The sequence below is a fragment of the Zonotrichia leucophrys genome, chromosome Z (genome assembly GCF_028769735.1).
Source record: "Zonotrichia leucophrys gambelii isolate GWCS_2022_RI chromosome Z, RI_Zleu_2.0, whole genome shotgun sequence".
In the NCBI taxonomy this organism is placed as follows: Eukaryota; Metazoa; Chordata; class Aves; order Passeriformes; family Passerellidae; genus Zonotrichia; species Zonotrichia leucophrys.
Genome location: NC_088200.1, coordinates 53,930,766 through 54,074,944, shown reverse-complemented (window position 1 = coordinate 54,074,944; position 144,179 = coordinate 53,930,766). Strand labels below are relative to the sequence as shown.

Here is a 144,179-nt window from a genome sequence, read left to right as displayed (position 1 = left end):
ATTACTAAAAAATGTCTACCCCTGCACCCTATGTTTAGTACTTAAAGCAGTTCACCATATTCTATCCCAAATGCTGTTACTATGAGATGGACAACTTGAGCTTCAAATATAGGAATATAATTCTACCCTCTTGTTGTTCCCATCTTCCTTTGCAAAATATTACCCTGATCCTCATGTTAGTGTTCAACACATCTAGACCAGAGTGATAGTATTTTCCACATTTCTCCAAGCTAAGCTTCACTGAATATAAATAAGCATTCTAACTACTGGATACAGTCCAATGGATCTTGTTTGGCCATGAAGCTGAAATTCCATTCTGCTTGTGCAGAAATAACAGAGGAAGGCCCTAGGCTAGCTTATGACTTAAAGATAAGTGGAGTCTCCAGGGAGACCAAGATGAAATCAACAAGGTGCCTCAGAGCGGAAAGTGAACTGTACCATGACTCTCACTTACTTCACATCTCCTGATTCAAAACTTGAATGTTGTCATGTCACAGCTGGAAAAGCAAATGCATGTTTTTTCTCTACTGTGAATAAAAACAGAAGTAATTTTGTGGATGCTGCTGTGCTGCTAAATGACAGAAAATCCCACAATATTAAGAATCAAATGAGGTTTTTCTAACTACAAAAAAGGCAGTAATGAGCTGATTAATCCCATCAAGCATAAACCAAACTGTACTAAGACGCAAACACAACTTACAGGATATAGCTTTAGGACTAAAAACTAAATCAAGTTAAATCTTTTTCCAGAAAATATTATGAAAAGAAATAATATTACTAAAAGTAGCAGTACAACTTGCAACTTAATCACTGAATGCATTCCAAGTATTGTGATGTTAGGTTTGTCATCATAGCTCACTGGTTATAGACAGGTGGATAAGTTTTGATGCAAATCAAGGCACTGAGCTTCTCTTGACTTGCCAAAAAAGTTATCTGACAGGGGGACACTCTACCTAGCATGGAGCTATACCATGAAAGAGCAAACATTCACAGGAGCTTCACTTCCAGATTCCTACACCTGAGCACTTAGCAAAGTACCCAGAGAGAAAAAATAGAAATATACCATGCCATGCAATAAAATAAAGAGGATTTTTCCTATAACCTCTCCTTCTCCTTTTCCCCACAGATATTTTCTTCCTGAAATTGTGCTTCTGGAATTGCTATTCTATATATGGAACACACTGTAGTTTAGATCTTACTCTAAGAATAAAACAGAAGCATAGGGATATAAAGCAGTATCTCCACTCTGCAAGGATAAATGACTTTGTAAGAGACTAAAGCCTGTGCGTCCAACTCAGAAAGCACCAACTGACACTGTCTAAAATACTGATCATACCTCCTTACACAAAACAGCACTTAAAGACTGGCACCCTCAGAGAAGAAAAATAAAGTACCTGAAGCAGATGCGTATTTCATGAATGAACTGACAGACCTGTTCCTATTTTGCAAGAGGATACAACTCTGGGGGCCTTTAGAGCTTTCTACAAAATACAGGCCACAAAGCAAGGCAGTATGCTCTCCTTCTCATCTATGACCCAAAAGGATGGGAATTTTCCACATATAGCATGGATCTTTCAAACATCAGTATGATGTTTCATTAAGTTTCTAGAAAATTTACTATCTTCTTCACAATAACAAAATTTTTACACTGACAAAATTCAATAGGCCTACTTCTCTTCAACATCTACATAAATGTCTTGGACAGAGGACTCAAAGGAATATTAAGTCACTTGGCCAACAACACTAAATTGGGAGGAGCTGACAAGTCCCTCAAGTACAGAGAGGGAGGCACTGCAGAGACTTTGACAAATCAGAGGGCTGGGCAATCAGTAACCCCAGCCCTATGAAGTTTTACAAGGGCAAGTTCCATATTCTGCCCCTGGGATGGGCCAACCCTGGGTGTATGGACAAACCTCAGAACAAGAGGCTGGAGTGCAGTGCTGCACAAAGGGTCCTGGGGGTCCTGGTTGAGGGTGAGTTAAACACAAGCCAGCAGTGCCCCAGCAGCCAGGAGAGCCAACTCTGTCCTGAGGTGCATCAGGCACAGCATCACAGCTGGGCAAGGGAGGGAATTGTCCCACTCTGCTCTGCACTGGGGCCGCCTCACCTGGAGTGCTGGGGGCAGTTTTAAGTGCCACGATATGAAAAAGACATGAAGCTGCTGGAAAGCATCCAAAGCAGGGCCACAAGGATGGTGAAGGGTCTGGAGGGGAAGCAGTGTGAGGAGGAGCTGAGGTAACTTGGTCTGTTCAGCCTGGAGAAGACTGAGGGGAGACTTCAATGAGGTCTTCAACATCCAACAGGGCGAAACAGAGGGGCAGGGACCAATCTCTTCGCTCTCATGACCAGCGACTGGTCCTGAGGATATGGCATGAAGCTGAGTCAGAAAAGATTTAGGTTGCCTATCAGGAAAAGGTCCTTCACCAAGTGGGTGGCTTGGCACTGGTAAAGTAGTCGCAGCACCAAGCCTGTCTAGTTCAGGAAGTGTTTTGAGAATGTTCTCAGGCACAGGGGGTGATTCTTGGGTGTCCTGCACAGCACCACGAGTCCATGATCCTGATGGGTCCTTTGAAACTCAGGATATGCTATGATTCTGCTCTATGAAAATCTGACAGAAGTACACATACCATGACAACAAAGTAAAAATACCTGATTGTTTTGGAGCACAATTATTCTCAACTGTCTTCTCTGATACTGAAATCTGTTGTAAGAGACTGACCAGTCCTTGATCTTCAAACAAACCAACACTACAAATCCTTCACAGAAAAGAGGTCAGCAACTACAGCTCCAGCCTGTTTTTGTCCCTTTATCCTTCACATCCTAAGAGCATTCTCTCCAGTGAGACTGTGTTTTGAGCAAGTTTAGCAAGACTAAATTAACCATGTTCACATCTACTCTGTAAGACATCAGAATCACAGAATCAAGATTGGAAATGACCTCCAATACCACCATGTACAACAAACTTCATGGATGGTGCTGGGTTTCCAACATACAGAACACGTGCACAGGCCAATACTTACGGTTTTTATCCCTTGCACACAGAATTGCAGGTTCTTTTTCACTTTTACCACAAATAGAGAAGGGGTGGTCTCTTTCTTCTGGAATCTCTACATATTTTTTCTCTCAAGATCTTCTGTTTCTCAGGACAATTTGCAGTCTTGAAGCTTCCCAATCAAAAAGAGTATTTCTCAACTTCTCCTCAAATCATCATCCCTCCTCAACTTCTACACAAAAGACTGAATTTTAGTTCAGACTCAAGTTTTTTCTCCCACCTGTCAGCCCTGTAATTACCTAAATGTTGTGTGTAACAACATCACAGTCCAATGAAAAACCACATTTCCTCTTCAAATCCCTGATGACTGACAGGTATAGGGCACATAGCTAATGGCCAAAACAGACAAACAGCTCTGCACAACACCATTAGCCTAGATTTTGATTTTCCCCCAGTTCTTTCAAGCTCAGCTGTGAACTAGCTAGAGTACCCATCGTTTCTCAAAAGGAAAGAAATTATTAACTGGAAGACAAAATTTTGCCAGTTTACCAGACATTTCCTAACTGTTAAGAAGTTAAAATTGCAATGCTGGTTTTCCCCCCCAGTAACTGGAGCAGAAAATAAATCAAGACAGAACTTTGTATTCAAATCCACAGCAAACATAAACACAATCAACTAAAATATCAACACACCGCTCCTGAGAGAAATGCCATAAAAATTGAGTGTGGTCCACAAAAATGAGTTCTAACACACAAGAAAACACCAAACAGAAAAGCAAAACTAAGACAAATAGCCTCAGTCAGGATGACTTTCCAAACCTGCAATTGTTACTGTCATGGGATTTTCAAGAACTCCGTGGGTCCATGTGGACAGCTTGGCACAAGAAGACTGGACAGTTCAATACCTAAGGGAAAACAAATTTTCATACCAAGGAAGTGTTACTTCAAACTCAGTATCTGACATTTTAAAAACTGACATAAATTTCACATATGCAGTGTAGCTCCCAGATAGTCAGGTTGTCTCTGATTAACAGTGATGTAACAGATTATCTGGAAGATTAGACACAAATTCCACCAGAAACCACCACACCTTACAGTAATACTGCAGTCTTCCTGAAACAACAAGCCACATTAAAACTCCCTGTTGCTTCCAAACACATTCTCTACTGCATTCCTATCTCTGATAAACCAGAACAATCCCCTGATACATCAGGGAGTTTACAGAGATTAAGGTTACATGTTGCCTAGCTCAATCATTCCATTAAATGGACACAGATTATCCATCAGCCTGTACTTAATGCAGGTAAATTGTTTCTACCTTCAGCCCATGAATATTATACACAGGTGAAATCCTTGGATTGCTCACAGGCTTTTGTCATTCAATAACATTTGACTACTTGAGAGATCAAGATCTTCCACTGGGTGTTTCAGATGTAGAGTAAAAGGACATGTAGTTTAACTACTTTCTTATGCCCATTGCCCTGGTTTTTCCTAAGATGAAGTTTGCTGTCTCCCTGTGATGCAGTTAACACATCTCTTTGTTAAGTGCCCTTAGAAATCACAGACTAGTGGTACTAGAGTCATCACCTTGCCACAAAAGTAAAAGTAATGCAAGCAGAAGAAAATTGATGACAAAGAGGTTGGTCTGCATTTCAGCAAGTGGTTTTGAGGCAAAAAAGGTTTCAGCTAATTCCCAGTTTTCCCACCTCCTACATGGACAAATTAGGGAAGAGTTTTCCTTTGATTTTATTTTTCCTACATGAGTACACCATGGTCTGAACTCAGAATCATTTGAGTATCAATCCAGAAGGTACTCATCTGAAACTTAAGCACAATTAAATTGGTTAGCAAGCTGGCCTAATGGCTATCTTTGCAAGATTCCTGGTTCTGCCCTCACTTCAAAGTCTTCTTACTTTCCCAAAGCACATATCTGCATAGATCTGCAAACACATCTCCCAAGATTCCAAGTAAAGCAACAGAAGTTTACAGAGTTACTTTCATACAGCTGCGAAAACTTCACCAGTCACTCTTCAAATCACATATGCCAGTGTTGGTAAAAAGGACACATACAACAGAAATCAGGGAAGTCAAAGCAGTACACATATGTCACATGCCCTTTCCCATATGTGGATGCCAACAGTTCATCTCACCATCTTTAAGGGCCTTCCATGAGCTCATTCTGATAGCCTGTTTTCCAGCCACAAACCTTTACTGCACCCCCACTGTGTCTGCTTGTGATACTTCATTCTTGTGGTATGCATTCAGCTTCTACTCAGGGATGCTGTACCGCTGGGGTTTGGGTGGTTTTCTTCTTTACTTCTATGCAAGTTAAACAATTATGCTGCCACTACAGAACCACGTGTTTATTCCTAACCCAACTATAGACCAACATCCTTCAGAAGCACCAGCTGATTTTCCTGTTTAAGTCACATCTTAGGGTAAAACTCTGAAAGCTGAAAGCATTCTGAAGTACTCAAGAGTATTTTCTGGTTGAATGAACTCAAATGGCTTTACCAAACTTTCAAGTTATATCTGAAAAGAAAATAAAATTCACTGCTTTTACCTCTACAGTCTTTACACACATTCCCACATTTCTTTAACACTTTAGATGCTCACAAGCAACCAGCTTTTATCAAGGCATCTGAGGCTTTTAGGTGTCTTGAGCATAAAAACTAGTCAGTTGTGACTTAATTTTATCAGAAAGAACAGGTGTCCTGTTTTTACACTGGCAGACACATCTGTACCCCTAACTTCAATAAAATTTATTGTCTTGGAGATCTGATGACCATGTTGCATGAACAACTGTATCAGCAACAGAGAAAGTACTACTAACTGAAAGATTTGCTCACTAAAATCTGCAATCTAGAAGATACACATACACATTTTATTTCATGCTGCTTACATGCCAAGAAATGCCTTGAACATCTTATAACAGTTCAGTATTTTAATTTCAAGTCCTCAATTTGATCAAAATCACCCATGCGCTACAGAACTATAGCAGCTGCTATAAAGACTATCATTTTATCCATTCTCAGTGGAAAAATGGAGCTTTAGAATGTCTGTTCCCAATATACTGTACTGACAGCATGTTTGGAATTTCACTTTTTAGAAGTTTCAGCAGCAGCCTACACTGGCTTTACAAATATTTACATACCGCATTCTAAAAGCTTAGATTTCTTCCCAGAAGACATGAAAGTCTGATAAGTGTTTGCACCTTTAGATTTTGATTTGCCTTGGCAAATCAGTACCTACAGAAGACTTGTTAGCAGACTGAAACATGTTTTGTGCTTTAAACTTCAGAGATCATAATTTCAACTTCAGAAGTGTTTCCATCAGTAAGGCACACCAGACAGAGATAACTCCCACATGCTTAATCTTTATTGTGCGAATGTTGTTCAGAGCATTTATTACCCTGTGTAGACACACATTAAAAAAAAAACCAATACACTAACAGTGGCTAGATTGATGGACAACATATTAAATCTATTTGGTGGTAACTTGTATGCATGCAGTGAACTCCAGTGGTGTAGAAATCTTAGCCAGGAGGCCAGCCCAACTGGCGACCACCCAGAACATGGAGATGTACGTGATAGACAGACTGCCCACCCTCAGGCCCTTCATTCACAACCATCCGGAATCCATTGGTCAGGCCCAGGTTAGCAGCACACTTCTTGCCAACAATCATTAAATGTCCGAGAAGCTGGAGAAGAAAGAAAAAAAAAAGAAAAAAACAACCAACAGAAAACACACAAAAAGGGGGAAAGGGTAGGAAGGGAAGGAATGAGAGCAGAGAACCAATAAGCCAGTAAGTTAATTCTCAGAAATTCAGCCACTGCTCTTCAAATTGTTGCCTGCCTGCAACTAACACTTTCCAAGAAAAACTATGAGGACTGCCTATGCATAATATAGGGGGAAAATAGAACAATTGATCTTTCTCAAGCCAGGCAGTAACAGACAACAAAAGTGTCATAGAAGCTACATTTACTTAATGGTTAAAGCCCCCACTACTTCTTCTGAACACTATATATAATTCTGGTGGAAAAGAAACTTTATCTTACCATATAAAGCTTACAAAATCTTTGGGCTTGATGTTTTTAGTTACAAATGAAATATTCAGCACCTCTCAGCTAACCTTCCTTTTCTTCACCTCTGACCTGCTAAAAACCCCCAAGCCCATATTAGAGTAAATACTGTTGCATGCAAACAATGAAAACAGACATCAGGATTGTTAAATAACAAATACCAATTCATTTTGCATGGAAAATACATGCACAGATATATTTTGCTTTCTCTGGCTAATTTTACTGAAAAACCTTAACTCCATTATCTTTTAAGCTACAAGACAAGCATTAGAGTATCAGAAAACTACTTTGCCTCTTCGAAATGTCAAGAGGAAAAGGGGGACAGCCTACTACATTATGAAGTAATCAGAAGCACGGTTTGGTGTACAGAAAACCTTTAGAGTACTTACAGATTCATCAGAATCTTCTGCTTCAGACAATCTGACAATTGGCTTCTTAGGAATCACTAAGAAATGTGTTGGAGCTTGGGGTGAAATATCATGGAACGCGAGGCACTGGAGGAACAGAAAGCAAATAAAATAAAGTTTGTTTTAGAGAAAGGTAAGAGTTTCAGGAAATTAATATGCCCCACTAAATACATACTTCAGCCAGATATCCCGAACATAAGCAGCAATGTTAAATTTTCTTGAGTGATATATTATTCTACATCCTTTAACTTCTAAACACAAAACACTACTTACCAAGACCCACTGAAAAAAAAAATCACTGCTTTGTAAAGTACTGTTTAAAAGCTACAGCCTTCTCAGTAAAGCAATACGCAATCAGGTTCAAGATTTGCTACTGAAACACATGTATAACAACTAGTAAAGCTGTTGGCACGCATGCCTATAAAAAGTACATTCATGTTTTTTTAAATGTTATTTTATATTTTATGTTAAATAAAATAAACGGCAAAGAGTTGCTAATCAACTTCTAGTTATGCCTGAATATTTCCTTGGTCAAAGACAACAAGGCAATTCCAAAGATCCTGAAGTTATGTGAATGAGACCATATTAGACTTCTGTTCTGAACAGCACCAAGTATTCCAGAGTAATGCATTAAAACCAGCTTTGCTTCAGACATGCTTAAATCAAAAGAAAGGCATCACTTTTGAAATACAAAGATCTGTCTGTAGTGACTAGCTGAATCTTGACTAAATACCAAAACTACAATCAATCATACACAGCATGCATCACCTAAATATCACATTAGGAACTGCCAATAGGCAAGAGAAAATTCAGCTGTGTCTCCTAGTACAAATGGTCAACCACAGAACTGGGACTTCCAACTGGAACCTCAACAAATGCGCAGATGCACAGGAGGTACTCTGCCAGCATTAGTCCAAGATATCTCTAAATTTCCCATCCCGTTCAACAGTGTAACACCTGGCAGCAATTGGTTATGTCACAGACAGTGGATACTTAAAAACACATATACCTACATTCCTCAAAATGCTTATTTCCTAGATACTTTTCTTTGTGAATCAATAAAGTTAATTTTCTGTGCAAATATACTTCTTTTTTATTCTGAAAAGAAATGTGTCAAGAGTAAAGTTGGTGAAAAGCCAAACTCAACTTGCATCAATCTTTTATGCAAGTCATCTTCTACATCAAATCTATGTGGTTTTAGGATCTGTTTAAGAAGATAATGCCCAGCTTGAATTTCTGATGAACTACTCCTTTCTTCCAAATAGGGAAGGGCAGTAAGGATATAACTGATGAATAAAACTGTTTGCACCAAATTAAATAAATCATACTTAGAGCTGACCATTTTGTAATCAGCTTTTCTATTATATGTAGTCTCATCGAGGCAGAATGCAAATGGCCAAACTGCCTCAAAAGAATTAAAAGAGCAAAAGATTGGAAGTAAATAGCTTTCTATTATACAGAAAGCCAAAGCAGCATTAAGGGAAAAACGCAATCACAGAAATTCGTGAGTATATGGGAAACCAAATTTCATTTCAGGAAGTTTAGATTCAACTGGAAAACCAGTGATAAGGCATAATTCCACAGACACTTTGTACTTCTCAGTAGTTCCCTTTCTCTGAAGGTCAATTATTGATTAAAGACTTTCCTTACCTTTCTCCTTTAACACTTCCAGCTACCTCTAAAAAGACCTCCATAAAGCCAACAAAAGTAATTCAAGATCATCCACCAGTCAACTGAAATCTAGAAGTTCTACACTCCTGCACACTTTGAAGTAAAAACCAAATGGTGCACTGCAGGCAATGACACTTCCAGAAAATACTCCACACAAATGGCTGTCAAAGTAGTTTATACTCTCAGTGAAGTCAATGGCCTGATTCCTAATCATGCAGTGCGCACCTTTCTCTGCTGCAACCACCGCAGCTGATGAAAAAGCTCACACAGGTTTGACCCGGGCTAAGGAAAGAACACACACCTTCACATAAACACAGAGCAGTAACATAAGCACTATTTTCAGAAAGCACTGAACATTTCTAATATTCTTCAGAGCATAAGGCAACTGCAACAATTCTGCCATCTATTAAGAAAACTCCTTTTTAAGCTATGCGTGATTTTTAAGCACATAAATCTGACAAACCGCATCCTTAGCGAGTCTCTACTGAACACTGAGAATAACCCCTTTATTTCAAAAGCAAAAGGGGCTTAATGGGGCTCAGTATTTCAATCTGAAGGGCGGGGAAAACAAAGAGCTTACACCAAATACCAGCTGGATTTTGGGAATAACCGCTGCATTTCTTCTAAAGCTAATTATTTAATTTCAGCCCTAACGTGCTGCGATGCACCAGCAATCCCTCTCGGAGGTTCTCTGCCAAAGCCCAGCAGGCAGAGCTGCATAACCTCTGCGAGACTATTGAGAGGCACATCGGGACCTGCACAAGCAGACAGCTGGGGTGCTCTGCTCCGAACCCGCACGAAGGCTGCCTGCAAGTGGTAAAGGTTTCACCACTACCCTCCCACACCAGCTGCGAGAACCCTCGACCCTTGGCAAGACGCCCAATGCAGCTCCGGGGAGGGCGCAGGGAAGAGCGGGGGCGCACGGCCCGCCCTGTCGCTCTCCCGGATGCCTCCGCGACGCCCCCGGCCCCTGCACAGCGCGCACCTGCTCGTCCTCGTAGATGATGTTGGCGGGGATCTCCTTGCGGATGATCTTCCCGAAGATGGTGTCCCCGCCGGGACGCGCCGCCTGCGCCTTGCTGATCTCGTCAGCCATGGCGGCGGCTCCCGCGCGGCTCCCGCCGGCCTTCAGACCCGCCTTCCCCCACAGCCACGCCCCCTCCGCACTCATTGGGCCAACGCCGTCCCCTGGCCGTGTTCGCCCGTCTGATTGGCGGTTTCTCCCGTCATTGTCCCGCTGGTCCCCGCCCACCGCACTGCCGCGCCCTCGCTGACCCGGGAATCGCGGAGGGATCCGGCGGAAAGAACTATTGCAGACTCCGCGCAGGGATCAACGCTGCGAAGAGAAAGGCGGGGCGGATGTACAAAAGTAGTGCAGTCCCGGGAGAGGCTGTTGTGGGCAGAAGTGTTACTCATCAAATCTAACCCAAACATCTGTGTGATTTCTTGGGACAAGCTCCTGCAGACTGCACCAGGCTGGGCTGGGTTAGCTTTTCCACCAAAGTTTGCAGGTGTTTGGTGTCCTGGAATCAGGGTCCTGCAGAAGGGCAGTTTCATGTGCCAGCCCTTCGGCACATAAGTAATTTCGTAACTATGAAACAAACTAATCAGTATAGCCAAGCAGTAATTCAGAGGGCAACACAAAGTTACGCAGCTGTACATCTAGTTGTAAATGGTTTTTTATATATATCTATAACACCAGTCATTAAATGGGAGCAATGAAAAAGCAGGGGGGGAAAAGCCAACATAAACCTTAAGGAGTATCAACCAAGCTTCATTTTCAAGGCCAAGTACGAGGTCCTGCACCTGGGTCGGGGCCACCCCTGCTATCAACACAGGCTGGGAGATTGAGAGCAGCCCTGTGAGAAGGACTTGGGGGTGCTGGTGGGTGAGAGGCTGGACATGAGCCAGCCATGGGCACTCCCAGCCCAGAGAGCCAAACGTGGCCTGGGCTGCATCCAGAGCAGCGTGGGCAGCAGGGCAGGGAGGGGATTCTGCCCCTCTGCTCTGCTCTGGGGAGAGCCCACCTGGAACCTGCATCCAGCTCTGGGCTCCCAGCACAGGGAGGACATGGAGGTGTTGGAAAGAGTCCAGAGGAGGCCACAAAAATAATCAGAGTGACAGAGCACCTTTTGTATGAGGACAGGCTGAGAGAATTGGAATTGTTCACCCTTGAAAAGAAAAAACTTCAGAGTGACCTAACTTCAGCTTTGCAGTACCTGAAGGCAGAGAAGTTGTGGGTGCCTAGTCCCTGGAAGTGTTCAAGGCCATGCTGGATGGAGCTCTGAGCAACCCAGTCTAGTGAAAGGTGTCCCTGCCCATCACAGGGGCATTGGAACTAGATGACCTCTAATGTCCCTTCCGACCCAGACAATTTTAGATTCTATTATTTTCTAAACTTCACCAAAAAAAATAGATTGATTTCTCTGAAGATTTGTCTAGGTGCCTATTAATAGAGATATTTATATATATTTGTCTCTAGACAAAAGTGTTACAGGAAAGCATTTTGGAGGGAGGCAGAGAATAAATATTGCTAAGTGGCTTAAACCTAATATGGTTCCACTGCTGGTTACACAAACATGTTACAAAAAGAGCAGAATTTGTCATATATTTCTGGTAGTAACTCTGAAATAATTTATCATGAAAATCCCTGCATGAAATACCCTGAAAAAAAACTCTGATAAAGTACATAATCAATGAAATTTTATTCTCTTCCTTAGATGATGTTCTGGGATTAAGGTATTTTGACTTGTATGTGTCCTACAGATGGTATTGGAGCTTTATGACAATTAAAAGAAGTGCTTCAGGGACAAACTTCTTTGAATTATATTATTGTCCAACCAAGGTTATTCAGCAAATATATGAACAATTCAGGTGAACACTGCTGTGGATTTAATTAAAAAGTATATTTCTTTGTTAAGAGAAGACGTAAAGAGACAAGTTTAGAAGTTTCTCCAAAAAAGCAAAACCATTTTTTTCATATAGTTGACTTCAGCATATATTTTTGTCTCACCATGAAAACAGCAAATTTCATTATTTTGAATAAAACAATGAATGAATTAGACCCTCTTTTCAAAGATCTAATTCATTCATATCTGCAATAATTATTCATGGAAATAAATTATGAATAAACATCACTTCTGCTAACATATCAAGTTTCTTTATGAGTTACATAGTAAAAAAAAGTATTTAATAGATGCTTACAAGTACTATTAATAATAAAATTATTAAAATTATTGAGTAATAATTTAGTGTTCCCATATTTTAATTAGCTTACAATGTAACTGCTGTTAAATGATCAAATAGACTGTGTATTGAAGCTAGAGGTCTAGTGAGTAGTAAAGATGATTGCACAAAAAATCCTTATGCTGCCTTTAGCTAATGCTGAATGAAGTGTTAGTGAACTAAAAGCTTGTTTGTTTTCCAAGAGAATGGCAATTCAGTTTTATAGATGTACCCGGCGTGGCCATGATGTGCCCAGGCCCAGGCTTGGGTTGGTCAGGGTGTGAGCAAGGCAAGCTGTGGGGAGCTTGATGTGAGCAGCCGAGAAAGTGACCTGACTAGAGAGGGGAAATGACTGAACAGAAGAATATGCCTGTTGGATAATACCAGCAGAAAAAAAGCCTGCCAGCTTGGCAGCTGTGATCCTGAGAACCAAGAGTGTCCTTGAAAAGTGCAACTGGACTCTTCTAAGTACAGCTGGATACCTAGAAATTGGAGACATCCTGAGATACTACTGATAAGCACAGAAACAAGGAATTATAATCACAGCTTTTCTTCTGAAATGGTGAAAAAATAGACTGGAAAAGAAGATATCACTCCATTTAAGGAAGGATTCCGAACTGGTGTTGGTTGTTCTAACTGCAAGAGCAAGGAAACAGTTTTGGCAAAATAAAAACTGGGCACACCGAGGATCGGCACTGTCTGGATAGCCCATAAGGCCAATGGGACCCTGGGGTGCATTCGGGAGAGCACTGCCAGCAGTTCAAGGGAGGCGATTCTGGCCCTCTGCCATGCCCTGGTGGGGCACATCTGGAGTGCTGTGTGCAGTTCTGGGCTCCTCAGGACAAGAGAGACAAGGGGGTCCTGGAGGGGGTCTAGGGAAAGTCAGTGAAGATGGGACTGGAGTGTCTCTCTTTTGAGGAAAGGCTGTGGGAGCTGGGCCCGATCAGCTTCGAGACAGCTGAGAGGGACCTCATCAATGTCTGTGAGTATTTGAAGGAAAGGGGTCAGAGGAGGATCCAGGCTGTTCTGAGCCGTGCCCACCAACAGATCAAGGGACAGTGGACAGAAATGGATGTTTCTGAAACAGGAAGCTTCTCTGAACACGAGGAAGAACTTCTTTACTCTGCAGGTGAGCCGGTACAGGAGCAGATTGTCCAGATAATTTGCAGAGTCTTCCCCAGTGGTGATGGAACTGTCTTGATACAATCGTGTGCCATGTGCTCTAGGCTGTCTCTGCCTGAGCAGGGACGTTGGACCCGATGGGCCCGTGTGGTCCGTTCCAGGCTGGGCTGGAAGTCCCTTCTGTGAGTCCGTGAAGGCCGCCTCAACCCCGCCGGCCATGGCAGCGCCGCGGGGCCACAAGGGCGGCTCGGAACGGCGGCGGCGGCGGGCGGCCCCCGGGGGACAGCATTGGCGGCGGCACCGGCGCAGCGCGAGAGGGTGCGGCTCGTCCCTGACGGGCACTTCCGGCGGCGGGCACTTCCGGCGCGGGACGGTGCTGGCGGCGGGCGCCATGGGGAGCCGGGGGCAGGCGAGTGACACACACACAAACACACACACGTACTCTGTCTGTGCTGGGAGGCTGCAGCTTTGTAGCTTTAGTCGAGCCAAAAAACATAGACTTTCAGGACAAGAAAGATAAAAAACTAGGTAAAGGAATGTAGCGGTTTGCGCGCAAAGGCCATTGCGGGAAAAGAAAGCGAGAAGTGTGATAAACAGAGGGGAAAATACATCAGAAGCACGTGAGAGTAAGCCAGGGAAAACCAGGGACCTAAGAATTAATAAGCGCTTTCATTACTGCGGTGTAATTTCCTGTCAGTGCCTCTTTCGGGAGTGTCTTGAAGCCTAGTTTTGGGGGTGCAGTCGACAGGTATTGGCGGAGCTCTCTGTTAATGCAGGTGGCTGTAGAGGTCGGAGGCGTCTGCATTAATACATCCTGATCAAGACCATCTAATTCAGCTTTTCACCATTGTGGCTGCCGTGGTGAAAAGTTTCCAGGAGGGGTTTGGAGAAGTTGAACCAGAGAATGTCCTTGTTTGGAAGGGAGGCACAGAAATGATGGAGTCCAGCCCCTGGTCTTGCACGGGGCCATCTCCAGGGTGGTGCACACACCGTGTGCCTGGGGAAGCTGTGCAAAAGCCTCCTGAACTCTTGTCAGGCTGGTGCTCTGACCACTGACCTGGGGAGCTTGTTCTGTGCCCAGCCACCTTTTGGCTGAAGAACCTTCTCCTGATATCCAGCCTGAGTGTTCCCTGACACAACTTCAGGCTGTTCCCTTGAATCCTGTCACAGGATACCAGAGAGGAGATTGGTGCCTGCCCCTCCTTCTTCCCTTGTGAAGAACCTATAGACTTCTCTGTGGGTAGGAAGAGACCTGAAAATGGCTTGCAAATTCTTGAAAATAACCATAAAAAATTTTAGGTTTTGCCATACATGTGTTCAACATAAAACCACATGTAATATTAATCTGCTGTTTGAAAAGATAGCAAATATACAGTGGGGAATAGAAATTTTAGGATATTAGAATATCTGCAAAACAAGAAGTTTATTTGTTGAGTTTTAGTTCTGTGGGTTTACCTTCCACAGATTCATCCATCTAGGGAATGGTGCAGTTAAAGGCAACATGGCTCTGTTCATTTGCTGGGTTTTTTCTGAGTTACAGCCCTGTGTTTCTTCTATTTCCTTCTACAAAATACTTGGAATACTAATTGTGAGAGAAGTATTATGAAGTACTTGGAATTGTGCCCTCTAGAAATGCCACAACATGATAGGAAGTACTAGAAGGAGCTTCAAAAGGCATATTGTTTTCAAGATTATTTTTTTCTGGTGCTTGTCAGAGATTCTTTTCAGTCTGTGACAGACACCAAAAAAGTCTCATAACGACTTGAGAGTTTCTGTGATTCATTGCAGTCTGTGTGAATGATCTACCAAAACCACATGGCTGTGAGCTGTGATTCTCTGAGGGTTTTATTTTCATACGTATTTACATACATATTTCAAACATATGTGTCTGCTCTACACTGTAAATCCCAACTTTCTGAGTGTTTGCTTTTACTGAAGTGTTCGTTTGCTGACCTGGAGTTGTATTTAGGGGAAGGACTTTGCTTTGGTTTTGCCACACCACTTGTAGAAGAATTTTATGTGAGAATACTTCAGCCATTTCTTTTTCTATCTTTTTCAATAGCTAGAGAATATGCACTGATGTAACCTTGATAATTCCTTCAAGTAATTTGACCTTTACAGTTATTCCAGTTCTGTTGGGTTTGTTTGACATTGGCACAATTACTAATGCTTATGTCCATGTATTTTCAGGATTTTAATTCCATCATGCCAAATAATTATTTAGGAGGTGGTGCCAGCATTTTAGGGTAATTTGAAATATCTAGACCTCTCTAAGATTTTCATGACATCACATCAGCTTTGGCTGCAAGTGTTTTAATCAGGAATTTAAGTAAAACCTCTTAGATATTGATTCTTTATCAAATTCTGTACTGAATGGAAAGAACATGAAATTTATACCAAAACATTTTGAATTGTAACATGTTCATTTTAACTAACAATCCTGCTACTAAATAAGTTAATTCTATTGATGTTGTATTGGCAGGTTTTGAAGCTTTTTAAGTTGTTACACAGAACACGGCAAGAAGTTTTTAAAAATGATACCAAAGCCCTTGAAGGTGAGATAGTTCTTTTGTGTGGTGTGTGCTTATCTGTATTTCATGGAACTTTCTTCTTGGAATACAGAGAAAGATAATTCTTAACATAATCTTTCTTCAAATTACTCCCATAATTTCCAAGTAATAATTGGGAAAACTTTTGTGTCCATAACGAGATATCCTTTATTTTGAAACAAAAACATAGTCCTTATATTCAATCAACTAACACCAACAACCAATATTTTGGAAGGGAAACATTTCTTTTTAAAGTGTTCCTGATCTTCTTGGGAGATATTTTTCTTTCATTTGTTTTTTTTTAACTTCTCTTCAGTCCAGCCAGAGCATAGTTAGCTGTACTAATTAATTCTCTATGTGTGGTTTTTCCTCAAGGGATTAATCCTGCTTTTTTAGTACCTTGTGTATGCAATACAAAATGCTAAATTGAGAATCTTATTTTATTTGTGTACCAGTCAACTTGAAATATGACATCATGTGAATTATATGGAGGTCTTTCATTGACATACTTTGATCAGAGTGTCCCAGGACTGTGCCATAAAGGACTTAAGATGCTTAACTTTGGGGCAGTGACAAATTCAAAATACAATTTTTGTTCACTCTTTAGTTTTTTGTTTGCTTTATTTAGCTGCAAGACAAAAGATAAATGAAGAATTCAGAAATAACCGAGATGAGACATCTGAAGAGAAGATTAATGAGGTATTTTATTGCTTTCTGTTGTTTGGGGTTTTTTCCCACTTCACATATGAATATTTAGAAATTAGTCTTTTGCTTAAAGGATCTGCAAACCACTGTAAACAGATTGAGACATCATGAAAGCCAGGTAAATATATAGATACCGCAATAGTATTAATACTGTGTTATAGAATCTTGTACATACAAAAGTACATAAGTAGAAAGTGTGTTCTGATAGTTCAATATGATTATTTCGAAGTTTATAATAAAATTTTATGAGATAATGTATGAAGTAGCGATTTTCATGTAAATATTTTATACTTTGCTCATGATACCTACCTGTACTGTGGTCTGTACACCTAACTGTACAGGTTAAATGTACCTGCTCACTGTTGTTTAGGCAAACAGAAACAAACAGACAAATTAAACAACCTGCTGAGTTACTATCACAAATGACTCAGCATCTTTGTGGAAGGCAAAAACCAGCAAAATTATTATGATTTATTGCAGTATAGTATAGATGTAGTATATCTTAATTATATTACAGGGATTTTTTTACTTCTTCTTTCCTTACCATGCATTAAAAGTGGAGCATTCTGTTAATTCATTAAGTTAGTTACCTTTGCCTTAAAACTTTTTGCTGAGCCACTTTTTTCTGACAATTACTCTGAACTGAAAGGGAACTAATGTGTTTTAGATAATTTTAGCGATTAACATCCTGCAGTCTGAGTAACTTAGTCCTTGTCCTTCAGCCTTTATCAGACTGTCCTTACATTGTTACTGGGCACTGGTTGGAAGAAAGTGCCATCTGTCCCTTGAAGAAATAAAATGAAAACCTTTTCCTCATGCCAGACACAAAACAGTAATGTAAATAGTTCTGACCTTTTAGTTAGGAGTTCCTGAATTTCAGCCTCCTGTAATAATACTCAGTGTTTGTGTTACCACTGTCTGATTAGCTAAGTTACGTGTTCAGGGTTGGTTTTTTTTATAGATGTACAGGAAAAAGATTTGCTGCAATTCTGAAATCTGTATTTGTTTTTTAGGCAACCTACAAATTACACATATGTGACTTTTTAATATGGAATAGTTGATATTTGATTAACTGTGTCAGTGAAAGAAATACCAGACTTCCATCGCAGCTACACACTCCTAGAATATCACAATAGCTGTCATATTTATTACACGTACACACTGAAAAGACTTAGTTGCAGAGGAACTGAACCAAGTTTTATACAGGACTTGAGAATGTTTGAGCACTTGCTTGCATGAATGTGATGCTGCTAATGTTCTGCTTTGGACAGCAACTAAAAAATGGAGTATTGACCAGCCAGAATAGAAAACTACATATATATTCTAATGTGACAACAGGTACTTGTATCTGTATGTACTTGTACATGTCAAGCTTGCGGTGACTTAAGAAGATCGAGGTAACTGTCTACAGTATCAGAATGAAAAATGTGGTAGCTGAATCTAATGCACCAGTTTTTGTTCAGATCAGGAGTGCACTTAGAAAGTTACCTTTGTTAGTTCCACTTCCTGTGACTTTTCTTGTTACGTAAAGTGTCAGACCAACTAGCAGAATTCCCTAAAGGTGAATCTGAAGAGGAAGCTGCGCTTCAGGAGCATGCAGCCTGGCTGCTAATGGGGTCTCAGCAGGGGGAACTGAAGGGTACTTGCTCCAAGCCCTTAAAAGGGAAGAGCATGAGAAGTGCAGTGTGGATGGCAAGTATTGAGCCCTAGCCTTTGGAAAGGTCCACTTCTGTTGATACATGCTGCTTCCTAGTGTGAGCATGTCTCCTGAAGTGTCTCACTTGAGCAATTTCCTTACTTCTGACACAGATATCAGGCAAACAAGTGTTAGGCTTCTCTTAATGGTGCAGCAAAGCTAGCAAGGGTGCTGCAGCTTATCCTCTTAGTGAGAGAAGGAATTCTAGGCCTTTTGCCGAATACTAATACCTCAGGTAGTCTTTAGGTAGTGCCTTGTTTCTGCACAGTTCTACTGTGAAAACTCAGAATTCTTAATTCTTGTCATGTTTCGCCCTTGTTTTTGTCTCCTTATGTCAGGAGCAGTAGCGTTGAAAGAATGAGATTGCCCTTTCACTATGGAACGTTGAATGTTATTGAGGCGTGAGTGAGCGTCTTTGATCATTGGAAACTAGTTAATTGGTTTTGTAGTTGCATTTCACCTTATTCGTTTGCAGTTTTAATTGGATACGTAGTCATATGTACTGGTGTATGTTACTGAGCCAGAGTTTCCCTCGCTGTATGCTCCATGTCAAACACATCAACATGTAAGTTATTCCAGGATCTCCAAGGCAAAAGCAATGTATACATTGTACATAAGAGCAATGTATACATTGTACATAAGTAACTGAGTAGTAAAACCGAATTATTTTATTATTTGAATAGCTGTCTGGTATTGAAAATATCTTCAGAAACAGTCACATGTAATTCAAATTACTCTCTTGTTCCTCTCTTCTTATTACTAGCTTCTTAAAATTGCTTCAGATGTTGAAGTGATTCTCAGAACTTCTGTTATTCAGGCGGTTCACACAGATTCTGACAAAATCGGTGAGTAAGCCTGCATGCTAAAAAGATACTTAAATATGTTACAGTTTAGAAAATAAATATAGAATGTGAAACTAAGGAAAGGGATAGTGAGGCAAATAGCCTGTTTGTTATTCTCTGGCAAAATTCTTAATGTAAGCTATTCATCAATGTCACTACCTAGGACAGGTGAAGGTTTCAAAGGTACAAAGTTTCCATACGAATATTTTGAGGTATGGAGGCTGGTAGAAAAGAGGCAGTGATTATTTTTAATGTCCCTTAACTAACTGTAACTATTAGGAGGGTCAGCAGTTAGCTAGCCTAGTCAGCATGCATGTACAGGCTGGTCAGTCAGCATACATCCAAAGGCAATAGCCTCAGTACCTGTCTGTAGGTGCTTGCTCTACCAGACAGGGAGGAGCTGCCTGAGGAGCATTAACAAGTGCAGTATATACACTGACCATAGAAAAGCTTTTTCTTTGAGGATTGAGTGTTCATTTCCAAAACTTTTTTCCAACAATTTCACTTTCGGGTTATACTGTGTAAGGTGTGTGACATAGCAATTATCTCAGTGCAAAGTCTATCAAATTTTGAAATCCTGATTCCTGGTTTAAAAGTTCTTTAATGTTGCAGTCAAAAAGAGAAGTAGTAGGCAGGGTCAGCATACAGCTGTGTGGTAAGAGAATACAAAAAATCTTCAGCTGTGTACATAGTTTCCTTTTACTTCTGTTTAGTGTTGTCTGGAAAGTTTTGTACCAATTTTCAGTTTTAGGTTTGGTAAAACATTTAACTTTAAAACAGCGGTTATAATCAAGGCCAAAGATAAGTCTGGACCAATGTCAAGTCTTCCATGATGATTCCAGGCAGATAATAGTTGAAGAATAGGAACAGACAAAGTGAATTTGCACCTCTTTCAGCTGTTCACACCTGGCAGCTCTTCCTGAGTCAGGGATGTTTTCTGGTTTAATTATCTTCAATGGGCTTCTCTTCAATTGCTTTTCATTTTCATCAAGCTATTCATGAATTTTTAAGCCCTTTATTGCCTCCTTTTTGTTCCCTTCCCCCATGAAACAGCTCTCAGAAACAACAGGTGAAAGCCTGTGATTATTCTTGCTATTCACTGCACACTGTGGGCAAGGAGGCATTTTATACACACAACAATGACGCAATAATGTTTTCTCTTTTGTTTTCAACTGGATTCCTGCTAATAGTCACTGCTAATTCTAAATTTAATTTTTGGCTGCCAAGCATACATATTATGTACTTATTTTTACAAAATTGTACTCATTAAACTCATTAGAGTGGTCATAATTGTTAGAAACAATGGGGATGTCCCCGATGTTCCAGATGAAGCGGCACCAGTTCAGTGGGTCACATGCCCCCTTTTGTCCTGATTTTTGTCCCTTTGGATTGGTTTCTTTTTGTATCCTTCATTTGCATGAAGGTTAAGGCACCTGATTGGCCCATTACAGTTCTGTCCAGGCTGGCTTGTTTTGCCTGGGGAGTGATGCTCTTTACATAGGTGTGTTATGGTACCGTTGAGTACTGTATTTCTTATAACTACCCTTTTAACCCATAACCAAACTAACAGTACATGCTTAACAATTATGGCTTCTTAATATCAAAATTTTCAATGCTTATAAAAGAAGATGGGAAAACATTATTGTAGCCAGCTGAAAGTAAAATCTTAGTATGATTTTGTCTTAGATATCTAGATGCTAGATAGATGCTACTTACCACAAGTTCAGATCCTCATTTTAGTAACTGAATATTTTGTTTGTAAATGTAAAAACACCTTTAGAATTTGAAATAGTATTTTACCAGTATTTTCCAGAAGATTATAGTCTTACTGTTTTGTTTGGGTTTTTTCTATTTCAGTACTCATACCCAGGAAAGATCTGCTACAGGACAACACTCCCTACTTAGATATACCAACAAAAAAGCAAGAATCCTGAGGAAGTACTTGTTGCGGTGTGTTGCAATGTCCTGTTTTAAACTTCCGGGTCCCTTCCCAGGTGTGCCTATGCCTCTCTCCCTGCCCCCTCGCCCCCTTGCTGAGTGAGCCCTGTCAATCAGGTTTAACATACCAGCAAGGCGTCATGTGGTTGGTCGATTTCAAAGGATGCTCCTCAGGCCTGGGGGACATTGGCCTGTATAGGTGTCCCTAGTCCCTTGAGACCCTGCCCCTTTCACCTGGTTGGTAGCTCACCTGTCCCCTCCCCTTCCCCTGTCCCTGAGCTTATAAGGTTAATCAGACCATGCGGCCTCTATTCTGTTGGAGGAGTTGCTCCGGTTCAGACCTCTGTAACCATGGAATAAACATCTGGCAACCCTCCAGCAGAATCCTCTCCTTCTCTTCACCATCGCCAGAAGCTCTCTCTCCTGAGGTAAACGGAGTTCCTGACAAGCCTGGACTTGCACCAGTGCCCCGCTGCAATCTCCAGCAGCCAAGGTATCTCTGGGGTAAAGCACTACAGAAGCCACCTTTGGCTCAGCAGCGAGGGTCACACTGACCCAGGCACAATCTAACTGGTTATATTGGGATTCCTATTCCAATATACTCTTACCAGGAAAAAAGAGACTGAAATCAACTCAGTGATTTTATTGAGTTCTGGGATATCATCATGCACTTGTTCTGTGGAAGATAGTAATACTTTCACAGAACTTAAAAGTACGCTCATGAATTGTGTTACTTCAGCCAGGAATGTTTCTGATTACAGCAGCTCTCAGACAGAGATTGTTTCCCAGCAATCCAGAGTTTTTCAAAGCTATATAAAAATTAAATTGAGTGCTGAATACTAATAATACTTATTTTTGAGTTTATTGTCAATCATAAGTTTCTTTGAAGTAATGAAAAATCATCTTGTGGTATTTAATGTTAAATTTATGCTTTGTACGTAAGGCATGATTTCTGAAGTTGTCATTAATTGTACACTAGTATACTGTGATGCTTGAGAGCATTCGTAAAGGTTTATCTGAATAAATTATTTGTGTTTTACAGACAGGAGAGCATGTTTAGTGTATTTTTTCTCTCAGACACTTTGGAATGAGCCAGAATGTTAGGGGTTGAGTTCTCAGGTGACAGCAGAAGAGAACCTAGATACAACATAACCTAAGGATGTTGGTTTATGAATTTGTGGTTTGTGTTTTAACTGGTAATCATTGAGTGACTGAGGCATTTTCCAAAGAAAACGGCCTTGCTGTTTAGTTGCAAGCGAACTCGCCTAGAGTGAATATACGAAAAGTGTAATTAGTAAGCCCTAATAATTTGTATTTTTTAAAGGATACTTCCTTGTTTCTTGTGGAATTCACTGCAATGATCCATTCACTTCCATTTTAATTGGAAGGAGGTACAACTGCAGTGATACATAGAATCTTTTCTTCATGAAATTGATAACAGGCACGACCCTAGGATCTAAGTACCTCACACAGGGGTGAGGCAGTCTGACAGTACATCGCACCTCATGAGTCCTGCTGTACCTGTTAATCTCAGTCTCCAAGATGTCAGAATTGCCAATGTGCATGTGTGCTGTTTAGGCTTGACTGGCTGATTAAATCAGAAAACTAGTGCCTTCATCCAGTCTCTTTTTCTCACAAAGCATGTCAATATGACAAGTACTCCTTTCTTTAAAACTGTTGCCTCTGGCTGCGATGGCCAGGGCAGCCAGCAGGAAATACAGCTGTCAGTAACGCTCTTTGAATTGCACTGATACTCCCTGCACTGTAGCTAAAAGGCACTAGGCATGTGATGGGAGATAGAATTAAATGGCTGAAGTTCTTGCCATTTGTTGTATTCTAGTGGCTATCACTACAAAACAAATGTCTGTCTGTGGGGGGTGTCCTGTTCTAGGCCCCTGGTATTGTTTACTTCCTAAGGACTATGTTCTATGTCTGGTTTCCTATCCTTCTGCAGCCTGCCTACAATGACTTTTTTTTTTTTTCCTGTAAGGGGCATGAGAGAGTCATATGCCAGAAAGAGAAAATACAAGGTAGTTGCAACTGTAAAGAGAAAGGAGAGCATTGCCTCAGGTGAAATGACTAACTTTTAAGCAGAAGTAATTAAACAGGGGTTTGGTAAGACTGGGAAATTATATAACCATTAAGGTTGACATCCCATGGCATGTTGGATTGGGGGCAATTCACTTCTTATAGCCACTTCCTTAGGTTGTGGGTGTAGTCTTGGAGATTTTATCCTTCAGATTGATTTTATAGAACTGATGCCTGGTAAGTCTTCACTCTTTCACTACAAATGCAGAACCGTATTGCCCATTACCCGTGCAAAATAGGTAGTAAAAGACTTCACTGATATCAGTGGTAGATGGTAGTCTTCTATATGCTCTTCAAAGAAGCCATAAGTGGAGAAATTTGTCATGTGACTATTGTTTTGATATCGTTCTGCTGTCATGTGTTCCAGGGTTTTATTTTTAGTAAGAATACATCAGTAGAAATAAAGTAGGGAAGTGTCAACTTACAGGATCAGGCTTGCGATTCAACAGGCATTTGTGTCCCTCATCTTACATATATCTTGAATACTCAAAAATACAGAATGAGTCACTTGAATAACATACACAACTGGTGAAAAAAGTACCTTGTAAAAATAGGTGGTACAGTTAATTGGTCTTCAGAATTAATGTTTTTACACTCCTGTGCAGTATCTTTATGGTGTGTGCATTAACATTCCATGTTTCTGCTGTCCTTGTGCATTCCTGGCAGCAAAGACAAACCAAATTCTGCAGTGTTGAGATGAGAAAAATCAAGATAATACAAAAAAGACTATTAACATAAGAGGCTGACAGGCCTATTCCTTGCTCTTATTCAATGTGATCTTAAATAGGAATCCAGGGGATATCTAAACCAGGGTAAATTGGAATCCAAATATGTTACTGAGCCTAAAAGTGTCTCATATTTGGTTGCTGTCGAGGCCCGGTAGGTGTTCACTTTCTTCAGATTTAACTTTTCAGTCTTGAAAAAATCTCACAAACCTGCATAATGAGCTGCTGCTTATTAGGGTAGTTAAAGGCTTCTTCATGCTAGTTGGTCATAGTGACTATTCCTCTTCCCCTTATTTCATGCTTACCTGCTGATTTGCATTCCAGAATCCAGCCATCACTCCAGTTTTCATTTCCCTTTTTAATTTCACTCTGGGTAGGAATCTGTTCTTGATATTGCTAGGATTGTGTTTATATATATATATATTTATTCTTTTTAAATTAATACAAATAATAAAAAATGAAAAGGAACTATTGTTGCAATCTCTCTTTGCAAAGGTTGAAGTCTTAGCTGAAACTTTTCAAGTTATTATAGGGGTTTTCACTTAATGGCTTAGGAGGGGAAAAGGGTTTTCTGTTTACAACAGAAACTAGTTGAATAGGTTCACAATAACACAATTCCATCACACTTAAGTTTTTTAGGTTTACTGGAATTATAATACTAGCAGAATTTTTAAAGCAAATGCATGTGCCTTTCCTTCTAGAGTATGTATAATGAATCATAAAAGATATGCCTTAAAGGTAAACAGTTCTTTAAACTCTAGTTTTATTATGTCTGTATAAAAAAAACAACATAGAGCTCTTCTGCAGGCAGACAGGAGGTGCTCTTGGAAAAGCCTCGGTGCTTGTTCAGATCTGCTAGAGCCCAGCTGCCAGAGCCAAGAGGTCAGTGTGGTCTGACCAGCAACTGTTCAGACACTGTTGCTGTGCAGGGTGTGTCCATGACCTGCACAGAGACACCGGCAGTGCTGCTTAGCAAGAACTGGGCTTGTGCAGGCGAGTTTCATGTCTGCTCAAGGTAGTCACATGTGTGCAGAATTTGGCAGAACAGATGCCACCTTGGTGATTCCATGTAGCAGATTCTTTTGTGCTTCAGCTTTTGGCTTCCGCTACTGGAGATGCAGCTGTTGGAGCCTTCTGCCTTGGAATTCTCTTTTACAAAGTGTTGACTTCATATACACTGTAGCTTTACTGAGGGCATGAAATACATCTGAAGAGTATTTCCAATTTAAACACTAAGTTCTGGTCTTGTGCTAACCACCTTTCTCTCTTCTTTATTTAAGAGTTTCAAAATAAAAGGTTTCTTCAGTCATGTTTTTCTGCAAGGTTAGGATAGGGATCAATCATGGTGTAAGTATGTTTTCTATAGCCTGATGTTCATAAAACACAGGTGATAGATTTAATGTATTAATTGCTTTGGTTTGTGTGGGTAGGATTTTTGTTGAACTCTTAACAGTTTCAGGTGAAACAAGGTGTTTGTTCTAATGTATCAAGGGAAAATTAATCCCCTTCTCTGCTCCTGTGCACTTTGGTAAAGGAAGCATTTAGTTGCTAATTTTACAAGGGAGTGCTTTTAAACCACAATGCGATTTTACAAAGAATTGATCTGGAAGTAGCATTAAAAGTTTAATATGGAAAGGTGGCTTGTACCTTCCCTAAGGAGCTGAGTTCTCAGTTTTTCAGCTAACATGGTATCAGCAAACCTGTGGCAACTTCAGTGACATAAGCATTTATTCTTTTTCTTAGAGGTCCTGCCAGCTGAAGGAGCTGAAGTAATCTGAATGCTGCATAAAATTATGAGCCCGGTTTGTATCACACTGGACTTGTAAATACAGTTTCAAGTACTGGCAGTACTTTAAACTTCCTTTACAAAAGGAAAAGAAATATTGACAATTGAAAACTAAAAATAAAGGCTGACCAGCTTACAGGAAGAGCAGAGACCTAATACTTCCCAGCTTCAGATAACTCTTTCCAAACTACTTGCAAAATTCAGTCCTTACATTTGAAGTTTGGCAGGCTGTCAAATATTTGATCTTTAGTTTTATGGGAAGATAATTATTTAAAACAAAGCACAAAGAGGAACACAAATTGAGTATTAAGGTTGGTATTTGGTGTTAAGGATATTGAGGTGCTGGAGTGTGGCCGGTGCAGGGCAGCAAGGCTTGTGAAGGGTCTAGGACACTTAACTTATGAGGAGTTGCTGAGGTAGCTGGGTTTGTTTAGTCATGAGGGGACCCAGGGGAGACCACGTTGCTCTCCACGAAAGGAGAGCAGGAATCCTGAAAGGAGGCTGTGGAGGCTGGTCACTTCTACTGTCCCTGCAGTGAAAGAACCTGAGGAAATGGCCTTCAGCTGAGACAGAAGAATCAGATTAGATATTAGGAAAAAAAAAATTCACTGTTAGGACATGTCAGGCATTGGAATAGGTTGCCCTGGGAGTTACCATTCCAGGTGGAGTCACCATCTCTGGAGGTGTTTAAGAGGCATCTGGATTTGGTGCTGGGTGATATGGGTTAGTGCTTTAGGGGTTACAATGGAAGTGCTGGGTTGATGGTTGGACTTGGCAATCCTAGAGGTTTCTTACAACCTAGATGATTCCATGATTTTACAGTTATACATGTTTGATATTTTGATAGTCCAAATCTAGTCATCTTTGAGGGTAAAGTATATTTAGCTTCTTTGAGGACAAATCTGTGGCATAGATATCTAAATACCTAATTCTGTTGAAAGACTTCACTAGTGAAGTTTGTGTGTCTTGGCTTTTTTTTTTTCTGCCAGTGAGAATAAGTCTGCAGAGAGGAAAAGAAAGGAAGGTCATGTCTTTATACTTTGAAAAATAGCAATAAGTTTAAATAATTTGCTCTTTTTAGAAACAAATATTTCCATTTAGTTAGAGCTTCAGTAATCTGGTTTGCCTCAAGATGTTGGTGTAAAAGCACCTACTTTTCAAGTTATGCTTTCCTTTTGTTTGTGGTGTGTCCTTCAGGTTTTTCATCTCATCTACACAAAAGGCCATGGCTTGAGTCCAGGATTAGTCAGGATTAAATAAACAGCTGGTGAAATGATGGCCTCTTGAGCCTGGGGGAGAGGATGGCATGCTTTGTGTTGGGCCATAAAAGTGGGAAGATTCCTGCTGTCACAGCTGCTGCTGTAACAGTGGCTGCCCTGCTCTCTGAGGCCAGTGGCTGTGGGTGAAGGCTGACTCAGCTGCCCTGAAACCACCCTTTCCAGCTGAAAGTCATCTCCGTAACTAAGCACAGGGATTTTGTCACTCTGCTCACTGTGCACCAGAACTGTGCTAGTCAAAACAAGCAGTGACCTGTACAGTACTCTACACTTCCCCCTGCGAGCTTGTAAAGGAAAAAAACAAAAAGGTCATTGCAATGCTTCCTTACTGTTCCAAGTGTGCATTTCTTAAGTGTTCTGTTGCTGCCCACCTGCACATGAGCCAGCACTGCTGTTGCCTTGTGGATTTTTTATCTGTCCATTTGTGTGTTTTGTCCTTGGGAAGGCCACTATCCTTTGCTTCAGATTTACTCCTGATGCTCAGAGATACATTCTGAAGTCAGTTTCTTGGAGGGTTTTTGGCAACTCAGCACAAACTACCCATGAAATAAAAGGTTTTTTAAGGACAAGGGAGGAACAAACCTGCATTTTTCTCACATAGCTGCGTCTATCCGTGTCACAAGGGGAAGAGCGTGGCTTTCAGGCTGTAATGCCCTTGGATAATATTTCAAAGGCTACATAATATATATAGTAACCTTTGTAGCAGTTTGCATTGTTATTCTGTAACATATTACACTGTATCAGCGGAAGAGATCTCCGATATAGTACTGAGAACTGAGAACGAATGAAGAAGGAATTCTTACCTACCTGAACACAGCCCCTGAAGGAATTTCCCTTTAATATTAAGAATATGCCAGATTTTAAATTTTTTGGTCCCTATTATTTGATTATGCGTGTAGTTTCCTCAGTAATTTTTCCTCCAAACATGCTTTGTGGAAATGCAAGCAGTCAATTGGTCTCACTGGACCCTGCACTATTGTCCTATAGCAGCTGAGGTAAGTCTGGCTTTTGTCAAACCAATAAATAAAGTCCAAAATGAGTGATCACAGGAATGAGAGCAAGAGCATTAAAATGCATAGAAGGAAGAGTAAATGGAATAAAGGAATACTAAGGACTAATTCTGCATGAGTGAAAAAAAAAAATCCATGTACTAAGTGGTTTTTTAAACAATTTCCCTCTATAGATAAATGTCATATTTTCATTGTTTAATTATAGTCTGCAGTGCAGGCTGGAGATGGAAAGAAGACTGATTATGTTCGGATTAAAGAGGAACACAGGACTGAATATAGAAATAGTAAAGGCAAAGAGTATATTAATTTGTGCCTGGTCTTATGACTTCATTGCAGTCATAATTAGAACTGCAGCATGTTCAGAAAGTAATTTCTTTGAGCAGAAAGGTTTAGGGCCAATTACCTTTTTTGCAGTCAATTCTTCTGTGTAATATTGCCTATTTCTTCTTTATTTCAGGTGCATTCAGTGGGACTTAGATAGACAATTACTTAGTTGCAAAGACTTGTGGAGATTTCTGGCTGTATATTTTATTCCTTCTGGAGAATGAAGGAAGAAAATTTCCCCTTTAAGAGAAAGAGGACTGTAAACCTCTCATATGTTACAATGAGGAAGATCATATCAAATCTTTACCCATATTACTTTCTGATAATATTGTAGATGTCCACACATTAGGTAGGAAGCTCTCAGCTTCTCACAATTTAATCAAAATATGGAATTAAATCATTGTAAGCTTGTTAGGTGTGAGAAAATGAAACATGTTAACTTATGTCAGACTAACAGTACAAACAAAAAAAAAAGGAAAAACGAAGACTCTAGAAATTGTGAAGTTTCTTTTGCAACGCCTTTAATGTGTGTTCAGAGGAAAAGCTATGTAGCATCTCGGGTGGGCAGAACTGTGACAGGTGTGCTTCTCAGCACTGCTTTGCTTTAGCTGCTGTGCAAAATGCAAAATTGAGGGAACCTGTGGCTCCAGTGACAAAACACTTGATACACAGCTGTGAAGGGTGCATTGCCCGCCTTTGTCAGATGGGAAACATGTAATGATGCATCGGCTATATCAAATGATGACTCATACTTTAAAGCATGCTGTTTGATGTACTTCCCATTGCCCTAAGAGAGATTTGTTTGAAATTCTGTTTTAAGATGCAAGTTGCAATTTCTTTCAGTATTTTCTAAACCATATTTCAATGAGTATTTCAAACTACAAACACTTAAAATCGAGAACAAACATGCAAACGTCGGCACATGGTTTTTATCCATTTCAGGGCAGATCACCAAATATGCAGGAGAAAAGGAGTGCAAAAAAAGCCCCCAAAATCTGGGGAAAGAGTAAACAACGCTGTGTCTGTGATCAAGATATCCAGTAAAGCTTGAAGCATTTTGTTCTTGTATAATTCCATTAATTTAAAACTCACTTTTCTAAAGGTGAAGTAATTTATCAGATATGCAGTAATGAAACCCACAAAAGTTAAGTCATATGATCTCTCAGGGATTTCTCCTTCTGCTGTGTCCTCGACTTCATGTTAAAGAAGGAAAATAACTAGAGAAATAGAAAAGTTTAAAGATTCAAAAAAACCCTGCAATAGCACTTGAACTGGATAGCCTTGGACCAGATGTAATATCTGGAAGAGATTTGAAACTAAAATCACATTGAATCCTAAAAAAACCACCTTTTTGGAAGTAATGGGGCTCTGCAAATTCTAGCAACAAGAAAAAAAATTAAGAACTTTTGTGTTTATTTTATTTATGTATTTATTTTTGTTTTATTTAGAGGACTGTTTCATATATAGAAATTGCTAAGAGCTGCTAAATAGAGGTGGAAAAGCTATCTTAAAAATTATTAAACAGGTGAAGAAATAATGTTTTGTGTTCATTCCAATCTGAATTTAGGAATAAACTAAGATAAACTAAAGAGTTTAAATAAATCTCCAAGACAGCGTATACATAAGGAAATTAAGAAGTATGAGCTGTAGTGCTGGCTGGTGTAAAATAGCACACTTATGTGCCATGATTACTCTGCAAATATATGCCCTCAGAAGGTAAGGTGAGGCTGGGACAATTTAACAACTATAACCAGAGGAAAAGAGGAAAATACAGACAGAATATCAAGAAGAGCATGAAATGCAGCTCTCACTGATGTCAATTAGACTGTGATCAGTGACTTCTCATAGTGAAGTATTGTCTCCTGTAAAGCAGACAGCCTTTTTGTTAGGATGTTTGAAATCTTAACACCCACAGTATCAGAGCATGTTCAATAGAAACATTAGAATGAGTAGGAATGAGGATTCAGCTGGAGGCTTGGAAAATAATGAGTTACACCAGATATATACTTGTTAAGGTAATTTAAAAGCAATGGGTTCAACCGCACTGAGAGCAGCAGAAGATGAAAGGGAAGAAGATTCCTACATCTCCACCACTGCTTACAAGAAAATGAGGAGACAAGGAGAAAGAGAGAACAAAAAGAGATGTTGTGCTGCACTTGGTGGGAGTATATCTATACCCCTCTTGTCCATGATCTCTACAGTAAGAAGTTTTCCTGCCAGGTGGAAAAGGTGAAAATCCTGTGAGATGCTGGTCTTCTTTTCTTTTTTTGTCTTAATGGTTTTTATATGAACATTGCACATTCGACCTCTACGTGTGTGGGGTGGGTTGGCACTGGTTAGATGCCAGGTACCCACCAAAGCTGCTCTACCCATCCCATCCTCAGATGGACAGGGGAGAGAAAATATAACAAAAGGCTTGTAGGATAAGGACAGGGAGGGACCACTCACCTGTTACCATCCTGAGTAAAACAGGATCCATGTCGAGAAAGCAGCTGAATTTATTATAAATAAGATCAGATTAAGATAATGAGAAAACAAACCCATATCTTAAAATACCTTCCCCACACCCTTCCCTTCTTTCCAGACTGGTCTCTTGGTTTTCTTGGCCCCTTGCCCATGGTGCAGAGGGGCAGAGAATAGGTTCCGTTCATGCTTTACTGCTCACACTCTTCCCTAGCTCCAGTGTGGGATCCCTCCTACAGAACACAGCCCTCCACAAACTTCTCCAACATGAGTTTTTCTCACAGACTTCACAAATTACTCCAGCATGAATCCCTTCCACAGCGTACCATCCTTCAGGATCAGGGTGCTCTGCAGTGGGTCTCCTGTGGGGTCACAAGTCCTGCCAGCAAAGCTGCTCCCGTCTGGGCTCCTCTCTTTGCGGGTCCTGCCAAGAGCCGGCTCCAGCACAGGTTTCCCACAGGGCCACGGTCTCCTTCAGGCACGTTTATCTTCTCCAGAGGGGGGTCCTCCATGTGCTGCAGGTGGATCTCTGCTCTGCTGTGGAACCACACGGGCTGCAGGGGCACAGCTGCTTCGCCCTGGTCTGCACCAGGGGCTGCAGGGGAATGCCAGCTCCAGCCCCTGGAGCGCCTCCTGCCCTCCTGCTCACAGGCCTTGGTGTCTGCAAGGCTCTTGCTGTCATGTGTGCTCACTCACTCCTCTGTTCTCTGGCTGTGACCGCTGCTGCACACGCTTTTCCCCCTTCGTAAGTGCATTGTTCCAGAGGCACTGCAAACATTGCTGAGGGGCTTGACCTTGGCCACAGGTTGGACCATCCTGGAGCCAACTGGCATTGCATCTTCTTTTCACAGAAGCCCCCCAGCCACCAAATTCTTACTGTGCTAAAGAAATGCAGCACACTCTTTATGAACTCCATGCAGAGCCAGTTTCACAGACATTGTAGAGTTACTGGCTGTTAACACTGTATTAGCATGAGTTATTTAATCCTTACCCAGCAGATGGACTCTGAGCATACTACTCCTGAAATGATAATGGCTCAAAATTATTTGCAGGGACTTTCCTGGTATTTCCATGAATTTAAACATGAGAAAACTCAATTTACATGAAACAGTGGGATCCCACTGCTCCCATTCCACGTTTCAGGTTCATTCAAAAGCTATTTGGGAATGTGAGAGGAATTTCTTGTTAGTATGAAGTTCTAGTTCTGTTTACCTATGTAATGTTGTCCACAGCAGACTCTGATTTGGGTATAAGAGTCAGAACAGACTTAGACTATGTACAGAATGGAGTGATTTTTCTCTGTCTTTTCTGTCTGTTGGCCACTATCTGTCTTGTCTCTTTTCCATCATGATTTTTATCATTTCTTGCTGAGAACCAAAATTATTCTTTTTTTCAAAATATAGGGACTGATGCTAACCATGTACCAAATACTTCAGATGATGCTTTTTGAGTGATTAATGTTTCTGCTACCCCTGAATTAGAAGAGGAGTTAAGAGCAGCCTACTCCATGTCAGATAGCTGTATATGCAACATATACAACATGTAAAGCACTGTGGATATCCTGAGTCCATTAAAACCAGTAAGGCTGGTGCTTCTTGTCGCCTTATCTTTGCTCATCAATCTCACAAGGAAGAAGAAAGGTGCTGTATGGAAATACAATTTTAAAGCCCCCAGTTGTGTGGCCCTCACCCACACCATTACTGCCACAGCAGAGGGAGAGGGCTTTAGTAAGGAGTATTTTATTTTCTTAAAGGATGCCTTCATACAAAAATTTCGGCTGTGGCATGGAATTTGAACTGGGCAGCATTTGAACAAATACATGCTTCTGCTTATATAAACAGCCTAATTAAATCCACTGCTTAAAAGCTTGCAGAACTGGCAGCATGCTTTATAAGGACAGTTTGCCAAGGAAATGAGTAACTTTGGAATAATTTTTCTGTGTCTTTTGTACAGGAGCAATATCATTGATTTCACCTTCTTGCATAAAGCAAGCAGAATTTGGCATAATCTTCAAAGCATGCCAAGCTCCTATGTTCACCGTGTGCCTTTGGGTATGCAGTGGTCTAAAGGCAATACAGAAATCAATAGAAAGAATGCATAACCTCTCATTTTATTTCTGAAGCTATTTTAAATTTTACCGTGGAAAATATCTGTATTGATCTTCAACATGGTGATTGATTTACTTTCAGAGAAAGTAGCTCTGTGCTTCATGTCTTGTGTGTTTTATTTCTACGGACAATGTGGCTGTTACCTAAGAAGTATATCTAGTACAGTTAAATATATACATATGTGTGTGTAATATATCAGTCCAAAAAGATAAGTCATAGAACCAACTGCAGAGAGCACCAACAAAGACTTTTTCAGGCCTTCTAACCTGTGTTTGCACATGGCATTTCAGTATGGAGCAAGAAAATTGTCCAAGAAACTTGACAAAGTTTCACACTACAGAATGCTTCCATAGCTGCACAGCTGTGGACATGCTGCTTCAAAGGCAAGTTAGACACTGTAACTTCCCTCATTTGTTATGCTCATCTTTATGCCTTTACATATTGCATATTAATGCTTCAACAGGTAGCACCTGACTGAAAGGGTATTTTGAACAATGTGTTTGATTTTATGAACTGTACATTTGACACAATAAAGTATTCTAGTTTTCTGCCCATCTGTGTCCCTAAACAGCCTTAGATGGACACAAGCACTTACACAGTTGTTTTATGGCTTTCACCTTTGCTCTTGGCTCCTTTATTAAATGTAATAAATGTGTCCTTGCAGAAAAAGCAGGAAAGCTAGAGATGTGAATGGATAACTGATGGTTGGCATTTTAGGTAAAAGCCTGATTCCATAAGAAGTGCCTTCTCAGAGTTCCAAATGGCAGACAGTGCTCTGGCCTATTTCCAGCTGACCCTAAGGAGCCCAGTGAATGAAACCAGGTGAGGGACAGCTGGGGCAGTCCCCATGGCACTGCTCAGGGAAGTGCAGGGCATGGGAGCAGGGAGGGATAGCTGTACCCACACTCACCCCGCAGCTGCTGTGACTGGCGCTTGGGAGTGGGTTGTGCAGACTTGGGAGCGCTGCACTTTTCAGAGTCCTAACCTCCTCACACAGTCATCCCCAGACTTTCAGTATCCCCAACAGTGCTGCTGTCATGATGGCCTGTCTCACAGTGCCATGGGCAGGACTGGACCCTGCCAGTGCCACCCAGCACCTGGGTCAGTAGCTGGCCCCAGCTCTGTCAGGCAGGGGTGGTTGGCAGTGACCAGCCCCAGGGTCACGGGCCATTCCTGGTGGCTCAGCTACTGGGGAAGGCATGGGAGCTGACTGGTGTTGTGTGGAAGATGGACATCGCCCCAATGCAAAGAGCTGGGTACGACAACATTGCAGAGGATTTCTGAAAAGATCATGATGCTTCTCAACAGCAGCCTCCAGACCCTTGGAAATCCACAGGGGTGTTTTAGTTCCTTTCAGCAGCATAACAGCTTCCTGCCTGGGATTTCCTTATCTGCTAGGCTATGAATGAAACAACCAGAGGAGAGCTAGGAAAAGCAATTTATATTGGCCACAGAAACTCTTCCCTTTGGCTAAAATTTTTCTTCCTTTAGCCAAAGAATTCAACGTGATCCAACAGCTTCTGGGCCTACAGAGCCCTCCTCTTGTTGAACAATCTGTCAGCAGCAGGTATTGCCTGTAGCTGGACTGTTTGCAAGCCACAATCAGCTCAGAAGCCCAGATTTGTCCCTGTTATTTCATTAGGTGTAGACATGTATCGGTTTTAGGTTGCAAATACTTTATAACAATGCAGATTACATTTGCATTTTGATGCCAGTATAGAGGCTGAGGACTAGTTGCAGTTCTAGAATACTGAAAATTTCTTCATTCTTCCATCTTGCTAGGAGCAGTACTCTAAGATAGACAATTTTTTTGGTTTATCTTTTTCCTTTCCTTTCCTTTCCTTTCCTTTCCTTTCCTTTCCTTTCCTTTCCTTTCCTTTCCTTTCCTTTCCTTTCCTTTCCTTTCCTTTCCTTTCCTTTCCTTTCCTTTCCTTTCCTTTCCTTTCCTTTCCTTTCCTTTCCTTTCCTTTCCTTTCCTTTCCTTTCCTTTCCTTTCCTTTCCTTTCCTTTCCTTTCCTTTCCTTTCCTTCCCTTCCCTTCCCCCTTCCCTTCCCCTTCCCCTTCCCCTTCCCCTTCCCCTTCCCCTTCCCCTTCCCCTTCCCCTTCCCCTTCCCCTTCCCCTTCCCCTTCCCCTTCCCCTTCCCCTTCCCCTTCCCCTTCCCCTTCCCCTTCCCCTTCCCCTTCCCCTTCCCCTTCCCCTTCCCCTTCCCCTTCCCCTTCCCCTTCCCCTTCCCCTTCCCCTTCTTTTCTTCTTTCCCTTTTCCTTTTTCCTCATCTCTTCTTTCCGGTTCCCAGGGACAGAACCCAAGGGAATGGCCTGAAGTTGAGTCAGGGGAGGTTTAGGTTGGATATTAGAAAAAGGTTCTTCACCCACAGGGTGGCTGGGCACTGGAACTGGCTCCCCAGGGACGTGGTCACAGCACCAGCCTGACAGAGCTCAGGAAGCATTTGAATAATGCTCTTGGGCACATGGTGTAATTCTTGGGAACATCCTGTGCAAGACAAGCAGTTGATCCTTGTGGTCCCTTCCAACTCCATATACTCTGTGATTCTGTGTAATTCCATGATTTTCATAAAGAAAAGAACCCAGAGATGTTCAGAAAGGGACTGAGGGCACCTCCAGAGAGAGAAAACCATGATGTGAGGGTAGCAGCCTGTTTGTGTAGAGGGTGAGATGCACCAGAGGCTGAATTCCTAGAGGGAAATTCTCAAGGGTTCTCACTTGACTGGGAGATCAGAGCAGAGCCTTGAGCTAAAGGTAATGAAGAAGGTTGACAAGGCCAGGTTTATACAAGTTGAACAGTTCTAAGATCTGCTTTATAGATTAAATGGCAATGGGGAGCCAAAGAGAAAGAAGTTTTAATAATCATGGTGGTAGGTTGTGGGAATACTCACAGCTGGGTTACCAGAACAGCAGAAAGAGAGCAGGTCAAAATCTTTTGTAGAAAAAAATATTTTGTGTGTTGTTATTTCTTCATATTCTGATCATAGCAATCAGTAGTGTTTAGTATAAAAGCTCCCTGATCTAGCAAGGATAGAAATACTGCTCTGGTTGTAACATAGGACTGTTCTGAACAGAAAACAGGAAATTAAGCTCTGATTGAGATCTGTTTCTTATCACTCTTGTCCTACTTTGAAGTTCCCGTGTCCAAAGCATTTTCCCTGCAAGCACAATATTGTTTTCACAGTAATAACTCCCCTCCTTTCCTCCCCTCATGAAATTAGCTGTTGATTCCTTTACTTACACATCCTGTCTGAAGAAAACATCTGGAGCCAAGGCAGGAGTGAGGGATCCAGGTCAGGGTCTGGAGTGTCCATCTGTGTGGCAACATAAAGGCAGCAGGGAGTGTAATGAAACCTGCCCACGCTGCCTGGTCCAGAGTGAAGAAGAGGTCAAATGCCACTGAGCTCCAGATGTCTGGCTGAGTGAGCGGATAAATGTTGGCTGTGTATCCACAGTGCATTAATGGCTCATGCATTAAAGGCAGCTGAGGGTAAAAAACAAGATGTTGTCAGCAGAAAGGACTAGAGCAGGTTATAGCTCCCAAAGGCAGAGAAAGCTAGAGAGCCACAGTCAGGTTCTGCTGTCTGCATGACACCACAGTTGCTTTTCAGAGTGACTGTGCCTCTCTTTTGTCTTCTGCATTTAGCTGCAGAAACAGGGCCACTGCAAAATTCAGCAGCGTTGGGTATGCACATCACAGAAGCAGCAGGGTGATGAGTGTGCACCACAGTGACTGCACAGAATAACCAGAGATCGCTCTGGTTTTCACCCAAATACCCTGTACAATATCAGGGCACAAGGGCAGGATTGGGTGAGAGATAGTCCCAGGAAAAGTGAGTATGAGTGATCAGCATCTATGCACATAATCACAACAAAGAGGACACTCCTTCAACTGGAACAGAATATGCAGCATGAATAGCACCACCTTGCAGCTGGCCACAAGCAGACCTGTGAAAGGGGGCTAGGAAAAAGAGAAATATTATAGTGGCATTGCAGAATTTCCTTAGGGGGAAATGTCTCCTCCATATTAATGGAATCAAGAGCTAGGTCCTCCAGGGCACCAGAATAAGGGTATCTATTTAAAAGTGCTGGTTTTCATTATGCAATCCAGGACCTGCTCATGCACCTGGGTGGCCTTCTCTGCACAGCTTTGTGAAGACATATCAGCAGAGGCAGTTCTCATTTCTCATCTTTAAATGAATTTGCCCCCAAAGAGGCAGGTGTGTGAAACAACATGGAGAGGTTTCACTAGTTTGGCAAGAAGAAAACACCTGCCTTTGCCTCTTTAACCTGGTATTCCATGACATGTCAGCAGACCTAAAGCTAGCATAAAAAGGCCTGGAGGAGAGGCAAAGGTCTGTGACTTTGGGTACTGTTGTGGAGGTCAACTCCTTTTTTTCACAGTGCGTGTCCCAGATGAATGTAACAATACTGTTGGGGGAGAAAGGGCCTGCTTGTACAGGTTATGTCTGTGTTATTTTAGTCTACTTACTGTACAAGTAATTGTGCTTTGTCTTATTCATCTTGTAGTGCCCAGTTTTAGAACCCTCCTCCCTTATATGAGGAGACTGATACCTATGTATGTGATTTGCATGTTTCTGTATGCACTCACAAACACATACATGAAAAGATTTGATAGCCCTTATTGTCATCTTGTCATAGGTCAGGCTTGATAGGGTTGAGAAGTTACTTTCTACTTGTTTTTACAGTGAAACAGTAGTAGTTTTTAGGCTTTGTACCTGGAATGGGAAATCTGGGATCTGAAGAATACATCTGCAGGGACCAATACTGCTCCAATTTTTATGCTTCTCACAGCAGGAATTTTCATCAGAAATCACTCCTTAAAGTCAATCCCAGGAGATACGGTGCAATGCTACAATTCTCTGATGAATTACATACAGCATCACTGGCTACAAAATATTTCACATGGAATGTATTTTCTGAGCAATAATTATCTGTCAGACATGCACTATCCAGAACAAAGTTGGGGAAAATTTGCTGGTGCCCTCAACAAGATAGGAAAGAGTATAGAAAATTGCTGGAAGTTTATAAATCACTGTAATAATTGTTGTGTGTGCTTGTGTTTGATATTGTACACTTCTACAACATAAAGAAAAAAGACAGCCCGATTGCCTTTAGCTTGTCCTAGAAGAAGCTCTGAAAAGTATGATTACGTGATTAATAAAATGCCTGGATTATGGTGCATGATCTTGTGTGCTGGCATGTTTACATACAGGTAATACTTGAATGTTTTGAGCCATCAGGTGAGACTTAGGTCTTGAGGCTCTGACACTGGGCAGCTTGTCAGTGCTGAACTCAGCTGAAAGTGTGAGCTATGTCTGTGGGTTTCCTGCTCCACAGCACAAACTGGACACTGCCTAAGTGTAGGGCTAGTGCTCTTGCAGGGGCACAAGGACAAAGCCAAACACCTCCTGCTGCCACATGCGGGTTTCTCATGCAACTGTAATGATTGTGTTTGAAGCTGGCTTAACCAGATGCTGACACTGGCAGGCTGTGTTTGATAAAATTACACTTCAACACCCAAAACGCTAAAGGAATTTGCATAATGAAACACAGAAGACAAAACCAATCAGTTCTGGTCATGCAAAATGTGTTCAAGACACTTTCTTAGCTTGAGTTAAGCTTCTGATGGAATTGCACTGAAAAGGGGGATTGTGCCTTGGTCTCAGGAACATGTTCTCTTTCCTATCAAAATTAGAAAAATTTTGGTAAATGAGATAAGCTTGTTGATCTGGTTGAAAACTGTGCCTTCAAGAAAGAAATATTGGCCTTCAGTAAGATCAGAGAGTTGATGTCTCATGGCTGAGGGACCCCTACAAACGTGCAAACATATAGCAAGCTTGAGCAGCTGGATAGCACAGGAGAAACAGATTTGCTTCTTTTAACAGCAACAGGGTGTAAAACAGATTTGGATTGAAAAGGTAAGATCTGGTTTGAAAAAGGTCTTAAAGAAGCCACAGACATTTATACCTCTGCATTTCCTTGAGAATTTCCAATTGGATGTGACTGTCATTAATTAAATGCTTTTTGGTTTGGGCTGTTTTTACTTTCAGTTATAGCTGGGGACATTTGCAGACTGGCTTCAAGTCCTCTAAGGTACCAGTAGTCTTTATGGAAATTTTCACTAACTGGTACTGCTGCATGCTCATTATTGAAGGAAAACAAAGGAGGAAAAACAAATGAAAATTAGATCAAGGCCCTCTCAGCAGCTGTCACAGCTCACACTCCCATTTAAAATTATCTGAGCATATATTTTTGTGCAGCTGATGTCTTGCTTTATGACCTTTGCCTGCCTGGTCCCAGAGAGTTATTATGGATATCTATCAAATAAAATTTCTTCATTTACCTTGTGGTGAACAGCATTGAACAAAAATAACCTTGTCTCTGCCTTAGTAACAATATGAACCAGTTTTTCTTTTTTTCACTGTAGACAAGCTTGTTAAAAACATTAAGTTTTATATTATTAGCACATTTTTGGTACCTAAAATGCCTTGGGAAAGGAAGGATTTCATGGCTTTCTAAAAGCTGTACTCAGAACAGTTGTCAAAAGTAAACTGATTCATAATCAATGTTGGCATGCTTGAGGCAAAGGAAGTATGTGGGCAGAGGAGTAAAATAAGCACATTAAAGGAAATAACAGCTGCCTCCATATATAGAAGTTGCTGGTAATATATACCAATAATATGAAATTTAGATCAATTATAAAAATGAAATGTATTACTCTGACGACTGATACATTATTCTTTTTTTCCTCCTTTTCTCCCTTCCCAGCATAAGGTACCCAAATAAGGCCTAGATTGTGCTATGGAGATATTCCAGCTATTGCCACTTGTGAAAAAAACTAGAGGCATCTAGACAGAAGGACAAAGCCTTTGCACCTCTGAATCTTGTATCCCTTATGTTTTTGGTGTCTAATTTAGTGGTGGAATTGAGTTTGTACCCTGGGATTTCTTATCACTGCTTCAGATAAACTATGAGCTAAGAAGTGGGGCTCATAAAGTCCATCGTTAATAAGCTCTCAGCACAGAATTACATAAGGAGAAATCTAGTGCCAAGGTGAGCCTATTCCTTTCAGCTAGGTGACTTTCTCTCTTTTACTGGCCCTCCAAGGAACTAGCTATCTCTCCTGACTCCTTTCCATAAAACAGCCCTCTTGTGAACCATTGGTTTTTTGGTTTAAAAGACTGGTGAAATTTAGATGTATCCTTTATTCAACAGCTGTTACTCCCCTAGTGTTTCAGCACAATGTTATAACATAGCTCACAACAGCTGAAACTAATTGCTAGTGTCAGGAAGACTGGCAGTGTTTTAGCAAAAGGGAACTGTACCATCAGTTAAACAGCTCTTGAGAAAGAGCCTTGGGAGGAAAAGGGAGAGGAAAAGAAGAAGGAAAAGGAAAAGGAAAAGGAAAAGGAAAAGGAAAAGGAAAAGGAAAAGGAAAAGGAAAAAGAAAAGGAAAAGGGAAGAGTCAGGAAAACAAGTCAGATTGGCAGAGTGACAACTACCCCTTTTCAAGATCATTTTCCACTTTTCCCAAATTCTCCATACATTTATTGACTTCAGAAAATCTTCAAATTGAGAGTAATATTGTATACATACTAAAAATTATGTTAATTTTCAAGATGCCCAAAAAACAAAAAGGCTGGACAATTGTAATAGATTAAAACCCTTGGGAGGGGGAAAAATTGCTAATGTTTTTACTTTGGAGTTTCTAAATGATTCTCTGTCAGATTAGTATAGGAATAGGACTCTGCTAACAAATTTACCTGTCAAATAACCCCTAGACCTACAAACCTATGAGGTAAATTCTGCAATAAAGTGATTGTAGGCCTCCACTATAGTATTGACCTGCAAAGTAGCCATGGTCAGCCAGCTGCACAAACCCCCAGCTCTGACCAGGGTTATGTGTGTCCCCCCTACTGTGCCAAGCCCATCAAGGCCTGGGCAGTAACACCTGGCTCTTGAGAGATGTTCTGTATTCACGAGTTGCAAAAATTCCTCCGTAGTAAAATGTAGCTGGCAAGCTTGGAAAGTGTTGCCATTCTCCTTTGACAGGTGGAATAACAGGTGTGGAGAGGCTAAGTGGTTTATTGAAGATGTCAGATAAAGTTGGTGGCAGAGTTGAGAGTATTTCAAGAAGACTAATTCTCATGACCTCGATCTAAGTGACTGTCTTTGGAAGGCATCTCATTATTCACACATGGTTTTTTTGCATAATAGAGATGCTTAATTACAGGAAAGGAGAACTATAAGCAATGGTGAATTATGAGAACAAGGCTAAAAACATTAATAAAACAGAGGAGGACATTGAGCGCTGAGAGACTGCTATAGTGAATAAACTGGGAGCATGAACACTACTAGTTCTGGCTTCTGCAAATAGAATTTGTTAAATTAAAAACTTGCACAAGTGATCTTTTGCTGCATTTCCAGATATGGGCCTAATTTCCCCAGGGCTGTCCTCCATGTATTCATGTTTTAAATCATATAAACTATGACTTCCTGAAAATAAAAATAGCTTTGTTAAACTTAGACTTTTAATAAAGTACGCCAGCTTACATGAGGCAGGAAAACTATTTCTTTGCATAATAAAAGCTTCTGGCTAGTAACAAGACATTTTAAGACTTAAAACATTTGCAACATCCTGAGCCTCCTCTCATGTTCACCAGTTCATCTCTGAATGGAGTGAATGCTTCTTCTCTCCACAATTAATTTTCTCCTCATACTGAAGTCCAAAACAAAAATAAAACCCTAAACTCTTAATCTGAATTGTTCTATCAGACAGAGAAGTGAAAAAGCATAGAGCAATATCAACATTTTGTATTTTCTTCTCCATGCACAGCAGTACATCAATTTACATTCAAATTTGTGAACAGTCTTACTGAAGGCTATTCCCATACTATTCCCATACTAGGGGATAAAGAAGAAAAATATGCATTTTTAGTTTGTGAGGCAGATTTCCATTCTGGAGTTATCCACTAGGCAATCTGTAAGGCAAAACTGCAGCTTCTGGAGGTGGACTACCAGGTCATGTCATGTCAGCAGCATTTAACTGCTGGGCTGCCTGCACTCCCTTCAGAGCAGGCACAAAGTGGGTGAGTGCGAGCAGCACAAAGCTAGAGGAGCACAGCGACAGGCAGTGTCAGACACGAGCGGCTTAGCACTTTCAGACGTGTTAAATGAATGAGACAACTTGTCTGTATGAAGTTTGACATGGATGTGTGAAGGGCCAAGGCCTTAGCAATGTATTAGAGCTATCACAATTATATTTTCAGGGAAAATCTAAAAGAGAAAGCTAAATCCTACAAATATCTCCTGAGAGTCAAAGATAAGCAATGTACTATACCATCTTTCTGAGTTTGTTTGCAGGCCTGAATCACAGAGACTTGCTTGCATTGCATTTTGTCTGTTTACAGTATGTGTTTCAAGCAAGTTAGGGAATTTGGTTTTTATTCTTTTTCTCTGGTTAACAGATATGGGGACCCTTTGCATCATCAAAGAATGGATGTTCATGCAGTCTAACACAGTAAAAATCACAAGCCAAGGAGATTATTCCCTTGCTGAAGAGGATCCTGAGGAAAGGGTCCTTCTTCCATGGGCACTTTCATTCCTCCCGGCCAGTAGCTCTCTTTCTTTCATTTCTGCATTGCTGCAAGAGGTTTATAACTGTTGGCAATTGCAAACCCACTTCACCAAAGACAGCAGAGAGAAGTGACAACTGGGAAAGATGTGTAGGAGAAGCAGCAGCTAAGAACACAGCTTTCTATAGCACCCTGCTGCCAGCCTGAGGAGACATTACAGAGCTATTCACAACATTTTCTGCAGTAGTTATTTTATCCGGGATAATAGAAGCACAAAATGATAAAAAGAAAGCTTACAGAATTAGCAGCCTTGCAGTATCGGCATATTGTGACTATATAAAGACAGCAATCACTGAAGTTGCTTCAGTTTTTTCTCTCCAGATAGCAGCATTGGCAGTGACTCAAAAAATACAATATGAATTGCAGCAGAACCACTGATCCAAAAGGGAATAAACAAGAACAATGGGGATGCTTTTAATCAACCACTTGCTCTTTTACAGGCAGTTTTAAAAGGTTATTTTTATGATTACTTTGTATTTCTACACTGTTATTTGCAAATGTGCTCCTGCTAGTACACACTCAGTTTGGAAGGAACATCTCTATTTTTTTATATCCTCACAGCAGTATGGGGTTGTTGAAGCCTCATGGAAATGGTTCTTTCCTCTGTCAACCATGCATGCTTGCACGTAGATTTGATCTAAATATTTATTAATTCCCCATAGAGAATATAAATACAACAATCAAACAGTCCTTGTATGGCCAGAGTCTGACAGACTAAAATTTCTGAGCAATATTGAAGTGAAATGTTCTATAGCATAGCTGTTCAATTTACATCTTTTATTGTACATCAGTGAATTCAAGTGGCCTAAGTCAGTTTTTAGGGCACTCTACCATATTTTAAGATCTCTGTATCATAACAGGTTTATCTGAAACTTAAACAAGTATATTAAAATAGGTTTATTTTTGTACTGACAAATGAGGATCCAGCACTAGTTGTCTTTTTCAAACATTTTTGGAAACTGATTCTGTCTTGTTCCTGGATTATAAACTTACATGTTTAATGCAGAGGTAGTTTTGGGAAGGGAGGGATGAATTTTATAGCTTCAAGAGGAGGGTTTGGGGTTGTGTGTGTGTATGTGTTTGTATTCTTTTTAAGTCTCATCTGAGAGAACTGGTAGTAGGAAATTGGTAAAGGAAGACCAGAGCATATTTAGTTATTGTGTTCCTGCACCAGATTGTCTGGGCATAGTAAATGGACAATAAAATAAATATAACCCCATGTCTCTTAATTTGATACTTTGAAAGTCCCCCACTCTCTTTTTGCCTAAGGTAGATCACTATTCTGCTAATAAAGTTCCTTTAATACTACTTAAGCTTAACCCAGGTCCCACTGAAGTAAATGGGAATTATTAAATTTATTTCACTGGGGACAGAAAGAGGCCTTTAGGATATATCCTTCCATTGCTACTTATTTCCTTTTATTTCATCACATTATGTCATCATAAGTACATCTGCCTTCTTGAAGAAGTGGCATGGGAGATAAAGAATTTCATTTCTCAGGAAAGGTCATATTATTTTCCAAATCTAGAATGAGCTGGGGGAAAAAACTTGGAGGAGCCCTCCAAATCTGTCCTGTAACCCAAATTACAAATTAGTACTTGTTTTTGTTTGAACATCCATTAACACATGCCTAGATATTAAATGTGATTTGCCCTTGCAAATATCTTATAAAGTCTCTTGCAATACCAATCTGTAAACTTTTGCTAGAGGTTAGAAATATTTTTTTGTCAAAAAATTCCAACCTTTTCTGAGTGGTGTGAATCTGCTGGTATAACATTACATGGAAAGCTCTGGCAACTATGTGGAACAGGTTTGAGCAGCACTGGTTGCCAGCAACATGTCTTTGCTGTTGCTCCCACTCGTTTTCCACATTACTGAAGTTGCGCTAGCACTGGCAGCATTCCGGGTAAAAAACATCTTTAAACAAAAGCTCAGTGCCTGAGAGGATTTAAATAGTTTTTAAACATGATCCTACTCAGCATGGGTAAATTGGGCTATTTTCCAGCAAGACTGGGATTTAAACAGAGATCTGGCTATCCGCACTTGAAGTGCCATGGGGACAGGGCCTCAAAATGAAACTACAATATATAACAGGCTGCTGATAAATCTGTGAACACTGGGGGTGGCAGTTATGAAGCAGAATATCATTCCCAATCTTACTCCCACAACTCCCTTGCTTTTGGTGTCCTACACATTCTCTTCTACCCAATAAAGTCCATAACAGCCATAACAGTGTGATACTGCTTGATGTTTTGAATTCCTTGCTCCTGGACAGGGCAATGCACTGTGCCAACAACGAGGATGGCACAGCCAGTTCTGGTTTTGTCCCACGGGTGGGCTGCAACACCCTTGGTGAAGCAAGTGGTGATTAACTTGTTTCCAAGTGTGTATTTGGGTTAGAGACACAAAAACCAACAGGGAAGCAATCACATGGCGGAGACAAAGCCCCAGAGTACATACCTGCCAAAACAACACATCCTTATATCCTCCAGGACACAGTCCTATTTAGATATCATTGCCACGGGCAGCTCAGCTGTGGCTGATTGAGGAAAAGACCTTTTCCACTTTCAGTCTTGTATTCAGCACAGAAATCTTTGGAATGCTTTCCTAAATATATAAATGAGTGGGATATATTATATAGTTGTTCTCTGCTGCTGTCCTGAACATTTTCATTATAACTCTTCTTATTTATTTTTGTTTGGTTTTGATTTCATATGTGCACTCTAATCAGTCTCTCTGTCAGGGATTTTTAAACTGGAACACAATTCATCAAGAATTTGCTCAGACTGGTTTTGGGAGATTTAAAAAAGTATCATTTGTGCTATTTAGCAGCGGATAGCCTGTCAAACTGTTGAACCTGGTTTGATAGAATACCTAACTGGTTCATACACTAGTGTGCTTTGTTTACAAAATGAACCATATAGGATTGAATAGCTGAAATCTACTCAGACACAATAAAAATTCTATTGCTTTTTAATATGAGATGTTCCTGAAGTTGCTGTAAATTTCAATGGGAGTTCAATATCTGGAGAACATCCAGATCTAATTTAGAACCTGAATTATATTTACTATTGATTTAAAGCATAGTTTTTAAATTTGTTCATCCAATCTTATCATGCTGTGCCTGTTTTTCCTTTGCAGTTACTCAGAGTCGACCAAGCTCTACTCAAATTGCTAATTAGCAGGAGCTGAATGCTTCTATTTAAAGGAGAAAATCAGGTGTGCATTCCTTCACTTTTTTTTCCCACAGAAACTTAATTGTATGAGTTAGTGTGGTTGTTTCATTACTTTCACCTCAAATATTTTCTTTAAATAGTTCCAGAACAAGATGGAGGTAAGACCTCTGTGAGACAAGTTGTGAAGTCTGAATGTTCCAAGATTTCTGTGAGTGAATGGAAGGGAAGATGTTTCTCAGCACTGCAATCACTTCCTGCTGCGCTTCTGTTGACGTCCCACATAAAAAGGAGGTTCTGAGAGTACTTGCAATACAACAAAGAGCAATAAATATCAGTTAAAATAATTTTTGTGCCATCTGAAGTGTTTGTTATCATAATAAAATTTATTTAAAGTCTTGTCTCACTGAAGGCACACCTGATACGAATACCATGGCAGCAGGAAGGAAGCTTTGCTCATATCACTCTCATTACACCAGCACCAGTTTACTGCACTGCACCTGCTGCTGCTGCCAGGGAGGGAGAGCCCTGAAGGCACAGCAGCAAACTGCTGCCACTGAGTGCTCACACTGCTGAAACCCACTTCCTCTGACACTTCTCAGGAAGGCATAATTGATTATCTTTTAGTTTGCAATGTACCATTTAACTCAAACAGCTGAACTGTTTTTCTTCCAGCCCAATTTCCGAGGCATTACATCCCCTTAGTTTAGAAATATGTTTGTATTTTCTTTTGTTCTTCAAAATAGTAAGATGGTACTTAATTCAGGTTAAATGTCATGATGCTCTGATATGTTAGACAGAAATGTTGCTATTGAGAAATCAGCAGTTACATCTGAGAAAAGCTTCCCACATTTTGCATGGTTTTTTGACAAAAGGAAATAAATTAACTATATAGTAATGGGAAAGAAAACAGTTGATTAAATGATGCTTTCTTAACTTTGTGCCACAGGGGAGAAAAGGCAGTTGCTCAACACACAGAGGAAATAGAGTTTAACAGAATGTTTGGATTACAGTATGATTAGATGGCAGATCTTATTGCCACTATATATTGCTACAGGTATAAAGTTAGAAAAAATGTATTCCAGCTGCCTATGGCAGGTGTGATTTTCATCCTATCAGTTGAGCATTTGGATAGACCCATTTTCTAGGCCAATTCTCCCAAATGCATAAATGTGAAAATAGAGATTTCTCTATAGCTATTTTCCTCTTATTTTATTTGCTCTCTTTCCTCTCTTTCTCATTTTTCTCATTTTTGTGCTAGAGTTCTTCTTTTTTTTTTTTTTTTTTTTTTTTGTGTCTGCATAAATAAGGCTCTTATTACCTTAGTTCAAATTGTACATGCTGTACCTATCTGTGCATTTACCATAAACAGGTAAATTCCCAGATTTGTAGACTACAAGTTGAGCAAAAGAGGTAGCCCAAAATATAAGAGAAATACTGTCCAGGAGATGGAAACCAACACAATCTTGTTTCCCTTTTCTATGCTATGCAGAAATTACATAGTAGGGACTTACTGGATGTCTCCTCTGCAAGAAATACTTGTCATTCAACATTTTACCACACACTGGGGAATCAATTGCATGATAGACAGTCTAAGAAATTAGAATACATGTGTTATAAAATTAATGGAAGTACTGTTCTCTTATTGATAGTCCATCTCAGTCATATTTCAACCTACATGCATACTTTTGTCTTCTTTTGTAATTTTGGCACAGACCAAGATATCTCTTCCCTTTGCAAATTGGAGACTAGCATTCAGAATGCATACTAACATCCATTTCATCTTCAGGAAAATGTTCTCTTACACCATTGTCAATGTTATTTGCTATCAGTGGGCTTGTTTGGTTTAGGAATGAAAAGGCAGGTGTTTGGGTGCAGGCCTGTGCAGACACCCATGCCCTGTTGTGGCAAATTCTGTCTGGCAGTGCAGCTGGACATGCAGAACTGCACCTTCCCCAAGAATGAATCAGGTAGGCTGATGGCAAATGATAAAAAAACCTCTGTAACTTCACACACACTTTTTTTGAGGCATGAATAGCAGCTGAATTTAATTTTTGAGGTGACTGCTCTGGCTTGACATGAGATTTTCTGAAAGACTCACAATTCTGCTCGCAGTTAGTAGGATTCTTGTTATAGGAAAATCTAAGCAGTTATCCAAGCACATCAACCATTTCTGTTGTGAGCCCCACCTCTTTTGACCTGTACTGTGGACATTAAATAAACACCTCTACTCATCACTGTCTGACAACTCAGTTGCAAGTTCAAAGCATATGCTTCAGGCTTATAGTCCCTGTTCATATGCTGAGGGCGGTTGTTTTCTTCTCATGAATATGAATATCCTGTTCAAAATAAATGTTGGCAATCTGTGGCGGACTAGGACTGAAAACAATTCCAAATTAATCTAGCAGGTTGTCAAGAGATCAAAAATACCATCAGTGTATGAGCTGATGCAACTTACTGCAAGTTACATAAACCAGGAAGGCATTTTAATGGTGTGATTGATGGCACAGCAAATACTACAGCAAGAGGCTTTTAGAGTTCACCCATCATTTAGGTTACCTTTACATGAGCTGAGTAAGATTCTATTCACCTGCCTAACATTAAATAATTAAACTTAACTAGCGACTATAAACAGCGTAGGAGAAGAAAAACAAAATCAAAGTTAAAGATACACTGTATTTTGTAAGGTGGGATTGAACATGAAAGCCCCTAGTATAAAGAAACTGTACCCAAACGTATACAGCCCTCTGTTAAGACCTGAAATTTTTTACAAGGCAAAAAAAACTGTTCTCACTAAAGAAAGTGGTATGTCTTCCACTAAGTCATTCAAGTTTTAAGGTCATGATCAGACTGAGGTAATTCCCTGTGTTTAAGAACCAGGGAACATTTAATGGATATGACAGAAATAATGAAAGAAGCATAAAATAACCTTGACACTGGATACACCATCCCATTTTACTTCTTAGAAGTCAGAAATAGAATTATTCTGAATGTACAGGGAATGATGGTTTCGTTTTGATGTTCCTTTCATTTTGGTGATGGGGCAGAATGGGTTCAAACAGCTAGAAGTACGAAAAAGCAATGGAGGTTTATATTGTTATTAGATGAAGGCTTCACAACTTGTCGTTAATCCTCAGTTACACTAAGCTGGTTTATTGCAGGGACAGGTAGATTTCATAGTGATTGGAATGCGAGTACACCTGGTTTGCAGTACAGAACAGGGCTGGTGCAGTTGCATTGGAAAAAAACCACAAATGAGTGAAAACTCAGCATTCATGAAAATGGCAATTAAAAAAGAAAAAAAAATGTAGCAGGAAAATTAACTCAAAGAACTTAATCCATGTCAGCTTTCAAGAAAAAAAAGTGCTGGCTGGATGCAAAAAAGTTAGAGGAGTTTTTCCCAGACAAATACGTTTCCTTGGAAAATACTTGAACCTAGCAAGCAGCACTAATGAGATAAGTCTGTAAAACTCTCTGCACCATTAGCAAGGCACTAGGAATATTAACAGCAAGAAAAAGTAGATGTCACAAAGGACTCCAGAGTGTTTCCTCCTATTCCCAGACTATCCTACCTGTTTTTATGGTAGCATATGTAAAATGCAAAGACTGCTCTCTACTGTGCCTAATGGAATGCCCAATCTATGGTTAACCCAGCAAAACTGTACTTTCATAAGCCGGAAACCGAAGTTAATCCCTAGAGCTTCAGAAATAATAATGATTTTTAAAAGTGTGGAAATATTTATAATTTGTATCACAATAGCAAGTAGAGAAGCCAAAGAAATTGTGAGTTGCTTAATACTGGGCAATGGGCAAACATAGCACAAACACCACAGAAATATGCAACCTAAACAAACCAGACAGCCAGAGGGTAAGAAAGGAAACAAAGATGCATGCTAAATAATTACAAATTTCCAAAGCCAGAATAAAAACCAAAGGAAGTTACCAAAGAAAACATATTAGAAACCTAATTACCATCAGGGTTCTTGCAAGTGTAAAAAATGCTATTGTTCCTGGAGTTTCATTTCTGTCAGAAAAAGAGGACAATGAACGAAGGTATGCAGATATTTCATTGCACACTCACAATGAAGCAACTATATCACTGCAGCTACTTAGCAAAGCTCCTTTCTGATAGAAACAGTACTATTATCTGAGAAAATCCCATTGGATTTCCATGTGGTGAGTTTCTTTTGTTTAAGGATCTTCATTTTATTATGCAGAAAAGCTCTGAGCCACTTTGCCAAGTTCAAGTCTTTACATGTTGAGTGAGAAGTTACTGAGTCAAGAAGACACACATTCTTTTCCATTCTCCCCACAATTTTGTTGTCAGTAGTAAATCTGCCTCACACTACTTGGTGAAAGAGCACCTCAGGTGGTGTTTCAGTTGTCTGGATCTAATTCAGAAAAATACATATACTAGCTATAAAGCCTTAAGGGAGCACACATGGTGCACCAGCTTCCACATGGGTAGTTATCAAGCCACATACAGGGACTTGGATGCAAAGCACATACAGATTAAGAGATTTTGTTGGGACTTCTAGAGGAAACTTCTGCCTCTTCTGGAAAAAAAGCCCAAGTTTTTTCCTTACCCTGGCTTGTTCATAGAGAACCAATTAGAGGAAACAGTGGAAAGTGAATATCCTCAGCAGCTCCCTCTTTTACCCTAAAAGGAGGCAAGCAAGGAGTTAGCCTTTCTGCTCCAGCCCCACCACCTCCATTAACTGGGCTGAGCTGCCCTTAAGACTGGGAGCTGTGACTGCAGACTCCTCCTGCAAGGGCCACGAACAGTCCCATGCAATAGACTGAGCAGTCAGTGCACAACACATTGCCTCTTGAGCGGCATTAACAGACTGCACTTCTGGGTCCTTGCCTCTGGCAGCTGCAGAACAATGCAAGTTTGCCTAGGCTGCCATCACGAATCACAGAATCAGCAATCATTTAGTTCAGAAAAGACCTCCAACATCACGGAGTCCAGCCTTTGGACTGATCACCACCTTGCCAACTAGATCATGGTACTGAGTGCCATTCCCAGTGGTTTCCTCAACATCTCCAGGAATGGTGATGCCACTACCTGCCCGAGCAGTACATTCCAATGTTTAACAACCCTTTCCATTAAAAAAATCCTTATGAAGGTATGAGGGTAGACAGTTGCCACAGGTGAGAAATGCAGCTATGGTCAGCTAATGGAACTCAGTGAGTAGCTATCTTGATGACTTTTAACTGCTGATACAGACCTTCACTGACCTGTACATGGCTACATCAGAAATGGAGGAATCCTGTTGTGTTCATGAGTGTTATACCCACACACTACTATTTAGTCATAATTAGTGTGTACATTTTATTGCTCATTCAAAAAAGGAGACAACACATTTTTAAATTCGGAATTATAAGATTATTTTTCCCTTTTAAAATCAATCTTTTATTTTTTCACACATATCATCAATCCCAGCAATGATAGATGTTTCTATCTGGTTGTTTTTGGTGTGTTAACTAGCAAGCATTCTGGACCACAGAGTAGGAAAAATATAATTTACCAGGAAGGGTTCATATAAATGTTGAATTATTTCTGCCTGATCATTTCTTTCAGGCTTTGGCATGAGGCACTGAGGACAGCAGGAGAGGAAGAGGATTCTGAAAGATAAATCTTGTCTATCTTTGGATATCTTTGGATATGGGAGAAGTAATTAGTAAAAGTAGTCAGTAATACAGGTAAGACTGTCACTGAAGAAAGAAATCACTGAAGGAGAATTGTCAGTGTTTAGTCAGAAGGACATGACATACTTGGAAAGTGGTAAAGGCACCCTGACTGCACTTTTGAGGAACTAACCATAATAAAACAGAATTAAAAACTGTTGGTGAGAGCACATTTGTCCAACAGAGTTCAATCTTCTGAAGGCTTGAGTTCACTTGCAAGCACGGCTGGCTCTGTGCACAGTTCATTCTCACACACACCATGATTAGCACCTTGTCAGCAATGATGGCAGCTGAACACGTACCACTACTGCCAGAAGAAGCCTGGCACACGACTGTCCTCTGACAAATTTGGCATATGCTCTCACAATGCAGATGAATCTCCTGACTCTGCTGCTAGACCTGATCTGAAGGGGCTGGCATCTTACAGGTTTGTGCTGCTGGCTACACAAAGTCACTTTGGGCACACCAGTGTCTGTGGAGACACATGACAGTGGAGAGGCCTGAAACTCTGAAGTGGTACCAGAAGTATCTAACACAGACGACTGTAGATGCACTTGACATATCTCTGTTATTTGAGAGGAATTGCTGTGGGGAACAGCTGAAACTGTGTGTTATCACAGCACTTGATGAAAATGTCACAACTCTTTAGAATATAATGGTACTACTTATGTAGGCAGTCCTTCAGGATATCATTACTGTGCTAGCAGTTTTGGCCAAAGATTTTATGATGTTTCTGCAATTCACCTGCTCCTGCATGAAATGTAACCAATAAAAACTGGAAGTTCTTACATCTCATACTTTAAATGTACAATATAGAAACAACACATTGCATGGTGTTCCCCTTATTGGCTCATATGCTTATGAAACCAGATATTTCTGCTGATGTTTTATGTGTAAATTTGCTTACTCTCAACATTTCCGTGTAAGTACACATTATTTTCAGCACAAATTCAGCAAAATAATTCAATTTTAGCATGTCTTTTTTCAACATTGCTTTGCTCCTTCTCACAATAGCTTCTTATGAGTGGAGTCCTGAGAAACAGAGCTTGAGAAAAAAATGAACTTGTGGTTTTAAACTAACTGAATCTGCACCAAAATTCTGGATTAAGTTTCTGGTTTTACCATATACTATAGATATATGACCTGAGGCAAGGTATACTGTCTCTTTATTTCTCATCTTGAAACAGGGATAATAGTTTCTCTACCTAACAGGATTCTTATGAAGTAAAATCCATGAACAGTAATGATAACCTTCAGCAGAATGGAAATAACAACTGCAGCTGTTCTTTGCAGACATAAAATAAGGCCAAGTGCCATGCCCGGCACTTGGGTCTCAGCAAACCCCTGCAGCACTACAGGCTGGGGGAGACACATGCTTGGCAAAAAGGGACCTGGGGATGCTCATTGTGAGCTGGCTCAGTGTGAGCCACTGTGTGCCCAGGTGGCCAAGAAGGCAGTGGCATCTGGGCCTGAACCAGGGCAGTGTGGCCAGCAGGACAAGGGTGTGATCATCCTCCTGTACTTGGCGCGGCTGAGGCTGCACCTCGAGTCTGGTTCTGAGCCACTCACTTTAACAAGGACATTGAGCTGGTGAAGGAAAGGGCAACAAGGCTCATGAAGGTCTAGCAAACGTGTTATGAGGAGATGCTGGGGTACCTGGGTTTGTTTAGTCATGAGAAGGCCCAGGGGAGACCTCATTGCTCTCTACAACTCTCTGAAAGGAGGCTGTAGTGAGGTGGGAGTTGGTCACTTCTACTGTCCCTGCAGTGAGAGGATCAGAGGAAATGGCCTTCAGCTGAGACAGAAGAAACAGATTAGATATTAGAAATTTTTTTCACTATTAGGACATACCACGCATTGGAATAGGTGTGCTGGGAGGTGGTGGAGTCACCATCTCTGGAGGTGTTTAAGAGGCATCTGGATTCAGTGCTGGGTGATGTGGGTGAATGGTTCAGGGCTTACAATGGTAGTACTGGGTTGATGGTTGGACTTGACAATCTTAGAGGTCTCTTCCAGCCTTGATGATTCTAGGGCTCTAAAATAAGGGTGTTCATCTTCTAAACACACACAGCAAAAACACCATCTGCAGGGCACTGAGCTGAAACTGGTTTTCAGTGACTGACTCTTGAATGGAAGATCAGTGTCAGGGTATGCCTGATGAAGGCACTTCTCACACCATGTCCTTCTGAAGGCAAATTAGACATAAGTATATTGGTGGGCACAAAGCCCTCTCAGAAAAATATCCAAAATTGTAAAAACACAGCCTGAAGAAATAATAAGCCATAAATATGTTGACAATAAAAAAAAAAGTATCTGGCACGTTTTTCACTTTAACTCATGACACCGAATGAGCGGCACGATGTGCAAAACCAGGAAAAGTCGTGCACAGGAGAGATGGAAGCCTAACTCTGTAAAGAACTATGGATTGGCAGCAACATAGTGTCACCAGGTATAGCTTCCAGCCATAATTCTGCATCTAGCAAGGAATATCTGATATTGTAGGTTCGTCGTGTTTCATATTTGAGTCATGCTTGCCACCTTCAGCATTTCCCCCTTATTTTTCACTATGGTGAAAAATCAGACCTTTTCACCAAGGAACGGAGCAGAGATAGCTCACTTTGAGAGTCGCAGGGGCACCATACCTATTTTGTATCAGTAAACCAGCTACAGGTGCGGAGAACCCATGATGACTCACCACCTCTCTGGGAGCAACTGAAATGACTGCCGGGGGAACGGGGGATGTAGGATCCTGGAATGTTACCGACAGGTAGAGTAGGCTTGTTGCCTTCAACAGCTGGGGGTCAGAAGATCCCCTTCTCATTTCCTTGTCCGACCACAAGCACATCAGCTTTCGTGACCTCCTTTCCGCCACCCCTTAAGGCCGTGGCGATGCCAGCACATTCTGGCTGGGGAAGGGTCCCTGCGCTGCGGTGGGCAGCGAGCCCCGGGCGGCGGCAGCGGAGCGGAGCGGGCCGGACCGGGCGCGCTGCGGAGCGGGCGGAGGTTGGCCGGCGCGGAGGCGGCGGAGGAGGAGCGGGCGGCACAGCGATAGCGCTGACGGGCAGCGGCAGCCGCTCTTTGTCCCCTCCCCTCCCCGGCGCGCCCAGCCCAGCCGGCAGCGCGGAGCGGAGCGGGCCGGCCCGGGGATTCCCTCCCCCGCCGCCGAGGTCGCCATCTTCACCCCCGAGCTCGCCTCGGACGCTGCCGGCCGGGCTCCCGGGGAGCCGCCGGGAGCCTGCGCCGCGCCTTCCCGCTGCATGTGACGGGCGGGCGGTAGCGGCCTCCTCCGCGGATCTCGGCTGCGTCCTCCTCCGCCCCCGGCGCGGCGGGGAGGGGGCGCGGGGCGCCCGGCAGCGGGAGACGGAGGTGCCGGGGCGCGGCGGGCACACAAAGGAGCGGGCGCCGCCGTGGGCAGCGGTGAGTGGCGGGGTAGGGCTGCGGGGTGCCGCGCTCGTCGCCCTGCCCCGTACCTGCCGGTGGGCTGGGCAGCGGCCACTCCCTTTCCCGGGGGCCCACTGGGAGCCATGGCGGGGGTTGCGTTGCGCAGCCGCCGGGGACCGCCGGTGTTTTCCGCACCGCCGGCGCCGCGGCCGGGCAGCGGCGAGCGAGGGCCGAGCGAGGTGCCCGGGGGCGGCGGGGCCCGTGCTGGGCGGGGCGATGCGGGGGAGGCTCCGGCCGCGCCGCCTCGGGAGCGGGCAGTGCCGCGGGCGCGGCGGGTGATGCTGAGCCGCGGTCGCGCTCGACGCTCGGACAAAGAGGAGCGAGCCACAAATTTCGTGGTGGGCGAAAAAAAAACCCCAATCAAACAAACAAAAAAACAAACCAGAGGGGTTTGGGTTTCCTGGATTTTGTGGGGTTTGTTTTCTGGATTTTTTTTTGGTTGGTTGTAAGGCTTTTGGCGGCTGGGCTGGAAGGCTTTTGGTTCTCTTTTAATGCCGTGCGCCCCCGGCCCGTCCCCCGAGCGTGCGGCGGCGGGGCAGGTGCCGCGGCGGGCCCGGGCCTGGGGTCGCGCTGCGGCCGGCGCAGGGCGTGGTGCCGCGGCGGGGATGCCGCGACGCCGCCGAGCCTCCCGCCGTTCCCGGGCGGCGTGCCGGGCCCCGGGGAGCGGTGTAAGGCCCTCCGGCCGGGGAAGGAGGGAGCTGGGGTGCGACAGACAGCAGGGATTGTCGTGCGCGTCTAGAGAGGTAAATTCGCGTTTAACAGCTGCTGTTTGAAATGTGGCGCTTGGCTCCTGGGGTGAGCGTGTGGTTTTCAGGCAAATCCTCCGTGTGTGTGACCCTGTGCGCTTACCAGAATTGTAACTCTTTCGTAGGAGAACGTTCCAGGAGAACGTGAAGCCCTGTGACATTTAACTCTGAAGCTGGATATGCATTAAACTGTAAGTTTTCCGGTTTTGTTTCTGAACTTGCATTGATGAATGGAGTGATTATTTCATGTCTGCGAGATAAAAACTTGAGAAATAATTTAAGTGAGACCCTAGGCAGACTTTTCCCACGCCTGTTACCTATATATGTCTCTTCTAGACTGCAATAACTGGCTAAAAATAAAAAAAATAAAGAAAATCTGGGAAAAAGTGATGCCTTAAATGCTTGCTTTAGGTATGGTTGTGAGATGGATCTTACTTAATCCTCTAGGGCTGACAGTCATCTTTTAGACTTAAATCAGTGTATAGGAAATACCGGTAACTGTAATACTAGTGTGTTTCCCTACATTTGACGAAAATAACTGAGATTAGATGCTGCTTTTTCCTCAGTCATACGGCATATTTAGTCAAATATTTTACTTAGATGATCTGATTAATAGCAGCTCGTTGAAGGTATAGATATATTTCTGAGCTGTTTTTTGCCATGTTAAAATACAGATGCATTTTTGAAAGATGTAATCAAATATTAAATTTCTACTGTAATACTGTAATGGGGCTTTTTGAAGGGTGAAAAGGGCTGTTGTAGATGGAATTGCAGGAAGTGCTCAAGCAAATGACTACAACCACTAATAAAATAAGTAGCAGATCAAACAAGCAATGAGATAATTTAGTATATACATAAATTCATTATATGTCAATAGCTATATCACTGTCTTTTAAATTTGGGTTCTCCCATTAGCTTGAGTGAGAAGCTGGAACCTGGGTAGAACTGTCTGGGCATCTAAAGGGATTTTACTAACAAGTATGAGTTATTCAGTGTTCAAGACACTGGTGAATTTTCTGTGTATCTAGGCCAGAGTTTTATAGCTTAAAAATTACATCACACAGTCCATATAATGTTATATGGCATTTGTGCACCAGAGGAACAAAGCACTCCGTTGTTTTGTGTAGCTTGTACATAAATATTACTGTTAAATTATCTTTTGTTCTGTTTCGCAAAAAAATAATTGTCATTTTACTTGTGCTGTCATATAACCAAACAAAATAAATTTATTTTGAAGCTTGCTAGCAATTCTGATGCTGTGAGTGTTTTGGAAGTTCTGTGGTAGTGTGGTGGTCTGTTGGAAGTCTTGAGGACATGGTGGCTGGTCACAATAGGGAAAAGACAGAAATGTTTCAAATATCCCATCAAGTGAAAAAAAAAGTTGAGCTGATTTAGAATCAGAAAAAGGAGATGAGAAATTGAGTATGTATTCCAACTTACTTTCTGTATATTTTACTGTGCCTTTTTTAACCTGTATATCAGAGGTTTCTTTATGGTGATAAAATATTAGCCCTAAAATGGTTTCAAAGAAATCAGATCATGTTCCATAGAGTTGTTACAGCAAAAAAGAAGGATTAAATGTCTCATTTAATCCCTTTGCCCAGCAAGAAGTTGCTTTCCTAGGAGCAGTGGTTCTTGGTGGTGAAATAGTGCTAATCAGCAGTTGTTGCTCTAATTGATTGTCCATGGCAGAGGAGTCCATGTAACACCCATTAGCTTGAGCAAGCTTGCACGAACCCTGGAGGTACTTGTGCCAGACCTTTTGACCCTGAGGTGGAGGTGAAGGGTCTTCTTTTTTTGCCTCTTGAGTTTCTCCTCACTGGAATTACAGTGCACTTTTAGAAAAATACTTTTTCCTTTACACCACTGACAAGGAGAACATATTTCATTCTGTGATACACCTTTGAGGTGACAGTTTTCCTGAAGTTCAGGATTATACTTTCAAACTATTAGGAATAGCGCTGAGATACTTCTCTGCTTGATGTGATTTTTAGACCTACCTTTTAGGCATGAAGCATAATGTGGAATTAAATGACAATAATGGAAAAAAAGAACCCTGGTGTTGAAGTACTCCCTTGAGATACTGCCCAGATGAGGTTTTTTTTTATTGTTGTTACTTTATTTTCAGTGAACTTAGCTTGACAAATTAAATGTAAACTTAGCATACCATAGTGCTAAGGAAAATCTTGTGCTAGTCTGTTTTGCATACTCCATCATGTTTCATTTTAGAAACCTGCTGGGTTCTGGTCAGTGTCAGTGAGTGCTTGGATAGAATTCGAGTGAGACTAATTTTCACTTTTGAGTGATATACTTTGCCTATTCAAATCAGTTTTCAGCAACTCAGTTGCAGCTCTTGATTACACTTGACAGCCTGAGTCCAGGTAGTGAATAGCAGTTTATCATGTAATTCATTAGTGCAATAAGTGCATTTCCTAGCTATGATTCTAGCAAGCATTACAGACTGTTGCCTTACATAAACAGATGTAAGCACTTATCTTTGGTCACCGCCTTACCCCTGGGTGTGTGTTCCTCGTCCTATGCCTCTGTGTGCCTGTAGATAGAGATGAGGGCTGGTGTGGCCCTTGTTCCCTGTGCCATGTTCATTAAAATGTGTTTGCTGCTGCCATAACTGTTTAATATTAGCCATCTTGTGTCTCCTGGTTTTAATACTGGCCTTGTATTGTGTAGTGCCTAAAAGAGTTTTAGAGGAACTTGGGGTGTTGTGAAAGTGTTCGTCACTGTCTTCATACTTTAAAAGGGGGGAGAATGAAGCAAAGTGTTTATCACTGCGCAAATAAATTATTTTATTTTTTGAATAGGCTAGATGTAGAAAAGCAGGCACATGCTGTTCTTTTCTGTAGCCAAGCCTCGGAGGAAAATGAAGGAGAGAGGGGGAGGAGGAATACTGCTCTGAAGGATGCTGAACTTGAGATGGGTGGATTGGATTAATTTTTCTTTAAAGGAAATCAGTTGATCTGAAGAGAGGCTTTTGAGCATTCACAGTCACTTAAAGGTTTCATGTTATTTTGATGAAGCAAGTCTGTCTTGCATGATGAGCGTCTCATTTTATTGTATGACTAGCAATGATAAGAATTGATGATGAATTCAAGGAAGAGGCAACCTGAGGCAATTGAACGTGGGTAAAAGAGCAATCAAACAGCTGCAGTGAACATGTTTAAGTGGGGGCTTCACATAAAGGGCAGATTGAACAGGAAGTTTAGCAGCGAGAAGGCTGCCTCTTAGTAGCAACGTGAATGTAGGAAAATTAGGCTGGTGAGCGTCCTACAAGAGGGTTTTGGCTCAATGCCCATTACATAGATGGGTAGCTCTGCCTGAGGACTCCTTTGGTCTTTCTCAAATTGAATGTTTTGTGTGGTTAGAAGTGGATGTGCAAGACGAAATTACTAGACCAGGGGTAGTTGTAAGAGGAACAGTAGTTTCTGTTGACTGCTTCACCTCAACAACAAGGGGAAGAAGAGCTGCCTTGTCCGTATAGAAAGCAAAGTTAAGGGGGTGCAGACCTCCTTCAAAGCAGTCTTACGTATTCTTTGTCAGTTTCACATCAGCAGAATGTCTTAGGACAGGAGTGTAAGGAGGAAGACATAAGGTGTAAATGAAATTGTTGGCAGGTTTTGCAGGCTTCTTCCTGAAACATAACTGAACTATATTAATTTCCTCTTCTAATTTAGTTAGTTTTCTGCCCAGTCAAATTTGCAGTATTTGCTGTGAGACGTCAGAGGGAGAGCTGCTGGTGTGACTCTTGTGGATGTCTTGTGCAGGGCTAGGAGTTGGACTTGATTATCCTTGGGCATCCCTTCCTACTCAGCATATTCTGTGATACCTTCTATCTGCACGTGCATTAGGGTGGAGGCAAGCTGCTGCTAACTGCACTGCCTGAAGAGCTAGGAGCTGCTGCACAGCTTGCTTCTGTGTTATGGCTAAACAATATTCAACAAACAACTGAAATGGCTCTCTGTTGTGTTTGAAGGTTTACCTATTCTGGTACTGTTGAAAGCAGGGATTATATTATAGGCTGACATCTAGTCATGTCAAAAGTCTATTGAATTGCAGTTACCTGAGCCCTTGATCTGACTTCATGCTTATTAGAAAAGAGTTATCTCAGTGCTTCACTGGACAGTTTGAATCCTTTCCCCACCATGCACAGATTGTAACAGATGTGTGCTGGCCTGTGATGAGGGTTTTTTTGCATTGTATAAGCTAGTGCCTCTGTGTTGGGGAAGAGGTGCTGGAAGAAAAATTGCAGTTCATCTTTATAGAAGAGGAGAAAGTTTGTTCTCAACAGTAAGGGGCTTGTAATGCTGGGAGGGTATTTATTGCACATGGAGATGACCACTCTCATCTAATAACTTTTCACAGCTCAACAGAGTGCCTTGAAGTTGCACTTTAGGCAAGCAGTGATAAAATATTGTAAGTATCTCTATCTATTTAGGCTAAAAGAGGGAGCTATTTGTTTTATCAGTGCATGAACAGTACAAGGGCAAAACTGGGCATGAACCCAGTAACTGATTACGGACTGCGTCATGGTTTGCTGGGTATTTTGGAATCTTGTACTTTTTTACAAATTGCTGTACAACTCAACCTGTTTTTTTCTAACTGTATGTGCCTTGAACTTTATCAGTTATTACAAAGAGTTCGAAAATGTTTCCTTAAGAAAATTTTTTTTCACAGAATAGAAAGCATGTTGTCACCAAAGCCTCCCCAGTTAAAATCCAAATTGTCCTCATAAAAGAAATAAATATGTGCCTTCACAGAGGTTTGTGAACTCCGTCTTAAAGTTCTGGCATATCATTGTATGGGCTTTATATACTTTTCCCATGCTTCATTTTTGGAATGGGGCCTTCTAATCATCTTTTTTGTACTCACTCACTGAATTTGGAGACCAGCTGTTTAAATCTCTTGCAGAAATAGGACTTTTCCAGTTTGCAGCTGGCTTCCTTGTCAAAACAGTCATGCTGCTTAGTACTGAAATATTATATGCAGAAAGTGTCTTGTTACATTTATTGGTTGCTTTTATCTTGCAGCTCATATTCAGTAAGTCTTGTGCTGTCTGATAACACCTCTTTTAATTGGCCCCATGTGATGTAGCTATTAGCATCAAACATCAGTTGATAGAGGAATTCCACCTACTCCTTTAAAGCTTCCTGAGAACAATTTTTCACTTGAGCTCAACTACCTATTTCTTCTCTTGACCCTGAAAGTGAATGGTATCTTGCCCTGGTATATTTGCACTGAAGTTCTTTTCTAGTAAGCTGAGTTTTATAAGGTTTGTTCTGCCTTGATATAGTTTAAAAAAGCCTAAAATTGATGTGAGAATGTAGTTTCAAGTTAAGTAGTCTTGCTCACTTGAACTGTATAAACAGATTTTGAGATACAATAGGAGCTGTTTCCTTCAGCCAAAATTAGGCATAAGTATTTCAGAAATAGGAGTATACCCATTTTATTTGGTGTAGACATGTTCAGAAAGTCAGTGTACAGTGGACTGAAAGAAAGGCTTAAAATGTGTATTTTAAGTAACATCTAAGGGTGGAAAAAGGGAGCAGGGAGTAGTCTTCACCAAGTTACACCAAAGTGTTATTTTTGTTGTTCACGCACTCCTTGCTCATCTGACTGTTTTGGTTTTGTCCTCAAGCATATGTGAGGAGTAATTTGCAGACGTAATAGAAAACTAAGCTTTGATGCATTCTGTTATTTTATTTCTTTTTGGTTGGTTGGTTTTGTCCTATCAAAAATTCATCCTGCACAAATGTTTAGGTGATGTGCTCACAGTAGGAGCATGCCACTGGTACAGCCATGGTTTGCTACGTAATCAAGTCTTTATTTCAGTGTTGAAATAGGGACTGTTTTGAAAGTATAAATCTAGGTGTGTTCAGCTCTGCTATTTCTTATAATTGTACCTCGTTTTCTTCTAAGCTGTCTTGTAAATGGCGAAGCCTTGTGGTACTCTTCAAAAATCTTAGTTCATCTTGAGACTGCGAATTCACTGAGGTGGATTTGAAGGGGCAGTGTATCAGCACAGACAGTTTCACGTGTAGACCATCCTCTAGGGTCTACTGTATCCAAGCTGCTGTAAGCTTTTTCTGTAGAAGAATCTCTAAATCCCTGCACTGGTGCCTTTATTTTCCATGAATGATTGCAAAGTGGCACTTCCACTTAGCACAGGCTTTTCCCGGGAAGTCAGCAGGAGTGATGACTCCTTTCAGCTCTAAAGCATTGCAGGTCAAATCCTGGCTATGACTAAATTAGTGGTGAAGCTTTGAGTGAGATCCTAAATTCATTGCAATTTAAGGTCTGCAGAGCAAGTTAACTGCATCTCTGCAAGAATGTGTTTGCGAGAGTGATCCTGGCCATCAACCAGCACTTATGGTGGAGTCATATTTCTTCAGTGGAATTGCAGATAGTTGTATCCAGAGGTGCTTACAAACCAAAGTGTGAGCATTATCAGTTTATATATAGAAAAATACAGGTACAGGAGGTTGTGGTGGATTTGTTTTTTAACGTATTTATTATTTGGTTGGGGCACAGTTGTCACCTTTGCTCCCAGTCCTTTGTCCTCTGTGTTGTCAGGATATATATGTATTCATTGTAAGATGATCCTTAAATCTTAAGATTATTTTATTATTATTTAGATCAGTTGAAAATTGTAATAGATAAAAGGAGACTGCATTAAGAGTGATCCTACTTGGGAGAAACTCACAGCAGGCACAGACCTGTGATAGTCCAAACTAGTGTGCATTTTAGTGAAATAGTATGCAAATTAAGTATTCCATTAAAGAAAATGTGTTGTTCTGAAAGTGATTCTTCCACAGATTAGAGAGGTACTCAAATATTTACAGAGGTAATGGATGATTCTAGATTGTTTTTTATACTGTTTATATGCTACCTCTTTTTTCAAATTCTTAAAATTTGTTCTTTTTCTTTCAAGGACTTTGTTTCTACTGGTTGAGATCATATTCAAGTATTTTTGTCAATGTTCTTCTGTACAGACAATTTTATCAAGCTATTTGTGACTTGGTGTCCTTTAAAACGTAACTTAATTTGTGTTTGCATCTATTCAAAGATGCTGAGGTCAAATGCTGTACTGTTCTGAAGTCCCAGGCAGCAAATTTTGCAGATCACTATGGTAATGTGCGTGTGGGCATGTGGGAGGAAGGCTAAAGCTGGAACCTGCATTAACAGAATCTGTTAATATTACATATGCTCAATGGCACTAGCACTGCTTGTTCTTTGACATGCATGTTCTTTGACTGCATGTTCTTTGGTTAATTAAAAAAAAAGTAATATGACGGAATTAAAAGCCTCTATTGTCTGATTTTTAATCTTTTTTTTTCTTCTCTGTGTATGTGTGCTTCTGAAAGAACTCTACTGAAATAAAATATAGGTAATTGTGGAATCTTCTTTCTGTTCGGAAGTTGCAATTATGATCTTGTAAAGTAGCAAAGAAGCTCCACAATTTCTTTGTTCCCTCTCTGAGAACTTATGGATAGACTTAAAAGTCATTGTGTTACAGCTAGAGATATCTACCAAGAACACTTGCTACTCATAGTGCATGTCCTGGTGATTTCTGCCAAAGCATTGTGAATGTTTAAGTTGCTTGATTTTGGGTAAGCATATTTGGATTCTTCTGTACTTGCTATTGTTTTCTCAAATACAGAATTAGTTCTGAAGCATCAGAACTAATTCAGTGCTAGTTTATTTGTTTTTTTTAAAAAAGAAGAACTGTGTTCTGTTCTGAAACTGATTCTTAATTGCCCTTAGTGCTGATTGCAGATAAACTTATCAATACCTATGAATTTGGTATGTTGGAAAAGTCAACAAGAGAAGAGTTAAAACTGACTTTTTTTTTTTGTCTCTTTCTTACTGTAGTCTAAATAAACTTGGAAAAATTGGAGACTTGGATGAAGAATGATTTATATTCCCCATTACTATATTGATTGTTGCAAGCCTCAAAGTAGGAGAAGAGTGAAGACTATGAAGGACGTAGAGGGGAAGCCACTCAAATAGGGGCTGAGGTCACTCAGTTTGCTGAGCCTGGAGGAGACTGAGGAGAGGCAGAGACCTTGTTGCAACTTCCTTGTGAGGGGTAGAGGAGCAGCATTGATCTCTGTGATGACCAGTGGCAGGACCTGAGGGTATGTGCTGTGCTAGGAGAGGTTCAAGTTGGATATTAGGAAAAGGTTTTGTGCTTGCTTCCTAAGGAAAAGGCTCCCTTAGGAAGTGGTCACAGCACCCAGCCTGACAGAGTCCAGAAGTGTTTGGACAATGCTCTTGTATGACTCTTGAAGCTGTCCTGTGCAGGGCCAGGAGTGGAATGATGATCCTTGTGGTTCCTTTTCAGTTCGGCACATTATATGAGTCTAAGAAATTTTAATTACTTGCAATAACTTACTAGTTTAAAAATACTGACCCACTGCTATTGGGAATTACAGGCATTGATACGGGTTCAAAATGCAGACCAAGTCATGATGTGACTTTTGTTACATGGCCTGAGGGAGTGGGCTTCTTAACTATATCATTGCATAGGTAGACCTTATAGCAAAACAACCAAGAAGGATCCAAGAATCCAAGTCGAGATGCTCTTGCTGCATCGGAGTTCAGGTGGGTCAGGAGGTTCACCAGAGCTGCCTTTGCCACCAGCAGAGCAGAGTTATTAGCCTGGCGTGACGTGAACATTCAGACTGTTCTTAACTTGGGAGGTCACCCGGAGATCTCAGCCATCTGTGTGTGCATTCACATTACTTGCTGCATTTTGTTTTTACAATGCTATTCACTTGTTGTACACGATCTGTCATAGTAATAACTCTTATTACTGTGATATTTTTCCTTCAAAATGCCAGGCCTCCTTTTGAGAGTGCAAGTGTGGGAAGTGATGGCTTTGACAGTCTTTGCCTTAGGAAAACAAGCTGCTTTTTCAAGGCTGTTTCTGCGGGGGCTGAACATCGCTGTGTACGCAGTGTAGTCATTTGTATATCTAGTGACTTGCTAGGTCCTTTTTTGCATTTTGAGGAGAAAGATACTTACCATGTACTAGACTATCTCTCTTTAAATGTCTTTAAAAGACAAAACGTGTCAGTCAGTACGACTTTGGACAGTGGACTGTTGTAATTTTGGGTGGGATTGTTTTTCATTCCATCATTCCCTTGACCTGTTTCTGTTATGTATAGGATCTGTAGTCCCACACAGATTGATTGTCATCTGGGTGATTTAAAGCAGACAGATTTTTCATATTAGATTTTGAAGAAAAAATTCAAGTAAACTACATCCTTTATCTGATGAATCAGTGAAGTTACTTATGTCAGGTTTTCAAAGTCTATATTGGCAGGTGTGAAAACAGAGTACATGCTCTGAAAAGCATGCTACTAAATACACCTTCCTCCCACTGTTTAGAAAAAAAATAAAAGCCTTTATGGTAGTAAAATAATCTTGAGAAAGAAATACTAGTACATGGATACTTCTTCTTTCACTTTAGAAAGGTTTAGCCTCTCAAACTTTTTAATACCTACTGAGTTTCTCCATACTCAAAGTTCAGAGTGCCTAATTGAAGTGAAATACAAGGTTTCTCCCTTTATGTAGCTGAATTTCTGCACTTTGTGCTTCTTATCCCAGAGTATCTTTCTGTCTTCTCCCTAGTGTGTTCATATAGTGTTATGTGTTCATCTTCTAAAGCAAGCATGTTTGTCTCTGAGCCAAGGAATTTCATTAGAAAGAGGAGAAATAGGAAAGCCTGATGCCAGTATAGATTAACAGGATGTGGACACCAGTCTTCTGGGTGTCTGACCCCTAGTAGTTTCTGGGAGAATTATTTGCCTTTTTTTTCTGACTTGGGAGATTTTCTGGAGGCCACCCAAGATAAATGCAAACATTGTGAAGTTTTGAAATGTCTTGGTGTTGCTTTCTTTTAAGGATCTCTTGAAAACAATGTTTGAGGTGAAGAAAAGGCATTCTGAGGTAAGTTTAAGTAGGCTACTGTTCCAAGTCCTCTTGTAGGGCTAAGTTGGTGAACAGAAGTATCTTTCTCCTGAAGAAACAGAGTGTCTTTCTCCTAAAGGCATACCTTAAGTGTAAACGCCATCTCTAGTTTGTCCTCCAAGGAGCTCTGATTTTGAGATTTATATCCCTCTGGTAGGAATGGGAGAAACTGAAATGAACCTTCTCAATTTTTTCAACTTGTCTTTTATGTTATATACTGTATGTCTCTTTTGGTGCCAAATATGCACAGGTCTGAATTCACTGATGTTTCACTGACTCCATTCATTATGGTTCTGTGTAATTAATTGCTGTACCAATTACAGACTTCATCATAGTGAAATAATAAAATATGCTCTATGGGCTGTCTGTAATTTCCTGTATGTATGTGACTTTGCCTTTGACTAGAATACAATGAAGATTTTAAACCTGTGTGACTTTGCCTTTGACTAGAATACAATGAAGATTTTAAACCTGTGTGTATATATATGGTGTATGTCTACGGAGATAAAAATTACTTAGGTACAAAATAAATAATTGGTATTTTTTCCATTTTTGTTTTTAATAACTTTCAAAATGATGAAAAAGTTCCAAATGAAGACAGTGAAACCCAATGCAAACTTTAGATTTTTATTTTTTAATGGATAAAACAGTTAAACTGCTGAAGTTCACTTTTTTTTTTCTTCTAGCAGACAGGACTGAATGTCTGCAGAGTAACTGTTCATGTATTATAAATTCACAGGCTCTTTAGCTTAGAAAATCTTTTTCTTTATGGTATGAATGCATCTTTAAAGTTTACAGTGTACATGTCTTGCGTTTTCAAAGTCTGTATCAAATTCCAACCTGTTTTGTATAATTAGAAAACAACTTAGAAGGTGTTATGGAGCTAAAGTAATGATTTTGCTCTCTGAATTTGATACTTAGGAATAGCAGTATTAATTTTCTCCATTCTTTTGATGCTTATGATGCTTTTATAGCTGTTCCACTAAAATATGCTTCCTTCCCATTGAGGTTCTCTAAAATAATGTCTCTCTTCAGTAGAAGCACTGTACTAATAGATACATTTCACTTTCCTAAGGGCACCCATATCCCATTTTTTCACCCCTATTGATTTGGTTTTTGTCATCTTTGTTTTCATACACAGATTTTATAGTGAACTCATAGAAGGCAAATGTGACTTGTGAGCTGGGATGGACTAAGTAAAATAAGAAATCATCTGAGAGATATTATCAGGATTGCAATGTTAATATGACCTGTTAATATGACCTGTTAATCACTAATGCAACATTAGTGATTTTTTGTAACTGGTTAAATCAGTAATGTAATTATTATTTAGAAATACAGGCTTGAAAACAAGGCTTCAGAGAAGCATACAGCTTCAAATTCTCACACAAATTATACCACTTCGAGAAATGCTTGTTGTAACTGGATTTTTTAATGAATGTGATGTGGGCAAGTCTGCAGTAAGCCCTCCAGAGTCAATAGAGAGTTGGCACTGCTGGATAAGTAGTGTGCCGTGGCAGTACCTGCAAACAACTACTTTTTCCACTCTGCTGTCATTTAATAGCCTTTCAAGCCAAAAGTCTACCATTTATAGCAATGATTTTATTAATTAAATTGTCCATTAGGATGTATATTTAGTCTCCAGGATTCATACATCTGGAATTCTAAATAGCTGTGGCATGATGACTTACAGCCACTGGTCCAGATCATCTCATTTCTGACTGACTTTTAAAGATGTTGTTGTACAAGGATGGCTTTCGTTATTCTGTCCTGCTGCTCTTACAGCATGTCCCTAGATTTCCAATGATGAAGTTTAGGAAAGTCTTGAAGTCTTTTTTTTATTTAAGGAGAGGGGTGGAGGAAAACATTTGGCTTAGAGATTGTAAATATAGATATTCTTATATCTACTGTTTCCTCATTTGTATAAATGTTATTACATATTTAAATTGTTTATACAGAATTGGTCTCAACATGCTAAGGATGTTATGTGTGCTTTTAATGTATTCTCTTTGCTAATTTCTCATAATGCAGGTTTCTCTGAGTGAAATTTACCAATGTAAATCTTTCTCCACTTTGCTTTCAGTTGCATTGCATTTGAGTGAGGAGGTCTGTGTTTACTGCAGCTAAATGAGCTGTTTCTCCTGTCTATGTACCAGCTATTGTCCACAGTGTCTTAAACTAGAGCGTAGCTAAATTTCAGTAACACTTCTGTTATAAAGTTCAATAACACTTCTGTTATAAATTTCTATAACACTTCTGTTATAAAGTTGACATCTACTCTAAAAAGACATGATTGCCTTTCTGGCTTTAAGGATTTTATTTGCTTCATATTGGACTTTCACAGCTCTTGCCATGCAATGCCATGCAGACAAGTTTATCCCTTTCCTCTTTTCCTTCACAATATTTTTCTTTTCAGCAACCATTTTTCTGCATTTATTGTCTGCTGTACCTGCTCTCATCTGCCTTAGCTCTTCGTTCCTAGTTCATAATTTCTCTGACGATCTTTTCTGAAAATGACATGGGTAAAGATAAACACCCCCTAATTTTACATTTAAAATCTGTCTTATGTCAGTCTGAGAAGAAGAAAGAGACTTGGTTTCCTAATGTGTGGGCAAGGAAGGGCTCAGATATGATAAAAAAGCCCCCAGTAGAAGTCTGCAAGCAAATGCCTCATCATATAGTGTGAAGGTTAAAACATTGGAGTTCTCAAGTGTAGAAGGGAGGTGGAACTTTTTGTCTGGGGTGTTGTTTTGCTCTGTTTTGGGGTGGGTTTTTTTGCTTATTTTAGTGAAATCTGCAAAACACTTCCCTATCTAACACAGGAGATGTACAAAATTTCATTTACTACCACATTAACATTATTTTTATATGCACATTTGAAGTGTGAACTAGATTGTTTGATATTTTCAGCTTCCCTCACATCTTCTGTCTGTTTTGAAACCCATTTCTGATATATCAGTGCTTTCATGACTGTCGTTGCAGGTGAATACCAGAGTCTTCTGGTTTGTTTGGGTTGAGTTTTTTGAATAGAGATTTAACAGCACTAAATATTCTCCTGCTACTTCAAGTAGCAGTGATTCTTCTTTTCACTCAGAGCCAGCTCTTATGAGTGTGTTTCTTTTATTGCTTGCAGTACTTGCAATACACCCTTCCTTCAACTGAGAACTGCTGAACTCGTTAGCAGATGTCATGGATGCGATTCAGTAAAAAACTTGTTTGCTAAACCTCACACACTTGGTGGCATTGAACTGCCATGTTACATATTATTTTTGGGAACTAGTAAAAAACTGTTATTCCTGAATGACCTGGTATTGCCAGTAAATTGAAATCTGATCACTAGCTATACTTGTGAAGAAATTATGTTGGAATACACATACAATTTCCACACACCCCTGCTAATATAAAAGTCTGACCCTAGCAAAGGAAGCAGCCAAAATTAAGTAGGTCCTGCTTTTGTACCCATGCTCCTTATTTACTTCATTTAACTATGTCAGACATATGTGTATATATATAAAAATAATTTATGTAACTTAAACAGGGTATAAGCATACTGGGATATAAGGGTTAAGAGGACCTGAGAGTGCACAAGTCAGTGATTGTTTCTTTCAGCGGTGCTGTAAACAAGGTAGTCGTAATCCTTGGAATCATTTACAAGTGGAAATAGCTCAGTTATTCTGACACCTGCGGTTCTTTGCAAAGGAGAAGTCTTGGAGGAACTCCTGACTCTCCCTCTTGGTAGCTGTTTTTTTCCTGGAACCATGAAGTTACATTGCTCTTCACTGTGAATAGTTTGGATTAGGTGCTGTAACAGACAGTAACTTAATTCTGTTTTTTTTCAGTTTTTCATTGCTCTCTAAAATTGGGGATATCTTCACTGAATAACTTGCTGCTTAAAGAAAGTAACAGAAGTTGGGAAATTCAGGTAAGCAATACTTTCGGTTTACTATTCACTTTAAATGTTGATGCAAATATGTATGACAGATCTATAAATAGTCATTGTACCAAAACCAAAAAAGTGTGATACAGATTTTAACCTTACTAAGACTGAATGTGGTTTCATGGCACCTCTTGAGCTCTAATCAGGCCCTGATAATAAGTCCAGCAGACTTATGACATTCAAGTGTTCTTTGTGCTCATAATAAAAATAAATTAATGTTCAGATTTAATGTGATAGGAGATCCAGGTACTTTGTAATGCTCAATAAATTTAACAAATTATTTTTGACAAACTATTGTCTTGTTGCCCCAACATATTCTGGTATTCATGGTATGTGCAGCCACATACACTTCCATTTCTTTTCCCAATTTTCTTATCAAGGAAAATTCTTGATGGATTTGCTAATTACATGTATTTCATATTTCACTTCCTTTGTTTCAACTAAGGCTACTAAAGAGATCTCCAATACTTAATTCCAGTATAAGATGACTGAATTCTTTTGGTGTTCTTTGTGTAATAGCTTTCATGGTTTTAATAATTTAGTTTGCAACTCTGTATATTACAGAGTTGTTTATTCTGCTTTGCTCTGATTTTAAGGATTCATCCAACTTTAATTCGCTACTTTCTAGTTTTTAATTCAAATATATGTGTTTTGGTGTAGTGTTAAATAATGTGTAGGAATTGACAGTAGTTTTAATTACCTGAATTTTCCTCCGCCAAAATACTCAAATCTGTTCCTATTTGACTTTGCTCATTGATAATGATTGTAGCACATGTATATGGGGTTAATTGCTGGGGTTACACGAATAACCAATGAAACAGTTAAACCCTGAAACTATTGCTAATTTCTTATGACCTCAATTCTACATAGCAATTTAATTTTAGGAGCTTGTAGTTCTCGTTTAATATTTTTATTTACTGTTTTCATGTTTTACTTTTTAAAAATCCAAATGAAGGTTGTGGAAAAGAATCCTGTAGGATATCAGTACCTTAGGAAATGTATATAAAAATCCCTTGCGCAGGTTGTTTCCCCAAAAAGAGATGTAACTTGTGAAACATATTGCAAAAACTCTCCCTATAGTGTTTTGCAGGCTTTGTTATTGATTTCTTTTTCAGGAGCTAAGTGTCTTTCTATTTTACCTTACTCTCTGCTTCTAATCACCAGTCATGTAGTATGTAATTCAAGTACCCGTAAAAATCGATGCTTAACCCTAAAAAAACTCAAAGTATTTTGAATTTTGTTTAAATACAGGTAACATTACATTTTACATTTTAAGATACTGGTCAGTGTTACATTTTCTGTTTCATTCTTTCTGCCTCCCTTCCCCCAAGTTCCTTTGAACATTCTGAAGTGTTTTCAGTATGACTGATGATACCAGACGTGTTTGGGCTTATCCTTAGTGTTGTGCACTTCCTTTCCATTATCACCTGATCTTTTTAGCTCTCATTTCACTATTACTTGTAAAACGTTTCTGCCAGGGAGTCTGGGGAAGAAAGTCTGCACAGGGATTTACCCTGGAGAAGCATGTGACAGAAAGGTGATTGTATTCTTGGCATGAGAAACTGAAGTGTAAATAGCATCCCACGCTGGGAGCAGGAGCTGCTGTCTCTGTTGCTGACCCTGCAGCTTCTCCTCTAGCCTGCTGCTTGCTGCTGGGACTCAAGGACATTCCCAGATGTTTTATGTGCCCACCAAGTGAAAAAATGTTTTCTGCCCACCATGTGCAGAATGGGATTGGGCTGTGCCGATGGGAATCTCTGCCCTTTCGACTCTGTCAGGAAAGGGGAGAGAGAAAGAAATAGTAGCTCAGTTGTAGTAACTATCCCAAATCTAAGGTCATTTTTAAGTAGTTTTATGAACTGCCAACCTCAAAAAATTCACAACCAGAAAAATACTGTCCGGTGAGGGTGGATGGAAGAAGGAAGGCAGGCAGTTGGGTAGCACGTGTAGGGGTGATAAGGATAGGTAAAACATGATGCTGATGATGCCTATTTGAAGAAGACAACTCAGAGGAAAAGAAGAGCAGTATTGAAAACCAGAGGGAAGTAAGGGCTTTACTGTAAGCAGCAGCAGGAGGGGACAGGGATGGATGACAACTGGTGCAGGAAGGCAGGTGAGGAAGGAGCAGAACTTGTGGAGCAGAGGTTCAGTGAGTGGTGAACGCCACTGGAGCGGGAGCAGACAGGAAGCAAAGAGAACTCGCAGTGCAAAAATATGCGTGTTTCGTTCTTGTGCCAGAGACAAGTGAAGTGCAGTGGGTGTTCCCAACCTGTTGGCTGGCCTTTCTGTGCAAGCTCCAGGAGTGTCTCCAGGAAGCTTTAATCATAGACCAGGAAGCGCAGCTTTCCTGACTTTCCTTGCTGGCAGCTATGATGTTGGTGACGGTAAAATCTCCATAAAAACCTTATTATGTGGCCTATTCCAGATTAAAAAAAAAAAAAAAAAAAAAAAAGCCTCAGATCCTAATATTTTTCTTCATTTTTTTAAGGTTTTGAAATTCAGAAATTGAAAGTATGTAAGATAGTGATGGACAGTGCTCTAGTGCCATTTCCTGCTGCCTGTTTGCCTAGAACCCTGCAACTTTTCCTTTCCCTGCTTCACTGCAGTTGTGTGGTGGACTTTGTTCACATGCCAGGGCTTTTGTCGCATGACTCTGACCATGTGCTTTGTGGATGTACTTCCAGTCATGTGAAGTTGAAGTATTTAGGCTTGTGGCTCTTCTTCATAGTTAGTATATTCCTCATCTGGCCTTACAATACCCTTAAACATACAGTTTCCAGCTGTTAAGAGGAAACTCAGAAAAATCTGGAAAAAAAATAATTGAAAATGTGTTCTTCTCAATTTTTCCATTCTCTTTATTGCTAATTCACTAAAGTTCTAGAATACTGGGGTGAGGGAAATGATGGACAAAAACCTCTCTCTTGTGAAGGCAGTGTCAAAACTGTAAATTACTAAAGTTTGGCAAGGGAACCTTTGTTCCATTCATGTCTAGAACTAAAAGCTGGTGCAATGTTTCTGCATTACTCTTTACCTCCAGAAGTCATTACCCTAAAATGCTGGTGGACTGTTCATATGTTGTGCGCACATCTTGATGCCACCATAGAAAAAAACACACATCTTCAAAATCTCAGATATGTCTTTTATGTTCTCCTGCTTTTTTAGTATATGATTTTCAAATTGGGTCTCCAATCTGTGCAAGACTTTAGTTTCCTGAGTAAGGGAATGCTTAGACTTCACCACACTTTCATTAGTTTTCTGTGATTCTAATTTTCAATTTAATAGTTGATTCGTTAATTTGAAGCAATGCCAAAAAGAGAAATTTTAGTTCATTTACGTAATTGAAATTTAATTCAGTGCTTTTTACTCTGAGGGGAAGAAAAGAAAAAAGGAAAGAAGGAAAGGAAAGAAACTCACATAAGATGTTGGATCTCAACATTTTATTTCATTAAGAACTTCTGTTTTTCAGTGTAGCTTAACTACCTTTAACTTCTAAATTCATATAATCATATTAATCCTGTAGAATAATTAAAGTAACACAGGTAGAAGACTGTCCTGTTACTCTATTTCAGATGCCCTTTTGTGCAACCGTTCCATTACTGCTGACTCTTGTACCTTTGTATCTTACTGTCCTCCGCTTCCTCCATTGTTAAACTTGGGGCAAATCACTGGGGTGCAGCTGAATTATGTGACTGATCCAGCTTCTCGAGGGTTCAGAAATGGTTTAGTTTTTTTTCCCTGAAACATTTTGTTTGCATTTCGAGGTAGAACATAGCTGACCCAGCTAAACTATATTAATGTGAACGCCCATGGTCCTTTTGCTCTCACTTTACACAGTATGTGGAACATGAAATACAAATTCTCTGAGGCTTTGTGTCATTGGAAACCATAAAACAGAGGAAAGCTAGGAAACAAAGTTTGTCAATAGGACAATGGCAGTCATGGTAACCAAATTTCATTATACCTGTCTGTACGCAGAGAATAGTAAACGAAAAGAATAGAAAAGTGTGTAGGGAATATTGGTTGATGTCTAAATAAGATACTTAAACTGGTTTGTCATCCTCTGTGCTGTAATGGGGAAGAGAAGGAAAGCACAACACCCAGAGGAATTATCCTGGGAAATATACCTGCCTGATGTCCAGTTTCTGTAATTTGAAATATTGAATATACACCTGAGAGATCTTTCATTTTTGGAGTTTTTTAATTAGACTTCTGATTTGCTCTAGAATCCACTTTATTTTACAAATCCAGTAGTTCTCTTCTATAAGACTTTTTTCCTTTCTGGAAGTTGTATGCTATAATCTTTTTCTTAAATTGGCTAATCTTATGTGCAGTGGGAAATAAGACTTCCTGAAAAACTTGTGTCCTGCCCTTTTACACTGTACTTTGCAACAAATATTTTTTTTAAAAAAATATGTGATTTTATACTGGAAAAAAAACCCTGCCATTTTGTATTTACGGCACAAAGCCTGAGAAGCTTAAGAGTACAATTCTGGCTTTCTCCACCTTGAATAATTACATCTCCGTGGAAAATGCCCCAAAGTCCATTCAGTACTTAATGTTTGGGACAAAGTGCTCTCTGCAGAGAGAATGCCAAGGACAAATGTCTTGGGTGTACTTGAACACTGACATCCTGGGCTGAGTGTTAATAGTCCTTGCTATGTTCAGTGCTTACTGTTTGTCTTCTGTACTTCAGGTTTGTGTGTGCAATACGATGCATTCACTAAAGCTGCCAGGCAATGCCTTGGTGTTACGCTGTGAGAGTAGATTGCTATAGTTGTGAAATAATTAAAGACTCCCGTTCCGCAGCTTGAAGTTACTTGAAATACTTAAAACCTAGTAAGTTAGGTAGCTCAGAGGCAGAGAAAAGCTCCCGTTAAATCTAAGAACTGGCTGAAAGTGAGCACAAGCAGGAGAGATCTGTTTGTTCCATTACCATGTCTAAATGTTCTTGAGTTCTGGGTGGAGCTTCTAATCATACAGCTGTCCATTTTCTTGAAAGGAAAGAAAAGGATCCTGTTCTGTCCCATATGAATGATCTAATATAAAGACGGAAAGCATGAGTAATGAACAGGCTTGTGCTGATAGCAGAAATTAATTCTCAGGTTTGTCTTTGCCACACAAAACAGTCCTGCAGGCTGTCTTTTGGACCAATAGCACGCTGCAGGACACAGAATGGATTTTGTTCTAGCTTTGTTCTTAACATTATGTGCAGCTTACATCCTTGTTAGGAAAAGCACTTTAACCTGTGTCCCTTGAAGGAGTGGCATGTTCCAATATGCACTTATTCAGAGTTTTGCACATAGACTCAGAATACAGTCTTGAAAATTTTAGTAACATTTTTCTTTGGAGGTGCAGATTTTACAGACTTCTTTCTTCCTTTCTGTCATTTCACACAGACCAACTGTCTGTGACATGTCTACTGATGTTCAGAATTATTTGACTGGACTGCTTGTGTGCTACCTTAGCTCCAGAAGAGACTGATCAATTTCTTGGAATATGCTTCATTCATATAATGTTATACTTTGCATGGGCACCAATTAGTTATGTTATTTTCTTTGTAAAATACAAAGAGTGAAGCGATTATCTTCCTGCTCCTGCCCCCTTTAGTATGAAGTAGTGGCTGTAGATTTTTCAAGAATCTGATTTCTTCTTTTGACCAAGGCAATTCAAAAGAAACCCGTTTTGTCTTTAAATCTTTCTCTGCATTGAAATGTAATTTCAATTGCATTGAAATCAGTCTTTAATCCTTCTAGTCTTTCTTCATTCCCAGTTATTAATCCTACCAGGAATGTTTTCTGTTACTGAGTAAATTGGGGAGGAGGGGTAAGTAGGCCAGTATTTCCATTATTCCTGTTGCATAATTGATCTGCCTCTCTGTGACTGTGTTATGCATGGCTGACCTTCCGTTTGGGGCTGGTTTATTAAACTTCATTTCAAGTATTTGTCAACAGTTACTTTGTCAGTCATGTTGGGCCTTAATTATGGATTACATTCAGAGGCTGGGATGCATTTGTGCATCCTGGGCATATTCACTCCTTGCTGCACAGTTGGAAGACCTCTAAGAGTGGATGGCCTCAACCTGGAACTTCTTTAAATCCCACTGACAGGCAAATGAGGATTGCTGCTTTTGAATTGTCTCAGGCAGGAAAACAGTAGGGAGTTTCAGTAGCTTCAGTGCGTTTTTGTTTATTTTTTAATTAATATGAGTGAATTAAAAAATGAGGATAGCACGACTACCCTAAACAAACTCCCTTCAAAGAGTGGTCTGTTTAAGTTAGTGCTAGTATTGTGGGAAAGATGGTTTTACTGAGGTAAGGAGGAAGAGTGAATTACCTTCTGTTAAAGAAGAGTACATGGGTGATAGTTACTTGTTACAGTATATATATCTATATAAATATCGATATATGTATTATATCTGTTTTTATGTATACATAAATTACCCTAGGCAGAAGAGGGATGGGAGGCACAGAAAAGCATTGTAATTAATTACTGGGAGGCAGGAGGAATTATTTTATTTACAAAGTAGCAAACTGAATCTGAAGTTGAGTAGCGCCTGCATCTCAAAACATCTGTCAGGCCTTGAGTGGAAACTGCAGGGGTACATGACACTTCTGACAATCTCACAATCCAACTTTCCATCTGAGTTCTGAGATGCTTCTAACATAAAGGCCCTAACTTGAGAAGCCACAAGAGACTGCTGTATTGACTGTCTTTTAATGGACTGTGACTTAACAAGTAAATGAAAAGCCACACAGTGATATGAATCTCTGGTCCCCACTGATTTTAAAGTGCAGGTCCCCAGAGCAGTTTGTATATAGGTGTTACTACTTGATTTATTTGTTGTAGTGAAAACAAATTCATGGAGGTTTGCTGAAATTTCTCATTGTTAACAGAATTTCTGTGGAATAAAAACACAACTTACTGTCAAAATTTTATTTACCTTCAGATAACCCCATCCATGTAATGATTTTGCCAACAAGTGCTCTCTCATAAATACAATGGTTCCATTGTTTCTGTACCCTCATTCTTTTGCTCTCCATCTGACTCCTTCATATCTCCTGCAACTATCTTTGCCTGTGAATATTAAGATATATTTCAGCAAAGCTTTTTAATGTGGTAGTTCTCTTGTGCTTTTACTTTCCATTCTTCAGATTTTTTTTTTGTTTAAATCGAAACAAATCAACCCAGTTATTTTATATCACATGTAAACTTCAGACCTGTTTCCTAAGTGTAGTTTCTCTCTCTGCTTGTCCTGCCTTGCCTCTCCTCTTCATCTCTTTCCCCTGTTAGAACACCAGCCTTTCCTATTACCTCCAGTATAGCACTAACCCTTCCTGTTACCTTTCTGCCTCTTCCTTTCTGCTGCTTCTAACTCAGAATAGCTACAGAGGTTGGTACCACTGTGGTGATTCTGTTAGTTTGATCCAGAATTTGAAGGCTGATGGATAGCATTGCATCATTTAGTCCTTTGTGGTGGGTGGTGCAGGAGAAAGACTGTATGTAACTATTTCTGTTTTTAAAGCCCAGGAAAAAGTTGAGAGCTTTGCAAATACTGACTGTCATGCCATTTATGGGGAAGGGACTTGATATGTGTTACAAATTACAGAATGGTTTGGGCTAAAATGGATCTTTAAGGTAGTAATGGAGACTTGTGGGTACTCTTTGTTAACCTATGTATTGGTACTACATATTGTTTTGCTGTGACTGGTAGCCCCTTGTAAATAGATGCCTTAATTGCCCAGTGTGAAGTTTTGTAGCAGAAAAATCTGTGTCCCAAAACAAACTGTTAAAAGTGCATGCTTGTTCCAGTCTCTAGAGGTTGATACACTTTCATTCCCATATGTGTTTAAAGAAGTCACGTAGCATTTACTCACCAGAAGCTTTACAATAGAGTAGCACTGCAGCTATTGCTAATTTGGTAGTTCAAGTTGAGCTCAAGTGTGGAAGTGGTTTTTTGTTTGTTTCGCTGCCTTTTTTTTTTTTAAATATTTTTTTTCCTTTTCATATACCTGAGAATCCTCTAGAAGCAAGATTCACATATATCCAGAAATAATAGCTTGTTTTGCAGAAGCTTTTGATATTCTGAGGGTGTGTTTAATAGCACAGTTGCTAGTAACATGCAGCTACAAAAGGAACAAAACTCCATTACTTGACAAATTAAGAGCAGTAGCTTTTCAGAAGAGCTTCTAAAAGACTTCTCACTATCTCCTTATTGTGCTGTTAGTATTGGTACACTTAAAGAGCATTAAATTTTTGATAAACTACATTTTCAATATTACAGTAAAATGGGATATTCATGAAGAAGTGAAAAAATGTATTTTAGACTTGTTTTCAGAATTTTTGCAAAAATCCTAAGCTCTGTGCCATTTTCCATCAAAATACCAGTCTATATTTGTCAAAGTTGACAACCACTATGCACCAACTGTTATTGCTGGTATTACCAGTACTGTCTAAATTTTGCAGCTGTCTGGGATATCAGTATAGTACAAAGCAAGTTAAATCAGTTTTTTGGGGTTTTTTTTTGAGAGTGATAGGTTTGTGTACATCTCACTAGAGCAGCTGAAATGCTTGAGGTATCCATCAAGCTATGTAAAAATATACAGACCTGCTAGTTATTTCCAGACATTCAATAATGGATGTACTAGTGACATAAAAAGATTCACTCTCTTTTGCCAGGCATCAACATTATTCACTACATTGCATGTTGAAGAACTGCAGTTATTTCAGCATCATCGTGTGTTATTCTGCTGCTCCTCTCTTATCCCTCTTTATTTTTCTAGTTACTTCTGCCTTGTTGCTGCCTAATGTGAAATGCATGTTTTGTTTTTGGTGTTTTTTGCTTTTGTTTTTCTTGGACTCTAGCTGATGTATGTCTTTAACATGGAAATTGCAGTTCTCTCTCCTAGTTGTTCCATCATCTGAGTTACAGAGCTGCACAACAGGTGGGGGAGACAGAGATATGAGATAAGGCTAGATGAAAGAGCAGGTGGAATCAAATACTGAAATACATAGTATTACAAGTAAACAATGATACCTATACCATTCCTTGATCTTATTTTGTTCCTGCTTTAAATATTTATGATATATTCTCATGGTGGAAGAAAGCCCACAATTGTAGGGTAAGAAAAAAAATAAACCTTTTGTTGTACTATAAGTATTTCACTCAGGGCCCTTGAATAATACTGGTTGTATTCTTCAGGATTAGATGCTTTACACAGAACTGAGACATGTATAATTGTAAATATGCTGTTTTTTTCGAAATGTGGACTTTTATGTCGTTGAAAGAAGTGTGGTTTGTTCAGCTCTGCTTTCCTCGTGCCCTTCAGAAATAACAGTGAGGCCAGAAGACCTCAGTAGAACTACTGAGGGGAAACCCATGAGGGAAGATCTAACCTGTTTCTCAAAAAGTTACCGTGAACAGGACGGGGCTGTCCTGAGTTCAAACAGCATGCTGCTGCCTGTGGCCCAGGTCAGAATGTCACATCATGGGACAGGTGCCAGCCTCTTGGTTTCAGACTGTCTGGAAGTCATCACCCGCTGACTGTTCAGGAGTGCAGTGAGTGCACAGCCTTGCCAGCGTGCTCTGGTAATCTTACAGGCAGGAAGCAATGGAATTCATATTGCCTTCTATGGAGACTGGGTTTCCTCAGAGCTGGCACAGGTCCTAGATGTTTCCTTCACTGTCCCCTGTTGTAAAGAAACAGGCCTTCAGGAACAGGATTGCTGATTTGATGACATTAAGTGAAAAACTAGTCTGGCCTTTAGTAGAGGCCTAGATAAACTGTGATTTCCTTTCCACCTTTTGCTGTGTGATTGTCTGGCACCCTGTGTGGGAATGCTTTTGTACCCTATTCAATCTCTGCATCTGCTATTAATGTAGAATTGATAATCTTTAAAGTGTATGTGTAAGATGTACGTGAACTAAATATTCTGTTTCCATTGTAAAGTACTTGTACATAGCAAAAAACCCCATATTTAATGAGATATTGTGTGTTGCTACTCAGGATTCCCACGAAGAGTTAATATCTTTCTCTTCTCTAATAATTTTCTGCTCTTTAGCAGTGAATTTTTGCCCTGAGAAGGGGAATTCCAAAATGAAAACAATTAATTTTGTTTTCTTTCTTCTGACACCAGAAATGCTAAGCAACTTCCTTTTATGAAATTGCTGACAATATTCTGGCATTTACAATTAACAAGATACCAAAACCTGTCCAAGAAATAATGAATTTTAAAATATTTCTAATTTTGTTTATTTAGCTACATTTCTTAAATGGAAACACTCCCTACAGCCCTCTCCTTCACAAGTGTGCAGAATGAATCTAGCTGTTAGTGCCAGTAAATATTTAAATTAAACCATGGGAGGATTGTTCAGTGCGAATGAGCAGTGCTTGAGATCACAGCGCAGTGTGCTCATTTGGTTATTGAATTCTTTCCTGTTTTCTGTCTTCAATCTGTATTCCCCAGAGAAGGCCACTTCTCTTGAACAGAGCTCTTTCTGGAAGACTGGATTTATTGGGAGACTGTGCTCGCTAGTGTTAAAAATACAGGTCTTGTCTCAGAGGAGTTCTTAAGTTGAATTGCAGTGTGAGCTCCCCATCAAGTCACGAGTCGAGACTGGATCACAAATCCAGAGCAGCTTCTGCAGTGCGTGCCTGGGAGGGAGGGAGGGATGGAGCTGGTGGTGACAGGCATCTGAGCAGGGCACTGTGCCTTCTGCAGCTCCTCATGCCAGTGCTCACGTCTGGCAAAGGCTTGCCTGCCTGCTCCTGGGGGGGAGAGGGCGGAATGCTCTTATCTGGGGCTGGGAGGAGCAGATAATGAAACCCTTTGTGTCCCCCTCCGGAGACATGAGCTTCGACAGCAATGAGCTGTGCAGCTGCAGCCCTGGCAACAAGGCCCTGGAGACAAGAATGAGGGCAGCTTCCCAGCGCAGGATGGCCAGGGGGTTAAGGATGAGCAAATTGAATGGGTAGCATAGTATTTAGATGAACCTGTGTGCCTGTTAGTCTTACTAGGAATATATATTTTTTTTGTTTTAATTTTGACGCTTAGACTGAAATATATCCAAGTGTCTTTTAGTACATCAATAAACCAATGACTAAGGACTTGTCAGTGTCTTTGTTGCTTTTAAGGGTCTTGATAGTGCATTTTCTGGAGAATTCAGTGTTCTTTGGTACAGTGCAGACAGTTCATTGTCACTAGTTAAAGAGCATGAAAGAAGTCAGTTTTGATTTTTGTAGTGTAGGTGCACAAAATCCTTAAAGATGCAATGGTTTAAGAAAGAAATTTCTTTTTAAAAGTGAACTACTTCAAAGGGTTATTTGCATTGGTGCTTCTGAAGTGATTATGCTTGTTGTGACAGATTATTTCCATAGAAACTGATGTTAAATACTTCATTTTTTAGATGGAGCAATCTGATCTATTTCCATGGGAAGTTCCATGAATGAGTTGAGGATAACTCTACTGATGGGAATGCGATAGGCTTCAATAATTACCTTGCTGTGGATAGGGATTCACAGGCCACAGTTTGGGCTGCATGTCTGAGAGAGAGGGGGCACTTATTTGAGGGAGAGATTGAATAATGAGTACCTTAAACCAAATGATCTGTGTCTGAGTGGCAGACAAAGAGGGCTTTGGGGCAGTGTCTGATTATTCTGTGTGAAAGGGCCACAACCATATCTGGCCTGCATGCTGAATCTCGCATGTGAGCTGTCACTCCTTATTTCTCCAGAAATAAGAGAAAAAGGGGAAATCAAATCTGCTTAGGAAGCAAGTGCACCTTGCTGGTAAAGGTGCTGTTACTGACTGCGTGATGCTCATCTAGTTACTGTAATGAGGAAATTTTAGTTATTTTAGTTCTGTTTTCCAGTCTTTTGTCAAATGCAGTAGACATTTTTTAAGATGTTATGTACAGGTCTTTGTCTGTTTTCCCTTACATTTTCATACCTCCTAGATGCAGTCCGTAATATTTGTCCTGCAAGCTGATTGTAAGTCACAGCCCGGAGCAAAGGGAGCAGCAGATGTGGAGATTCCAGGATGTTTTTTGATCAGGCCAAAATACTGACCTGAGGGAATTGCAAGTTCAGGACCAGGTTTACTTCCACTGACTGTGCTACACAGGCACTATTGTCCTGCACAGGAGCTGGGTGAAGAGCTATCATCCCACTAAGCTGTTCGAGCACGATTTAATGAAGCTTAATGGTAGAATGAATGAGTTTCTGATTTCTTGGCTTCTCTTATTTGTTGCCTCTTGACGTGAGCACTGAAGGTGAAAGCTAAGGAGAACATGTTTTTTTTACTAGGTATATTTTTTGACTTGTAAAGTGCAGAGGGAAAGGTCAAGTGTTAAAATACTTGGAGACACCTCAATACTTAAGTTGTAGAATTCTCTGTATTTTTTTGTGAGGGGCAGGAAAAATGAGGGAAATGTTTTGGTTTGGGAGAGGACTTGAGACTGTACTTAAATATTTAATTGAATAATTATATTTTGCACTCTTTTCAGAAGTTTCTAGTGAAATCCAAGCTACAGATTTAAAGTTTGACACCATATTTAACAGTCCTTTATTTGAGAAGGAAAAACACGTTCAAGAACAACTGCAACTTTTATCTAAGCGCATACTTCTTACAAATTAATCTAAACTTTTGGATAAAAACTGTTATCCCAGGCAAAGAAATTGGTGTGTGTTTCTTTGGGTTTTTGTTTCCAAATATACAGAGTGAATCTTTGTCAGCAGATACAAGGAAAATATCTCCCACCCCACCCACACACAGAGAAGGAAAAATGAGCAGTTGTGTGACATTGGGAGAGATGGGACCTTGTTCAAAGCAGAGAAACTTTTTATGGTAAATTGTATTGTCACTGTGCAACTGTTTGTCAATGTAGTCAAAGTAAATTGCTTCTTTCATTTGAGTTTATTTACTTAAGCCAATTACACATGCAGATTCGATTGTACCCTCCAGCAAAACTCTTATGACTCAGCAACAGATCTTTCACTGGGAAGGATTATATAAATGAAATACTGTTATGGTAGTAAATAACTCAAAACAAACAAACAAAGCCAGACACAATTAAGACAAGTGTGAAGGCAGGAAACACGTTTCTTTTTTTCTGTGATAGAGAGAGGCTTCCACAATTTTACAACTTAACTTGTCTGATAATGGAGTTTTGCAGTAGTTCTGTAGTGTGCAGACAGAGCGCTAAAGCAAACCTTCAGTATGAAGATATTTACCAATTGTAAATATTGTATATTTCAGAGATACTACAATGTCTTTTTCAAAAGTGTCTGCAAAGCTTCTTAGGAGTTCAAGGTAACTGGAGACTGGGGAAAGCGACTCCATAGAGCTGAAGAAAATAGTGCCTCTTCTCTCCAAGTCAAAAAAATCTCTCATTGTACCTCTTTTGTAAAAGGCAGTGTGCCAGTTTGGGCTATTTTTGTCTTTTAAAAACTCGTGTAATGCCTGTTTTATGGTCATTTGCTGCAGTAGTTCTAGAGAGAAAATGAAGCTGTTGTACTAGTCAGTGGTTTCTCTCTCTTCGTTGCTGCAATGAGGGCATGGGACAAGTTCTGCTGTGTTAAATGAGACTTCGTCTCTGTTTTGAAAGGGAAGCATGTGCTGACCATGGCAGCACCATGGATACCAGTAAAAGTAGTGGATTTATATATTAGGAAATTCTTATGGTTTGTCTTGTTTCACCATAATAACAGTTGGAGCCAGGAAGATGCTTCTGAATATATGTTTACCTTGTGGTCCAAGGAACTAAATAGTCACCAAGAGAAATAATTTAGTTAATAAGTTTACCTGTCATAAAGATGCCAGATGGTGAGAGTGGTGTAGAAGGTTCTGGAAAAGAGTTTGTTTTCTGGGCTTAAACTTGAAAGCATCAGATATGAAGTCCATTAGGAGCTAAGCCTTGTAATTTACTGTGCTGTCTGTGGCCAGTTTGGGTCTTGAAGGAACCTGGTAATCCTTCCCAATACAAAAAGCTACAGTGGTTGTCACTGCCATTTTCCTTATGACTTTGTCATGTATGTTAGAAAAAACTGACTGTTGTGTTGGGTGTCTGAAAAATCTGCAGCTGATCTTGAGTAAAGTAACTTGTATTTCCCTGTTTCAAGTGGGTAAATGGTTTTGAATGATGTGAGAAATGCTGGAGTCTTCATGGGTATATTTATTGAGATTCTTACTTGACGTGGAAGCAGCATTCTTTTCATAGTGAGGCAGCACAAGTATTATACTTCACATTTGTTATTCAGGACTTTAAAGTTATCAGCAGAAGTACTCCATGACTTGTCATTGTTTTGGCATGAGAAATGCTATGGTCAAAACATTGTTTATTTTTTAGACTTCATTTTGGGTTTCTGCTTAGGTCAGAAGGTTGGGGACTAGAGGGAAGTATGTTGTGTATTTCATTTGCCTTCCTTACCTGTTCAACTAACTGAAGTAATGCAAGAGAGATTGCTTGGAGACAGTATACCTCTGATGTGTATGACAGTTGTTGATACTGTTTTCAAATATGTTTTCTTACAAATAATGTAATTACTCTCCTTTCCTGCCTACCAAACAAAGTCTCCAGAGTGAGGTCTTTGTACTTGAAAGGGTTCGTTCAGTGTGGATAAGCAAATATTACCAGGTAATGTGATCACCAAATTGAAGAGCCCACAACGGGAAGAAGAATGCAACTTCATTACTGTGCCATCTTACAGCAATAAGATTTTATTTCATGCTGATAACACCTGCTGTAAGTAGATGCTATTTTTTTACCGGTACAGAAATTAATATTTAATGGACAATTTTTCCTTGCCACATGTGTTTGATGGAGAAGAACAGCTATTCTTGGGAAAGAGGAGAAATCAAGAAGTAGGTAAGAGAAATGTCTGAAGACTGGGCTAGTGTGGAGACTTGGACAATGTGGAGCAGAAGCAGAAAGTACAGGCTCCTCTACTAACAGAAGTTGTGGGAGCATAAGTATAAAAGGACTCAGTAGCAAAAAGAACCTAGTTCTCTTTCAATGGCTGTTTCTCACCATTACTGCATAAAGAGCTGAACACAGCATGGTTGCTTGGCTTGTTCTTTCTATTTTGTTTTCTAACTTTTGGCTCCTACCCTTACTGTCCTCAGGATCTAACACGCCTCCTTCACAGTGCAGAAAGGAAAGAGCAGACATCACAAAAGGAAAAGCTCTAGGAGACTGAGAATTTTGTAGCTTGATGCACCTTGAGGGTTATTGTTTTGTTTGTTTGAAGCACCAGCAGAAAGATAAAAGTTGCACTCAATTCTAACATTAGTTTCAGACTTAACAGCAGCATGCTAGTGCAAGTATTTTGAGGAATATGCCTAGTAGTTTGGGGGTTAGTTTTCCCAAGTTCTGCATTGTCCGTCACTCTGGTGTCTTTATTTCTTTGAGATTTGAGCTGTACCAGTTTGATCATCCTACAAGAAGCTAGATACATACACAAGAGCAATAGAATATTTATTGATTTTTTAAAAACCCAAAACATATGGAATACATTCATGGCAAAAATGTCAAGGTAAATTATGAAATGGGGAAAATTACTATAAAGCCTTGGTTAATTTATTCCAAAAGAAAACAGTGTGTGTTGTACGTCTTTACTTGGGATGTCATTCATAATGCAAATAATAGTAAAAGGCTAGTGATGCACTAGTTCCCTAATGTGCACCCTATTCAGATGCTTATTTGTCCTTCTTCCTGTATGTTGCCTTTTTAAAAGTGAGGAGGTAGAGAAAATATTCTTTGAGAAAAAGGGGCAAAAAGTTAAGGAAAGAAGGCAGGATGAGAAAGTGCTTGTGAGCTGTAAGGAAATGAAGGGGCATATTTTTCAGACTTAAATGGCTCAATCATCAGAATAACTTTCTAAGGGCACTAATGGTTACTGCATCACTTCTTTTCTTCAAATGGCATTTGAATGCCTATTTAAAAAAAAACATACAAATGGACTAGAGGTTCAAGATCTTCAATTGTTACTTTAATGTCTGTGTAGAGTAGTGGTTAATGGTGTTGTGGAGGCCTTTTCAGATGGGAAGCACGCCTGTCCATTTATCGCCGTTTCTGTTTGCAACTAGACAAGGCAGGTTACCTTCCATTAATCTGGCATTTATCTACACAATGAAGTTTCAAACTTCAGGGAGGTTTTTTCTGCTTCTTAGTTTACAAAATAAGACAAAACTCTCAAACATGAAAGAAGAAATGAATATTCAGATAAATATGAAGCAGTACAAGCATGTTAGCAGCCACAAATTAACCAATGACTTTACTATATATTTGTTTCTTAGAAAACATACTTCCAACTTGATAATGCTTGGCAAAGAGCAGTTATGCAAAGAAATGCAGTTGTAGCAAATATATCTATCAGAAAACAGGATGTTATTAGGTTTTTTGTAACTTCCGTAGGTCACCATTAGTAACCAAGGTTTCTTTCCAAATTGTTTTTTTTTAAACCTGTTTTTCTTCTGTGAGTTGTCTCACTTACAAGGCTTTTGACTTCTATACGTAATCTCAAACTGTAAGTATAACATCTGTATCTTGAGAAAAAAATGAGGCATTTTAAAATCCTGTTATGCCATATGAGAACCCTTTCAAAACAGAATACAATATTCTAGTGACTTGCACAGACCCTTGTATTAATAAACAGTGAGAAATGAAGTGTTTTCTGGCACAGTTACAGTCCTGTATTGTTGCCTATTTGTAGCAAAGAGAACAAATCTTCTTTTACGTTTTGCTTGGTGTGTATCTGGCAAGTGAGCGTTGACAGCTCTAACAACTGTGTATGTGTTTTACTAATGTTACCTAAAGAACAGACTCCCTGTATCTATTAGGAATTTGTTAGATGGTTTTGTCAAAGAGCTGCTGAGGATACTGCAGAGCTTTTATAAATACACAAGATTGACATAAGGGGAATGACACTGCTAAGAGTACATAGAACTTGATAAGTATATACTCTTAACTCATCTTGTGGATACTGTAATTTTGCCCCTCTAGTAAAAAAGTAATTTCCATGGACACTGCAGCCACTGCAGCATATTCCTATTATAAATCCTTACTTCAGTCAATCTTTCCACTTAAAGAAGGATGAAACCTGGTCTTCTCTGAATATTATGTTAATTGAGAAGCAGTGTGTGTTACTGACAGACATGCAGAGGACCGCTTGTTTGTTCTGAGCAGTGAAGCTGTATAACTGAAAAGATTCCCTTTAAAAATAATGTGATTTTGTCATGAAATTGTCTGAATATGTCCTTATAGTTGTACTGCTAGAATGCAATGAAAACAGATACCAAGGCAGATGTGTAGAGTTCTTTTTAAATACATCACAGAATAAAGTAATCAGCAGTGCATATTCAGTGGGGGTTATTTCAAGGCATGCTATTCAATGAACTGCAGAGTTCTGTGAGCAGAGTATAGAACAATTTCTGCTGACGCATATATGTGTTGCTTTCTAGGAAAAGGTAACATATTTTACTGTTAGTGTATCTGTTCATAAAATTGTAAAAGATTAATACACAGAATTTCAAAAAGTAGTAGATATCTGTTAGCCTGTTGAAAGGATCTCTGTCTTTGGCATCTGTGACCAGTCGCAGTGCCTTATCTCTGTGAGAAGATACACATGGAAATCCTTGAAATGGTAGAAATCTGTGTGCTCAGAACAAAGTTGACTATGCATGTTATTGGCTGCTTTAAAATACAATTGTTGCATGCCTTAGTTTCCCACACACATAAAGAGGCAGAGGTCAGACTTCCTTAAAGCCTATACCTGCCATGAGCCTCGTTTGTTTGTTATGTTTTAGCAATTAAACTAATTCCTGTTAAATACTAGAAATAGAATTCATGATGATTGATTATGCTCAAAAGTCCTTATATAAATGCATGATTTTTTTTTTTACAGTAACTACCAGCCTTTGCTGTGACAATTCTATCTCAAAATTGGCACCACAAATTATATCAAAGAAGTCACTGGATCTAGGATGATGAATCATATCTGTTCAGGGAAAAAGCAAAAGCTGGTTACTTGCTTGGTACTATTTTTCAAAGTTCTGGCAAAGTCTTTGAATCATTAATGAATTAACTTTTTTCTTTTTTTTTTTTTTTTGTAATGTAGCTTTTTAACATACATCAAGAACCTTTTTGTTTCTTCCCCTACTGAGTAATGGGATGAAACTTCCACTACTTGCCTACTGATACTGTTGTACAATTTAGAAAAAAAAACTCCAGGAAATGTATTTTGGTAATAGCTTTCTGTTTTTTCCCCTATACCATTTAACGTGATTTAATGAATAAATTGATTAAGTTTGTTTTAGAGTAATAATGGGGGCCTGGAGTCTACGTGTCAGAGTACAAAAGTGCTTTTTGCAAACCTGCCTTAGAAAGTAATAACCCAGTTATATCAACAATGTCCTTTGTGTTTTGGACATAATAATTATTTTTGTAATTAAAGTTCTGTTTTATGCTTCCATCTTTCATCTGAAAGCGTGACCATGCAAATAAAAACCTCCTAGGTTTGATAAATAAGCTAGATAATTTGATCTCATGTTTATCCCTTGTAATTTACCTTTGATTTTCTTTATTTATTGTTGAAAACACTGTCCTGGTCTCTTCATTGTTCACAGTGATTAAAAATACTCTGTTAACAAAGGACTTTCTAGCTATCATCAACTAAATGAGAAACCCACATCTATGCTCAGCTTAGGCACCTCTTTCCCTTCAGAGCAGCAGTGTCTTTCTGTGAAATTGACAGACAAGTGTCCTGCAATGTGCCTGACTTGGCAACGTGCTCTTAGCTTGTTTGTGCTATGTAGTAGCTATTGACAAGTAATTCAATATTTTACAATAGAAGCAATTTATGAGCACAGTGCTACTGTAGAGCATTTAGTTAGGCCAAACTCAAGATCTTTTAAGTACCTCCTTTTGTTGTTGTTACGATTATATGGAAATAGTTTAGTTTCAACACGATGCAGCTCTGATTTCTTTGTGCCAGATAGCAATACACTGCATTTTTCAGGAGAAAAAACACTTGTCTGAACTAATTTTTAATTGAGAAGCAGGTAACTTTGTGGCCAGTTAGGTTTTAGTATACAGAAAACATCTTCTACCAACAATAAGGTTAACAGTTTACCTCTATAGTCCCTGGATTAATTGACTAAAAAAAAAATGTGTTCATTAAATCCTCTTTAAAAGAGATTGTATTTAGTAGCTGTCATGACTCAGCTTTGACAATGTCATGTTTGCCTGCAGTGAATATAATTCATATTGTGTGATGTGAGCTTAATCTGAAATGTATTGGGAAAAAACAATAGGGTGTTTCTGGTGCAAAATGTGCTTAAGAGCAAGAAAAATTCATTTTTAAGGAAGAGAATTAATAGCAAATGCATGATCGTATCAGAGCCAGCTGGCTGAAGTACTTCTGCGGTCAGAATGAATGTGTAAATGTAATTCAGGTGAATCCGATTTTGTTTGTGAGAAAAATAAAACCTTAGTAACCTACATGTCCATCTGTTTTCTCCTTCAGCTTTTAAAAGCATCAGCTTTTAAAAACATCACCTGCCCTGGGGGTGCTTGCAGAGGCAGTAGCATCCCCGAGGCTGTGCCTGGGGTTGGAGGGCTGTGTGAGCTCCCTGACCCAGGGCTTGCCTCCTGGGGGGGATCTGGAGCCAGCTGGATGCCCAGTGGCTGCCCCTTGGCAAAGAACCTGCTCCAGATCTTGCCAGGGTACCTGCTGGTCTGCCAATCGTCCCCTGCTGTCACACAGCCCAGACCTTCAGCAAACCAAATGCTTCTGTTTCACAGAAAGTTCCAAGCTAATGGTGAAATAGACACAACCAAGAAAGTTGTTATCTTGAGGGTGGGCAGGAGACCATGTGCTGAATCCAGATGTATCCTGGAAAGTTTCTCTAGTTGTGTTCTGAGGAACAGAACAAGAAGTGTCCAGGTATAGTGTCTCAGTCCTCTCATGCTTATTAATGCAACTTATAGAAAATACTTTGCATCACAGAGAACAGAGGGTTCTTCAGTTGATAAATCATATTTTTCACAATTTATTTCATAGGAATGTCATTTTGACAACTTGAGAAATTGAGGTTTGGTTGATTTCTTTTGTTTTTATGAAAAACACCCCCAAAACTCAGAATGTAAAAGAGCAATCTTTTATGGTATGAAGTATGTTTGAATGCTTAAACACATTCGGTTAGTAGGCTCTTGGATAAGATAGGAGAGTTTGTGACATGGGATAATCTGCAGTTTATTAGTGTATTGTCGGCAGGCTGAATTTACATCTGTCATATTATATCCTATCTCTGAATATGCCTGTTTTTTAAGGGGATGTTGCTTGTATTTTCTGTCTGCTATATGACAATACAATTTGGAGTTATTACTATAACTGGAGTTCTCTGCAGAGTTCAAATAGTGTCCATCCCATGGTTATTTGGTGTCAGAGTATGCTTTTCACATTACCTATTTACTTCCTTATAGTGAGAAGCTAAGAATTGAGAGACGTGAGATTGCTTCCATATTTAGTGAAGTACTGCAATGTTAATGGCTATGTCAGCAGCTTTTGGTTTCGGGAGCTGAAATGAATCTGTTTAAGATTTACTGGTAGGAACAAGCTAATTTGAAGCTATTAGGAAAAGTGGCTTGTAGCCTTGACAGGTTTATTCTTGGTTTTCCTTTCCCTGGATACGTGTTCAGGGTAGGTAAGCCATAGACCGCTGTTTGTGGGTGTTTCCTGTGAAAGTCAAACTGTTTGAAGTTTGCAGTGGTTTTTTACTGGCTGTAGAACTCCTGGTGAGTTTTACTCTGCCACTGGGATATTATCCACAGGTCATTTCCCAAATGGACATTTTTAACAGCAGTGACCTTTTCGTGGGTACACAGGGACGCCAAGTCAGTGTTCCTTGGCAAGATAGGCAGCTCATTTCTGAGGAGACCATCTAGTTTCCTTTGGGTTCAGATTGCAGAACAGCAGTAACTGTTCTGCTGAGAATATATACTTTGTTAAAATGTTTCCGGAACATTTTGAAATTTCCTTTTTTGTATAGCACTTTGCTTCTTAACTAGGTCAATAATTCCGATATCTTCAATGAAATTGCATTGAAGTGTTGAAAATTTGTGCACTGTGTGTTTTATTTTAAGCTGACTATATGTTCTTAGTTATTTTTCTGCATATGCAGGAAAGATGTCATAGTGTCTTTTGGGTTTAAAGCTAGACGTCACTACCTGGTTCTCTATTTTACTTTTCTAAATTTTAATAAGTTATTTTTGAACTTAATTTGGTAAAGCTGTTTCTATTGTCCGATGTATAAAATGCGAAGTGGCAGGTGAACTTAGAGAAGTCATGGATATAATGTTAACTAAAAGGCTTTTATTAGTGATTACATGGTGATCAAATTACTGTTAATCAGTGATTGAATGTAAATTAAATGCTAATCAGTTGAGCAGTAATTGAATGCAACCTAAGTAGTGATTTAACCAAATTTTCAAGAAAGGTGAGGAGTGGTAACTGCAGGCCTGTCGGTCTCACTTCAGTACCTGGTATGGGTGTTATTGAAAACATCATAAGGACAACACAGTCATTGGTCACAACCATCATAAGCTCATGAGGGGAAAGATTTGTTTACCAAACTTAATTTTCTTTTACAAGGTAACCTACTCAATTGACCAAGCAAAGCCAGTTGATGTAATCTTTTTTGGATTTCTGTAAAGCTTTTGATACTGTCTCTCTCAGGACCCTCCTGCAGAAAATGTCCAGCCCACAGCTGGATAAACACATCATGTGGTGGGTGAGCAGCTGGCTCAGGGGTCAGGCACAAAGGGCTGCAGTGAATGGGGTGACATCAGACTGCTGTGACCTGTCACTAGTAGGGTTCCATGGGGCTACGTCTTAGGGACATTGCTCTTTAGTGTTTTAAGAAATGGTCTCTGAATGCAGATATTAAGTAAATTGTCCCACATGAAGTAACTTTACCAATTATTCTAAATTAAGAGGAGTCGTGGACTCCCTTAATATTAGGGAGGCCCTTCAGAGAGAATGGGATAGACCAGAGAGCTGGGCCATCACCAGCCATATGGAATGTAAAATGAGCAAATGCCACATTCTGTGTCTGATCCAAAATAATGCTGCTTGAATATACAAACTAGGGAGCAAGAGTCTGAAAAGCAACCATCCAGAAAGAGAGTTGGAAAGAGATCTGGGGATTGGTTTTTCTGGCAAGTTGAATATGAGCCTGAGTGAGCAGTGCCCTGGCAGCCAGGAGGGCCAGCTCTGCCTGGGGTGCATCAGGCACAGCATCACAGCTGGGAAGACAGGGGATTGTCCTGCTCTACTCTGCACTGGGGCAGCCTCACACTGAGTCCTAGGTTTTGGGCTGCACAGTTTAAATATCTAAATATCTTTATATCTAAAGCTATTAGAGAGGGCAACGTGACCAAGATGGTGGTAGGTCTTGAGGGCAAGAATTCTGAAGTGTAGTTAAGGGGACTTGGTTTGTTCAGCTTGGAGAAGATAAGGCTGAGGGAATGACCCCATCACAGTCAGCTCAGGTTGGTTCTGTTAGCTTGTGGTAGGACATGGCCTAGATTCCTTAGTTCCTGTGAAGATATGGCCTAGCAGAGTTCTGCACAGCGGGACTGACTTCAGTCAGACCTTCTTGATGATGTCTGTCTGGATCAAAGCACTCTTCACTCAGAATAGGTTCATCCATCATGGACTTGCCAAAAAACAAGATCTCTAAGCGAAAAATTACTAAGCATCTATCACAAAATGAAAGTCAGTGAGGATTTTCAAGATTTTGTCTGTAGTTACATTTTTTTCATACTCTGTGGAGGTAAACATTTTTATCAGTCTAAGCAGCAAGAGCTCTCTGTGATCAAGTACTTAGTTTAAAGAGTAAAGTAAATACTCAAATTCAACTCAATATTAAGGATCATTTGCAGTGAATTTCAGTTTAGGAAAGGGGAAAGCAAAGAACAGTAATTCCTTTTAATTAATGTGCATTTTATAAATGTGCTTTATTTGAGTCAAGCTGAAATTTGAAGATTAGATACCAAAGAAGATATTTTGGAAATTACAGTATTTCTAGTGTGATAAACAACCCTGTATGGGTACTGCTGTTATTGCTGGTAAGGAGGTATAACTTTGTGCATGTGTAATGCCTGAGTGAGAGCAACTCTGTGTATAAAAAAATCTGAAGAGTTTCTGATTTTTCTCCCTTTCCTGAATTTCATTCTCTTTTGAAAAATAAGTGTTCCTTCCAGCAAAAGAATCAAAATGTGCTGTTGACCTGAAAAATGTTATTTCATACTGACTACAACTCCAATATATGTTTGGTTTTTTCTGATTAGATATCCCTAGAAACTTTTTTTCAATTGGTAGTTGTTCTCCTTAATATTATCTGGCTATCTGAAGTTTGTAGAGGCAAAAGCTTATTAGCTTTCTAGTTGGTGGTTTTCATACCTGCTGGATATAGCATGAGAGCCTTAGCCATAGGAATGAAATACTTAATGATTGCTGCAGTTACTAATTGTAGGTTGTGTGTGTGGCTTTGTATGGACATGTGCACGCGCATGCTGTCACAATATTTAGCAGGTTTCTTGTGTGTAGAAGTGGCTGAAAGGAGTTTTCTGTGCTGTGGAAGTGTAGGAGCTCTCTGTGTGTGCTTCTCAGGGGCTGTATTTCAGTTCATTGTTTTTGTTGCACTTGTTTAAGTGTTACGGAATTAGGACACTCTTACCTGCATTATGGCTTACTTAAATTATGGTACTTGGACCAGATTTCTTTGATGTTATAGGTGTGTCTGGATTTTTGTTTGCCTTAAGTGACATTTCTTAAAGTCACTTAAGGCAAAGGAAAATCCAGACATACCTGCTTATAGCAACTGAAGTCTGAAGGCAGGGGAGAAAACCATTTACTGCTGTATACTGCTAGGAAAAGGTGAAACCTGACCCTCCTGTCTAGGCATCACTTTGTGCTGTATGTTACTCATTAATGTGCTACCTAATCTCCAGCTATTGATGGAGAATAGGAAAAAGCCAAACATTTTACCAGTTTTCTTCTTCTTCACTTGGTGTGGTCTGAAAACATAGATAATTCTTACACGATCTTTACATGAATACAGATTTCTGACTAGAGCATTCTTTATGAGACTTGTTTTGTGAGTCTATTTGTGCCGCTCCCCATGCTTATCTTTAAAGTGAAATCTAAACAGGCCCAGTTAGCACTTGCCACCTCTCACAAGTTCTAAAATTTGTTTTCTGGCTCTTCCATATGCCTCAGTTTTTCATCCTGCTTTTTCTGCCAAACTTGGGTGATATTTCTGTACCAATTTCGGTCTGAAGATGGACTGCCTGTAAAACGAACCGAGTGTTCGGTATACTTTTCTCAAGTGTCTGGTCAGGAAAAACTGATACCACTTCAGACCAGTCAAAGCCTGATTTAGACTTGTGTGTGAGGCTCTTGTGTGAGTGCTTTTCACATGAGCAAACATGAGTAACGGAGGTAGACATTGAAGCCAAGAGATGTCACCTGTATTAAGCTGCAGAGTGGTCATTTAAGTGAGTTCACACTGGGTAGTGACAAGAAAATGTACTGCTTCTTGGGAATTGGTACACTTGAGAAAATGACTGCATGAGCTAACAGGCCTCTGCCTACAGCTTCTCTGAGTACCCGCTCCAGAAGTCCTAAATTGCACTTCTACTCTAGAGTGACCCAAAGTATCTTTGAAAATGTGATTTGTCTTAGCTTTCAAGTTTCTTTAAGCCATGTCCCATGTGCCTACATGTGGATGCATACACAGAGCTCAAGTCATCTTAACAAGCTTAAATTATAGCAGATTAAAAATACCCAATTCTGTTGCGTTTTTTAACAAAAACCTATTTCTGTTTTGGTTTTTGCACGCTGTGGAACTGAAAGTTAAAGCAGAGACATCCTGCTGATACATTCTAGCCATTTGAAGCATGCATTGTCCATGCTGAGGAGGACTTGAACAGAGAAAATTCATCTGGCTTTTCACATGGCCCCATGTGAATCCTGGGTGGTTTCATGGGGTCACATTGACTTACCTAGTCCCACAAAATGTGAGACTGCTTTTGCCTACTGCACTTGGTCTCATAATTGTTTTGCAATCAGAGGGAGGTGATGTCCAGGTATTAGATAAATTACTTTTATGTAGAGTTGCCTTGTTAAATTTTAGCATCAAATTCTTCTGTGATCTCAGACCCAGGGAGAGGTTGACAAAGCTTGAGGAGAAGGATGTACTGCTGATAGTGGACAAAAACAAAGCAGAATTTATGTGCCACAGGGACTTTTGGCTTGACTCCTAAGATAAGGAAGAAACTAATAAAGGAAACACAGCAACTGTGCTGAGACCAGCTTCAACTAGTAAAAAGTAATTCTGGCAGAGGGAGATGGAGACCACCGACTGACAGCCCATGAGCTAAACAAACTTGCGCATTCAGGAGAAAGTCTGAGCATGTGAGCTACTTAGCATGAGAATCATTTAACCAATAAAAGGTGTAATACTAGTGTAAGATCCCTGTGTAACTTGTAGCCAATGGACTGTGATTTCTTTCTTTGCTGAAATGTATAAATGGTGTAAAGTTTTGGTGACTGGAGAGCCAGCCTTTTGTGGGTTGTCACCTGGCTCATGCTTTGCACAAAACTAGAATAAAAAAATAGGAATACTTGTGTCCGTGTGTAAATTGGCACTGTGCACCAGGCATTTGGGACAATGGAAGTAGCAGCAGTAATTTACTGAAGTGCATGAAAAGATCTTAAGGTACAACGTCAGACTTGTGTTGCACCACAGTTTTTACAGGTTTTACAGTGGCTGGTTAGAATCTGAAATACCGGTGTGCCATAGTGATATATTTCTTTATATGGTACACTTCCTGTACTGTTAAGAGTTTGCCTCTGTGAACTCTGGCACTTTAAATGGTCTTTCTTCTCTTGTTCACACTTACTCCTTTCTTCTGTCCCAAACTTCCCTTGGATATTGCCTTGATGTGTTAGTTTCCTGTTTTCCCTGGAAAAAAAGAGCATTTTAAATGCTGCAAGTAATGCTCTTTATCTGTTGTCATACTAAGAACAGGTGAGGGTCCCTTCAGTATCTTGTGTGGTCTGCCATGTAGTATGTTGTGAGCATAGACTGTTCCATTCTCTCTAATGCTGCACTGTTTTTAAAATTATGGTCTCACTGGATGCCAATGTTGAAGATTCCCCATCATTACTGTAGAACAGGGCAATAATAATAATAATAACTGGGCATTCTTCAGGAATGTTAGTCTTTTTGGGGATTCCTTTCTTTACTGAAGTGGTATGGTGTAGATGGTTTGCCTTTACCCATTACTTTGTCCTGTTCATTTTTTTCCTCCCTGACTGGTATTACCTGTTAAAAGTAACTAGGAGGCTAGCTGACAAAAGCATTATTTTTCCTTCTATAGAACTTGCCAATTAAGAAGATAATGTTATTGACCAATTAAAACTTTGTCTGAAAGCATTTTTTTTCATGCAAATAGGAAGTCAGTATGAAATCAGGTTTTCTAAACCATAGGAGTGAATTCTGAAAGGCTTCACACTGTTTTTGGAGGTAGGGCAAAATGTGCCTGGACTATGTCTTAGGTCGGGCAGAACATATTTATTAAGTCTGTGGTTTTCCTTTCTGTTATTGAGTAAAAAATTTGGATAATTAGTTTTCTGTTAGTCTTTTTAAATTTTCAAAGTGCAGAACTATTAGTGCTGAGGTTTCAAGAGAAGTAGGTTGCTGTGGGCATGTCAGTGTGGGGAATAATATGAGCTATGAATTGACTGTTTCAGAAACGTGCATTGAACCCATATATATCAAATGTAGTTATTAATTAAAGACAATAAAGGAAGCTTTGAAAAGAACTGGACATGAAGAATTTTAATGTGACTTAGTGGTACTGTCTCATTTGTTGGTTCTGTGCCCAAAATAGTAAGCACCTTTCAAGGGCTGGATCCCTCACATGAAATAAATAAATGTAAGTGAAGGGCTACAGAATAAAACTCAGGCAGTTGCAGATAGGAGTGTAAAAAAAACAAAAAAAAAAAATGTTTAAAGCCTTTCTGGTTTAAGGTCACAGCTGGCACTTGCAAATGTGTTTACTGTCACACTTGGTGAGCTGTACTTTCCTTGACAGAATTGTGTGCTTTCCTGCTGTCCCCTTCTTTACAGCTCCCTCTCATGCTATCAGCAACCTGATAAGGAAAACCTAGTTTTTCTCCTTAGAAACTTGCTATGGTTTCCTTCCTGTATCTTTTGCTGCTTTCCCATGTATTATGCCAGGTGGATACATTTATTGCAGGGCAGCTTGTGATGGCTTCCTGCAAGCTGAAAGCACAAAAACTGAAGGTGTTCAGTGAAAGATGTGATTGTTCCTAAACCTAGATTCTGTACTATTAGCAACAACTACAATTTTAAAAACCACCCCATCTGTCTCCTCTAAGTAAGCTGTAGATAGTACCTTCAGACTATTGCCCTGTTTTCAACAGTCTTTCAGACCTTAAACTCAGAAGAAAATTGCTCTAATACTAGTAATTTTTCATGGCTATTAGTTTGTGTTGAGCTTGGTTTGAAGTGCAAACTATTTCTAAGTTGCTTAAGGAAATATACTAGTGAAAACCATTTTGGCATTAATAGGGGCAAAAAAAAAGAATTTACTCCAGATGACCAATAATCCCAAAATCAAGACCTATTGCCTTACCACTTTAGTAGTAATGTGAAAATTTGTATCACAAAGACATGAATAAAAGTAGCCTTTTTACAGAGTCAGGACATATGCATTCAGGGTTTAAAAATGCACAAGAAAGCCAAACTCAGACTTTGAAGAAGACTGTTGAATGCATTGAAACTAAACCTTGAGGGACTTGGGAGGCACTGAAGCAGAATCAATATGGGAAGATTATGAGGAAATGAAAAAAGAATTTCAGCCTTATTCAGGCTATGTTGATGGTGAATGTTATCTTTTGTGTGGCAAGAGTTATTTGCAGCTCAAGTTTCTCAGGATTTGAAAGTGCAGAAGACAATTGCTTCATTAAAATCAGTGTCAAAGTGTGTAGCAGTGTCTGTTCTTGTAGGGGGGAATGGAGGAAGAGTGTTTCTGTAAGTTCAGTACCCTGATGAGATAAAGTTTTTGATACAAAATTCATGAATGGAAGCAACTTTCTCTGTAGGTTGTATTTGTTTAAAACCTCTTGCTTCTTGTAGATGGTTTGTTTCAAAAAATCAGGCTGGAAAGTGAAAACATCTCTCTCTCCTTTGAGAGTTGGAGGGTGTCCTCTGGTTGCTACAGCTGTAGGTGTGTGTAAGAGTGCACAAGCTCAGCCTCTCTTTTGACTTGGACACACCTTAATCCTCTTCCTCTCTTGTTTCTGGTTGCCAGATGACTTAATTTAGTCATGTCAAGACGAACTAGTGTGGCTACAATAGAAAAGTGCAAAATGTGAAAGAAGTCTTAGAAATACATTCATAAATTATAATTTTCTACTTACAGCTTGCAAGATTGAAAGAAATAACAGTTTTTCAAAGCCTTTAAGGCATAAAAAACCAAGTCAAAATACCCATGTATTTAATGGGATTAATCTCCTATAGCAAGAACAACTGGAAGGTTTTTTTCTTATGAAGTACTTGAGACTAAAATACTGTTAGTGGGCTTGGTTGTGACTTTGTGCCTACATATGCTTATTATGGCACATCATGTTGTGTCAGGGCATACCATGGCATGGCGTGATTTTCATTCATGATTTGAACAAAAATTTTTTTTTTTTTTTACACTTTCCCCCCCCATTCTTCTTAAATAATACTCTGAGCTTTGGAGCAAGCCTAGTTAAATTCAGATGCTAACACCTGTAGTTTTTTTTTCTCTTCCTGTGGTTTTATTTATTTCAAGTGATTGTCAAAGAGCGTTGTTACCACATTTCCTGTGTAAAGCCACAGTGAACAGCATACAGTCAAAAGATATCGAAAATTCATCCTTAAAAGGATGCCTTTTTAAAAAGACCAGGCTGTTCTCAAGCTGTATATTTATTAAGTAGTTTTATCCTAACTGACTCTCCACAGCATAGTGCATATTCCTGTTTGGATCAGTTAAGGTAAATGCTGTCTAACCTGTTCCATATCAATAAATTTGAAAAGCTCAGAGGGAAAATTGATGTCTTAGGTTACCTTTCCTGCTCTCTATATTTCTCACCAAAAAGCTAGTGCTGCTTTAGTAAGAAAAATTGGTGATACTGTAATATAAGGTGTACTTTGCCCACTAATCATTAATGCAATGCTTGCACTTCCTGCCTTTGTGACTGGTATTTAACAATAAGCAGTAGTTTTGGTTTTTGCATTAGACCAGCAACCATGAAATTAACCTTAGAGTGAAGAAAATTACCTTATTGGTGTTTCATTTTAAATTTTAAACAATGTATTATTTTTAAAATCTTGATTTCTTTATACTTAGAATTTCTAGATATGTTATTAAATTGCTATAATAACTAAGGTATAAAAGCCTTAAAATGCAACAGAGTCGTTCAGCATGATAATCCTGTGTGGTTTTGCAGTGTGAATCATCCACTCTAAAATAACTTGCACTCAGAGTTCAGAAAGTTTACACGGGAAAAACAAATTGGTGTTTCACCACTCATCACTGATAAATTTCTGGTTTAGACAGAGTAATTGTCTTGTCTTTTCAATGTGAGCTCTACGGTGTTCTGTCAGTCTGAGCACCACAGAAAGAGCAAAGAGCAAAACCAAAGGGTGGCAGAGCTGTTACTGTGGAGTGTGTTCTTCAGCCTCTGTTGTGCTCTGTATCTGGCAAGTCTGCTCTGACAAAGGCAGCAGTACTGCAAACCATGACACGTTAGGGTGCTGAGACACTGGCACAGGTTGCCAAGAGAAGTTTTGAACGCCCCATCCCTGACAGTGCTCAAGGCGAGGTTGGATGGGGCCCTGCGAAACCTGGGCTGGTGGAAGGTGTTCCTGTGGAAGGGAGGCTGGAACAAGATGGTCTCTGAAGTCCATTTTAACCCAGACCATTCTGTGGTTCTGTGATTCAGATCTTAATCCTATGAAAAAGGAGGGAACTAGCTGTGAAATACTGCATATATTTTGGGGTCTCGTTAATTGCAGCTAGGCTTGGGGTGCAATTCAAGCTTTGCAGGAACAATTTCCTACAAGATTGCTAGTGTGCTGGTGTTTGATAGTTACCTGACTAGAAGCTGTAGGCCACTATATTTTTTTCTCTTTCTTTCTTTATAACCAATAATTTGGAAAAGAACTGTAGAATTTTCTTGTTTCAACTTGATCTTTAAACAAGCAACTGACAGTGTAAGAGAAGTTTTAGCGTGTTGTCATTAACATCAGCATTAGCACCAGTACACCTCTTTGCTTTCAGCTTAATTGCTTTTCTTTCCATATTGGTGCAACAGATTTATACCTGATATTTATTTTGACTTGATTCCTGTAAAAATCATTTGTTTAGCAGACTGGGATGATGTATGAAATTCCAGAGCTCTGAAAAGTACTGCTAAGCATTCATTTCCTTCTAAGAGGTGCAGTTAATGTCAGTTTTCTCCAGACATACTGATATGTCACCTGTGTGTTTTAATTAAAAGTCAACAGATTGAAAAAGTGTTGGTGATTGCTGAACCACCAAACTAAAGGCAAATGTAGCACTTTACAGTCTGTAGAGTTGAAAATGCCTTTTTAAGAATAAGTGCATAATGAGAGATTATTATTTACAATCTTTAGCTTGGCTTTGTCATTCAAAAGCTTTAGATCTAAGGCAGGGGGTCAGTTTTGACTGTCCTGGAGGTCACAAGTGCTGCATGCCGAGAGTGGCAGTGTAGAGCAAGGCTTCTGCACCCTTGGGTGTTCTGTAACCAGGAAGAGCTTTCCAGGCTCACAGTGCCCACCAGAGCCCTCCAGGGCTGCAGCTCAGCGCGGGGCCCGAGGCTGCGGTGAGCTGGAGGAGAGTGCCAGCTCTGAGTGAGCAAACACAGAGGCACATCAACAGAACAAATCTCCCTGCCCTTCAGAGTGTGTCTTCTGCACTTGGGTGTGACACACAGATCAAAGTTAACCCTCTGTGACAGTAAGAATTTGATACGTCAATTCTGGACTTAGTCAGAAAGAGATTGTAAGGAAGCAACAAGTATCACAGTTTCAGGAGTCACAAATCAGACTCCTTGCGCAGCAAGAAAAGCTCACTGTGCAACACCCACTCCTTGCTCTACAGCTTACACTACATCAAACTTGAAAATGCTAACTTTGAGTGTTTGATTTCTCAGTTCCTCATAATCCCGACCACTAGCATTGGGGAGGGCATTGCTGTGTTTCAGAAAAACTTCACGCCTGTCTTAGAAGTAAATTAAGCAGCTCTTATGGAGACGTAAGCTGTACAGCCACGGGACTAGAAGTATCAAATATTACATGCTTAACAGGAGTTAACTGTATTTTACTTTTGATTTTGTAACATACTGAATCAAATTTAGAAAATAATTGTGTGGTGTGCAAATTCTGAGCCCGTAGAGATCAGCTGAGTATTTTTCTGTCAAGCTTTTCTTTGTTACTCTTGCTATTTAAAGTTAATGAAATTTTCAGTTGCCAGAATAATTGAGAAAATGGGTCTGAAACCACCTAAGTATGGAGTGAGAACTTCTGTAGACACTTCTGTTTTCAATCTTGGGTTTCACACTACTGGTTGCTGAAACGCAAGTTTTATTGCAATTTTGTGTTCCATTCATGGGATTTAGATGGTGATCTTTAAGCCAGGAAAAGGAAAGGAAAAACATCATTTAAGTAGTGAAAATATATCATGTTAGCACTGTTCTAAGACCTTCTTTTCAAGTGTCTGACAAGCAAAAGGTTGTACAGAAGTATTTTTGTCAGAGCGGGGATTGTTTGCTGGTTTATGTTTCCTTCTTGCCCTCAAGGTATCCTGTTTAATAAAGTTGCTTTGTTTTATATGGTGTTAGCAACAGGATAACCTAGCAAAGCATATCCCCCCCCCCGCTGCTTCCTGTTCTGATCTTTAAGCAAGGAATCTAAGAAGCAGGCAGATAAACCTAATTTTGACAGTATCAGTTGATTTTGCAAAGCTAGGAGATGAGAATTCTTTAGATGGGGTGTTGCTGTTTAGATGTTGTTACTGCAGCATGCATTTTTTTCTCAAGGAGCTTTAGATAGTGTCTTAAAAACCAAGAAATGTGAGAGCTTCCCAAAAGCTTTGGAGATGGCATGGAAAAGGTTCTGCTGTATTCTTTTTGTGCGTGTTGTAGAGAGTAGCTGTGGAAAGCACATGGCCTGTCACGGCTGCACAGTGCAGTGATTTGGTGTGTGTGTAAATAAATGAGGGACGGCTTTGCTCACGCGCTTGGCACGTAGCAAACTAGTGAAGGTGGTAGCAAAGCGGAGCTGCTCTGCCACAGAAAGTGTGTGCTGATACATGCCTAGTTTCATGCATTGCATGGAGCCTCCAAACCACTTCATACTGTGAGGAATTACATAGGAACAGAAATTCCGTAGTTGTGCAAACATCTGTGTAAGTGAAGGTGCAGGTGTATAAAGAATTGTTAAGGAGTATGCCAGTAAAAACCTTCTGAATATTCATTATCTCATTTTCTCTGCAAGTAAAGTTTATGATATGTTGCAAGATAAATGAAGTCTCACAGGAATTCTTATTGCACTCCTACTGAAAGAAACCAGAATGGAGGTTTACCAACAAACATTATTTGAGCAAAGGAATTTTTGGAATCTGGAGCCTCATTTGTTCCACTTGAGGAGTTTTAGAGGTTTAAGGGAACAATTTCAAGGTCTACAACTAATACCCTATTTTGAAGTAGACTGTAAATGAGGCATAGGGTAGAAGAGGGTGCAAGGAAAGAAAATACATTGTGTCGACCAAGTCCAGCCATTTTGCAAATATTTTATACACTGAAATGTATTTGTTTCCTTGACATTTAGGAGAGCATACCTTTAATTGACAATTGTGTAACAGGGTTGAGGTTAAATACCATTTAAATCTCACACTGTGAGTGTATAATGAGAAGTATGTATACATTGAGAAGTATGGCATGTTAACAGGCACGATTCTCTAATAAGATAAAGGGGTGTATGGGCAATTATCACTTTCTGAAAGTTAGAAGCAAACAGAGATAACTGCCAAAAGATTGGATACCAATTCTTGGTATCACTTAGTCTAACCAAAGCTGGAATGTAAGTCTCATATGGATTTATGTTATATGCCATTTTTGGTAGTCACAGTAGAAAAAAGCACCTGACTTGTTTGCTTAAGTCTTTCAGTCTGTGATTCAGGGTATTACCAAGAACTCAATGGTGTGGGTGGCTGGCTTGGAGCTTGAGATTCTTTGTATTCTCTCTTTTTGATTCGTGTGCTTCTGTTTTCAGGTTCACGTAACGCTAGGGACCAAAGAAGCATTCATAATATTTCTCTGGTGCTGGGATCAACCTTCTGGAAGAAGACTCTAAAATAACTTTTTGCCTTCAAGTTCTTTGTCCTGGGACTGACTTGTCTTTGGAGAAGAGCTCATCCGAAAAGAAAATTTTCACATTGGAGCCATTAAAAATAAACCTGTTCAAAGAACAGGCAGACTTACAAAGGTTGAGTCCTGCTTTTCATCTGTGTTCCCACTTCAGACTGTAAACAATGAGTGAGTTCTGGTTGTGTTTCAACTGCTGTATTGCAGAACAGCCTCAGCCTGTAAGTATCAATATTGGCACTGTTTTGTTTTTATATAATTAACTAAATTATTTAAGTTTTGAATTTTCTTTTTTTCTTTTTTTTCTTTTTTTTTTTTTTTTAATAAGGGCTGTTTGACCAGCCTTGGTGAGAATTAAGCAATTTACTGATAACCTGCACGGATGAGGATCAAAAAAGTCTGTTCCAAACTGCTGTTACTTTCCGGTCCTTGAGACTGAATCTGTCCAAAGTCTTTGGAAAGAGCCTATATTTGTTGGAATTGAAAAGGAGGGGAAGGGAAAAAGGCAATAGGGATGTAAACTGTCTTTCTAGAATAAATAACGTTTTAGTGGAGGTGTAGAGATGTCCTCACTTCTGTATGAGTTGAGGCCTGCCTTTGGGTGAGGCTAGACAATGATGGTAGAAGACAATGATTACATTTAAAAAGTCCAAAGTGAAATTCAGTCCTCTACCACCTTAATTTAAAAAAGGATTTAATCTTTAACTATTTGGTTACTTTTAGATTAAATCTTTGAAGAATGAAGGGATGCATTCATATTATAAATACTTCCAAAAAAATAGAATTTAAAATGGCTGTTGTGTGAAAAAGTATGTAGTAAACTGTTACATAAAAGAAAATTTCAGAGCATATGTTAGGAAAACAGAAAATACGAAATATTCTTTGTTTTCATATATTTTTAAGTAGCTTTAGAGTGTGTTTCTGAGTCCAGTGCTGTTGGCCGAAATTCTGCCTATATGAAGGTGGAATTAACTAGGAATATGGTTAGGACTGTGAGAAACATCATTTTATGATGTGGCATCTAGATCAAGCTAAGTGAACATATAGAAATTACAGTGGTCATACAGTAGTTTTACAAACATGTTAAAAAAAAACCCAGTTACTACTGGTGGCATTACAGTAACCAAGAGAAACCCAGAGTGAATAAAGAAACCTCACATTAATATGCTCAGCTGCTAATATTTGGCTGTAGGGAAACTAAAGTTTGGAAAAACAACCTCACATTAGGCATTGTCCTTGCACAAAGCCTGAATGCCAGACTGATGGCATGCAAATATTAAAGTGTGACCATTAACATTTTGAACTAATGAGTGCAGTTTTATTTCAGTCTTAGTCAAGCAGACTTGTGGGAGATTAACTGAGATATCAGCATGGGAAGCTGTGATCCTCCTCTCTTGGTTGAATACCATGCAGTCTTTTAAAACATTAGCTGTACTCATATGGAGTCAAAGTTATTTGTCTCTTTTTTTGAACATACATTTGAATAAGATGTGACAGTTCAAAGTATTTCAGATAGCAAAATGGCATATTCTGTTCATTTTTGAGAATCCCAAGGCTCAGTCCTTAAAAAATCTGGACTTGAGTTCTGTGATTTGTTTAAGTTACTGCCCAAGAAATCCACATATGTTAATACAGTGGTCTGTGAGTAATGACTCATGAAGCAGGAGGAGATGGTATGTGGAAAGTGAAGGAAAGGGAAGCAGCACGCTGTTTCTGCTGATACAGTGGTGTGCATTGGCTTGATGATTAAAGCAATCCTTGTGTTTAAGATCCTAATAGCGTGTTGTTGAGCATTAACCTAGTTTCTGAAGTGTGTCTTTCGAGTGTTGTAGGAGACTTGCTTGTTACTAAGTGCCAAAATTCTTCAGGATATGTCTCAAAAAAAAGAGATGCATGCCCTTCTTGGCATGCTTGATGAAAGGCACTTAGTTGTCCTTTCCCTGCAGTTACTCATCTCATTTTGCTGTGTTGTGTTGTACAGCACTTGTTCTGCCATGCTCGGTTGCACTAAGTGGAGTGTTTAATCAGACACTTGTACCTCTGAGTAAGTACAGGAATGTTTTCCATTTCTGACAAATAGCAAAGCATGTACTGTAACTCTGAGGTAAGTGAGTCTGATAAATGAGACAAGTGATAAGCAAGCATTTTTCCCTGTCTCTGCAGATGTTGTGTGCTTGCATGTTCGAGAGACTTGCTGAAAAACATGCTAATTTTCAGCCCCAAAATACTGTTACATGTTTTCCCATTGTATCATAAACTAAGTGAAACATGCAAACTTGGATAAAACTTATGAGTCTGTCCCCTGCTGTGCATTCAACTTGTCAGTTGAGTTCAGTTTCTAAGGAGAAATGCCTCATCTGCCCAGACTTATTCCTTTCATGTGCCTTCTTTCATTTTAACTCCTGCATCTCAGCCACTTCCATGGCGTGCCTAAGTGTCCCAGCCACTTCATGTTCAGCCATTGCATGTTGAGTGGCTGTCTTCTGGGGAAGGACTAATGGGGTCTTGTAGCAACACCAACAACCAGCAGCCTCTCAAAATAGACCTTGGAAGCAGGAAGTTAATTCACGAAATGTTCTGATCAATGTTTTAAATGTTCCTTCTATTTTGAAACTTCTATTTATTATGGAATATCCTGAGTTAGAAGTGACCCAAAACAATCATGAAGTCCAGCTCCTGGCCCTGTGCAGGACAGCTCCAAAATACATTCTGTGTGCTCAGAAGTGTTGTCCAAATGCTGCTTGAACTATTGTGAGGCTTGGTGCTGTAACCACTTCCCTAGGGAACCTGCTCCAGTGCCCAAACACCCTCTGGTGAAGAATCTTTTATGTCCAGCCTACGCTTTCCCTGATGTGTCTTCATGTGTTCCCTCGGGTCCTGTCACTGTTCAGCAGAGAAAGGAGGATCAGCACAGCAGGAAAACCTTGCCCACATCATCGGCTGTCTGTCCATCCTGTTCCAGGGCCTCATGCCTGTTGTGTAATCACTTACGCCTGTAAGTGATTATTTTTTCTCAGTGTCTTTGGCAGATGCTGATATCTGAGGCACCTTTAAGGTCATGGACCTAAATGTTAACCCTCCTTGCTAGAGGGGGAAGTAAAAAGAAAGTCTTCATAGTTGCGTGTTTCTGTGGTATTTTTAGCATCTCTTGAGCTAAGGAATTTCATTCTCTCTTGAAATCCAGGATGCCAGAATTGTCCCTGCTTTCAGAATTTTGCTGGCAAAATTCTAACATACTACATTTGAAATGGTCAAATACATCATCTGTATTCTTTTCAGCTATAATGCACTTAACATGAGAACTGCACATGCATGAGTCCAATAAGAACACATTACTTTGTGAATAGCGTACCCCAGAGCAGAGCAATAACAATGTTGCAGTTATGTATTAGTGTTCTTTGTTGTTCCTTAAATCAAAGACAGTGTTCAAGTATTACCGTGATCTTTTAGTGAAATGTATCTTGGCACAGCTTTTAGTCTTTTGTCAGTGCTAACTGTATGCACCATGCTGCTGTGAAATAAAACACCTGTCTTGGAAAGCAGTGTCCTACTCTCTCTCCTAAGTGTTACTTTGATTGCGAAATATGTCACTTGGTGTATCCAAAACAGCAGTACCTCACCATCATGGAAGGTACACATGTTGGAAGCCCTAAGCTTCTCTGAAACAGAGTGATAAAATGAAGAAAGCAGGTATTCAGAGTAACAAAACTAATTAGGGAGGCATCTGAAAGAAGCATGTTCCTTGCGGTGGCTTCTTAATAGCCTGAGGTTCTTACCACAGTAGAATCCAAACAAAAGCCAAGGGAGAATGTTCTTGTATCACACTCTTGGTTTGTTTTTTTTGATTCATAATGTGTTTTACCACAATGAAGACTGCAGATAACAAGTTGCTTTCATATCTGTTTTCATGATACCAAGGAGGAGATATTAATCTGTTAATAACTGTGCCCAGATTTTCTTGGTGGTTTAAGTAGCCTGAATTCAGTTTCTTATGATCTGACCTTTGTTTTGGGAAAAGTAGCACTTTCTGTGATTATAGGTTTTCTTACATGTCCCATTGATATCCTTTATAGATTCTGTAAGCTGATTTTGTTTCCTAGTGTAAGATCAGTCATTTTTCACATGCTTTTTCTGTGCTATCATCTCATCCACTGCTATGTTTCACTAAACTCTGCCGAATTCCCACTGCCAGATGCATTGCTTGATAACAGAAGCTTAGAAATCTCACAGGTTTTTAGAGGAAGTGTGCATGGTTTCTTTCTTAGGCTAAGCTTGTCACCTACACCAGGAATCTGTTATTTTCCTATACTGCTTTCTTCCTGGTCTGTCCATTTTTAACTTGGAAAGTTAATTTTTGGTCTGAGAAGCCTTTTGTCATGATCTGGTGCACTCCCACCTGATTTGGGCCAAAGCTCAGTACAGCTGATCTTTGCAGTTTGCTTTGACCTTGCAGTAAAATTGTTGCTCTGCTACAAAAGAATAAACTATGCTCTCTTACTTCTGGCTTCAGATTTCCTTCCCTAGTTAATTTGTTGATATTTTGTTGTTTGTCTCTTGTTTAGATGATTTCCATTTTGTGTTTTGTCAAGGGGCTTTTACAGTTTTCTTGCATGCTATGCCATAAATGTTTAAAGTGGTTTGGAAAGTGAAGTTTGTTTAGTGTCTCTTTTGATGTATGAAAGAGGATCAACAGGTAGGTATTTAGAGTGGGGAGGGCCAGTCTTAAAAGAGAGGCAGGAAAAGCCCTGCACATACTGCTGTGTAACTGACTGCTGGATGCTTCAGAAGACATAAATTATCCTAACCCTGGTTACCTAAGGACATTATCCATGAATGGGTGTTGCCAGCCCTAGCTTCCTTTCTGGAAAAGGAGTCATAGATACAGCTAAGGATACATCTAACACTGTAATTTATGCAACTCTTGTAAAGGAGAATTGAACATCCATTCATTAACCATTCACAAGGCACATTCGTGTGCCTTGTAACTGCAGAACAGATCAGCCCCCCAGCAGGCACACATACCACCTTGCTGCTTGAAGTACTGCTTCAGTACAGGCTCTGTGCTCAGCACAAGTGCTTTGTGCAAGTGCAGCTTCTGGCTTAAAATACCTAAAACTCAGGCTTTCTTTTTCATTAAATTCAATCATTCTACTGCGTTCAGTAATCCTAGGAAAGACTCAGTAAAAGCTGACAACCTTAGAGAGCCCTCAGATTTCAGAGTTACCCTACTGAGTTATGTTTTGAGCTGCCAGTTTAGAGGCTTGAAATTCTTTCTTTTTCCTATTCAGTGCTGTTGTTGGAAGTAGCCTGAGGGAACACCTTATCAAAGGGGGCAGAATCAAAAAAGCACCAAAATGCTTGGCTTTTATTTATCAAACCTGGCCTGCTTGTATGGCTTTAAGCCTGATAGAGCTGCTCTAGATTTTTCTTTTACCTTTAAATTAGCCACCACACATCTTAAAATATCTTTGGAGACGTTCAAGTATTAAACTGTTTACAAAGAAAACAAAGGAAGTGTTTTGTGTTTATGTATAAATACCTGAATAAAATTAACTGAATATTTTATGTTCTTTTATATTATGGCTGTGAAAATTTTAGCCCTTCATTTGCTGCATTGTTGCTATTTACTTAATATGATACTAGTTGATGACATGGAAAGTAGCTCTTTGAAGGATGTTGGAAACAAGAATTATGCCAGCTTTCTGTTGATGATAATGTGTCTTGCCATTATCAACATAGTTGAAGAAGAACGTAATATGCTTTTAATATCTGCAGGCTCCATGGAGCTGAGGCTTTCCACTTAAACATGGGCAGGAAGTCGATTGTGCTGTTTGTTGATCTGGACACCAGTGCTAGAGCCCTTGAATTGCTTGTTTCTTATTTCTCTTAAATCTCCAAATTTTTCAATGAGAAGACATTTTCAAGAGCAACACCCTGGTATGAGTCACTGACAAAAGGAGCTTCCACAAGAACTAGTTGATGCTGCCTAGCAAAAGTTGATAAGTTTTGCAAACACCCTTGGAGACTGTGCTGAAGCATTTCCAATGCAATTTTTTGTAATTTTTCTGTAATTTTTCTAATGGAACTTGAAGCTATAAAGCCCTGGTGTTTTTTGTGTTCCTTAGTTCCGTTGTTTGTCAGTTCAGTGGTTTTATCCCCTTCTGCCTTTCACGTCAGAGCAGTGGAGATGGGGAAGCATGAAGATTTAGGGGCATTTCTGCTTGCCAACAGCTAGAGGCAGGAGTAATCTGGACATAGCCTGAGAGATGTGCACTTTCACTGGCACTGTTTGGAAGTGTGCTTTGTGTTAGTGAATAGAGAAGTGAGTCGTTGCCCTGAAGCTACGTGTTCAGCCTTCTGGCTTTGACTGCTTTTGATATGAAAGGGAGTATTGAGATTAGAGGCTTCCTCTGCTGATATCTTACTGTATTTTTATTGTAACTTTTCTGGAATGGATCTCAGATACTCTGTTGGTGATAATTCTTAAGACCAATGTGCAACTCAGAAAATATGTATTTTTAAATTGCGGTTTTAAAGATCTTTGCCTGCACTTGCATTTTCAATTCCCAGCATTAGCATTTCACAATGCTGAAAGTTTTCCTTTTTCAGACTGTTCCTCAAACCTCTGGTTCTGCAGTTCCTGTCATGACACTTACTTACACAGGAGATATGCGTGATACCAAAGTTCCCATTTACTTACAATAATGCTATTCTTCACTGTTCTTAAAGATCCTGAATGTATAAGGTATCCATTAAGTCAGACTTTAATAGGTAATCACTTGTAATTATTTTCTTGCCTTTGTCTTCAAAGTGGCTTAGCTGATCACTCTAAAATGCTGACTGCTGTAATTCTGGGTGAATATCCTGCCACAAGAGGATATTCTCCAGAGTGAGGAGAACAGAAGAGTGGAGGCAGGGCAGAAAAACTGAAGCTGTCAACTGCACTGGGATATGGATTCAGGGAAGTAATGACTCTCTGAACCCATTGGGTATTTTTTGTTTGCCAAATAATTTTAGGGGGTTTTTTAGTTACTTGGATGTATCCTGAAGAGAGCTGTAGTTAACTGTAGCCAGGAAAAGATACCATTTCTCTTTGTGTTTAGTCTCTCAAATGAATGTGTAACACTGAGTGATTTGTTAATAAGTCATGCTCTGAAAGTGATTTGACATTAAAAGGGATGAGGCTTACACGGAATTTTTTTAAATCGTTTAAACTACATTATCTCTCTTATTACAGTTGTAAATTCAGCTCACTCAGGCTTAGAAAATAGTCTGGGCTTATAGTATGTTGTCCTTAGTACAGACAGGGTTTTAATTTCTTTTCTCTTGCTTGTGCTATAACTTTGGGGTGAACATAACCACCCTTGGTGCTTGATAGTGTATTGTAAAGGACTACTTACTTCACAGTTCATAAGTTTTGGTACTGGGATGCTCTCAAATCAGACTGTTTTAATCTTACCTTCTTAATGCCTTATCTTCGGCACATTGCAATTTACGCGTTTCTCACCTGCTCAGGATGGTTTCAAGTTGGTATGTGGCTGCCTTATCTCCAGAGAATGAGAAATTTAACTGAGCCCCAATTGTGATTGTGTATCTTTTTAAGTTTGCTCAGACCAGCCTTTCTTTGCTGACATAGGGTGGCATTTCCTGTTCTACTGTTCAGCCACCTGGAGTTTTCCATCTCTTGAGCAGACATACATCTCATCACAGTGCACAGGAGGAAATAATTATTACTTGTTGCTTATCAGTGTCTGCATGCCCTCTGGTTTACATCCAGCGCTCTGAGTGGGATATGTTGTAACACAAAGCTTTGTACTTCAGGTTTGTTAAAATGAATTGTGACCTTAAAGTATTGTACTTACTTAAAATCAAAACATTTCCCATGGGCAGTGTGTCATGACTGCTCAGTGTAGGTAGATGCTCTGGGAATTTAGCATCCTTTTATTCTGGCATCAGACAGCTCCAAAGTAGGTTCGAATCTCGCCTTTGCTGAAACCCTTCAGTTCTGTCCCTGGTGCCAAGTTCTGTTTTCTCCCAGTTCAGGCTTGACTCATTTGAAGGTTCAACATTGTAATTCTTGTTTTACAGCTGGAAAATGTTAGACAGGTTACTTGGAGAGCTGCATGATGGTCCATCAGGGGCTTCAGAACCTGTGACCTTAAATTAGGAAAGAACAGAAAAATTGGGACGTACAGGATGATGTAGTGAAAAATGAATCTAATTTGAATAAAATGGAAGAAAGTACTTCCAACAGGATTTATGAATAGATGTTAATTGGAGATTACAGCAGAATGATAGAATTTTAAAGGTGGAAATGATGTCTTGGGAGGCTGACCTGGAACAGAGACTGAAAAGAGCTAAAGGAATTACGTAGGTATTTATTAAAAGGCCTTAATGGATACACCTTGGGCATTACAAGAGCCCAGCCAGGGCTACACCCAGGATGAACCCAAAATGGTCACAAAATAGACAACTGGTAGCAAGGTCTCGCACTTTTATAAGTTTTGATCTATTTGAAAATTGGAGTGAATTGTCCACTTACAACTTCAGGTTAAGAAGTCCCATCCTTCTTGTTTTCTCTCTTCAGTCCACTCTTAAGATTTTTAGGACTGAAAATTCTAAGAGTTGCTCTTGGTCTCAAGCTGGAAAATGATTGTTTTGTCTACCTGCTCTGTGAAGAGAACTTACTTACATTTAATGTGAAGATCAGAGCTAGACACCTAGGCAGTGCAGAATCTAAAAACTATGAAAACTAAAACTTCAAGGATCATTTCCCCCCTTTAGAGGGGGGAAATAAATTTTAAGACAGTTTTACAAAATGTAGTTACTAATCTTCACCTCATTATGTATATTTGCATTAAACTTATCTTTTGGGGTGTTTTTTTTTTATTTTGTGAACTGAAAAGCTGATGCTTTCAGGGATTAAATTGCCTAAAGAAAGCTCATATGTCTGTGTTCAACTGGGAATTGGAGTTCTGTATCAAAGGAGTGTATTACTTATGGAAGGAAATTACTCTCATGATATTCTAAAGGTAGGTGGCTTACAAGCTATAAAATGCACTTCAAGTATATAATTCTTGAAAGACTAGAGTAAAAGGGTTAACATCTATGCAGGACATGTCCTATTTTACTCTGTTTGGAACAAGTATTATTTTAAATACAGCTTGTTGTATTGCAGATACTAAAACCCCATTAATCCCTAGGCTCTCAGATGGTGGGCAAATAATGGATTACTGTTAAAATGGGAGAATAAATCCTGCCAGACACAATTCCAGAGAAATATGCTAGGATATATAAACACACACGCACACACGTGCGCATATGCAGCCTACTGGATTGCTTTTATTTGTGGCAGCAGCTTGGCATTGCTGAATTTGTGAGGCGTGGAAAAATGCCACTACAAGAATAGGCATGCTCATCCACAGAGTAGCAGGCAAAAGAGCTCACAGGCCTTTTACTCTCCATGGAAGAATATCAAATGCATGTTTTCTCTTTTTAACATCGGAACTAGATTTTGAAAATTAAATTACTTCTGGGTTAATAATGCAAAGAAAGGAAAATTTAGGGAAGGAAAAAAGCTTCAATCTCTGTAGTTCAGGGAATAAAGAAACAAGATTTGTGTGTGAGCTCCTTAATTATTATATTTATTTAAATAGTTTTTAAAAACTATTTAAAAACCTTTAAAAGATGTGGTTGTAATGAAAGCATGGATTAAACTGACTGTTGGAAAACCAGAATGATGCAGTTGAGGCCTCTTTGCATGGTCCTGCCCCTAAAGAAGCATGTTCCATGCATCTCACATCACTGAAATTCAGCTGCTCCTTTGATCTCAGGAATAAAATGCCAATATTTCCATTATCAAAGGAGATTAATGTTCCTACACAGAGAGGACAATGAAGAGGAAGTTTACACCTTTTCATAGATACACACCTAGATGAAAAACAGAGAAAAAAGTGACTGAGGCAAGAAGGTAGTTGTGTGTTAGCTGATTAAGTGTTCAAAGAGCTGAATACTGTGGGGTTTTCTGCAGGCTGTGAACCTCAGGTTCTTCTAGGTGGCACAGACATTTTTTCTGATTTTTGAAAATATTTGTTGTATTATGGGTTGAATTTTGCTGTTTAGTTGGTTTTTGTTTGGTCTGTTTTGGTAGGTTGGGGCTTTGGGGGGAATTTTGGCTGGGGTTTTGTTGGTGGTAGTGGTCTTTTTTTGTTTTTTCTGTTGCTGGGGTTTTCTTGTTGTTGCTGCTTAGTTGGTGGGGTTGTTTTGTTTGCTTTGGGTTCTTTTTTTTCTGTTTTGGGATAATCTGCTGAATTACAGCTAACCCAACTGCCAGAGTATTTTCCTTGGTGCTTCCCTGGGATCCTGCTTACTGCAAAGATACTCTTGGAAGCTTATTAGTAGTTTTTATGGGGCATGTGTATAAGCATCATGGTTTTCTTTGAAGGCAGCTCATCTTGGGTGCTAAGGCAAAAATTTATTACAGCTAGATTTTAAAATGGGTGGTGCTAATTCTGGATTACATGGTTTGGTTCTGGTTTTTGTTGGTTTTTTTGTTTTTGTTTTGCTTACTAGATGTTCATTGTAAACAGTTTTTTTGTATCTAATCAGATTATAAAACAAGAAGAGTTTCTGACAGGACCAGTATTCACCTGACATAAGTGCTGCAAAACAAATGCTGTAACACCTTAAAAATGTGAGGGCGTCTTGATCGTCCCCCAAGTCAGTGAAATTATTCTCCTTGTATTCTAATAGCATGTTTCATATCACCAAAATCATATTTTGCAATATCTTTGTCTGTTTACCAGTGACTCTAGACTAGACACCTGCGTAAATAAAGTTCACTTTGTTTAGTAAAAGAAAACAGAAGAGCTTACACTAGTCTGATCTATCTTTATTATAGGAATAGTGACCAGGTGCCCTACAATACCTTACATTACATAACGATTTACGTAACTTAGTGTTCTAGAATTAGTCAGGTCACGTTATTCCCCAGAGAAAAAGAAAGAAAAATTATAAAGGGAGTGAGATTTTATTTGGTATTGGTGTGTTTGTAACTTTCGTCTAAATGACCAGATAACTTTTCCATTTGAAGGATGCTCAGAGACAGCTCAAAAACCTGTTTTACCTTGAAGTTCTTTGTTGATCACTAAAATGTGCATCAAGTGGTTGACTCTGACAAGGAATCACTTTTGAACTTCCAGTTGCCAGCTCTACAAGCTCCCACTGTGTTCAGAGAGTCAAGCTGAATCTTTTTCCCACATGGGTACAGAAAGCTTTCTGTGAACAATCCCCCTGCTTCAGCTCATTGGAATTTAGTAAATAATTTGGTCATGCCCAATAAGGAATAGAATTCAGCTTAGGTTCTTAGCAATGTTGGCTCTGCAGGCATTGCAGGGGTGGGTATTACTGACAAAGTATTTTTTATACCCAAACATACCAGATACTTATTTTTGTAATGCTGAAGACAAGAAATTCTGTAGGATACGCAGACTGTGGTATGGTTTGTACTTTTACTGTTATCACAGATAAACAGCCACATGCAAATTTATGTGGTTTAGTTTCTTGAAAAGAAAAAGAACTGTAACTATACAATTCCTGAACACGGAATTATATAGTTACAGTTCATTTTCTGAAAATGAAATATACAGTCTGAAAGTAAACCTTGCTGGGAAATTAGGAAGGGCAGAAAGGTTTGAATTTCTCAATATTTTTATGTAGCAATCCCTAAGAGGATATGTTGAGTCTCATGAAAATGCTGAATGTTGTTTTGGTATTTTTTAGCTTTGCAGCTGGAAAGCAAACACCTTTGTCATGTTCTTAGTGGAAAATATTTTTTTCCCTTGGGTTTTGACAAATACTGTATTCAAAAATTGTGCTCAAAATATATTTGCATTTTCAGTATGCATTAAAATGACCTTCAAGGCTTAAGAAATTCATTTAAAATTGTCTGTATGATGCTGTAGAGAAAACCAGAGTCAATTATTGTTCTAAATTATTTTGATGTAGTGTACATCTCTCCATAGTCTAAAACTTTACCACATTTGAGAAGCATTGTCAGTGTCTACATGACAGCAGTTGTAGTTGGCTACTCTAAAGCCTCTGTTCAAGGACATTGACAGATGTTCAGGGAAACCTGGTGAGATGATGAAGCAAGGTTTAGTCATAGAAACCATGCAAGAAATCTGGGAAGAGAATTCAATTCTTGCAAATGCTGTGCCTTGATCATGGAAGCATGTTTCTGGGTGGTATACAGCCTGATGACATTGTGGCTTAGGGAAGTCCTAAAATAATCAAACATGGTCAAGATTTGGCAGTTGTCGTGCTGCCAAGCCAGTAGTTCAAAGCTTTTTTCCTAGTTAGTGTAGGTACCATAGTCCACTGAAAACCTGGGTGTTAGGGAAGGGTACCTGTCCTCTTTCAGATTATGAAACACAGAGTGGTGGTGGTAATATTTTATTTTGGTTGTTGGCGTTTTTCTTTAATTTAGGAACAATAGCTATCTTCCTACCAAAAATTACTATTCAATTTTGTATTCGTAATTCCAGTTGTTAGGAATATGGAGTTATGTTCTGTCCTTTTAGATATCCCATGGTTCCATTTGCTGAAGAATAAAATGAAAAATACTTACTATACATAATGTACAGTTATTATTATGCGGCCAGTTTAAAAATTATAAAATGCAGCCAGAAGCTCTTCAGAAGACCTGATTTTGCTCTGTATGTTTATTGTTCTTTTTTATTCTTCATTCTGACTTTAACTGCCAGTCACTGCAAATCTATAGCCAAAAGCTGATGCTGGGTGTATCTTGGTTTTGAGGGAAGCTGGCTACACTTGTGAAACTGGGAAGCAGTTGCCCTGAAGTTGCCAGTAATGCATGAACTCAGAAAAATCTTAGGTTTATCCATGGTGCTCAGTGTTGCAAATGCCGAAGCTTCCCATGCAGCTGTCAGTAGGAAACCATGCTTTCCTATTCTTCCTATCATAAGAAGCTCCAATATTTCATTTTAGTCTGTAAGATCACTAGATTTGACACACTGAGAAAACCACACTATATTTCCTGGATTTCTACAGTGAATTCAGCCTCAGAATTGCCTATAGTAGGCTGAGAGAATTGTATGTAATGTTATCAAAACATATGCAAGTAGAAGACATAGACAAAATAGAAAATTATTGAAAGGACTTCCTTTTTATGTTCCTTGTTGTAATAAAATATGTAGGCTTGCAGTGCTTGGCTAGTTTTCCTACACAATGTCCTTTTGTCTTTATTGTCTGTCGTTTGCACTGACAGATTTTCAATGGCACGCCGTGTTGCTCCTCCTTTGCTGCCGTGTTTCTGTTGGAACTTGTTAATTGGTTCCTGAACAACTTCCCTTCTGTCGTTTGGGGATATTAGCCACACATCAGACAGAGGCTTTTGTGTTAGTTACTGTTCTGAATTTGTCAAAAGCTGAGCAGAAAGCTAATCTAAGTCTAAGCACAGCTGCTGCTTTGAACATTCCTTAAGACTTTCTGATAGACTACTCTTCCAGAGATGCTTCTAGCCATGCTCTGTGTAGGCTTGATGTGTAAGGATCTCTAAAATACCTACTGGGCCACCCCTTGCTAAATTGTCTTGGCTGCTTATTGTATTGTATTTTAATGATTTTGTGTATAGTGTCAGCATTTCAATGTCCACTAGTGAGATCACTTTTCAAATGTGTGACTATTTTTCTTATTATGGGAAGAACATGGGAGGCTGTTCCTCCTTCTCTTGTGTGGATTCTTATATTTTTTGCTTTGATGCCTCAAGCACAAGCAAAGACAGATTGTCACATAATAATGTATTTTGGGATTTATTTTTTACAAAATGATTTTCCTAAAATGAGCTGGATGAACAGACTGACAGTCAAATTTGGCAGCTTTGCAGAAGTCCTCACAAGAGCAAGAAATGGGATTGTCACTGAAGGAAATTTGTGATTCCATGCTTACAAGTTCTTTTCCCCTACTGCAGATAGGGTATGCAAGGCTACGTGACAACACTCATGCTGAGGCTGTAGCTGATCAGTGTGCCTTTGGAGCAGGAGGGACAACCCCGAGACAATGCTGAGGTCACTCAGGTGACAAATAACTTAGCAAGGAAATGCCAGTGGGAGGATCTCCAGAAAGGTTAGCTGTTAGGAGTGTGTCTCAGACTGAGACACAGAAAGCTGTAATGGGATCACTTCCCTTAAAAAGGGATTTGTATAAAAAAAAATTTAAAAAGAATCTACATTTAGAGCAAGTTCATTTTGGTAAAACTTCACTGAGAAGTAAGTAGTCTATACATTATATTATTAGAAAACTAGGAAAATATTCAGGTATTTTGTTGCATATATATGCATATATACATATACATGCATATACCAACAAGAAGCTGCTGCTGTCTGGGCAAACTAATGCCAAGTTTCCAAGGTGATACAGAGGTGTTTAAAAACTCGTGAATTCACTATGTGTGTTTTTGTTGATTCCTGAGAATATTGCTATTAAATATTGTGTCTTTGTCTTTGCCTGTAGCAGAAGTACTAGATCTTCCACTCATTAATCCTACTGCTAAAAAATAAATGGTGCCATAACTCGTGAAAATCCATTGTTTCCCAGTAAGGGAATTACAATGAATTTCATACAGAGATTTTTTGAAAATACCATGTGGGCCCTGATTTATTGTCATAGTTAAAGGTGAATCAGAATGTGCAGGCTTCTGAGAACATATGGCAGTGCCTTTAGGGGTATTACCTTCAGTGCAGTAGATACTTTAGTTGGTCCAGAGAAGGTGTTAAGCTTACTAAGGGATTGGTTTTATATGGTGAGTATGAGGATCCTGTGTCTGACAGTGGCCATTACCTGTTTAAGGCAATACTTCAGCTTATTTTTTATTCTTTTAGTTTTCTGCAGTGAAATTTTGTATGTGCATATCATTGTGTTGGAGAAGATGCAGAGTGTACATAGGATTTAGAGAAGGCTTGCATGTAATGTACCTTATGCCACATATGTGCTTCCCTCAAGATGCAAATGTTTTCAGACACCTGCACACACAAGACATAACAAACCTCTTTAGTCAGCTATCTCTAGGAAGTCTTACTACAGCATGGAAGATAATTTCTTAACCAAACTGTTTCAATGCTCAGTGTCCTTAAGCACACCCAAAGCTTTTGTTTGTGTTGTATCTTGGAAGTAAGGAGACGTTCATTTGACTGAGCAGGAGGGGCTACATGTTGTAATCCTGGCTACATCCTCTAGAGAACTACAGTTCTCATCATGCCAGATGATCTTGCAAGTATTTCCTGTGTTCTTGTTGGGAAAGGTCAGTAAGCGAATGGAAAGAAAGCTCAACATGATAGAGTTCGTGGCATGCTCTTATCAAGACTTTGTGATTTGATTTTTATAAGAAGCTATTAGAAGTTCCCAGAAAGTTTGTCTGTGGTGCGTCGTTCTATCATTCGTTTAACCTCTGGTTTATGTTCTTATCATTTTTGGTTATGGGGGGATGTAAGAAAAATACAACAGGGGGAGAATATGCAGGAAAGTCAGTTGCAGCCTGCTCTTCATCACCATCTGAAGCTAGAGGCTTGTAGTCTAGACTGCAAGACACCTCTGGGTGCCATCTGGTGCAATGCAACTGCTCAAAGCAGAGCCAGCTAGACTTTGCAGGACCAGTTGTATTCTGGGGATTTCAAAGGATGGACATGCAGATTCACTGGGTTTTTAGTGCAGCGTTTGACCACCTACATAAATGTTTATTGTATTCATATGTTTAATTGCTGTTTTCTGTGTTGTAACTTGGGGCTGTAACTTCTCAAACTGCCACTGTGCACCTTCATGGCTTTCTGTCTTCTGTTCCCTCCTATATAGGTAATGGAAGACCATTAAGACCACAAGGAGATGTCTCACTTCTTACAGATGAGCAAACCCAGTATCACAGTCTCTCTTCCTATGTCCTGTACAGCCGAGTTTTTGTTCCTTACCCATGTAATAGATCTGGATTGACTCTGTAGTTTCAGTGATTAACTTCATTTTCATCTGTGCAGGCTGGTAATGAGCACTCAATCCATGCAACAGCTAAAGCATTGGAAGTTATTCAGCTGTAAGGGTAGAGTTAATATGGTAATACTCCGATTTTTGCTGAGAAACTAAAGCTGGTATGCCTAGAAAGGCTAGGAAGGGACTTCTTGCAAGCACAGCTAGTCGTAGGACAAGGGGGAATGGCTTTTAAATGAAAGAAGGTAGAATTAGATTAGATATCAGGAAGAAATTACTTACTGTGAGGAGCATGAGATACAGGAACAAGTTGTGCAGGGAAGTTACTGTTACCACATTCCTGTCAGGAACTTGGAGCAGTGTGTTCTGGTGGAAAGTGTTGGGAGGGCTGTTGAAACATGGGGGTCAGAGGATGGTCTTTAAGGTCTCTTCCAATCCAGACTGTTCTCTGAGTCTAGGATTTGTTGCTTTCATCATGCTCTACTGTCCTTTGATTTTTTACCTATTAATCTACAGTCAGACTTCACAGTTTAAAGATATTAAAGCAGTAAGGTTATTGTAGTAAAAAATCGATGTGATTCTTTTAGATTACTGGGTTTTTGTTAATACCTTTTTTAAAAAATATGTTAAAGAGACATTAAACCACCCAAAGTAATAAAAATAAAATTATTAGAAGGATAAGTAAATTTGTGGACAAAATGACACCCAAGTTGAAAGTTGCAAATGTCAACTTAAAATTTTACTAATGTGTTTTTTGAAAAGGACAATGTTTTCTAGCTAATGCCAAGGAATAGATTCAGATTTACTGTGTAACTTAAAGGTGGTTCAATCATCTGGAATGAAACAAGTTCCCTTTGATGTGTGAGCTAAACACATTTCTTGAAAGACCTATTGTCTTTCAGAGTCATTTGACCTCATCTGGCAATTATTTCCTATTTATTTAGAAAACATAGGCTACAATTGCCAATTTTGTCATATGATGACTAACATCATCATAATATAATGGAATATTGTGTAAACAAACCAAAAAGCTTATACCTCAAAAGATGCTAGAAGGTGGTGAATTTGCTAAAAAAAAAACGGCGCTGTTTGAGATTATGTGCAATCCAGTTTTATGTATAAAGTTAGGAAATAGATTAATTTGATGAGAAATTGAAACTTAAAATCAATCTGATTTTGCAACGATTTAATGATGCCATATTTTCTGACATTTCAGATTATTTTATTTTTTCTTTAATTTTGCTTCTTTATATACATGAATGGAACTGCTAGTTGTTTTCCTGATGAGCTCAGACAATCATATTTCATCATTTTTTTCCACTTGAGTCAGTCAGGACGTGCCAAGTGATTTTGCTGTAAAAGCTAAATCCAGTGTACACATGATAATCAGCTTATTAGATGCTAGTTGTAACAGCTCACATTATTAAAAAACTTACGTCTTTTCATTCCCTAGTCTCAATTTCCTAACTCCTTTAGCAAGAGAAATCATGTGGCATCATGAAGTTTTGGAAAATTAATGAAAGCTGGGTGTGCTGGAGACCTGCTACTTAGCTCTGTTGCTTATGAGCTGGCATGAAGGCCTGTGCCGGTTTCCTCCTGCTTCTGTTGTAATGAATCCACAGTTTGAAAGATCCTTAATCAGTCAGGAATCTTTAAACAATCTGCTAAAAACTGCCCAAGTAGGAGACTGAGAAAAATGTGTTTTAGTGAGGGCAGCGGCTTTGGTATCTTGTTGATGGAGATCACAGCATTGGTTAGAACATCCTTATGCTGGGCTTAGATATCACATGTTACTGTTTTAGAATAAATCTGTCGCTAAAATTCAGTAGTTTGGAGGCAGTGCCTAGCATTTCAATTTATCTTGCACATTACCTTAGTTGTGCATCTCTGTGTTTCTTCTGTGTGGGACATGTTTTGACATGGGGCATTTGAAACTCATAGGCCTGCTCTGGCTCATTGAGAGAGTATGTGGGCTCCTACACTTCAAATGCTTATTGTCACTTTATGGTTCAAAAATTGAATTAAACACTGAAATGTTAAACATATGCTATTGCTGACTGGAATTCTAATATTACTCTGTATGGTGTCTCTTTCATCAACTTTTATATAGTACTTGGAGATTGTATAAATGGTGGACTGCAGTGTAACATCGCAGATTTAAAACAGCTGAAAAAAATGAGAACACCACCATATTCAGGGAAATGTTTAGGGAGCGTGCAACCTTTCTTCTTCAAAAATATCACACTGACTGTTTGATGATCCTGTACATCCAGCCGTTGTTTTCACGGTGTTAATTTGCTACCTAATGATCTAGTTGGTAGAGATGGGTGTTAGCTTTTCAGCTTCACATGCATACATACTTTTTGTTGGTTTTGACATGAATCTGTGGGTTCCTAATTAGGGTGGAAAGTGTGGAGAAAGGCATCTTAATATTCAATGCACAAAAACAAATGCAAGGGGTACTCTTGCCCTTACAGCCCCCTTATGTAGAGTTTGATGCAAGATGCTACAACCTTTTTAGGCAGTTTTGATGGGTCACTGTTGGGAACTGAGACACACACTCAGACCACAGCTTGTCTTGATACGCATTCAGATGTTCTGTCTATGAGACTGTTTTGGAAGTAGAACAGCATGTGTGTGGGAGGACAGAAAACTACCTCTGCAGGGTGAACTGATACTTCCTATTTTGAGCAAGTACCTAGCCCTTCCTGTGTGTTAGTGTCTGGAGGATCAGATGGGTGCCAAAGCAGAGGGAGTCTTGCTGCTGCTATTTTTTAAGAGCAGATACAAAAAGTGTGAAAGGTCAAAGAAGGAAAATAAAGGGAAGCGTTTCAGTTTCTCCTCTGACCATCCAAATTCTCCATCTTGAAATTGTTGACTGTCTTGATTATCTTTGATTAAATCCTTCCCTTAGCTTTCTGCCTTGGGATTATTTTTTAATCTTTGGCCTGCAACTGCTTTTGAAGTTTCAGGGAGTTTTTGAATACAAAGCCAGCAAATGGCTTTGTTTCATACAGTTCTATCATTGAAATGTCCACAGGGATGCTTATCTTGATTGGTAAAAAGAACCCAAAGGGAATTTGCCTATTAAGAGTTTGCTTTTTGCATTGGGTAATCATGAAATTATCACATCTACCAGAACTTTTTTGGAGAACTTCCGTTACCACTTATAGAATAAGTGGTAACAGAAGTTCTCCAAAAAAGGCTTGTTCATTGAAGGTTATTTCTGAAACGTCAAACACAATAGATGTGAGAACCTATAGTCTGATAGTTCTTATTTAATTTTAAGAAATCCATATCATATCTGTATTATCAGTGTCTTGATAGTGCACCCATATAGTGTGAAAGCAAAATATAGTGAAAACAAATATAGCAGGTAGATATAGAGGAAAACTAGAAGCATATTCCTTCTTTGCATTTGCCCTGTCTATCATAAGAGTAGCAGTTGGGTGGCTTTACTGGAATTTATTTTGCTTTAGGAGAGTTGGGGGTTTCAATTGGTTTAGAATGGAAAGATGTATTGGCACTAGATCTCCTAGTGTTACAAAGGGTTAGATGATGTTAAAAGTTATTGTATTTCATTATGTTCTAACTACCATACTGTTACTTAAAGGGCAGGCTTGCAAGGAAGTATCAGAGAGTGAATTGTTTCTTATTGTATTTGATGCCTATGTAGTGACTGAGTTAGCAGTCAAAATTCATCCTCATGTTGTGGAGACAAGTATTAAAAGCTGTGTAGCTTTCTAGTGTTTATGAATGCACAGTCATTTTTTGCTTTTAAAAAAGAAAACTTTTGGAGGCAATGTTAAGGGATTATTCTCTGACCACAGAAACCCATTCTGCAAAGCAACTCTTTATAACGTGCAGATGGATCGTTCAGTTCTCTGCTCACCAGGGAGAATTTCCATGTAGGGAGTTAGCAAGTAAATTTATTAAATCTCAAATAAGGCTGTGGAGAGGAATTAAATCTTCTTTAGTTAGCATTTGCCAAGAGAGATAAGCCTGTTTTGTAACTGTATTCATTTAAGGAAAGGGGAAAACTATTTTTTGGCTTGGCAAGGTTGCTGAGCCTGCCAGCCAACAGTAAGCATTGCTGACTCCACAAAGGCAAGCCTAGCAGGTGAACAGGGCCCACTGAAGCCACAGATGATCCTGCCATAACCCACTGAAATGTGGAGTGTTACTAATACATTGATCTATACAATCTCCACTCCTTTTATTTTTTTAATAGTCTGATATTAGAGAAGAAATTGATGTAAGACTGGAAAATTAATCTCGGAAGCTGATCTTTTTACTCTGTATCAGTTGAGATGCCAAAGCATGGTACAAAGTTTTGGTTTTTCCTCATTATGTATCAAGCCAAAATAATATGTCATTAAAAATAATTGTGTCTTGAAGAATAAGGAGAAATTGTGACAAATTTGAACAAAACTTACATTTCTACAGGTAGTTAAAATGAAAGACTAGATAATCTTGATTAAAAAAAGGAAGGTACATCACTTGGTATTTTTTGTATGGAACACTTCATATTATTTTGCGTCTGGTTGGAAACACAGTGCACAAAATCAGACTAGATAGATCAGATCAGTATGTTACTTCGTCTCTAATGTATTGTACTGTGCCCTGTACTTTTGGGACACAGATAAATATGGAATGACATAAAAAATGTCTTTAGATGCATGATATATTAATGTAACTTAAGTAACTCATAAATATGCTATGTGCAGTGTATTTTTACTGCATATGAGGTAAGTAAAAACTAAATGTATAAAACAATTACTAAAAATTACTCATATCATTAGAGTAAATGCTAAAAAGTTGGCAGTAGGAAAGTTATCCTTCCCTTGTGATAGCTTGATGCTATTAGCAAGTATTAATTTAAAAAAAGTTCTCCTCAATCCAAACATAACTATGTCTCTGTTAGTTTTAGAGAAGAGTGATTCAAACAAGGATTTACTGCTTGTGACTTACATACCAGATTTTGTTATTCTCAAAGTGAGGTGCAAAGATCCAGCCTGTCCCTGCCGCTGATTTTTTGCTCATGTAGACATTGAGGACTGTGGGCATTCTGTTGTCTGGTTTCTTACAATTTAGATTACTGAGATCCTAAGGTATAAATAGGCAGGACATCATACAGCTGGATAAAGAACATTTCTCTGTGGAAAAAAAGAGTTGGCATTTTTTCTTGTTTTGCAAAGTGGGATAAATTAAATGGGTAAGCAATAGGAGAAAGATGCCATGTGTGTGAATTTTACTAAAGAAGCATTGTTTTCAGCAATTTTGTATTCACAATAAGGCCATAATACATCATCTCCCCTGAATTTCTTCAGTTTCCACCATGTACTTTAATGCACATTCCTCATCCGCACCTGCAGTACCCCTTTCATTTGAGGTCTGCCTGCTGCAGGTAGAATCCATGCAGACTTTTGTGTTGTGGGATCCTTTGGAATGCTGTTGTCACTTATATTTCACTTAGACTTGGATTTCTGATATGTCTGTCACAGCCATCTCAAAATAGCTGGTGTAGAATTAGCAGAATGTGCTCTTCTGGAGCTTAACAGATTGCTTTGCTTTTGATACCCACCAAATGTGGGCTGCCACTTGACTTTGGAATATCTTTGTATGAAACTTCATACTAAAGTTGATTTCACTTGCATCTTCAGCTTCTAGCAGGAAAGTAATTGTCAGCCTTCCAACATCTAAGTGACATCACCTAATTTTGTTTTTTTAATATGTTTGAGACCTTGGTGTTACTCTGTGTCTGAACTTTTTTTTTTTCTTTTGAGAGGACCTCTCATGAAGAGCAGAGAGGGGTGCATTACCACGCGAAGGAGAAAAAATTCCCAAACTTGTCTTTTTCATACAGGCAGAGAGCTTGCCTAATTCAGAAGTGTTGCCATCACATATGAAAGGGCATGAGCTAAAGAAGCGCAGCCTGAACCCTGGACAAAATCTGGAGACAGTGAAGAAAGATAACTTCTTCCCTGAAAGCCAAAAATACAGGGGAATAGAAAGGAAATTTTACATACTTCTGGACCCATCAGTATGTTTAAAGAAACAAATTACAGTTTTGAATTTCTTGCCATAAGTAGTCTTTGGAACTGTGAAAAATAGCATTTCAGTGAAATGTTTGTGGCTTTGCTGAAGGGCAAGTTAAATAAACGGTAAAATTAGTTTAACTTTTTAGGCAAAAGTTTAAAATTGTTTAAAGTTTCAAGAAACTTGCAGGCTTAAAATATTTTGTGTGATGCAACTGTTGGAGGCTTTCTGATTTCTAATCTTGTATTTCGAAGGAAATGCTAGTGTGTGGGTGCAAAGCGTCACTTGCAGGTTAAGAATAGAAAAGATCAATTTTTACTTTATTTCTATGGTAACTGAAATGTGATCCTGTTTCATTGCATCTAGAACACATTCAGAACAGGGTTTCTTAGGTGGGTCTTCACAATATTTCCATTCCTCTCAAGACATGTAACATACAAGCCTGCATCTCTTCTGCTTCAGTTTCAAGATCAGTTTTTCTTTTCATGATGTAAAAATTGTGTGGTATGTACTTTGCAATCCAAATTCTTAAGCTTTCTGTCAAGGGAAAAAACTGAGTAAAGCCATTAATGATGGCACTTCATGGTACACTTCCAGGATCCTTATACAGGTCTTTTCTTCTCATCTCATCTGTCTGGAGGCAGGCAACCATGTCACTCCTTGCCCTCCTAGTAAAAGGGGAAGTGCCTTGGCACAAGGCAAAGGGGAAAAAATACTGTAATACAGATTTTAAATGTTTTTTGTCTGCTGATACTGAGTGTTTTAGCAACTTGACCTAAACTGTCAGGAAAGATAACAGTCAAGTTAGCTAATCATAATATGAACCTTCTTTTGTTTCCCTCCTGCTAGGAAAAAAATCCACAGGGAATGCAAATAGAGGACACAGGACTCATTGTAGTTAGGCTGACATTTAGTTAGGTTGGAGCATTTATTTCTTTAGTCAGAAACATTTGGAAACAAAGCTTTAGATGGTACGAATACTCAGGGGCGTGTATGTTGAAGTTCTTTGCACTAGTGTCATAAACATTCATCTGTTTTATAGATGACCTTTAGTCACATTTCATTACCACTTACTACTTAATCAGTGGTATGTAAATGTATTCTAGGGGTAATTACTTATGGTATGATGTCAGGCAGTTTGAGGTATGGGTGAAGCCTAGTGGCATTAAATTTTGCTGAGCCCTGTCAGCATTTTTTATTTCTTTTTAACATGAAGTGTTTGATGTATCTTTCCCTCCTGAAAGTCATGGTGATTATCTCAGCTGATCAGCCACAGCTTCTATGGCCCTGAAGAAGACAGGGGCCACTTCCCAAGCAGTGCACTTTTCACTCCCAGAACACAAAATTAGTCCTTCACCACAACGAATCAGTCATGTAAGAGGGCTTGTGAGCTGTGCAAGGAGAGAGCATGGAAAGCCACAGATGGTAGAGGGAAGTGAGCATAACTATGTGTAATTTCTTCCTAAGTAGGAGATGAATGTGCTGCTTCTTTCAAATCCAGTTTACTGAAAAAAATTAATTTCATGTGTTAATTCTTACATTAGCATACATACATTGTTATCCATGTGTTATTACAGATACAAGGCCTCAAAAAATACCATCTTAGAATGAAATCCTGGCAAAGCTTATATTTCTAGTGTCCTCTGTAAAAGCTTTGTAACCTTTTCAAGCATGTTCTCCTACTGCTTTCTCCTGTGTTGCACTCCTTGTAAAGAGATTATTTTTTGCAGTGCTCCCCATGTCTTTACACATTTTAATTGGTGAGTTTGGTTGTGGCTGAGACCATGCCTGCAGGACCAGCACATTCTAATAGGATCAGCTGTGTAGGACAGCAGAATAGTTGCTGTTGGGGAGTCATGATGTGTATTAGATGTCTTGTGATCTACTCCAGCCTGGCTCACCTGGTTCGTTGGCCTCAATGTCTGATAGCAATGGGAGAACATCAGTTAGTCTTCTAGTTCAGCTTCATTTTTTAAAAAGTGTAATTTTTGCACTCCAGAGTTAGTCTAAAATTAAAATTGAATCATGATAAGTGAGAAGTGGTAAAGTTGCTTCAAAAGCATTCTCGGGATCCAAGCTAAAACAGTAATGTAAATGCAAGCTGGGTACTCCTGCAGGAAAAAAAAAGCAAATCGATTTTTTGTTCACTTTCACAGTGAACTAATTTGTGGCACTGCATTTAAATACTGTTCCACAGCTTCATAGAGCTCACATCAGTGGGCACTTGTCAGGCAGATGTAGCAGGCTGATGGTCTCTGATAAGGAACTCAGTTAAGATAAGAGACATGGTTTGGTGGCAGTGCAGTTTAAGTAGTGGTTACTGGTTGACTACCTGATGATTAGTGGAGAATCATTTACAGTCATTCAGAAGATCCAGCACTTGTTAATGGCATGCCAATGATCTTAACAAGTTAAAGAGTAAAATAAGTTACTTTGAACAGAAAAAAACCCATTAAATTGTCTTAAAAACTCATAAACAAGATAAGAAAAATCTAAAGTCTTTGAGTTTGTCTATATCTTCTCTGCATCAAAAATCTATTAAAATGAATTATGGGTGTATTGTGTAGGTACATTTGGTTGCTGTTTTTTTAAAAGAGGGAGAGAGGCAACTGCTGCAGGCATTAAATAATTTTAAGTGTTTTAATTAAAGCAGTGTATTTTTATACAGCTATCTAGATCATCTTTCTGTGTCAACATTACAGCATATTACAGTAGAGGATGGTGTAAATACAACTTTTTTCAGCTGGAATATTTTATTTGATCAATTGATTGATTTTGCAAAATTCTTTGGAATGAGAGAAAACTAGTAGTTTTAGCTTAGATCAGATCATTGTATTTAGCTGTTGCCACAGAATTTTATGTGTTTCTCCTCATCCCAGTTATTCATAGCATGCAAGAAGGTACTGAAATCTCCTTTTGTAATAGGGAAAAGGGGCAGGACAGGACTAAATGTGTTCTGTACTTGCTGGCTAAACCTTGTGATGTATTCCTATAGATATGGGCTCTGATTCATAAAGATTTCATCTGTAGCTATTGAAATAGTAGTTAGCCCACTCGAGGCATGTACCTTCATGCCTTGAGCCTGTGTGGTCTTACAACCTCATAGCCAATTAGAAATAGAGATCATTAAAAACAAGACCAAATGAACTTTAAGGTAATAGGAAGGTTTCACTTGAGCTCAAGTAAGTTTTTAGCTCTTAAACTCTACTTTGTACAACATACCTTAAAGTGAGATATTGGAACTGTGTTTCGTGGGTTTGTTTTTTTTCCAAATGCAGACATTTTTCAGAGTATGGGCATATGGTGACTACACACTGCATGAATTGCTCCGTGTAAGCTCCTGGCTCTGGCCTAAGAAATGAGGATAGGGTTTTCTTGTTTTTATCGTTTAAATGCAATGCTTAGCTGGAGGCAGGCAACCAAAGCAGCTTTAATTAGAGAAATTCTTTACTGCCTCTGATTTTTTTACTTGCATGTTATTAGATTACTAAAAAATGAAGCTGTGAAAATTGGGAAGCAGAGTTGAAGCAATTCTTGCCTTCTGTCACATGGTATAGGAATCAGAAGAGTCCCTGAGCTGGCATTTTGCCTTAGTACTGCCCTACACCCCTTCAGCTCACAGTTGAGAATCATGCAGACTGGAAGTGATCTTAAGTGTGTGGGTTCAGAGTTCAGTAAAGATACATCTGTGACTAACCCTGATCAAACTCAATGCACTGTTCTGGACATTGCCATGAAGTATATTGCAAACTGTAATACCAGGACATGCAGATAAGAAATTCTGTAAGTTAGAGGCTTCGTAGACTATTCTAACACACTTTAATCATTAATTCTTGTTTTGAATTACTCAAATTTGATCAGTCCCACCATGATTTAAATACAAATATAGGCAGAAGTTACTGTATGAAACATTGCAAATACTGGTTAATAAATATGGAATTTATTAAGGTTATTAACAAATGTTTCGTTGGCCTGAATGTTGGGAGTGGCATCCATGCTTGTCGGTACACATCCTCCGAGTAAAAAGGACAGTAATACTAGTGTCTTGGTTAACCTCAGAATTTGGTCTCTGTTTTTTGACTCTGTTAAAATACCTTACAGTATATGCAATATCCTTCCTGTAGATGGTTTACTTCTGCCTTTATGACATGAACAGTTTTTGCCTTTTCAGTGACTCTCAGATATTTTCTTTACTTTCCTTTCAGAAAAGACGGCGGCGGATTGATCGAAGCATGATTGGGGAGCCGACAAACTTTGTTCACACAGCTCATGTAGGATCTGGAGACCTGTTCAGTGGAATGAATTCAGTAAGCATGCATGGATGAACATCATTTCATATTAGACAGAATACAGGAACACTGTATTTGTATCTTGTAGCTGAAGCAAAGCATCGATATGAAACTTGTAGCATTTTAATTCCAAGTCCTAAACACTAGCATTCGAGAATACGAATTATTTTTTAATTCCTATATTTATTGATAACACATTTTAGATGCTGTATAAATTATATAGAATACATTTTAAACTAAAAATCCACTCTGATTATACGTATGAACCAAAACAGATGTATACTTGAAAATATACTCAGGTATTGTATAGAAGAACCCAAGTGTCTTATAGTTAACTAGATTTCTTACCTTAATTGCCTCAAGTTGTTTTAAATATAGTTCATGTAGAATTCTAACTTACCTCAGTTTATGGTGCAAACAAATTTATGTTTGGGTGTTCTTGCTGAGCTTTTTCTGTATTCTGTAGCCCTGTTTGCAGAGTGAATTATTTCAAGAGCAAGCAGTGTCACAGTAAGATTTTGTAACTTCCTGTGAAAGATGGCCGCAATAAATATTTTTAGCTGTCTGAAAGTGAAAAAACAGAAGCTAAGATAAATAATGAAAATGAGCTTATGGAAGGAGGTGTATGTTTTAGATCTTCAAATTTTTGTGAAATATCAATCTGTTTCTAAGGTCAATAATATAAAACATAGAAAATGGTTGTATGTAGAGGAAAAGTACTTCTTGACTTTATTAATAGTCTTTAAAGGAAAACATATTTGGAGATGACAAAAACTTGTTGACAAAGAGGAAAAATCTCAAGTCTGTCAGAAATACCAGAATGGAAAGCAGACCTAAAAAAGCTTAAATGTAAGCAAGGGAGTTCATTTGTAGCTTCAACTAGTTTAAGTTGGTGTTATTGAGATCAGACAAAAACTTTTTTTTAACTTGGCATGTAATGAGGAAGGATATAGCTAGAAAATTCAACATCATAAAATGTTTTTTGAAAACAACATTGTGGGCTGGAAATGATTTTTAGTAAAACCTCTGTAAGCAAGTTACATGGCCAAACACAAATTCCACTTGACAAAATTTAGTTGAAGCTGATTCCTTCTTCAATGTGATATATTACATAAATATTTAAAGCCATTATAAATTAAAATAATAGACTAATGTGACGAGCTTGTTTGATTACTTTAAGTGTGGCTTTTGCTTTTTCAGTAATTGTTTTTTCTCCTGAGGGAACCTTCCTCAGTCTCACAGCTGAGCTGCCTCATTTGAGATTTGTGTAGGTGGCCTGAAGCTTTATTTTTTTCACTTTTTGCCTGTTTGCTGTCATCCTCTTCTTGCATAATCCCCAATTTATCCCTATATAGTAGGTAATCATTGTTGTCTCTCTACATAAACTTTTTTGTTTTGAATGCTTCTAAGTAGCTCTTTTTCTCTTTTTTGTTTCTTTTTTTTTATTTGGATAATGTGCTGCATCAATGACCAGCAAGATTTTTCTGATCCTAGATGGAAACTATCTGTATTGAAAAATAGTCATTCCCACTCCCCCTGCTTCAGAGGCTTAAATCTCTGTTTTATCACACTGCATATTTTCTCCCTCTTCTGTGGTAGTCTCCACATTCATTCTTCACAGTGTAAATTCCAAGATTACAGTGTTAATCTTCACATGTTCTTCTGCTGCATAATTTCCTTTATAGTATGGACATTACATTCCCTCAGGAGCCTCTTTGTGTTTTCTTTTTTTGAGTAACTTCGGTGAATACCTGCCATTTATTTACTGTATTTCCATTTATATTTGGTTCTTTATTCACTTTCTGTCTGTCCTGTGCCTTTTTTCAAAAGCATATTCTTTGTTATACATCCTCACAATTCTGACTGAGTAGTTTTTTTGACTATTCAGAGTATTTCTGAAATATTTTGGTTTTTTGTTTTCCTTCTCTGTAGAGTGCCTTGCTTCTTTGTCAGAGGTGTACTTAAACAGCCGGAGCTCTCTGTGCACTGTTTCTTGTTTATTTCCATCCCTTTTTTCCCTATTTTGCTTTCACAGTGAAATTTCACATCGTGAAATTTCTTTCTTCTTGTTCTTCAGTTCAGTCTTTGATTTCATGTATTTCATGTAGTTTTCCATTGTTTTCTTTCTCAAGATCTGTCTGTGCTGTTTCCTAATTCAGAAAGGGAGGGCAAAAAAAAAAGGAAATAGGGAAATTTAATGAGATGCGTAAGCAACACAACAGTTTGCATGACCCTTAATGGGTACAATCTTCTTTCCTTTCCAAAATCTTTCAAATCCTTAAGTCCCATCTAAATTAGACAAAAGAGAGAAGAACCTTGTTCTTGCATGTCATCAGAGAAAGGCAATGGCATCTTTGGAAAAGAAAAAAACTAAAAATTGCATCTCACAGTGCTTGTTCTTGTTGCTCAGCCTGAAAAGGAGGGTGCTTCAGAAAGAATGGCACCTTAAAAGCCTACAAACATTAGACCTTTTTTACATAGCAATTTTAAAATTGTATGTCTCCTACAAAGGTTTTCATATACAAAATACCTACTGAAATGTTAATGCAGACTAGTTCCATCTGTTGCATTCTCTGTTTTAAGGGCAGTAATCTCTGCATTTAAGACTGATACTTCCTTATCCGGGTGCTCATGTGTGACTCATGAAATTAGTCTAACTTTTAGAAATACTCTTGAAAACCAATACTTCAGTCTTGCAATTTGTGTTGATTTGCTGCTCTCCAAAATTTTCAAGTCTTGTTAGCAAGTTTTTAGCTGGAAAGGTGATGTGGCCTGGGGATTTTTATAGATCTTTTTATGCTGGATTCAGAGTTCATTCAGAAAAAATTACCAGCATCCTATATTCACTCTTGTGAATACATTTATGTGTAGATTCATTCTTTTCTGAGGAAAAATCTTGAATTCAGACTTTGTTTTTTGCCATGGGCAGCAAAAGATGCTTAGTGAAGAAGATGAGCAGCTTGGTAAAATGTGAAAGTTCTAAATACGTCCCCATGCACTACAGCACACTCTTTTGCTGAGTTTGTAGTCTTTGATGTCAGATGCACTAGAAAATTGGCCCTGAACACTTTTCCTTGAAGAAAAATAAGATGGTAGTATTGCTTTGCTGCCTCTGTATCACTTATTTCAGCAAAAGGACGAAGCATAAAATGGTTTTACATTGTGCTGCTTAAATACATCAAAAAACCCACAATCCTTTGCAATATGCCACTGAAGATACAGATCAATAAAACAGGCTCTTCTGTCACACAGGTTTGAAAGACCACGTGGAAGAATGAGTTTGCTGATGTATTCTGTGCATGTGTTTTGCTTGCTGTGGAAAAGAAAATATATTTCTTTCATCTTCGTAGACAGGGGATATCGTGCAAGCTGCTTGGAAATATTTCTCTGTGCTGTTTTAATACAGCACAGTGATATTCCAGTGGTGTTTTTCGGTCTCTGTGAAGGAGGAGCATAGATGAAATAATTGCAAGTGGTGCCCTGCAGGCATAGCTTTGAATGAATGTTGTTTTCCAGTCTTTGTGTAGTTGTTATGTATGCTCTGGGATGCAGAGAAAAAAGGGCCAAACCTTTAAGATTCAAGTTGTCTTCCTGCAGGCGCTTGGCCATGATTATTTTGACTCATGCAACACAAGCAGGAAAGAACTATGGGTTTCCTTTTCTGTTTGGTGATAGAGGCAGTGAAAGTCATAGCAGGATGTGCATGTGTTGAAACATGAGGCATGAAAAGGGGGACACGAAGATTTATATGCATCAGACTAAAAATACCTTCAAATAAGCTATGTTCAAGAAAGTTCAGATTTACTGTGGTTTGAAAAGTAAATGTCCTCCATTTAAAGGATCAGTATCAATTAAGGCAAGCATTGTATATTGTCACGTAAATAGATAAATCAAAAATGCTCCACAAACCAAAAGGTCCATTTTTGGATTTAGGAAATCCTAGTTTAGCCCTGTTTTAATGATCTGAATTAGCCATACAGATATTTGCAAGTTGGATATTATACCTTTAATATAATGACGTTTACTTAGTGATAAATGTATGGTTCATTATACCTGCCTGAGAACGTTTTCCTTATAACAAGATAAATTTTAGTTTGTCAGGTGGAATCAAGGCTAGTAAAAGATTTGATTTTTTTTTTTTTTTTTTATTAATCAAGTGGGTCAGTGAAACCATGAATCAGCCAGTTTTCTTTAGGAGAGAGGAAAAACTTTTGCCTCAGCACCACTTCTTGGATCTTTTCTGCTGAGCTACGTGCTGAAGTTAAAATTTCAGCAAGCCTTGGATGCATGTGTCCTTGTGAAAAAGTAATATAGCTTTACTGGTAACAAAGGATAACTTTGAAACTAAACCTAGAGAAAAAATAAAATCAAAAGCAAGAAGATGCTACAACTCATTGTTCTTCGTCTTTCCTCTACTCCTCTTTTCCCTTCTATCCCCAGGTCAGCTCAATTCAGAATCAGATGCAATCCAAGGGAGGCTATGGAGGTGGCATATCTGCAAATGTTCAAATGCAACTCGTAGATACAAAGGCAGGATAACCTTGGGGATAACTTTCCTGTAAGTATTTCATTCTACTTCTTAGGCGCTGTTAGAGCAGTGTGAAAAGCAATCATACTGCCTTATAATTATCTCCTTATAAAAATCTGTGTTCTTATGATGTCCAATTTTTAAATCCATTTCTGAGTAAAAAATTAGCTATCTTGTAAGAATGTTACTTTTTCACAGAATGGAGTGCAGATTGTTCTGACTGTGTCAGTCTGACCTTAAGTATGTTTTAACTAAAGGTGATCTTGTAGGCCGATCTTCACAGGTGAAATTAGTTGTAAAACAAATCTCATAAGAAGTTTGTGATGTGATTATGGTACCACTCCTGCAGTGCTTCCATAAGATGTATGGTGTTAAGTCAATGTATAGCAGTATTGCAGTTGGAAAATGGTCAGAATGCTCTAAACTTGGTTTAATGCATGTTTTCTGTCTTTTAGGTTTATGTGAGTTCCTGTATCTTCTTTCCTGTGTCCTCTCTTTTGCCTTGGTGACTGCTTTCTGTGCTCATGACAAGAGAAGTGATGGCTCATTGTTCACCCTTCGTGATTAGTCCAGTGAAAAGTTGCTGTTCTGCTCTGATGATGCCACTTGTCAGATTGGTCCGACTGTGCCTTTCAGTGGCATGCACGCATTGGCCTCTACCAGTATCATGGACGTAGAGCTGTTTAGGATTGGTTGTCGCTTTTTAGTTGTTCTAAGGCACATTAAAGTACCAATCTTAGCTTTCCTCATTCCTCAGAAATACTAATGCACAACATTCTGTTGCTTTTTAGTCTGTTAATATTTTCTCCACTCAAATAGTTTAGAAATGAATGAGTTTTGTCTTCAATTACCTAATGTTCACTGAATTTTTTAAAGGTCTGAGACCTGCAAGCACAAATAATTATTTCATACAAAATCAACAGAGTAGATGACCGCATGCTTTGTGAGGTTGCTTTTTATGGTGGCCTGCTTGGTGCTAAAAGAAAAAAAAAAAATTGCTTACTGCCGATGTGAAAAATTTTGCTGTGGCACCAAGTCATGCCTGTTTCTGAAAAAGGACTTGTAACTTAGCTGCTTCAGTCATGTCTTTATTTTAGTTTTTATCCAATTGGTCTTGAAATAATAAAGAGAGAGCTTGCATTCATGAGGCATTTGTTGTAAATGTTCAGTATATTTATTTTGAAAGAGCTGACCTTGAGACTGTAAACCAGTGTAGTACCGTATCTAAGTGTTGTGGAATCGCTTTAGTCTATTTACACAGAAGAGCAACATGTTTGGCTGCTTCTTTTTCTTTCTACAATTAATTTCAACCTGTACAGTCATTTCCAGTAGCAGCATGTCAGACTGCCTGCAATATTGGCTGAAAAGTTTAGTAGACCTTTCTAAGTAGTTGGCAGTATCTATGTACTAAATATTTAGGGCCATGGAAGTTGCTAAGAGCGACATACTAATCTGGCAGAACAGGTGCCAATGAAAACAACATACAGGGTGACTTTTTACTAAGTCAGTAAAATGCCTTTTGCTCAGGTTCCAAAGCATGTTTCTTTCACATGTTGTGAAACTGCATTTTAATATTGCACTGTTTTCAGATTATCTCTATAAGTGGTCCCTTTTTTGCTTCTTGCTGGTGGTTTTAGAGAAGTCAATTATTTGAGGCCTGGTTACATTAGATTTTTATGAGGGAAAAAGACCCAAACCATCTAAACAAATAAGGCACAACTGATCCTAATCAAATCCATTTCTATGTGCAAATATGCATGTAGACTACTGTCATAAATGAATCTTTATTCTCTTTCTATTCTTTCCCTGATTTCACATTGCAATAGCTGGTGATTTAAATATCTATGAATCTACCTACGCTTCTCTCTCAGTTTGTAAACAACACATAAAATACACAGCTATGGAGGTAGTTTGCCTTCCCTAGGTTGTATTTCAGTGGTAGATGTCACTTATCTGGTTGAATAGTTCAAAGTAGGTTGGATAGTGTTCGCTGATAAAGATTCTGATTCCTGATGAGATGTTCAATTGTCTGGATGCATAAGTACATGGCAGTGCATTGATACATATATTTTTTTTAGGGGTTAACATTTCCAATGCCACTTTAACAATGACTCTTAAATATACTACAAAATTATTACAAAATTATTTGAAATTTGTTATTGGTAATAGCAGCTTAAATTTGCTTGCCAAAACTATCTTGCACTTGCCAAAATGTTTTCAGCTCAATAGCCAGGAAAAAAATTGACATATTTTTATAACAGACATACTTTTTTTGTACATTGTGTTCATTCTTGAATAAAGTCAGTTCAGTGTTGGCTTGTAGATATTAAAAGGAAAGTATTGACTTTGATTCAATAAATGTTTTCTTTCAGTTGGTGGCCTACCCTTTTTCCTTTCCTTAAATTATGTTTGCATTAGAAAAGCACTTGCATCTTACAGACAGATTTGTGGTGAAAAGAGTAACCTATTAGTGTCAATAAATAAATTGCAGGCTTGAGTTTTTTTCGCCGCACTTGACCCTTCTGTTGCCAAATGGATTAACCCATAATTTTATCAGTATTATTGTCACATTGATTTAACATGTATGCCCGGGGCTTCTGCCAGGAAGGGAGAGTGTCCTAAAAATACTTTGGAAATCTTTCTTTTTGACTGCAGCTTATATGTGTGTTACTTTTCTGATTGTGCTGCAGGTTACTGTGGTGGTCAGTAAAAGACTTGTCACCATAATATGCTCACCTGCATTATAAGTACCCACAAGGCACAGTATTGCCTACTGTTTGGGTCAATTAATTTTTATATTTGACACTCTCAAAGCTTATTCCTTAAGCACTAACTTCTACTTTAAACTTCATGCTAAATTCTTATGAAGATTGATAATGAATTCTTTAGCTCATGTCAAGTCCATTAAATTGCCAGTTGAGGGGGAAAAAAGACAGCTAGAAGGAAATAAGGTTTTAAAGTAAAATAACGATGGAGATAAATCCATGCTATACCATTCAGCTAAAGAGTTCTTATTTTTTTTAACGCTGAGGTTATAGACACTTAAAACTATCTACAAAGATGTATTTTGAAGACCAAATGTTCCACTGTATATGCATTTTCAGTGTCTGACATTAAAGGTTCTGCCATAATTAGTAGGATTGCTTCAAAGGCACACCCATGAAACTGATTTGGACTGGTCCCATCTGCTTACCCTTACAGTGCATACTAGCGCTGACAGCTAACTCATGGATGCTGACCTCTAGGAAAGGTTGTATGACCACATTGGTTAGTTTCAACCTGGATCAGTTTCCTAATGCTTCTTCAGAGTGAGCGTGGGAGCATGGGAGTGTGTCATGGGATCAGAGCTAATCTGTTAAAGGGAACATTGATAATTTCTCCATGGAAAAACATCAAGCTTTTTCTGTATTAAACCACCCAAAACAACAAAAAAGCAACAGCAATCCAACAAGAAACAAAACAGAAGATAAAACGAACACAACCCAAACAAAACCACAAACAAAGAAAACCAAACAAAACCAAAAGGAAAACCCACTCAGGACATTCAGGCTTTGCAGCCCGAATGAATACATCTATTGGAAAGACTAATTCCACATTTTCAAAGCTCTTTTTCCATGCACTGTGCTCACCAGCTTTGTCCAGAGTATTCTTCTTGGTTTGGGGGCACAGAGCACGTTGAACATGTTGCTAAAAGAACAACCACATCATCATCAAGAGTCAGCCATCCTCATGCAGTGTGATTTATTTCTGCTATCAGTGGTAATTCCATCTATCAGCACTCTGCAAGAGATCACTTTCTACTTTCACACAAGACAAGAGAAATTATAAGTTCAGATTTGAACCAAGTTTTCTATTAAGCCTGGAAAACTCAGAAGTGCTGGTTGAGTTGGCAATAAATTGATGAGTACCAAACTTGCTTCCTTCAATATGATGCAGATGGTCCATTTATGAAATAACTAAGTTGTCATGCAACAGCTCCATTCATTTGTAGATATTTCAGCGTTTGTGTGAGCTTTTAGCATTCATTATCTTTAGACAAGTTCATGGTTTGTCAGGGGTGTTCAAGAAATTTGGTAGTGTGTTTTTATAAACAAGATAGTAATAGAGCCTATCACCAGAAACCAACAGTAGGGTGTCATGTTTGGTTTATCAGTTTTTTCAAGTGGACTGAATGTCACTAAGCAGTAAGAAAGCTTTACATTGATGTCAGCATTCTAGGAGTACTAGTCTTCTACCTGTGCCCTGCATGTCCGAGTCCTCAGCATATCCCTGTTTCCCAGGAATATGCTTTGTATACTATGCCTTCAGTTCCAGGAAGGGGTTGTTGGCTTTCGGTTTTTTAAATCTCTCATCAGTCTTTGTAGGTCTTAATTGGTTTGACATAATCTGCCAGGCAAAATAAACATTTATCAAACTTGTCCCCTTCCTGCTGGGAAGCTCCAGATGAATGACTCCAGTTGATGGGGCAGTGGTGTGAGGAACTCTAATACACCACAAAGAAACCTAGGTTTACTTTTTGCACCTGCTGTCACTTACCGTGGTCCCTTATCCAATGTGTGTGGTTGGTTGGCTGTTGTTGTGCAAGGCCAGTTCTTAAAACATTGGCTCAAGGAGGAAAATGAGTACTGCTTGAAATTGATTTTGAATTCCTCAGCTTTCTTGAAATGTGGTATCTCTAGGGAAATGGCTAATCTGAAACAGTTTTCCTTAGGAAATCATCTTTACTCTCTTTTACTCTCAATAAAACTTTCAAAGAGCCATACATCTTGGAAAAGAGTACTGTTTCAAAGTGGTTGATGCTAATGGACATTCTGGCACTCCACAGATTTTTTACTTGTCAAAATTCCACCTTCTGCAACATTAAAAATAATCTCATGTGTGGTATATGCATTAAGTAGTAGAGCAATGCATTGATATGGGGGTATTGCACAGCATTTCGTTTCACATTTGTAATGAAGAGAAACATTTCCAAGGATGGAAATAAGGAATAAAAAAATGGCATTTCAGTAAGTAGTATTGGGTTTGGAGGGATGGAGGACAGCAGGGAGGGCAGATATAAATGATGAATGAGTGAAAAGAAAGAAGATTAAGTGGGGGGGAAGGCTAAACTTTGATAGATGACCAAGCACTGTATGTATTCTCCATGGCATCCTTTTTGAGAAGGAGCTATTGGCAACAGCTGCAAAAACCAGAGCCCAGTGCAGCAAGGTTTATTCATTTTTCACTGTTTTAGGTAGTAGGTTCCAAGACAATTACTCTAAGTTGCAGTGCTTGTTTGGTTTCCAGCTGGCATAGTCAGGATCTGTCAGAATGGGCAGTAGAACAGCCAGGGGCAACAGGGCTGCATGGTGAACAGAGCTGGGCAATGAGACTCTTTTTGACAATTTTCAAAGTCTGTATTAAATGTAAGCTATTTTTCTTACTGTGAACATGCATATGATGGTGAATAGATGGCCATGTAACTTCACATCTCTTTAAAAACTTTCTCAGAAGTCTGTTTCATTTACTGGAGCTGGACAAAATCAAAATGATACTTGGAGTTACTGCTATAGATTCTAGTCCCACTAGAACTACCCATTTTTATATCTGCTTACATTTAACTGCAATTGCACAGATGCTATTTTCCTCCGAGACTGCCAAAATGCACCCAGCCCAGTCCATGGAAAGGAACTAAATTGCCATGCCATTATTTGATTTAAGAGCTTCTTTGCTTATTCTCTGAATCACAACCAGAGCACTGGAAACACATGACAGAAAGAAATACTGTGGCTAAAACAACAGCTTTGTAAAACCTTGAACTGTGAAGTTATATGAAGATGACTGCTTTCTAAAACAATTTTAAGTAGGATTTTCAGCCTCTTACAACACACTTCCATATCCTCAAAGAGCGAAATTAAAACTTGCTGATCTCTGTTGGTGCAATGGCCCATACTGTCTGCAATGTATGTGCCGTAATGGGACATAATAATTCTGTCTCTTAGAGTGCCTAGCAATTTCTGAGAGCACAAGGCAGTTGCTGTCTGAGAGCCCTCATTTTTGGAGCAGCACTTCAAGCATCTGCAGCAATGTGGAGCCAGCTCAACACTGATAGGACAGACATGGTATCCCAAGCTGAAGTGCCAAAGCCATTTCATGCAAGGCACTTGCAGGTATTTTTCTGAGTGCTTGCAACAGGTAAAGCCCTGCTCAAGGGCAGCTGAGGCATCCCCCAGCCTCCCCACACACTAAGTGAGGCATTTACATCACATTCCTGGGCTGCACTGCGGTCTTTCCATGTGCAAATTTGCACAGAACTGCACTAAGAAAATACTTTTCAAATCACATTTTCTAAGAAAGGGCATTTGGTTAATGCTGTGAAGAAAGTCAGATCCTCCTGCTCACTGCCTCATATAGCAGGGTTATGCCAGCAGAGTCAGCTCATGGAAGGGCCACTGGAGCTGTCTATTATCAATACAATAATCAGAGCTGTCACTGCTTAGAAAACTCTGATCAAGTATGTGCAGCTGCTCATTTGAATAGCTTTCTCACTGAGGGAAGCTATCCACACCCATGATGAAAAGTTCTCCAGGGAACAGACATGCCTTCTAAATTTAAGTTCTTTAAGTAAGAAATTTCCACAACCCTGTCCAACAAACCATGCCACAGGGCCCATAACCTTTCCCTGCCCTGCCCCTTTATTTGCAATATTGATGTTCACATTACAATGTGTTTAAAGTTTTAATAAATATCTCAGTAATTAGAAAGTGGGCACTGGCCTTTCTGGATGGGCAACTGCTTTAGATTCCCCATTGTCTCAGGGTAAAGCCAGTTTCAAAGCACACTGAACTATTTCCCAGTTGAGAAATCTACAGTCCAGTCCTCTGACTGTGAATGAACCTGCAAATGAGAATGGCCTTTTCTAATCAGACCAAGAGAATCCAGAATCAGAGGGCTGCAAAGGGTTTCGAGGATTTTTACAGAACCAAGAATATTTTTCCGTGGTTCAGGATTTCAATGCTTTGCTTTTTCCTCTTAGCACCTTTTGCCCAAATTTCAGGTCCCCCACATCATCTGCGTTTTTATTCCTTCACTGTGTACTGCTTAAGGTTTTAGGGCTCCTGAGAACTATTTCCAAAGACTCTATGTCTGTTGCTGCTTCTTCTTTTGCACCTGAGAGATGTCTTAATTCTCCCACCACAAATGGTATCATAGCCATTGGTATCTCAATGGATTGTCAGGAATATGCAGCTAGGGCTAATGAATTTAAGAGAGGCTTGAAACAGCAAACATAGGAGCACTGCCCCTAAATACCTACAATGCTCCTCAACAAGTAGCATCAGCAGTGGTTTGAAATTTGTTTGAGGGTTAAAACCTTTTAAAGAGTACCATTACTGCTTTTGTAACATAACATCAAATGACTGGCATCCCATACCTTACCCTCACTTCATCAGTAATACTTACTGTAAGATTACTTCAGAGCTTCCTGGTGAGGTGCACGAGCACACAGGGCATAATAGACACTTTGAAAAAGAAAAACTCATCTTTTTTTTTAGTAATAATTATATAAAACCAGCCATTTTTTCCATAAACTAATTGCCTTGTCCCTTGCCTATGTTCTGCAGTCAGAAAGATAAGACTACTGCAGAAGCAGCAGGGTAACAAGAGAGTTCTCTGCTGCTTCAAGCAATTACCATGACATAAGAAAAAATAGGTCCTCTGAGAAAAGTAAAAAGGGTCACGGTATTCTTGTCAAAAAGCCTCATTTGTTGTAATAAAAAGATTTATTTGAACAAGGACTGCAGGAACTAAGCCAGGATAGGACAACTTTTCTTACCAGAGGTCACTGCAACTTACTTCTACTTTGTTCATTTATGTCAGTAAGAACACTTAGAATCATCTGGTGAAAAAAGAAAGAAACTTCCACTTCTAATACAGCTTCAGATAACAGCTTTTAGTGACATATATCAGTTATTCATTTGTTGTGACACAGGAACAAGATCTGTCCTCTGCCAAGCTTCTGCAGAGACAGTCCTGCTACCGACATCGTGACACAATGAAAGAAACACCAAAACATAGGGGGTAAGTCTCAGGAACTTAAGCAGGTATATGGGATACTTCTTTTTTCCATACTGGAAACTTCTGGTTCCTGTAAGCAATACATCCAGGGAAAGAGGGAAGAAGAACAGGAGGGTGGCTGTCACAGTCATGACTGCTGCAACTGAGAGCTCTGTCCACAAGGGCTGCTCATCTGGCATTTTGATCATAGTGTCACAGTATGTCAGCAACTCTTTGCAAGACCCAGAGCTCTCTGGCTGTGCAACTTTGCATGGTTTTGACAAATATTTCTTGCTCTATGCCTGCATATGATCATCAGAGAAGTTGTTTACAACAGTAAGACATCCTCTTAGTCAGCCCCATGACACAACATTGTCACTGATGTAATACCATCTTCACCTCTTATCTCTGAGAACAGAGGTGTGAAAAACATACCACCTGTTCTCCTTGCAGAGTGATTAATTGAGAAATGCTTTTGTGAACATGGCACCATGTACTCATCAGAGCTAAATGCTTCAATATTGATTTTGATTGTTTGAGATTCCTTAATCAGCAAGTGGGTTTGATGTTTGCATTCATGTGTTATGGGAAGCAACAGAAAAATCCCAGCCTGCCTGGAGGTGCAAGTACACTAGAAGATGTGTGTTGCAGAATCAGCAGTTCTCCGAAAAGCCAGACCCACAGTGAAGCTGTCCAGCTGCTTTGAGGCTGAGCACAGGTCTCAAAATCAAAGCCCACCAATACAAGCCGACCTTGGCAGCAGTTTTTGAGAGTGAAAAAAGGAAAATACAGCAGCTACTGCACTTCCAGGTTTCACTTTCTTTGGTCAGGTAAAACTGCCTAGATAGAGGAAAATGGGAAAAGTGTTTGGAGTGGTGCCACGCCTGGTCCCTGAAGGAAAGAAGCCTTTTGGGACAGACACCTTGTCCTCTGGACTGACAAATGGCAATCTGGAAAGTCTCAGATGACACAACTGTCAGCATCAGGACTCAAAGAAGATGGCAGGCTAAGTGATATTAACTTCTTTAATCTCACAGAAAACTGGAAACAGACCTTGAACAGCAGCAGCTGCCTTCAGGAGGAGCAGTAATGGGTTTGATGCAGAAGCGACTAAGGTGATAGTGATAAGACATGGTTATAGCTGCTGATGAACTGAAATACTTTGACTGTTGCAGGAGTCTTTTCAACTCTGATTTCCCCATCAGGTTTTTTTACCGTGCCATGTAGTCTGAGGAATTGTAACACTGCAGAACAGTTATATTGTCCAGCTCCGTTCCCTCTACTTTTGACCCTTGTGTCAGTTTGCCAGCTGTGGTGGATTGGTTCTGGTTGGACACCAGGTGCCCACTAAAGGTGTTCTATCTCTCCCCTCCTCAGCTGGGCAGTGGAAAGAAAACATAACAAAAAGCTCATGGATCAAGAGAGGGCCAAGAAAGGATCATCAGCAATTACCATCACAGTTTGGGGAAATCAGTTTAATTTAGTTAAGTAGTTTGGGGAAATCAGTTTAATTTAGTTAAGTAGTTTTCCCAAGCTTAGCTTCACTCCAAATTCTCCATTTCCTCCCCTGCAGTGGCACAGGGGGACAGGGAATGGGGTTATTGAATCATATGTCTCTGCTGCTCCCTCCGCCCCAGCAAAATGAATTCTCACAGTCTTCTCCTGCTCCATTTAGTGGTCCCACCCATGAGAGACAGTCCTCCGTTAACTTGTCCAAAACAGATCCTTCTCACTGGCTGTTGTATCCTTCTCACAACTCCTGTTGTATCCCTACCAGAGGGTGCAGCACTTCAGGAGCAGATTGCTTCAGTGTGGTCCCCCATGGGGCCAGATGTCCTGACAAGACCCTGCTTCTGCATGGGCTTTCCACAGAGTTACAGCATCCTTCGGGCTGCTCTAGCATGGGATCTTTCACAAGCTGCAGTCACCTGCTCCACTCTGGACATCCTTGAGGGGACAGCCTACCTTACCGGCAGTAGGGCAGCAGTATCTCTGCTCTAGTGCCTGCAGCATCTCATTCCCTACCCTTCTTCACTGACCCTGCTGTCTGCAGAGTTCTTTCACTCACATATTTTTATTCCTCTCTCCCAGCTGCTGTTGCACAGTGGGGTTTTATTTACTCTTTCCAAATTATGCACCTAAT

At 39.4% G+C, this 144,179-nt stretch overlaps 3 protein-coding genes across 5 annotated transcripts; 2 read left to right on the top strand and 1 right to left on the bottom strand.

Moving 5' to 3' along the window:
* Window positions 1-6,347: 6,347 nt before the first annotated feature.
* Window positions 6,348-10,290, bottom strand: HINT1 (histidine triad nucleotide binding protein 1). Its single transcript, XM_064735717.1, has 3 exons — window positions 10,137-10,290; window positions 7,463-7,567; window positions 6,348-6,691 (listed from the first exon to the last, which is right to left on the bottom strand). The coding sequence occupies exons 1-3, from the start codon at window positions 10,245-10,247 to the stop codon at window positions 6,527-6,529; spliced, it is 381 nt and encodes a 126-aa protein (XP_064591787.1). The 5' UTR covers window positions 10,248-10,290; the 3' UTR covers window positions 6,348-6,526.
* Window positions 10,291-13,844: 3,554 nt separating this feature from the next.
* On the top strand, window positions 13,845-22,276 carry LYRM7 (LYR motif containing 7). The gene is made up of 5 exons (XM_064735643.1): window positions 13,845-13,907; window positions 15,981-16,053; window positions 16,676-16,746; window positions 19,212-19,293; window positions 21,148-22,276. The coding sequence occupies exons 1-5, from the start codon at window positions 13,890-13,892 to the stop codon at window positions 21,222-21,224; spliced, it is 321 nt and encodes a 106-aa protein (XP_064591713.1). The 5' UTR covers window positions 13,845-13,889; the 3' UTR covers window positions 21,225-22,276.
* Window positions 22,277-54,812: 32,536 nt separating this feature from the next.
* On the top strand, window positions 54,813-136,373 carry CDC42SE2 (CDC42 small effector 2). Of its 3 annotated transcripts, none has more exons than XM_064736316.1 (7): window positions 54,813-54,953; window positions 55,849-55,914; window positions 69,550-69,632; window positions 103,062-103,374; window positions 129,391-129,492; window positions 133,915-134,032; window positions 134,458-135,149. In XM_064736316.1, the coding sequence occupies exons 4-6, from the start codon at window positions 103,321-103,323 to the stop codon at window positions 134,011-134,013; spliced, it is 255 nt and encodes an 84-aa protein (XP_064592386.1). In that variant the 5' UTR covers window positions 54,813-54,953; window positions 55,849-55,914; window positions 69,550-69,632; window positions 103,062-103,320; the 3' UTR covers window positions 134,014-134,032; window positions 134,458-135,149. The 3 variants fall into 3 exon arrangements, with proteins under 3 accessions (XP_064592386.1, XP_064592388.1, XP_064592387.1); XM_064736318.1 differs by lacking the exon at window positions 54,813-54,953 and adding an exon at window positions 55,104-55,156 and having other exon boundaries at window positions 134,458-136,373; XM_064736317.1 differs by lacking the exon at window positions 54,813-54,953 and adding an exon at window positions 55,201-55,315 and having other exon boundaries at window positions 134,458-136,373.
* Window positions 136,374-144,179: the final 7,806 nt, after the last annotated feature.

Excerpts from the sequence above, each read along its gene's own strand:
- HINT1 (XM_064735717.1), bottom strand. The coding sequence starts at position 10,247 with ATGGCTGACGAGATCAGCAAGGCGCAGGCGGCGCGTCCCGGCGGGGAC. Across the intron at positions 7,568-10,136 it reads TCATCTACGAGGACGAGCAG|TGCCTCGCGTTCCATGATAT; the intron begins GTGCGCGCTGTG and ends CTGTTCCTCCAG. Across the intron at positions 6,692-7,462 it reads CAGAAGATTCTGATGAATCT|CTTCTCGGACATTTAATGAT; the intron begins GTAAGTACTCTA and ends TTTCTTCTCCAG.
- LYRM7 (XM_064735643.1), top strand. Across the intron at positions 16,054-16,675 it reads TGATACCAAAGCCCTTGAAG|CTGCAAGACAAAAGATAAAT; the intron begins GTGAGATAGTTC and ends TGCTTTATTTAG. Across the intron at positions 16,747-19,211 it reads CTGAAGAGAAGATTAATGAG|CTTCTTAAAATTGCTTCAGA; the intron begins GTATTTTATTGC and ends TCTTATTACTAG.
- CDC42SE2 (XM_064736318.1), top strand. The coding sequence starts at position 103,321 with ATGAGTGAGTTCTGGTTGTGTTTCAACTGCTGTATTGCAGAACAGCCT. Across the intron at positions 103,375-129,390 it reads TTGCAGAACAGCCTCAGCCT|AAAAGACGGCGGCGGATTGA; the intron begins GTAAGTATCAAT and ends CTTTCCTTTCAG. Across the intron at positions 129,493-133,914 it reads TGTTCAGTGGAATGAATTCA|GTCAGCTCAATTCAGAATCA; the intron begins GTAAGCATGCAT and ends TTCTATCCCCAG.